The sequence below is a fragment of the Oncorhynchus tshawytscha genome, linkage group LG26, assembly GCF_018296145.1.
Source record: "Oncorhynchus tshawytscha isolate Ot180627B linkage group LG26, Otsh_v2.0, whole genome shotgun sequence".
Classification (NCBI taxonomy): domain Eukaryota; kingdom Metazoa; phylum Chordata; class Actinopteri; order Salmoniformes; family Salmonidae; genus Oncorhynchus; species Oncorhynchus tshawytscha.
The window spans coordinates 5,104,322-5,248,500 of NC_056454.1; the positions used below are offsets into that span (position 1 = coordinate 5,104,322).

Sequence of the window (144,179 nt, forward strand, 5' to 3'; positions counted from 1 at the left end):
ACTTAATGATGCTGTTTTTGTGTTGTTGTTTTTTCCTTTTGAAACAAATATCCAGATCTCCAGGTTGCCAGGTTAACCAAAAGGGCCCTGCAGCGTTGGAGGAAGAAAAGAAAGGAAGGAGGGGAGGGGAGAATCCTGCTCTAGGTTTGTGACATCACATCTAGATCAAACAGGGCTGTGCATCTGGTTCTTGTTTAAGACTCCTTTTTTTCTCCCCTACCCCTCCTCAATCTTTTCATTTTTTCCCTCTTTGGAGAAAGTGGGAGGAGGAAAAGAGGGGTGGCAGTGCTCCAGGAGGTTGGGAGTTTGTTCCATCTCAACCTTAGAGTCAGTGCCACAGTTCCTCTGCAGAGTGATCGGGAGGGTGTCAGTCTGTTTCTGAAGTGCTGAGTTTCAGTGTGTGCCGATAACCAAGGCTCCTCTGCGGTCTATCAGCCCATCTCCACCACGCTCATCCGCCTTCCTTCGGGGGAGCTGGACAAGCCAGCTGCACAGAGAGGAAATACCTGGAGGATAATGACCTAAAGGCCTTTGTCATTTTGCAGATTTTTGTTTTTACCAAAGGCTGTGGAATACAGCTATTTCAGCTCAGGGTAAGTGATAATTTTGAACTTGTGTTTGCCTGAAACTGGCCATGGTAGGACGCCTCATTATAACATGTGAGCATGCAAGCACACCTTGCATAATAATAGGTTTTGTCTGACATGTTGAGTTTATCTCTCATAAATATCAGACACCATGTGTTTGAAGGCAGAGTGATAGCTACACTTAGAGTGGTTGAAGAGTGGAAGGTTTAGACGTAAGCTGCAGTTACAGTGGGGCAAATGAGGAGTGCTTAAAGGGCAATTCCGTCACTTTTCAACCTCATATTCATAATCTCCTGCACCAAACCAGTGTCGCATATGTGGAAACAGATTTTCTATGATCTATAGTCAAAAAGATAAGGTCATACATTTTTTTGAGACATCACAGGGTAGAATTAAAAGTAAAAACTGTGAATTTTCAATCTTTACAGCCCAAGGTTTTTTAATTTATTTTTTCCCTTTAATGATAGGGCAAAATGTAGATTTCTGTCTAAATATAATTGGAATGTTACTATATTTAGAAAGCATTCCAAACAAATTATTGTTCATGAGCTGGCCATAAACAATAACTGCAATAACTGGTAATGTTGAATAGTTTTAGAAAAGTCTGGAATTCACCTTTCTGGTATTAAAAAATATATATTTAAATTAGAGGTGTAGTCACTTTTGAGTACACAAGCTCAAGTTTATAGTACAAATATTATGAAAATTGAAAAATCATTCGATTTTTTTTTCTATTCATCAAAAGTGGAGCAATTGGTCTCGAAATGACTGAAATGCTTTCTAAATATAGTAACATTCCAATTATAAACAATTTACTATAATAATTCACCTTTCTTATAGCTGTAAAAATAAATATGATCATACTTTGTGACAGTACAATATTGACACCATTTCATATAACTGACAGATATTTTTCTTCCAAACGCCCACTGAGTGGAGCAGAGACACATTTCAAATGTGTGCAGACTCGTTAGAACTTCAGCTTTAAGCTGAAGCTTTGTCCATCTGTGACCATGGGAAAGTTAACTTGTTTAAATTCTATGAAATGATTGAGTATTTTTTCATGTTGAGAGCTCTAGAACCAGATGTGAATATCCCAGGATTTGCTAGACTGACACCTTTCATATGCTGTCTCCCAAGCTGGGCTCCATCACTCACAGGAAGAGCAAAACAATTATTTGTCTGGATAGGCCAGAAAATATGGCACTCCCAATGCAAATGTGTGGTCTAAAACCTGACACTTCAAGTCTGCTCCGCAGAGAGAGTAGTAGTGGAGAGCAGCCAGATGGATCTTTCTGGCACTATAAGGCTCAGGACCCTACAACGTTCACAGATTGCTTTGTTCACCAAAATGTCAGTCGGAACCGGTCCAGAACCGCTAAAATGCATAATCTCTGCAACTCGACATTGAGTGCTTGTTTCAAACTTGTTTTCTTTGTTGCTCACTTTGGGAAAAACCCTGAAATACCTGCATCAAGATGAAATCCAAGTGCAGATCATTTACCAGACCAGAGTTGTGAACATATAAGGGACTGCATTCCACAAAGTTGGGCAGTCACGCTCTCCTCCACGGACGTGTGGTGTATTTGAGAAGTGTTTGACCTAATTCCAATGTAGTGTTCATTTAAGGCTTTATTGGAGCCCTATGTAAACAGGCATATCACAATAGCAGCACTGAATGAAATGTGTTCTCCAAGAAGCTCATGTCAAAGTGTCCCAGAGTCACTTGTTCATTGTTTGCTTGTTTTAATATGCATATTATTTTAGCATTTGTAACATTTGTAACACTTAGCGTAACATAAGTGTCCTCCAATAGCTGTTAGTATAAATAAATACACTGTATTCCAGACTGATAGAACTGGCTTGACATGGAAACGTCTGGAATACATTTCACAATCTATTACTGGAATAGATTGTGTCACTACACTGGCGATTCAACACCACCGATCTGTGGCGGTTGAGTGTAGAGATGTTTTCAGCTCCAGCTCCAAACCACACCCTCTGTAGCGAATGGGATAGTGGAAAGTGTGAAGAAAGAGCATTTTCCACACTACCAGCCAGATGGACTGAGAAACCTGGGGGAGTTTGGTCCTTCCATATGAAATCTAGAGTCAGGGAAAACCAGGTGTACATCATTAATCTTTACCCTCACATCCATGGCTGTCCAAGTGTAGACACTGGAATTCAGCTCTGCCTTCACAGTGTTTTATGACTTGCTGAGGGATATGGTCAGAAAATACATTTTATTCCTTCCCCCAAGTTAATGCAGAATTGAGTTACACTGAAAATAGTCATAAGTAGTTGTGTTATGCGCTACTGCACCAGGACTGTTTGATATGACCATTTCTATGATTTTAAAAAGCAAGATATTGTTCAAAATGTATTTCAGCAGAGGCACGAAGAAAAAACGTATTGCTGTATTTCAAAAGTGAAGTCAGTGAAGTTAGTCATGAGTATGTTTTTGTAAGTGCTTAATCTTTTCCATTTCACTCCCGAAAATGTACTCCCTACACAGTTGTACTCCCACAGCCAGGTTTTTGGAGAAGCTCTTATCATTAAACACTGGCAGAGCAGCAATAGGAAAATATTTTTGAAGGAGTTGCTTTGTAAATCAGGCTAGCTGTACTTTATTGCTCCTCTGTGCTCTCCAACAAGGTCTTAGTTTTTTCCCATGCTGCAGCACAGACATTTGGGGGGGATTTGGAGCCATTTTTAAGGCACATATGAAAGAGTTTGTCCTCAAGGGTAATTTCTTTCAGAGTGAGCATTTTCTCCAAGTTTCATGACTTCATGATTCACTACAACTGATGCCATTACTCATCCGAATGGTTAATGTCTAGATCCATGTGTGGCTAATTAGTTGTTCTATCAATGCTTTGGAACTCTTTGAAACTATACTTAGTTTCTAGATCATGTGCCGTGCTTTTGTGTCTTGTGGAAGGGAGTGTCATTGTAATGTAAACTTTGCAGTTATCACAAAGTCTTGAGAAACCATTTGCCAATGCCTATATTCACAAAGGATCTCTGGGTAGGTGTGTTAATCTATTATGATCTCTATAAAACATAACTTGTTCTAGATTAGCTTTCCTACTCACATGTTTGGGAATACGAGCCCATATTTTGACAATGTGCAAAGAACATGGAGTTTCGTGGTGATTATCACCTACTGGGACTGTTTCTTTCTATCATACTTTGTACGATTGCTCGTACAAACTTAGTTTGTTCAATAGCAGTGGCTGGTGTAAGGGGTCAAAGTCAGCAAGCCTGAAGCATTAGGATACACATCTGCTAGGTGTCAGACAGGCTAACAGGGACCATCTGTGTGAAACTCGCCTGCCTGCATGCCTGGCGCCTGTCCTCTTTTAACCTTAATTGATACTTCATCTGCAGCACATACTGTATGTCATATCCTGCCAGATGGTTGGAGAGGCCTTTTGGCCAGTGTGCCCCTTTGATTGGCTCATTCACAGGGGACAGACTTCAGGTGTTCTTAGTTGGCACAGTTTGAGGTTAATGTTGAGAAATAGAATGCAGAGAAGACATTTAATTTTGAAAGTAGCAATGTCCATTCTAGACCCTCAATTTCTACCTGAAACTTTTCTTGTGTTTATTTTCTATTGTGCCAGCAGAGTACATCTCAGAACTCATTGTAGCCAAGAGGCCTAATTAAGCATGGGTCTCTGGCCTAGAGTTATAGGTTCTATACAGTAAGATCACATTTGGATAGTTGCTGGTGTAGTGTTAATGTGTGAACCCCACGTTACATTGACCTTGCATCATGATTTGTGGGAGACAAGCAGCATCTGGGAGCAAGGCCCTGTATTGCACAGATCATGGCCATTTAGTGTAATAGAGCCCAGTGGGCCGCTTAGCTCCAAAAATCTGAAACAATCATATTTTTTTGTGAAAAGCACAAACTTGTAAATGTAGATGTATGTACCCTGAAAATATTTAGATATGGAGCCAACCCAGATTTGGCCCCAGGGGGGGTGTGGCTGCAATTTTTCAAAATTGTAACTAGAGCTGTGTTCAAATACCCATACTAACTGCACTATTTATGCTGTATATTGAGTATGTGGTATGCTTGTTGGTCATAGTATGGATATAGTTAGTATGCCAAAAGATCCCGGATGTCATACTACATTCACCAAAGTAACCAAGCAGTGGACCCTATTGCTGTGCTTTTAGGGCCGATAATGCATATCCTCAGAAAATGACTACACAACATTTTCAGATTGAAGAATATGGTGGAAAATATGCAGCCGAAGTCCAATGAGAGAGGATACAAATTCATTGCTTTAACTAATTATGACAAATGTAAAATAAATGTTGAGCAATATAATAAAGTAATGACTTCAAATAAGTTACGTTACATGTTGTGTTGGCTGACAATTGTTAGCTCCGCTGGCTACATAGCATATCATTACAGCAATTGCTGGTATGTTCCGGTAATATAGCTAGATACCTAACATTAGTTGGCTATTAATATATAAAACTTGACAGTATTGTAACTACTGTATATGCTATCTAACTAACTACCCAACGTTTATTGACTTGATTATTCACGTCATTCTTAGCATAGCCAAGTTGTATATTCATTGTGTGTTCTCAATGGACATTGTTAATGAAGTTGTAAGATGTCTAGTTAATAATTTATTAGCTATGCTAAGAAGCTAGCAAGATTTTGCCTAGCAACATCATCTACTTCCGGTAGACAGGCGAAGCGCTAGTACACTCAACTGAAAGGATACTGTTTGTTTACATTATACTAAAATGATAGTATGTGGTGTATACTCATTTAGTATTTAGTATACAGTATATTAGTATGGGTATTCAGGCACAGCTACTATATTTTGGTATTCAGATGTATTGTTTAAGATAAAGGCTCCAAATTTGACCATTAGGTAGATTTATGGACCCTGAAAAGATTTAGACATGGAGCCCCCAGAGATTTGGCCCATGGGGGCCTTGGCTGTCATCTTATGAAATGGCCACAGACGGTGTTATAATTTGCAGTTCAGAAGGAACATTTTGAGATTAATACACCATAAACGGCCACGGTTGGTAATACAATTTTGAAGGCTTTTTTTGAGATAAACACACCAAATTTGTCACATAGGTAGATTTATATAGCCTGAAAAAAATGACATATGGAGCCCCCAGAGATTTGGCCCATGGGGGTCTTGGCAGTCATCTTATGAAATGGCCACAGACGGTGTTATCATTTGCAGTTCAGAAGACATATTTTCAGATTAACACACCATATTTGGCACAGAGGCAGATATGTGGAGCCACCACAGATTGGCCCGTGAGGGCCTTATCAGCTATTTTACTAAAATGCTGCAACATGAGCCACTATTTTGCAAACCTTTAATCTACAAAAAGTCATTCCTATAATTGTTTGATTTTAAAAGTAATATATTTCTGCCATATACAGTACTTGCCATGAATCACAGAGTATATTCAAATTAGTACAGAGTGAAATGTAACATTTCTGGGATGAGTGTAGCGGAGGGGAGTTTAAATGTTTCTATTGATGAGGTAGCCCTCCTGCGACTTAAACCACCCTCGGCCAAAGACGGAATATTTTTGGCGTCTAATTGTTAAGACGTTTGGTTATGGAGCAGGAGACTGGGGGGTTCACATCCTACCAGTTACATGAGCATGTAAACAAATGGCTACAAAAGCTACTTTGCAATGCCCATATAAGGAGCAAATTCGGACTAACTACAGCTGTAACTGGGAGAATATAGCAGCCATTAGGGTGGAATGGTTCACAATTGCTGTGGAAAATCCTCTCAAGCTGTGTTTCAGTTAGAACTGTGCCTAGCAGACAGAATGTTTTACTTTCAACCTGTTTCATGAACAAAGGTATGAGAATTTATAATCCTGTAATTGGAACCAATTAAAGGCCATGTCACAGTTTAGTATAGAACCAACTCAGTGGCATTGTGGTGTGTCTGCCCTGAGATTGTAAGTTTGGGAGTTCGATCCACAGCGGAATCATACCAAAGACTGTAAAAATGGGAAATGGTCCTTTTGAATTCCGCAATAGTGTTACCGTTTTGAAAATGTCTGCCCTTTTTTAGTCAACTAAATGGCCTTTAATTTTAGAAATGGCATGTATAGAGCCGACACTATTCCTTATTCAACATGTCAGAAAGGCATGTTTGTTCTACATAACATATTTCTATCTACATATTTCTATCCTGCTGAACGAGCCCCAGGTTGTTAGCTATAGCTAGCTAATGAGGTAACATGACTGAAAAAGGTGTAGCCTAATGGGCTGGTCCGCAAGTAGCCTAGTTTTAGTACGGCCCGTGATATGCTTTATGAATGTAAAATGCGAACAGCCAATGTAAAATGCGACCAAAAATCTATTGCTGGTATTATGGGTAATAACTTTTTTTTATGGTAATAGATTGAAGACATTTTCTCAGAGGAAAGATGGAGACTAGGCTAGTACGTTGGCTACAGAACCTGGCTACAAAATACAATGGGGAAAGTGCGAGGGTTGAGCGAGATTACAAATTCAAAAAGGGGAGAAAAACATAGCTAGACGGTTGTTTTACTATTAAACTTAAAGCTACATTACTGTATGTAACTTTTTGGGTGACCAGGCCAGATTCCCATAGAAATGTGAGTTATTGATCTTTCATTCATTTTGAAAGCAAGTCTATGAAGCAGTAGATCTGTGTGTGCGATTTTTATTCTTCCCGATCAGAAGTTTAGTTTTTGCGTCTTTTACTTTCGATTTTGTACACCAGCTTCAAACGGTTGAATAGACAATATTTTTGCTTGTGGTAAATATATTCCACAGCGGATTAGATGGTACAATGACTGCTTGTTTTGTCACATAAACTGAAATTAGGCAAACTATTATAATTTTATCAACAAGGAAATGTTGGAGTGATTTCTGCATGGTGCATCTTTAATGTTTTTTTATTTTGTAAAGCAGCTTGTGTTTCTTAATAAGCAGGCAAATCTTACTAGAAGACTGGTGGTGACTGGATAGCTATGGGGAAGCAAGAGAGTTGCGTGCACGATGTGTATAATCAGAGGCAGAGCTGAAACAGAGCCTGTCTGCCCACACTCATCACTTGCTCCCCTACAGTTCACCAGCTGATGTAGGCTAGGCTGTGTGTCGGATCCTTCCCTCTGCTGAACAGAACTGCACAGCGCATCTGTGCTGCTAATATTAATTGTGCTTATCACTGTAAAGCTCTCAATCTCTCCAAAAATTATTGTCCAGTTCATTTAATGGTAAGATTTTAGTCACAGAGATAATTTAGTCTCAACTCTTTTTTTAATCAAATTAAATAAAACAATTTTTGTTCAGTTATAGTTTTTTCTATTTAGTCAGTTATAGTCTAGTCAATTGCCACTGAAAATAGGTGTGTTTGACTCATCCTGAAAAACATGAAAGGTCACTTTGCTCTCCACAATACGGTGCACTTATCTCAAATTGAAAGCTAATTTGAGCAATCTGATTATGTCAGTTAAGTGGTTGTGAAGATAAAGTATGAGCCAAAAGTTGTAGAGGCCCTAAACATCAGTTTTGAACTAAAAATGGGTTTCATGGCAGAATGAATCAGAGACATGTTTGGAAACTGGTTTGTGAATGAAGGCAATAATTCTGCTTTTTTTCTATCCCACACTGTTTATCTCTATATTTAGCTTGTTGTGTTTCTGGCTCATGATGACCTGTGCAATATGGAAATGAGTGTGCTCCATGTTTTTCTTTGTGCAGCTAGGCAGAGTGAAAGCCATAATGATGATATGTTGGTCAGCTTAGCTGCCTCGGCCGAGACACTTCTCGGCAGAGACACTTCTCGGCACAGAAGTGGCTTTCGAGTGACCCTGAAAAGACTTCAGCACATGAATGGAGAGCACAGCCATCTAGCAGCTTATAAGCCTTTTTCTCTTATTTTTATTTGAAGTGGATAGGTAGTAGATAGGTAGTAGATGAGTAGGATAGACAGTTGGAAGTGTTTGACCTTGTCTAGACAACTTTGTCTGCTTTGACTGGAGGCCTCAGAACACACTGTAGTTGTAGTATGTATTGTAGTTGAATACTGTACTGACTGATCACTAGTACCGGACAATAACAAATTAGACTTCTGTGAGATCGCATGTATAGCAAAAAGCATCAATCACAAAGCACTCATCTTTTCTGTTACCCATCAGTACAGTGAATTCCTAGATCCTGTTTAGATCAAAATGAAAAACAGCCTCTATCTCAAGGCCATCAGACTGTTAAATACTCACCACTAACCGGCCTCTGCACAGTACCCTGCCCTAAACTTTACTCACTGTTACTCACTGGCTACTACCTGGTACTCAACCTTGCACCTTAGAGGCTGCTGACTATGTACAGTGCATTCGGAAAGTATTGAGACCCCTTAACCCTTAATTCCATTCTTTGTTACTTTACAGCCTTATAATAAAATGTATTAAGTAGGTGCTCCAATAAAGGACTGCATAAAGGCTCTGAATACTTATGTAAATGTGAAATTTCCAATTTTTTTATTGTAAAAGATTAGCAAAAATGTCTAAACCCGTTTTCACTTTTTCATTACTGGGTATTGTGTGTAGGCTGATGAAGGATTAAAAATATATATATTAGAATAAAATTGTGGAAAGAGTCAAGGGGTTTGAATACTTTCTGAGTGCACTGTATGCTATTATATACTACTATTATGTGCTATTCTATATTACGTATTTCTGAGGTATATTACACCTCCTGCTATAATGTGGATAAAGAGTTACTTACCTAACAGAATATAGAGGGTGTTCTTTAATGGAAGCCTCTCAAATATAATCCAGTTAGAATCAGGAATTCCCCAGGGTAGCTGTTTAAACCCCTTGCTTTTTTCCATTTTTACGAACGACATGCCACTGACTTTGAATAAAGCCAGAGTGTCTATGTATGTGGATGACTCAACACTATACACCATAGCTACTACAGTGACTGAAATGACTGCAACCCTCAACAAAGAGCTGCAGTTAGTTTCAGAGTGGGTGGCAAGGAATAAGTTAGCACTAAATATTTCTAAAACTAAAAGCATTGTATTTGGAAAAAAACACTCACTAAAACTTAAACCTCAACTACATCTTGTAATAAATAATGTGGAAATTGAGCAAGTTGAGATGACTAAACTGTTTAGAGTAACCCTACATTGTAAACTGTCATGGTCAAAACATATTGATGCAGTAGTAGCTAAGATGGGGAGAAGTCTGTAGATAATAAAGTGATGACTTCATCACTACTTTTATTTATGAGAGGTATTGACATATTGAATGCACTGAGCTGTCTGTCTGAACTACTGGCACACAGCTCAGACACCCATGCGTACTCCACAAGACATGCCGCAAGAGGTCTCTTCACAGTCCCCAAGTCCAGAACGACTATGGGATGCACACAGTACTACATAGAGCCATGACTAAAAATAACTCTATTCCAAATCAAGTAACTGACGCAAGCAGTAAAATAAGAAGGGCTATATAAATACATTTGATTTGATTTGATTCTGTCTCCTAGAGATGAATTGCAATTCAATTCCAGAACAACAGCAAAGGACCTTGTGAAGATGCTGGAGGAAACGGGTACAAAAGTATCTATATTCAGAGTAAAACAAGTCCTATATCGACATAACCTGAAAGGCCGCTCAGCAAGGAAGAAGCCACTGCTCCAAAACCGTCATAAAAAAGCCAGTCTATGGTTTGCAACTGCACAATGGGGACAAAGATCGTACTTTTTCTAGAAATGTCCTCTGGTCTGATGAAACAAAATATAACTGTTAGGCCATGATGACCATCGTTATGTTTGGAGGAAAAGGGGGAGGCTTGCAAGCCGAAGAACACCATCCCAACCATGAAGCACGGGGATGGCAGCATCATGTTGTGGGGGTTCTTTGCTGCACTTCACAAAATAGACGAGGAAGTAAAATTACGTGGATATATTGATTCAACATCTCAAGACATCAGTCAGGAAGTTAAAGCTTGGTCGCAAATGGGTCTTCCAAATGGTCAATGACCCCAAGCATACTTCCAAAGTTTTGGCAAAATGGCTTAAGGACAACAAAGTCAAGGTATAGGAGTGGTCATCACAAAGCCCTGACCTCTATCCTATAGAACATTTGTGGGCAGAACTGAAGAAGTGTGTGTGAGCAAGTAGGCCTACAAACATGATTCAGTTACACCAGCTCTGTCAGGAGGAATGGGCCAAAATTCACCCAACTTGTGGGAAGCTTGTGGAATGCTACCTGAAACGTTTGACCCAAGTTAAACAATTTAAAGGCAATGCTACCAAATACTAATTGAGTGTATGTAAACTTCTGACCCACTGGGAATGTGATGAAAGGAATTGTGAAAAACTGATTTAAATGTATTTGGCTAAGGTGTGTGTAATTTTCCGACTTCAACTGTATATTAATTGAAATGCTAATCCTTTGCACATGAACGCTCACTCATTCGGGAATATTTGCAATCAATATATATTTATGCCCAGTGTGTCGTTGTGATCTCTGTTGGAATCGTCAGTCTGCAGAGAGTCCGTTCATCATTGCGTCTCTCTCTCTGCTTCCCTGAAGTCTTGGGTGGTTAGAATGAATACTTCAGAGTACCATTCAGAAATGTTCTCATAGAATAGATGTTTCAGTGGTTGTTGGTCTTCACATCCCAGGTTGACATAATTTCTAGCTGCAGACTAGTAGTTATTATCTATGATTTGTTCTTATTCGGTAGGGATCGATAGTCTCAGAGTTTAACCATTTCCAGCCATGTAGCCAATACTCCACGTATGGTAAGTTAGGAATTCGACAACCATTACAACCTTAGCTAATACTGAGGTGTTCCCTCAGTGTCCATCGAGGTACATGTGGTCTGAAGAGGATTTCCTCAGGAGGGGTTTTTATTCGTAACAGTAGAAAAGGGATGTTCCATGACGCCAGATCATGTCTGTGCTCATGGCGGCGGGCCAGTGATTTAGTCAAACTTTAAAGGGAATACAATTATTTCATATTAAAGGTTTAACATCATATTATATCATTTCACAAATAGTTTAATCTTTACTCATTCATTTTAAACAAGAATTAGATGCAAACACCATAATTGAGAAACAAATTCAGAGGATTAGTCATGTGTGTTTCCTGTCCTCTCTGAGGTCACCAAATGAAACACACTCATCATACCTGTCTCTTAAGTGTCCATGGACCATTCCCACCTTCTCACAAGTGGACATGTTGTATCAAATCCCTATTTTGTGGATTTAGGAGTTCACCATGTGAAATCCTTTGTTCTCTCTATGTGTCTCTTTCTGCATGGCCAGGGGGAGAGAGTCTCCTCCAGAAATAAATGTATGACCTGAGATAACAGAACCTGGGTGTAGGAGAGAGAGGGGGGGGGAAGCCACGAGCTATACCCAAAAAAGGCCACGTCATGACACAACTTTGAAATATCTAAAATATTAAATATTTTTTATTTGTTTTACACTTTTTTGTTTACTTGATGATTCTATGTGTTATTTCATAGTTTTGATTATTCTTTAAAAACCCTTGAATGAGTAGGTGTGTCCAATTTCTTTTACTGGTACTGTATATATACTGTGTATATATATATACACTGCTCAAAAAAATAAAGGGAACACTAAAATAACACATCCTAGATCTGAATGAATGAAATTTACATAGTCATCTTCATATCATCTTTACATAGTTGAATGTGCTGACAACAAAATCACACAAAAATGATCAATGGAAATCAAATTTATCAACCCATGGAGGTCTGGATTTGGAAGCACACTCAAAATTAAAGTGGAACACCACACTACAGGCTGATCCAACTTTGATGTAATGTTCTTAAAACAAGTCTAAATGAGGCTCAGTAGTGTGTGTGGCCTTCACGTGCTTGTATGACCTCCCTACAACGCCTGGGCATGCTCCTGATGAGGTGGCGGATGGTCTCCTGAGGGATCTCCTCCCGGACCTGGACTAAAGCATCCGCCAATTCCTGGACAGTCTGTGGTGCAACGTGGCGTTAGTGGATGGAGCGAGACATGATGTCCCAGATGTGCTCAATTGGATTCAGGTCTGGGGAACGGGTGGGCCAGTCCATAGCATCAATGCCTTCCTCTTGCAGGAACTGCTGACACACTCCAGCCACATGAGGTCTAGCATTGTCTTGCATTAGGAGGAACCCAGGGCCAACCGCACCAGCATATGGTCTCACAAGGGGTCTGAGGATCTCATCCCGGTACCTAATGGCAGTCAGGCTACCTCTGGCGAGCACATGGAGGGCTGTGCGGCCCCCCAAAGAAATGCCACCCCACACCATGACTGACCCACCGCCAAACCGGTCAAGCTGGAGGATGTTGCAGGCAGCAGAATGTTCTCCACGGCGTCTCCAGACACTGTCACGTCTGTCACGTGCTCAGTGTAAACCTGCTTTCATCTGTGAAGAGTACAGGGCACCAGTGGCGAATTTGCCAATCTTGGTGTTCTCTGGCAAATGCCAAACGTCCTGCACGGTGTTGGGCTGTAAGCACAACCCCCACCTGTGGACGTCAGGCCCTCATACCACCCTCATGGAGTCTGTTTCTGACCGTTTGAGCAGACACATGTACATTTGTGGGCTGCTGGAGGTCATTTTGCAGGGCTCTGGCAGTGCTCCTCCTGCTCCTCCTTGTACAAAGGCGGAGGTAGCGGTCCTGCTGCTGGGTTGTTGCCCTCCTACGGCCTCATCCACGTCTCCTGATGTACTGGCCTGTCTCCCGGTAGCGCCTCCATGCTCTTGACACTACGCTGACAGACACAGCAAACCTTCTTGCCACAGCTCGCATTGATGTGCCGTCCTGGATGAGCTGCACTACCTGAGCCACTTGTGTGGGTTGTAGACTGCGTCTCATGCTACCACTAGAGTGAAAGCACCGCCAGCATTCAAAAGTGACCAAAGCATCAGCCAGGAAGCATAGGAACTGAGAAGTGGTCTGGTCACCACCTGCAGAACCACTCCTTTATTGGGGTGTCTTGCTAAATGCCTATAATTTCCACCTGTTGTCTATTCCATTTGCACAACAGCATGTGAAATTTATTGTCAATCAGTGTTGCTTCCTAAGTGGACAGTTTGATTTCACAGAAGTGTGATTGACTTGGAGTTACATTGTGTTGTTTTAAGTGTTCCCTTTATTTTTTTGAGCAGTGTCTATATATATATATATATATATATATATATATATATATATATATATATATACACACACACACATACTCCGGACTCTGACATTGGTCATCCTAATATTTCTTAATTTCATTTGTTTACTTTTTAGATTCATATGTATTGTGCATTGTTAGATATTACTGCACTGTCGGAGCTAGGAACACAAGTTTTTCACTACACTCACAATAACATCTGCTAAATATGTGTATGCAACCACAAAATGGGATTTAATTTGAGGACCTGACCAGTTCACCAGCATTGACATTATCAACACTGAGTGTTAGACAACACTGTCAACTATGCAGTGGGGTCTGGATTAACAGTAGGCAAAGTTGAGTGTAAACAAGTCGTCCAGATTCTGCCCTCAACGCTCAGTGTTGCATTTTTTTATGAGAGGGTAGTGTTTATGCTTTCCTTATTGCCGGGTATTGTGGATGGCTTAGATTCAAAACTCTGCTGACCTAGGCTTTAGGTCTCTGTGAAAGCGAGTCTTTTAGCCTATTTTACAATTACAATTCATTTAAATGGAATTGTGGATCAGATTTTGTGGGTTGGATGGAAACTGGGTCCAGAAATTAAGACGGCAACTTTTTTCCATGAACAGTGAGAGCCAGAATGGAAACTGTGTTTTTCAGGACTTTGGCCCAGATTTACTTTGTGTTTCTTTAAAGTGCATTTCAGCCTTTAGCTCACCCTGATTTTAACCTTTTGAAAGAGATAGGTGCTAAACTAGAGGATACAATTCCTGTGTAACAAAAGTAGCTCCACTGTAAGTCTGTCTTCGCATTACCTACTTTGAGTTTCAGGTACTTTATTTGCTCTCTTCAGAATTTCCTCCTCTATAGCTTCATGTTTGCAGGTATAAATTCTTCCATGCTTCAGCAATGAAATGCTTAATTAAATCAAGACAGGAAACCTGAGTATTGGCATCAGCTGATATTGCACCATTTATATTAATCCCTCTGATTTAGTATGGCGTTCTATTTAGTCATTCAGGTTCTGCACACACATTATCTGATGGATGCGCTTTTGTTCCTGGTAGCATGCTGTTTAATACAGAAAATAAGCAGCTAAACAAAACAGGAGAAGAGTACTGAATGTGAACAAAACCAATACTGCCTGAAAACAGAGGCTACTGATTTCTCAATAAAGGGAGAGTAATCAAGGTAATGATGAAGTCCAGGTGTGCGTAACAATGGGTAGCAGGTGTGCGTAATGATGGTTGCCAGGTGTGCGTTATCTGGGTTGCCAGGACCGGATGTTAGTAGACCAGCTGCCTCGAAAGCTGGAGAAAGGGAATTGGAGTAGGCATGACACTAGTTTCTGGTGTCCCCACACATTGACTCTGTACCGGTACCCCCCCCTGTATATAGTCTTGCTGTTATTTTACTTCTACTCTTTAATTACTTGTTACTTTATTTCTTATTCTTATCTGTATTTTTTAAAACTGCATTGTTGATTAGGGGCTCGTAAGTAAGCAGTCCACATTCCACCTGTTGTATTCGGGCGCATGTGACTACATTTGATTAGATCACTGTCACCTGCTTTTACATGCAGATGTGCACAGGTTTTCCAGGTTGAAATTGATCAACAGGGTTTATGTACTGAGGTGTGAAATCCAGGCATTTCTAACCCAAAAGAAATAAGATCTAGCTCTGCACCTGCATGCAAGATGATGAATGATTTCCGAAACTGGTATACTTCTCTGATATACTTGACAATTTCGACAATTTCAACCAACTCAACCTATCTATGCAGGGACATGCAAGTGACATTTTTTTTAAACTATCAAATTGGCAATTTCAAGCATAAATTGTGGCGTCTGGAGAGACCTAGTAGATAGAGGCATGTTCCCCCTATTCTCAACTCTGGCTGACGAGGGTGATGTGGACATGGATCACATGCTTAAATTGACTGGGTCACATCTGAGACAAACTTTTCCTCAAATTCGAGGATTACTTTCTATCACAATCTGCCCCACACCTGAGGAAAGCAGTGGATGTGAATAGTTCAAGTTGGAAGTTTACATACACCTTAGCCAAATACATTTAAACTCAGTTTCACAATTCCTGACACAATTCCTAATCCTAGTAACAATTCCCTGTCTTAAATCAGTTAGGATCACCACTTTATTTTAAGAATGTGACATATCAGAATAATAGTAGAGAGAAGGATTTATTTCAGGTTTAATTTTTTTCATCACATTCCCAATGGGTCAGAAGTTTACATATACTCAATTAGTATTTGGTAGCATTGCCTTTAAATTGTTTAACTTGGGTCAAACATTTTGGGTAGCCTTCCACAAGCTTCCCACAATAAGTTGGGTGGATTTTGGCCCATTCCTCCTGACAGAGCTGGTGTAACTGAGTCAGGTTTGTAGGCCTCCTTGCTCGCATACACTTTTTCAGTTCCTCCCACAATACCTTGACTGTGTTGTCCTTAAGCCATTTTCCCACAACTTTGGAAGTATGCTTGGGGTCATTGTCCATTTGGAAGACCCATTTGCAACCAAGCTTTAACTTCCTGACTGATGTCTTGAGATGTGGCTTCAATATATCCAAGTAATTTTCCTTTGTCATGATGCAATCTATTTTGTGAAGTGCACCTGCAGCAAAGCACCCTCACAACATGATGCTGCCATCCCCGTGCTTCACAGTTGGGATGGTGTTCTTCGGCTTGCAAGCCTCCCCCTTTTTCCTCCAAACATAACGATGGTCATTATGGACAAACAGTTCTATTTTTGTTTCATCAGACCAGAGGAAATTTCTCCAAAAAGTACAATCTTTGTACTCATGTGCAGTTGCAAATCGTAGTCTCCTTCCTGAGCGGTATGACGGATGCGTGGTCCCATGGTGTCTATACTTGCGTACTATTGTTTGTACTGATGAACGTGGTACCTTCAGGTGTTTGGAAATTGCTCCCAATGATGAACCAGACTTCTGGAGGTCTACCTTTTTCTCTGAGGTCTTGGCTGATTTCTTTAGATTTTCCTGTGATGTCAAGCAAAGAGGCACTGATTTTGAAGGTAGGTCTTGAAATACATCCACAGGTAAACCTACATATGACTCAATTTATGTCAATTAGCCTATCAGAAGCTTCCAAAGCCATGACATCATTTTCTGGAATTTTCCAAGCTTTATAAAGGCACAGTCAACTTAGTGTATGTAAACTTCTGACCCACTGGAATTGTGATACAGTGAATTAAGTGAAATAATCTGTCTGTAAACAATTGTTGGAAAAATTACTTGTCTCATGCACAAAGTAGATGTCCTATCTGATTTGCCGAACTTTGTTTGTTAACAAGAAATTTGTGGAGTTGTTGACAAACGAGTTTTAATGACTCCAACCTAAGTGTATGTAAACTTCCGACTTCAACTGTAATTCATTCACTAGCACAGAAGAGACTTTCATCTTGTTCTTGCAACCTGGTCTCAGTGCATTTTTCATTATTTTGTATGTTAATCTGAGACAACCATTTAGTATGATATGTTATGTTTCATAGGATATGTATTAATTTAATTTGTGGATTACCCACTCCGTGTGATATGTTACAAATTACAATTCATATTATGTGTTACGGATTTGCAAAACATAAAATACATTCCATAATTACAAAATGTATGATATGTTACAAATTCTAGCTAGGTAGTGAATGTCAGCTAGTTGGCTAATATTAGCTAGACTAGGGGTTAGGGTTTAGTGTAGGATTTAGGTTAAAGGGTTAAGATAAGGCTTATCTAAAAGTGTTAGGGTTAGAGGAAAGGTTTGCTAAAATGGTTATGGTTATGGGGAGGGTTAGCTAACATTCTTAGTTGTTGCAAAATAGCTAAAAAGTAGTTAAGGTTGCTAATTAGCTAATATGCTAAAGAGTCGGTGATGAGATCAAATTTGCAACCTTTGGGTTGCTAGACGTTTGTTTTAATCCAACCCCTCCACCTTGACCAACCACCCTACTTTTGTTTTTGCCTTAAGTAACCATATGTCTTATGTAACCATACCAAATGTAACATAATGTATCATACTAATTTGAGTGCTGCGGATTTATATTTAATATGTTACGTTTAGTCTATGAGACCAGGCTGGTTCTTGAGAATGAACTATGACCATGGTCTGTGACCATGTTTTAATGAGACAAGCTTTCTTCTGGCTGTTCAGCATCAGAGATTACCCACAACACCGCGAGATGGCAGCGAAGTTGTTAATATCTTTTCAATCTACCTACTTACTCTATGTGACTGGCTGGCTGCTGAAAACACCTTGAGAGTGTCCGTCTCCTCCTTCTTTCCGAGATTCGACCTGATGGTGTCCAAGAGACAGGCACACCCATCTCATTGATTGTGTGAGTCAATCATGTACTATTCCATTTTTTTAATAATATATATATTGAAAGAATGAAAGATTATTTGTTCATAAAGATTCAGTTGTTGTAGTTTTTTTTACACTGACAGACCGACCATGAGTTCAATAGACAGACCGACAGATAGATAGACAGTCTAATACATAAAGTAGAAAGTAGGAGTAAAAGTTTTTTTTTTTAAGAAAACGTGATTGTCAGTTATTTTTTACCAAAGCGGTCCATAGAGGATGAAGGTCATGCCTTGCTGGTCCCTGGCACAAAAAAAGTTTGAGAAAGCCTGGAGTAGAGTAAAGTAGGGTTCAATACAGTACATTATTCTATTGTATTGCGATACATTTTTCATCACCGTAATGTACAGTACTGTGATGTACTCTATGGTCCCGAGAACTGTGATATGCCTTTCTCTGCGCTCACCACAAAAAGGAAAAGCAACTGCCCAGCACTGGGAGTGAACTTGTGATACTCAGAGCAAGAGAGCACTGCTGAGACCACTCTGCTACAGTAGTCCTCAATGCTTTAGTAACCTGCAAGAATACTGACAATACCTGATGGTAGTTTGGACTTAACCACTTGGAATTAATACCTAAGCGTAACCCTTTGTGTCGTTTCTTTTTTAACCCTCTAACCACGCAGAATTAATGACGTCAAAAATTAACCATCCATAATACGTCAAATGTAATCTATGATTGGTTCAGATTGGTGATGATTGGTCAGGACCAAATATCAACGTCTGTGGACATTGAAATCAAAGCTGTTTCTGACCACACCAAAAAAGAAAAGGGGGAAAAATGGCAGCTGGTCAGGATGGCGTCTGTCCATGATTACTGGGATCAGTAATGACTTGCTCAGACTTGCTCAGACTTCACATCTGATTGGGGTGAGAGTGTTTGACCTTCTAAAATATATGATTATTTTCTGAAATGTCTTAATTTTCACACTTAAAGAAAAGTATGAATTCCCCAACTCCTGAATGTTGCCCCATTATTGTGTAACTGCCCTATATACCAATACATTTAAATTGTTCTTAATATCCTTGCGCACACTTTTCCTTCTGTAATCTGTGGATCATTCAGCTGCCGTCCGATGTGAGTTGGCTGCAGTTGCTGCCAGAGCGCTGTCTGAGGGCATTTAGGACTGTAAAAAGAACTCTAAGGGCATATGACTGCGTTCACCTTCAATCATTATGTTAATGTTGGATACCTTTCCAGTCATGGGCCATCTATGCCAGCCCGAAGCGATAGCATTTTTGGGGCCCTTTTGTTTGGTGACAACCTTTATTTGTCTAGGCGAGAATTTCTGTAATTACAAAAAGCTCAGTTGCCAGGTGGGATTGTAAATATTGGTTTTTGTTTGGATTTTACAGTGAAAGGGGGCTGAGGTTGGGTGTCATGCAGAAAATAGCAAAGTCAGCATGGTGCTGTATATAGCTCTTTCTGTCCCTAAATGTCCGCAGCATGAACGTGACATTATCAATAGAAATTCCAGAGTTTAGAATACCTATTGAGTTTGCTAAGGTTCCCCACCATACAGTATCTATGCAGGCCTTCTATTAAAAAGGAACTCTGCTTTTAAAAATATATATATATTTTAACTTTATTTAACTAGGCAAGTCAGTTAAGAACAAATTCTTATTTTCAATGACAGCCTAGGAACAGTGGGTTAACTGCCTGTTCAGACAACAGATTTGTACCTTGTCAGCTCAGGGGATTTGAACTTGCAACCTCCGGTTACTAGTCCAACGCTCTAACCACTAGGCTACCCTGCTGCCAGTAATGGACAGTAATGGGTCGACAACACCAGCTCTGTGTGAATGGTGCTAAAATGAGACCCTTGGTGTGAATGGAAGTGCTCTGAGAAGTTAGCCACTGCTTGGGGGATGTGTGCGTGTGTGAATCTCGGGTTGGTCAGCAGCCTACAAGGCATATGATTACTGAGTTTGTAAACACATTCTCAGAGATCTAATAAGTTCCTGAGCTCAGCCAATTTGACATATGTCCTTCAGCCATGGCATTTCCATGATGGGCTACTAGAATGCAGACCTGAGTTCAAATACTGTTTGAAATCATTTCAGATACTCTGTCTGTGCTTGATTGAACTTGTTTGGCTTAAGGGACCAATATAATAGTTACAAAATGGTAAACACCGCCCATCTGGCACTGTAGACAGGCTAGAGCAAATGCTCAAAGTATTTGAAAGATGTCAAATAGTATTTCAACCCAGGTCTGCCAGAATGGTGGCTGGATGACTTATCACTGGCAAACACAAGGAGAAGCCAAGTGTGTATGAATCTTCTAAGCCCTGCGATACAAAGACAACAGCAGTCACGCCTTCTCTTCATAATGACCTAGCCTAGAGACGCATACACTTAGAAAAAAAGGTGCTATCTAGAACCTTAAAGCATTCTTCTGATGTCCCCATAGTAGAACCCTTTGAATACCCTTTTTGGTTCCAGGTAGAACCCTGTTGAGTTCCATGTAGAACCCTCTGTGAAAAGGGTTCTAATGGAATAGCTGTTCTATCATTCAGCCTACAGTAGCAGCCAATGTGTGGTGTTCAATGTTGGCCTACATTCCATGAGACTTTTGAAAGTCCTGTTAGCCTGTTTATCCACCCAGGAGGTGAATGAATATGTTGTTTGATAAAAGAAAGTACTTTTTAAAATAAAAGGCATCATTATTACCATGTCATTATTACAGAAAGCCAGACAAATGATGCTACTCTCTGTATATTGGCTACTTAGCTTATTCACTGCCAGTCTCAAAATACCACACTGCCCCTTTAAGACAAAAAAACTCTTTACCTGTGCTGTTGCAGGAAATAATCACTCCCCCATTGCTAACTACAAATGATCTATAACGGGGCTAATAACTCACTAACTACAGTGGCTTGCGAAAGTATTCACCCCCCTTGGAATTTTCCTATTTTGTTGCCTTACAACCTGGAATTAAAATAGATTTTTGGTGGCTTTGTATAATTTGAGTTACTTAACATACCTACCACTTTGAAGATTTGGTGAAACAAACAAGAAATAAGACAACAAAACCTGCATAACTATTCACCTCCCCCCCAAAGTCAATATGTTGTAGAGCCACCTTTTGCAGCAATTACAGCTGCTAGTATCTTGAGTTATGTCTCTATCCGCTTGGCACATCTAGCCACTGGGATTGTTGCCCAATCTTCAAGGCAAAACTGCTCCAACTCTTTCAAGTTGGATGGGTTCCTCTTGTGTACAGCAATATTTAAGTCATACCACATATTCTCAATTGGATTGAGGCCTGGGATTTGACCCCTTAACCACTCAAGTGTTGCTTTAGCAGTATGCTTATTGTCCTGCTGGAAGGTGAACCTTTGTCCCAGTCTAAAATCTCTGGAAGACTGAATGAGGTTTCCCTCAAGAATTTCCCTGTATTTAGCGCCATCCATCATTTCTTAAATTCTGATTCAGTTTCCCAATCCCTGCCGATGGAAAAACATCCCCACAGCATGATGCTGCCACCACCATGCCAAAATGCTTAATTTTAGTGTCATCTTACCAGAGTACCTTCTTCCATATGTTTGGGGAGTCTCCCACATGCCTTTTAGCAAATACCAAATGTGTTTGCTTATTTCTTTCTTTAAGCAATTACTTTTTTTCTGGCCACTCTTCCGGTAAAGCCTAGCTCTGAGAAGTGTACTGCTTAAAGTTGTCCTATGGACAGATAGTCCAATCTCCGCTGTGAAGCTTTGCAGCTCCTTCAGGTTCATCTTTGGTATCTTTGTTGCCTCTCTGATTAATGCCCTCCTTGCCTGGTCCATGAGTTTTGGTGGGCGGCCCTCTCTTGGCAGGTTTGTTGTGGTGCCATATTCTTTCATTTTTTTAATAACGGATTTAATGGTGCTCCGTGGGATGTTCAAAGTTTTAGATCTTTTTTTATAACCCAACCCTGATCTTTACTCTCCACAACTTTGTCCCTGACCTGTTTGGAGAGCTCCTTGGTCTTCATGGTGCTGCTTGCTTGATGGTGCTGCTGTCTTGATGGTGCCCCTTGCTTAGTGGTGTTGCAGACTCTGGGGCCTTTAAGAACAGGTTTTTAAATGTGACACTTGGATTGCACACAGGTGGACATTGACAAATTATTTGACTTCTGAAGGTAATTGATCTTATTTAGGGGCTTCATATCAAAGTGGGTGAATACATATGCATGCACCACTTTTCCGTTTTTAATTTTGTAGAATTTCTTGAAACAATAAAAAAAATTCAATTCACTTCACCAATTTGGACTATTTTGTATATGTCCATTACATGAAATCCAAATAAAAATATATTTAAATTACAGGTTGTAATGTAACAAAATAGGAACGCCAAGGGGGATGAATACTTTTACAAGGCACTGTAGCAAAGGATATGAACAAATGTGCACACGTCGCTACATGTAGCTCTCGCTTTGATCTCAAAATATGTGTATCTACTCACGACCGCTCATGCTGTAAACACAATCAAGTTCAACGTGAACGGCACAGATCCATATATGGCAATTTTCTATTTGCATATAGGCCTACTGCAGATCTGATTGGTTATGGCGCAACAGTCTGTAGAGTATGGGCCTGAGTGTTCCTGTCAATGCTACTACGATGCGTTCCTCCTACAACAAAATCTCTTGCATAGGTCGTTTTGCATACTAAGTCTTGATAATTTTTTTTGTTTCAGTATGTTGCATCTAAATTGACATATTGCATTGACTTGATCACAATTCCCACAGTAAAAGGAAACGTTGATCGGTGTTAACTAATGGGGAAAACTCTAGAAAGTTAAGTGATGTTCAGGTCAATCTCGTGCTTCTCTGCGTGGACTGATATTCCTTCTGCATGGCATTCCCATTGAGCTATAGGGAACATTGCACACACTTTTTCCTATGAATATTTGATTGAACGTTTCGGTCAGTGTGACTTTTTCATTTCCCTCGACGTTACGTATCCTCTTAAGGATTGGACCCTTTTTTTCAATTTCTGCCTAAAATGACATATCCAAATCTAACTGACTGTAGCTCAGGATCTGAAGCAAGAATATGCATATTATTGATACCATTTGAAAGGAAACACTTTGAAGTTTGTGGAAATGTGAAATTAATGTTAGAGAATATAACACATTAGATCTGGTAGAAGATAATACAAACAAAAAACGTGTTTTTTTCTTCATCGTGAAAGAGAAAGGCCATACATTCAGATAGGAGTCTTGGTGTGATTTAGATTTTGGCCGCCAGATGGCAGCAGCATATGTACAATGTTTCAGACTGATCCAGTGAATAATTACATCTCTACACAATATGTTATATCAAGTCTGCCAAGAGTTTTCCCAAATGTGCCAAATTGGTCAATTGATACATTTTCAAGTACATAACTATAGAGAACATGCAAAAATGCTATGGTAATAAAATGTTAAGTTTACACACTCACAGGAATGTCATACATGATGGATAATTAGCTTCCCTACAGAAAAGACACTGACCTTCACATGTCTTGATGGCCGGGCAGGGTGGGTGTGTGGCCAGAGACAGCAGGGGTTCAAACTGTAGAACCCAGTTCCTACATTTGAATATAAAATTGGTTTTATGTAGCTATGGTATATTTTATCTCTGGGAACCTTAGGATGACAAATCAGAGCAAGATTACTGAATGTAAGTACATTATTTACTTTCAGAGGTGAATGTATCAAACCAGTTTCCATGATTAAAGTGTTTTGTTGTTGTGCACTCTCCTCAAACAATAGCGTGATATTTTTCACTGTAATAGCTACTGTAAATTGGACACTGCAGTTAGATTAACAAGAATGTAAGATGTCTGCCTATATAAGAAATGTCTGTCTCAGAAAGTTGGCTGTTGTTTACAATGTCATTCTAGTCACATTAGCGCAGGTTAGCAACAACCATCCAGGTTTAGGGACACCCATTCCGTTAACATCACAATAAGGGGGAAAGCTGACTAAATATAAAACACAAACCCCTAAGTGAAACTGGAATTTCCAGTCCAACAACTCTCCTATGAACACAAAAGTAGATCAATACTAATGTGGACTGGCTTTTTGTACAGGTGGTTTCAATCATGTCATTCTAGGCTCTGCAAGTCAAAGTTCAAGCTCCAGTTCGAGCTCAATATCGCCCATGCTGCTACTTATTTGGACAGAGAGAAATTAAACACCAATGACAGCACTCTGAGAGAGACATAAGCTGTGGCTGTTGATTTGAACCCTGAACTGGAGGTATTTGCTGGCAAGTGCCTGTTGTTGATGTGGTTAAGGGAGAAAGCCATTGAAAACGCCAATGTTAGAGTCTTGGCAAGCCCTAACTGACATTGTGGTAGCAGTGGATCACATATTTCTGCATATAGCTCCATGTGATGGTAGCATGAGGTATTTTTTTCTCCAATGGTGTGTTAAAGAGTAAAAATAACTCTAAACATGCTGTTGACATTAGGAATTTAACTTCAAACCATGTGATGACAGTGGGAAAGGGTGGAGAACGAAAACAAGAAGGAAAACAGATATTTGGAGCAACTCCAGAATTCTGGAAGATTGGATTTGCTGGCGAAATGGATTTCATCTGAAATACTACTTTACACTTACTTTGCTTCAATTGCCCTGAGTTCTTCTTCCAAAAGTTAATATGGCAAGGACAGTGCAGACAAGCCTTAATTCTTTGCTCAAACTGATTTGGGATGGTATGCGCGTGTCAGAGTTTGTGTGTGAGTTAGTGGTCTATGCAAGACCTAAAGGTCACAACTTAATTTAGAGTATTCAAGGAGCTTTATAATGTCCCTGTCAGAATTAAAATAAAATCATTTGCCTTTATAAGTCCTTTCATTTTGAAATATATGCCCATTTCACAATGATGATGGATGATTATGTTGCATTGTATTTCATGAATTAATACTGATGTTATAAAATTTTGATGATGGAAATGTTAAAGGGAAACGGACACATTTAGCACTACTTCGCAAAATTGCAACATTCAAGTCTTTCATTGCTTTCCCTACTGTGATGTCATAGAAATTATTTTCAGAATTATACCTGCCACAGATACTGTTACCTATTGTGATGCTGAAAAGAGCATAAACATTTTCTGTTCTATTTCATTTGCAGGTGTTCTTTTTGGTGCTAGGTAGAAGATGAGAAAACACCGGCTGTTACCGCTGTGCGCTCTTCTGGGTGTCCTGTTCGCAGGACTTCTGCCCAAACTTGATGCCCAGGGTCAGGAAGGTAAGCTTGACTCACTGTTTTTGTCTTCAATTCAACTTGCAGGCCCATGTGGTGCACTCTCTTAAGCCCTTTTCAAAAATTATGTTTTGTTAGCCATGCTCAGTATTGTTTTTTATTTCACACTTCAGATATCCATTAATCTTAGTAGCACCTGGAAGGCCTACTTATTTTTGTATTTTTGGGGGGTACTTTTTACCGGATCATCCTTGTTGGTTTCAGCACAAATAATTAAATTATCAAAACATTTCAGACATTTAACGAAAAGTAGGAATGACAATGCTAATATTGCTGTTAAGCTGGAGTTGTATTGATATTTATGGGTTGAGTTTCCGCCTTCCTTGAAACAATAAACGTTTGGGAACAAGTCAAAAGTGTCTAGTTCCCTGCAGGAACTCAGAGGGATTTTCATGGCATGAATGAAAAAAAGGGTCTACTCAGGAATCACTGTTGCCTTAGAACGCAAGTCCAGTGTCATGTTGGAGCCCTGGCCTCACAGTTCTGCCTAGTTTATGGTAGCATTTTGGCAGGTGAGGTGAACTAAGGTGTAATATTTTAGCACAAGTTAATTGGCCTAGTTTCCAGCGGTACTATTGTTCGGTACATTAATAGGTTACAGCCATACCACTGGACTTGCCTCTGTCTCGGCACGGTGAGAGTCCTCAAAACCAGGTTTCTTCTTTTGAAGATTGCGCACAAGGCCTGGCTGCCGATATATACTTTCTTGTGGATTCGTCCTGGAGCATGGGACAAGAGAACTTTGAGCACGTCCGACAGTTTCTGTACAGCGTGGTTAAAGCACTGCACGAGGGTGGCGGTGGCAGATTTCAGTTCGCCCTCGTCCAGTACAGCGGCTCGCCCAAAACTGAGTTCCAATTGAACACATACCCATCTCCGCTGGGGGCCCTGGCCCATATCCGGGCCATGGCGTACCGGGGGGGTGGCACCCGGACGGGTCTGGGCTTGGACTTTCTCATCCGGGCCCACCTGAACGCAGCGGCTGGTAGCCGCGCTGGCGTGGGTGTGGCCCAGGCGGTGGTGATCCTGACAGACGGGCGCTCCCAGGATGACGTGGCTGAGCCGGCGCAGGTGCTGCGGCTAGCAGGGGTGAGCATGTTTGCGGTGGGGGTGCAGGACGCCGTGGACTGGGAGCTCAGGGAGATGGCTAGTGTGCCACAGGACATACACATATTCAGCGTAGACTCTTTCCAGGCCCTGAAGGGTATTATCCAGGACTTAGTGGTGGGCTTGTGCGGCGCAGTCACTCAGGCCGGGGGCGCCCCGATGGCTGTCGAAGCCAAAGAAGTGCCTCGAGACGTGACAGGTAATAACAGGGGGCCTGTGTCACTACCATACTAATGCCCACATCATCATAAGAGAAGAAAGTAGCTACACATGTGTGGCCATGTCTGGATCGAGTCCTCTATTAACACAATTAAGGGGTATTTAACACGATAACCCTCATTTATCATCCACTGTCCGGCACCCATTAACATCACTGTTTCTCATCATATTTTATTTGCCCGTAACACTTTAAGATCACCACCCAGGTTTGCATGTGATTGACACTGAATGCTTCTCAGAAGAGGGCTTCTGATGGCTGCTATGTCTCTTCCAAGCCAGATTGACCAAATTTATAAAGCTTGCGCATGAACTGAGAACATGCCATCTCAGTCAATGGGAATATCCATTGCTTATTTGATATGGTAAAGACATATCGCTCTTCGTTTGCCAGTTTAGTTTGTTACAACAACATTGACTATGTAACAGTTACAAGCAGGATATTCAAACAATTCAACGTCCGTGACAGACTGCTACAGAAGGATTATCATCTATTTACATGACACAGTAACAGGATATTCAATTATATAATCTCTTTTTTCTCTATAATCAAATAAAGACAGATATGCAAAACACCTTCAGTCCATTATATTTGCCCTACAAAAATCACAAATGCTTTTGTCCGATTTTAAACAAATCTCCAAGTATCAGCGCCTTATAGCTTAGATCTTTGAAAAAGCGAATCAATAGTGGTGACAAGCTGTTCCAATACGGCCTCCTGAAACACGGCGCAGCTTTTAACAATGGCTAACCACCCACCCACTGCTTGTGTGTCTTGTTAATGTTTGTTTGTGTTTAGGCTATGTTTTATCAGTAACTGTCAAATATGTGCTTACTATTCTACAACTGAAACAGTGATGAACCTGCCCTGGACTCATCCTTGACTTGCAGCAGAGCCTAGATCGAGAGATTTAAAAGATAACAGCTTAGCACAATTTATGAAACAAATGTTATAGAATAGTTATTTATTCTCTTGATTAGTGGTAAGGGTTCTTAAGCATCAAGGATGGGCCACAGGGTCATGACTGGTACTTATTATCTCTGAGGTCTGTAACATGAGTCTGCATGGGGTGGCTGAACTCAATGGAGTTGGCAGGAGGTTATGTTTAGGTGCATTATCATAGAACCCAAACTGATATAAGACAGATAAAAGGAGAAACTGACATTTTTACAATACACATTATACATTGTGTTATACATATGTTAAAAAAAACACTATGAGTATATTATGAGTACAGTGCTAAATTGCTAATATTCTGTTGGTGTAGTTCATTTTCACACCGCTCTTCAGTTTTTTTTTAGATAATCATCAATAAGACATTTAGCAGAAAAATACATTTGTGGGGTATTTTAGCAAGCTACATGGTCATGCTCAGAATAATTTGCATCCATCATCCTTTGAGATCCAGATCTAATCACTCCTTGGTTCAGCCTACATGCAGTATAATGTGCTTTTGTGATGTTTTTTTAATGATTGATTGTGTTCATCATGAATGTCACATGCAATGATGCGCCAGCACTTTCTCTTTCTCTCTCTTTCTCTGTTTTAACGCTTTCACGTTGCATTTTGTTTCTGTTTTGTTTCTCTCTCTCTCTCTCTCTCTCTCTCTCTCCCTTTTAAGCACAAGAGTCAGCTGACCTTGTACTCTTAATTGACGGATCTGAGAACGTTGGAGCGGCCAACTTCCCCCGCGTGCGCGATTTGGCTATGAAAGTCATTGAGGGCCTCGATGTGGGCAGGGACACAATTCGGGTGGCTGTGGCTCTGTACAGTGCGGACCTAGAGATTCAGTTCTTTCTAAATAGCTATGACACCAAAGCCGCTGTCCTGGACGCTGTGAAGGCCCTTCAGTTCACAGGCGGCGATGAGGCTAACCTTGGAGCCGCCTTGGAGAATGTCGCTGGGAGCCTGTTGATTCCGGCATCAGGGGGCAGGGCAGAGGAGGGGGTGCCCCAAGCTCTGGTGGTGATCAGTGCCGGGCCGTCCAATGACGATTTCAGTGCGGGTGACAGGGCTCTTAAGGCAGCAAGCATTATCACGTTTGGCGTGGTGGTCGGCGGCGAGGCTACAGCCGAGCTGGAGACTATCGCCACAGACAAGAGCTTTGTTCTGTCGGCCCCCGATTTCAGGGCAGTGGCAAGCTTGGGTGACCAGTTGCTACCATATGTTAATGCAGTGGCCCAGCGCACCATTGTCATTCAGAATGAATTCACAGAAGGTAGGTAACTTCAATGCAAGGTAGGATTGGGTGGGGGATTCATGAAAAAAATGATTAAGTGTGTCTTCTAGCTGATTCCATGCTTGAGGTAAGAATAATACATCTCTGACACCTAATTTGAAGGGGGTATATGTGATACTTTTATAACACCTTAATTACACATTCATCATTGTTCAAGAGACATTTTCAAAATGACCGACGCAGTGCCCAACCCCCTGGCACCACACACACAACAGGCTGAGAGCAGCACAGGGTCAGCCTCAGAGCATTAGGCTGCCTGTTGATATTGCTTTGCTCAAGGCCACAAATGGCAACACAACAAATAGTAATTTAAAGGTGTAATATGTAGAGATAGCCCTGCCATTTCCTGGTTGCTAAAATTAGCTTGATTTCAGTTTGTGCCAAAACAAGCAATATAGTATAGTGTATATAGTGTAGGGAATCATTGTCATATCTTAACTGCTATGAAATATATTTTCAGCTGTTTGAAGCTGGTGTATAAAACCGACAGTAAAAAGACAAAAATAGTTTAAAATATTGCACATGGAACGGATCTACTGCTTATCAGACTTGCTTTCAATAAGAATGACAGATTAACTCACATTTCTATCTGAAGTCTGTCAGGTCCTACCTAAAGTTGAATAATGGATCTTTAAATGTTTCAAATATTTTTGTTGTGCTTGATTGAGCTATCCTGGCAAAATGGAACCAAGAGAATAGTCCCAAATGTGGCACACATATAACATCTACAAACATCTGGCTCACTTCCACAAGATCTCCTATTAGCCATTGTATTTGAACCATCAACATTCTACTTACTGGTTTTAGGCTACCTGACACACTTTGGTTCTCATTATTGATTTATCTATTTTGATGGAAAAATATTTTTGTACTGTAATGGAAATGGACTTTTCTTTTAAAAACACATCTTGCATAGATGTGTTATGAATGTTTTGGTCGTTATGAATACAGGTGTATACCCTCTTCAAGTAAGGCGTTAATAAATCATTGTACTTAATCTAATTGTAAGACAGTACGTGCTTGAAATTTGGGGGTTGAGTGTTGATCTCAATCTAATAGTTCAATATAATACTGTATTAGTATTGAAATGGTTAACATTTCACAAATATGTTGTGAGGACTATGCATTGTGAGGACAGTTATAACAATAGAAAGACAAGATAGCATCTTGACCTGATTTCTAACATTAACCAGCTTGCTAACATACCTAACAAGTGCACAAGCATTACAAAACTAACAAAATGAACTGAATACTGAAAATAGTTTATTAAATTTGCTGACATGAAATTTGCTGACATACAAAAAAGAAACCTGATATAGTAGGGTTGGTATAGTTTTGTTATCCTGCTGACTTACTTATATGTAGATGTCTGTGTATACGGTTTTCTAGATTTACTATTGATCTTTTCATCTCTTCCTGTGAAGCAGGAACGTAATTTTATTGCATCAGGTTTTCATTTCATTGGTGGGCCCTATTGTAAAGTAGAAGCTATTCATTTTTTAATTTTTTAAAGTAAATTACAGTTACCCCCTTCTCCTAAACAAGTATTATAAAATGCAATTAATCTTCAACACCTCCAAATTGGCACCATTCTCTAATTCTCAGAATGTCACACAGTTGTATTTGTATAATTTGCAGCAATTCAGCTGCCATTTCATACTTCTTCAGATGTTACAACTTTACTAATATGAATAACTGTCCTAAAAAGAAGTAATTTGTTAGTGCCTTTATTAAACATGGAATGCGTTGTGAATGCATTCAGTCATGTTAAATATGGCATTAATTATTAATTAAGTACATTTGTAAGAGGCTAAGCACAGATGCTATTCATCCGATCATCAAGAGAGTATCACAGCTTTAGTAGCTTTATTTAGCTAATAATAGCTAGCTTTTACATAGATTATTCTAACACGTTACTGTATTTTCTCTTTCAGCCTTGGAAGTGGGAAAAAGGGATATCATTTTTCTCGTTGACAGCACTATGGGTGCCACATTGATCAACTCTCTTCGTGAGTTTATCAAAAGGTTTGTTGACACCATGCCGATCGGACCGGATCAAGTGCAAGTGGGTGTGACCCAGTTCAGCAACACTGCCAGGGATGAGATTGAGCTGAACGCATATGGATCCAAGGAAGACCTGAGTGCAGCCCTGGGCAGACTCAAGCCAAGACCAGGACAAGTGGTGAACATCGGGGCGGCCCTGGACTTTGTGAGGACCAATACGCTGAGGGCTGACAAGGGGAGTCGTATTAAGCAGGGCGTGCCCCAGCTGGTTCTGTTGTTGACCAGTAAGAAGTCCAGCGACAGCGTGGGGCAGGCTGCTGAGGCACTGCAGCGCATGGGGGTTCTGACCCTGGCTGCCGGCTCTAAGACGGCCGATGAGCAGGAGCTGAAGCAGATTGCCTTTGATGAGAGCTTGGTGTTCATGCTGAAGGACTTCCGCGCATTGATCCGCAACCCCAAGTTGATTGTCTCTCCCCTCTCCACTCTATCGGGGGTTGTGATGATTGAGGGACCGACAGAGCCAGGTAATGCTCCTATCCTATCGTCACTATGCTTGATACTAGCTACTTAAATGTAATTTACCCCTAACATGTAAGGTGATATTTTCTTATCCCAAGACTCCATAAGGCATTTAAAAATCATTGACATCTAATATTTGTGACTTGAATATTAGAATAGATGTAATGATGTTTTTTCCCTCCCCTGTTTTCCTCAGTGGTTGAAATTACAACAGTGCAGACCCAGCGAGTAGTCAGAGACATCGTCTTTATGGTGGATGGCTCCAGCTACATTGGGGGTGCCAACCTTCCGTACGTGCGGGATTTCATTGCCAGTGTGGTAAACCAGCTGGACGTGCGGCCCGACAGGGTGCGCATCGGTCTCATGCAATTCGCAGAGAACCCAAAGATTGAATTCTATCTGAACACGCACAACACAAAGCAAGATGTGCTGGCTAGCCTGGGTGAGCTCAGGCTAATGGGAGGGTCTGCTTTGAACACGGGAGCGGCAATGGATTACGCACTTACCAACATGTTCCAGGCCTCGACTGGGTCACGTAAGAGGCAAGGTGTCCAACAGGTGCTTCTCCTGATCACTGGAGGCCCATCCCAGGATGAGGTTAAAAGGATAGCAGACAAAGTGGCCGTGGCGGGTGTACTGACCTTCACAGTCAGTGCTGGCCAGGCAGATGAGGACTACTTGAAGACGGTCGCTTTTGTTCCAAACTTGGCTTACCATGAAAGCAGATTTGCTGACCTGCCAAGTGTTGTTGAACAGATCATGACTCCTTTGACTACTGTGGTTGGAGATACAGACATCACAGAAACAGAAATAACCGAGGAACCTGGTGAGCTTTATGTTGTATTTTAGCTTTGTTGCTACATGTTGGGTTAAACAGTGGATATTAAATATTAAAACATTTTAAATAGAACAAACTGCATAATAATGCTATTGACTGAGAGAACTGAAGGTGGTGTTCCCTTTCCTCTTTTCTTGCAGCAGTCGTTGGAGGCGAGAGGGATGTTGCGTTCCTGATTGACGGCTCTGATAATGTCCGAGCAGATTTCCCCTACATCCGGGACTTTATCATCAAAGTCATTGAGCCTCTTGATATTGGACAAGATAGAGTGCGGATTTCAGTTGTCCAGCATAGTGAGAGGCCAGCTCCCAATTTCTACCTGAATACATATAAGGATAAGGCTGAAGTTTTAAGGGCTGTTAATGATCTAAGACTGTCTGGTGGACGGAGTCTGAACACCGGAATGGCTTTGAAATTCATGAAGGACACCATCCTGTCCCCAGTTCATGGTAGTCGGGCGGCTCAAAATGTACCCCAGTTTTTGATTGTTTTGACCGGAGGCAAGTCTAAGGATAGCGTGAAGGAGTCTGCTGGTGCTTTAAAGACCGATGGAGTGGTACCATTTGGCGTTGGTGTCAAGGATGCAGACCCTAAGCAAATCGAGGCTATTTCTCACAACCCATCCTTTGCTTTCAACGTGAAGGAATTCAGCCAGCTCAGTACGGTCCAACAAAAGCTCAATAGCTATGTGAGCCTTTCCAAGGAAAAGCTGAAGGTCGTCTTGGAGGAAGGTAAGCAAAAGCTTTTCTCATGTTCTATGTTGTGTGACACGCCTGTCATTGTCTTTGCTCTTGATGATGCTCTTTGTGCTGTGCTGTTTGTTTCTTCTAAATGTGCCTCATTGTTGTGTCTCAGCCTCAGTTCATGCTGATGCTGTGAAAAGAGATATTGTATTCCTGCTGGATGGTTCTGATGGCACAAGGAGTGGATTCCCAGCATTGCGAGACTTTGTTCAAAGTGTAGTGGATAAACTCTCTGTGGAGGAAAACAGAGAAAGAGTTTCTCTGGTTCAGTACTCTGACAAACCAGAGGCCCATTTCTATCTGAACTCGCACAAAACAAAGGATGCCGTTATTCACGCCATAAGTAATATGAGGCACAAGGGTGGAAGGAGCCTAAACACTGGGGCAGCTCTCCAGTTTGTGAGACATAACATCTTTACTGCCTCCTCTGGCAGTAGACGACTGGAAGGTGTACCCCAGGTCCTGATCCTTTTGACTAGCAAGAAATCCAGAGATGATGTTACGGGCCCTGCTGTAGCTCTTAAAGATCTGGAAATTGTGTCAATAGGGGTCGGAGTTGGGGACGCCAATTTCCGTGAGTTGGAAATCATTTCCTTCCAACCTGGTTTCACATTCCAGGTTTCTGAGTTGTCTGAGTTGCCCTCAATCCATCCACAGTTTGTTGCTCTTCTTAAAAGACTGTCAAAAGACACAGAAGAAGAAGGAGCTGTGGCTCCTGTGACTCATGGAATTCCTGATTTAGTAGGTAAGAACTCCAACTTGGATATGAGTATGCTAAATACAAGAAACATACCGTATTCTTTTTCTTTGGAACAATGCTGAAATTGAAGCATGATAAATACATGGATGCCTAAGACTTTGGTCAACATAGTCTCAGTAGAGTATTTCCTACAATGTCGATACATTGTGCATTTTGGTAGAAACGTTCTAGTATTTAGTTGTATGGTTGAGAAAACCTTTGATTCAGAGCATTTATTGGCTTTTTATTCTCTTAACACAAAATAATTTCCCCCTATTTCACTCTATTCACTCTATTCCTATCTTACCTCAACCATGTATGGATAAACTATGCCAAACTTCTCATATTTTTGTTGAAAAGATGGTTCCATGTTGTTCTGCTTGTGATGATACTATCTCAGAACGGCACTCCCAAAACCTGCCTACAGTGTTCCAGCTTCTCATTCACCCTTGCAGATATGCATGCAAATATGTATTAATACAGACAACTAACCACAACCATAATCTTGGATTAATTTATTCTGTCATTGATATTTTTCACTGTCTTGTGCACATATTCAGCTTCAAACATTCTTAACAATGTTTGGTTGTTTTTACATCTTACATTCATTTTCTATAATATAATTGTTAGTCAATGTATCCCATTTTTATCTATCTTCATCACCTAGTGGATACAGTGAGCAGCAAAAGGGACATAGTGTTTCTCCTTGATGGTTCAGACGACTCTAGAAATGGATTGCCTGCCATTAGAGAGTTTATACGAAGAATGGCAAATGAACTTGACATCGATGGGGACAATGTTCGAGTTGCTGTTGTGCAATACAGTGACGACGCTGCGGAGTACTTTCACCTGAAAGCTCACAAAACAAAAAGGGCTGTCATCTACGCTGTTAGAAGCCTAAGGCATAAAGGAGGAAGACCCCGCAACACCGGGGCAGCTCTTCAGTATGTTAGGGACAATGTTTTCACTGCTTCGTCCGGGAGTCGACATCTGGAAGGGGTTCCTCAGATTTTGTTTTTGTTAATTGGTGGAGAGTCCAGTGATGACGTCACAGCTGCTGCATCTGATCTCAAACGCCTTGGGGTTCTTTCGTTTGCCATTGGGATGAAAAATGTCAGGCAAGAGGAGCTGCAGAGCATTGCCTACTCTTCCAGATTTATTTTCAACCTACCAGTCTTTGGTGAACTTTTGTCCATACAGCCAGAGATCCTTGCCTTTGTCCAGTCAAAAATGGGAATTGAGCCCCCCACTATTGTCGGTAAGAACCACCATGACTCTGCGTCAACAATTAAGTTGACTTACCCAGATGTCATACATTTTTCTTCTATCAAATATTGGTCTTGACTGGTTTGATTACTTATGTAACTGCGCCATTCTTTGAAGAAAGTATATGGATCAGTTTTACATTCCCTCAAATTGCCTGCTTTGAATAGAGGCCAGCATCTTTGAATGGTTACGCTATATAATCCTACTTTTATGAACAAAACACCAGAGATGGTGCTGGGATGGTTACTGTTCTACTTGCATCAAATACATTTCTATTGGCATAACAATGCCAAATCCTCTCTTTCTTGTTCCACATTCCAGAAATGTAATTCTATTCTTGATTGTTTAAAATCAGGAAACTATGCTTTTCTGGTCCTTTCAGCTTAAGCTCTTTTTTGAGCCAATGATACAGTACATCATTGTCTAGTTATTTTAAGCTAATTTAGATTCTCATCTCAGCATACAATCTTCCCCTTTCTTCATGGAAGGAGTATTTGATTTCACATCTCAATTTTTTTTCTTAAAACTCAAGCTCTTTATCTACAAACTTTCTTAAATGTTTTGACATTTGAGACCATTTGAACTCACTTTACTTTCACTTACTATTTCTTTGCATGTTGCATAGAGCTATGTAATGACGTGATAGTCATCGTAGTTAAAATATATTATGGAGAATATTTCAGACCATTTTGCAATGTTTTGGTCTACTTTACAACATTCTATTGATATGCTGCCCTTGTGAATGCATTAATGCATATATTTAGTGGTTTTATTATTAAATAGGTCCTTCAATGTTTTCTTAGTTGAATTAGATGCTGCACAGAGAGACATAGTGTTCCTATTGGATGGGTCTGATGATAGTAGGAGTGGATTTCCAGCCATGTGTGGATTTGTTCAAAGATTGGTGGAGAACCTCAATGTTGGAGAGAACAAAGATCGAGTTTCTGTGGTTCAGTACAGCAGAACTCCAGAGGCCCATTTCTTACTGAACACATATCCAGAAAAACAAAGTGTTCTAGGTTCTATTCGAAGCCTACAGCACAAAGGAGGTAGACCCCTCAACACTGGGGCAGCCCTCCAGTACGTAAAGGACAATGTCTTTACTGCCTCCTCGGGAAGCAGAAGCCAAGAAGGCATCCCTCAGATACTGATACTGCTAAGTGGTGGCAAATCTCAAGATGATGTTGGAAGTGCTGCTGCTGCTTTGAAACAGGACAGAATTGTACCATTCAGTATTGGTACGAGGAATTCAGACATTTTAGAGCTCCAAATGATAGCACATATTCCCTCCTATGCCCTTTCTGTCCCTCGGTTTGATGACCTTGAAAGCATTCAACAGCAGCTTTTGTCATTTGTTAAAAGGGTCCCTCGTCAGCCAAGAGTGTATCAACCAACTGTAGTAGGTAAGGAGTAATATTTCTACCTCCTCTTCATTATGCACTTTAATCTGTTACATTTCAGGTTACTACATTCTTGCTGAAAATTCAGCACATTCATGATACTGCTTTATGCATGCCTTTTGAAATATGTTGGTATCATTTGCTAGTCACATATACATGATCTTTCTTGATCATTTTACCTGAGAATTTATTTAATTCATGTGCATTTCTAGATAACACTGAATCCAAACAACTTGATGTTGTATTTTTACTGGATGGCTCTGATGAAACTCTAAATGGATTTGAGGCAATGCGTGACTTTGTTCAAAGAGTAGTGGAGAAACTCACGGTGCAGGAGACTAGAGATCGAGTCTCTGTGGTGCAGTATAGCAAAGAACCAGAGGCCCACTTCTATCTGAACACTTACACAACAAAGCAAGACATTGTTGATGCTGTAAGACAACTGAGGCACAAAGGAGGGATCACCCTCAACACTGGGGCAGCTCTCCAGTATGTCAGGGATAACATCTTTACTGCCTCCTCCGGAAGTAGACGCCAAGAGGGCATCCCTCAGATTCTGGTTTTATTGAGTGGGGGAAGGTCCAATGATGATGTCAGAAATGCAGTGAAAAACTTGAAAGCAATTGATGTGATGGCAATAGTGGTGGGAATGAGGAATGCTGATACGCTTGAGCTTCAAACTATTTCAGATGAACCCAGCTATGCTTTCTATGCTCCAAATTACAATGATCTCCCAAACATTCAACAGCATGTGTTATCTGCTGTTCAGAGAGTTGCAATGACTACTCCTAACTTGCCAACAACACTAATAGGTAAGAATGCAATCATGGCAACAGTTATGCTGTAGTTGGTCATTTGAGTTAGCACTTTATTGATGTATTTCATTTCCCAAAACACAGAGGTGTTTGTTGAAATCTTTATATGTATATTTTAAAAGTTATTCTTTACCATTAACCCATTTTATGAATGGTTATAGATGCAACAACGGACAACAGGAGGGACATTGTATTTTTACTTGATGGTTCTGATGATTCCCGAAGAATATTCCCAGATATTCAAGACTTTATGCAGAGAGTAGTGGAGAAACTCAATGTAGATGGGAACAAAGATCATGTGTCTGTGGTTCAGTACAGTGACACAGCAGAGGTTAATTTCAACTTGGGTATGCATTCAACAAAAGATGACGTTCTTGATGCTGTTAGAGGTCTGAGGCACAAAGGAGGAAGCCCTCTAAATACTGGAGCAGCTCTCCAGTATGTGAGGGATAATGTCTTTACTGCCTCCAGTGGAAGTAGAAGCCTGCAAGGTGTTCCACAGATACTAATACTGCTGAGTGGTGGAAGATCTACAGATGATATCAGAACTCCTGTCACAAAGCTCAAAGAAATGGGAGTCATTTCAATCGGTATTGGCACAGGAGATGCAGACACACTTGAATTGCAAACAATATCTCATGAACCCAATTATGCTCTTTCCATTACTGATTTTGAAGACCCCACAATTCAGAAAGAATTGCTGTCATTGTTAACAGAAGCATCCCATCAACCAGAGCCAGCTGCTCCTACCATTCATTTTGGTAAGCTGTGGCGATTTGTATTTTGCTGTAGTGTCACGTGTTTTCTGCATTTTGGTAAATTATCTTATCTATGTTATTGCATGTCTTTTGAAGAAACCATATACTTGCGTCCAAGATATTTCATCTTTAGAGAATAAGATTATTGAAATTTCAGTTGGACAATGGTTTTATGCTAGCAACGACCTTGATATCACTGCAGTTGCTTTCTGTGCCCTCTCTGAAAAAAAGTGCCTTTCCTTTCCCTTTGCAACTTTTCTTTACCTTCATTTCAGAATCAGACAAAAAGGATGTTGTATTTCTCATTGATGGATCTGACAACTCTAAAACTGGTTTTGAGGGGATTCGTCGCTTTGCAGAGAAAGTAGTGGAGATTCTTAATGTGGAGGAAAATGGCGACCGGGTGGCCCTTGTTCAGTACAGTGGGAACGCCACACCCAATTTCTATCTGAATTCATACTCATCTAAAAATGATGTGCTTAATTCAATAAGATCCATGAGGCACACAGTTGGAAGACCTCTCAACACTGGCACAGCCCTGCAGTTTGTAAGAGACACCGTATTTACAGCTTCAGCTGGAGGCAGACGTGCTGAGGGTGTGCCTCAATATCTATTTGTCTTCAGTGGTGGGAGATCTAGTGATGATATAATGGGACCAGCACAGTCATTGAGAGGGGATGGAGTAAGAACATTTAGCATTGGAACAAGGAATGCTGATACGTTGGAGTTACAAATGATATCTTTTAAACCAGGAGACTCTTTTTCTGTTTCCAATTTTAACAACCTTGACAGCATACACTCTTCAGTGACAGCTGTAATAAATGGTGTTCAGGAAACATCTGAAATGTCAACTGTCATTGGTAAGATTATTAAGATAAAAGTTTATATCACTTAAGGCCTTTTAAAATCACAAATTCACAGACATTCACTGAGAATCTATTCCAATCTTACTATTAGAGGGCAGCGTTGTCATACAATTGAATACAAAATTGTGATTTCAGTACAGATGTGCAGTATATATGGACCCGTTGGTTGTGCAATTATTATTTTTGCTCATTTCAGACAATTCCACTTTGTTGACATCAGATATCCAGAGGGTGGATGGGGTTGATGTTGTATTTCTACTTGATGGATCTGATGAGATGCAAAAAGGTGTCCAATCAATCTGTGATTTCCTTGGCCAATTTGTTGAACATCTTGACATCGGCCCAGACAAAGCACAAGTTGCTATGATCCAGTACAGTAACAAACCTACCACTCATTTCCTATTGAACACGTACTCATCGAAGATTGATATCATGGCAGAAGTACGCAATATCAATCTTGAAGGAGGAAGGTCCCGCAACACTGGGGAAGCTCTTGATTATGTTAAAAACAATGTCTTTAATACCTCCTCAGGAAGTAGACGCCAAGAGGGCATCCCTCAGATACTGATACTGATAAGTGGGGGAAAATCACAAGATGATGTTCTGGTTCCATCTGAGAGTCTGAAGGCAGATGGAATTGTGCTTTTGACTGTTGCGGTCAAATATGCAGATGGAGCGGAGATGCAGAGCATTGCATACAGTCCTAATCATGCATATTTGCTAAGAGAGTTTTCTGACCTTTCTCTTGTTAGACAACAGTTGCTCTCAGCAGTTGTCTCTCATAAAGACACAGTAAGACCGGGCTTAGGTGAGTGAAAAAGAGTACAATAATAAACAATTTAATTGAAAATATGTATAAAAAATAAGTTATATTTTTCAATCATTTTCAAAATATGTAGCTTATACTGTAGCTTGAAATGTGTATAATGTACCATGCACAATTAGCTGATTTAGTTCAATTTTCATCCTAGTTCAAGGCTCCAGTGTGAAAAGAGACATTGTTTTCCTCCTTGATGGATCTGATGATGTAAGGAGTAGATTTACAGATATACGAGAGTTTGTTGCGAAACTGGTGGAAAAGTTTGCTGTAGACAAGGGAAAAGATCAAGTTGCTGTTCTGCAGTACAGCAACAGTGCAGCAGTGAACTTTAACCTGAATGCGTACAAGACAAGAGATGATGTGCTTTCAGCAGTCAGAAATCTGAGGCCAAAGGGTGGGAGGCCACTATATACTGGCACGGCCCTCCAGTTTGTGAAGGATAATGTCTTTACTAATAATGCTGCAAGTCGACGTCATGAGGGTGCTGAACAGATCCTAGTGCTTCTGACTGGTGGCAGATCTAGAGATTATCCTCGAGGTCCTTCCAGGGCCCTCAAGACTTTGGGGGTTGTAACATTTGCTATTGGATCAAGGATGACCGATTTGGAAGAAATGCAATCAATATCATCTCTTCCAAATTATTCTTATTCAGTCCATGATTTTGCAAACCTTCAAAAGATCCAGCAGAGTTTTGAGACAAATCTTGCTCAAGTAAGACCACAGGAGGTAACTAGAGTTGGTAAGAAAATATTAAACTTTTATACTGGAAATGTTGATTTCCGACAAGAATTATTAATAACCAGATAGTTTATTGACATAACAGGTCATATGTTTTTACATATATTAATTTTTTTATTGTGTATTGGACAGTGGAAAGTGACGGAAGTAGGAGAGATATCGTGTTTCTTCTGGATGGATCAGATAACACCAGAACAGGATTCCCAGCTATTCAGGAGTTCCTCCACAAAATCATTGAAAATCTCAATGTGGAACAAAAGAATGACAGAGTGGCTGTGGTTCAGTTTAGTGACGGTGCAGTGGCAAACTTTTATTTGAATTCATTTCTGAGAAAGAATGACATGTTGAATTCTGTGAGGGGACTCTCACACAAAGGGGGAAGACCCCTTAATACTGGAGCAGCTCTTAAGTTTGTGAAAGAAAATGTATTCACAAGATCCTCTGGGAGTAGACAATTGGACGGTGTGAAACAAATGCTGATTCTCCTCAGTAGTGGACGGTCAAGAGACAATGTGGATGCACCAGCCTCTGCTCTCAAGGAGTTCGGGGTGTTAGTTTTTGTAATTGGAACAAGGAGCTCTGACAGCAGAGAATTACAGAAGATATCCTATGACCCCAGTTATGCTCTCTCCGTGTCTGAATTTACTGACCTCCCCAACATCCAACAGCAGCTTCTTTCTGCCATAAACACTGCCATTATACAGGACACAACCATGCCACCAACACTAATACCAACAATACTAGGTAAGAAAAATATGGTTTTGATCTGTTCCATTTCCTCTTTTACATTAGGATAGAGTAGTTGATAGCTTAGAACACTTGTGTAGATTCCCCTGAGGCCTTTCATGTGGTTTCATGTCATACCTCTGTACCAATGTTCCCTATGATATAACTCAGGGCAATGCACCAATTGTCACTTTCTTTGAATAGTTGTTTGTGATAAGTGAAAGGGATGACTTTCATGTGACAGAAGCAGCTTTGTCCTGTTTTCCCTTACCTATAACACATGTAATATGACTCTTTATTTGAACCTTCACATTCCCTAGTTGAGAGTCAGGCTCCCAGGAGGGATGTTGTGTTCTTGCTGGATGGATCTGATGGCACTAGGAGTGGATTCCCAGCCATGCGTGACTTTGTTCAAAGAGTGGTGGAGACACTCAGTGTGGATGAGAACAAAGATCGCGTTGCGGTGGTCCAGTACAGTAGAGATCCAGCCGCCCAATTCTATCTGAACACATACACAACAAAGGGAGAGATTCTCAACACTGTAAGAGTCTGAGACACAAAGGCGGGAGACCTCTCAACACTGGAGCAGCTCTCCAGTACGTGAGGGACAATGTCTTTACTGCCTCCTCCGGAAGCAGACGCTTGGAAGGCGTTCCACAGCTACTGATTCTGTTGAGTGGTGGAAGGTCCGTTGACAATGTTGACACGCCAGCCTCTGCTCTGAAGGAGCTTGGGGTTTTGGTCTTTGGAATTGGAACAAGGAGCTCTGATAGCAGAGAATTGCAGAGAATATCACATGATCCCAGTTACGCTCTGTCTGTCTCAGACTTTACTGACCTTCCGAGCATCCAGCAGCAACTTCTGTCCTCGGTGGAGGCAGTGGTTATTGATGTTACTCCAGAATCACCAACAGTTTTAGGTATGTGTTATCACTGTGAATTAAGAGTCAGGATGTGTTAGCAAAATGGCCACAGAGTTTTAGAAACGACTATATCATTTGGCCAAAAACACCACATTTGATCAGTTTGATTGACATAATCTATTTATTTTCTCAGTTGATCATGACACCGCCAGAAAGGATGTGGTATTCCTTCTGGATGGTTCTGATGGCACAAGGAATGGATTCCCAGCAATGCGTGATTTTGTTCAGAGAGTAGTAGAGAAACTCAATGTGGGAGGAGACAAAGACCGCGTTTCTGTAGTCCAGTACGGTAGAGATCAAGAAGTTCATTTCTATCTGAACACATACAGCACGAAGGGCGACATTCTTGACATCGTCAGAGGTCTGAGGCACAGAAGAGGTAGACCCCTCAACACTGGGGCAGCCCTCCAGTATGTAAGGGACAACGTCTTTACTGCCTCCTCAGGAAGCAGAAGTCAAGAGGGTGTCCCTCAGATGCTGATACTGCTGAGTAGCGGGAGGTCCAATGATAACGTTGATATACCTGTTTCTGCCCTCAAAGAGAGCGGAGTCTTGATCTTTGGCATTGGAAACAGAAATTCTAGCAAAGAGGTTCAAAGGATTGCCTCTGACCCCAGTTTTTCCCAGTCTGTTTCTGAATTCTCGGACCTCCCCAGCGTCCAGGATAAGTTTTTCTCCTCACTCTTTACTGTACACGTTGGCGCCACAACAATTTCCCCAACAGTCATAGGTAAGACCGGATGCATTATCTTGGAAAACTAAAGCAACAAACACATATTTCAGGTTTGATGAAGCAATGTTGACATACGTTTTCTGTTTTGTTTCTGATACTCTTAGTGGACCTAAGCATCGCCAGAAAGGATGTAGTATTCTTGCTGGATGGTTCTGATGGCACTAGGAATGGCTTCCCAGAAATGCGTGACTTTGTTCAAAGAGTAGTGGAGAAACTCACTGTAGGGGAGAACAGAGATCGAGTCTCTGTGGTACAGTATAGCAGAGAACCAGAGGTCCACTTCTATCTGAACACTTACACAAGAAAAGAAGAGGTTGTTGACACCGTAAGAGGGCTGAAGCACAAAGGAGGGAGACCCCTCAACACTGGAGCAGCTCTCCAGTATGTCAGGGACTACGTCTATGCTGCCTCCTCTGGAAGTAGGCGACTTGAAAGTGTTCCACAGATTCTAATACTGATAAATGGTGGAAGGTCCTTTGACAATGTAGATGAACCCGCTTCTGCTCTCAAGGAGCTTGGTGTCTTGGTGTTTGGAATTGGAACAAGGAGCTCTGATAGCAGAGAGTTACAGAAGATATCCTATGACCCCAGTTATGCTCTCTCCGTGTCTGAATTCACTGACCTCCCCAACATCCAACAGCAGCTTCTTTCTGCCATGAACACTGCCGTTATACAGGACACAACCATGCCACCAACACTAATACCAACAATACTAGGTAAGAAAAATATGGTTTTGATCTGTTCCATTTCCTCTTTTACATTCGGATAGAGTAGTTGATAGCTTAGAACACTTGTGTAGATTCCCCTGAGGCCTTTCATGTGGTTTCATGTCATACCTCTGTACCAATGTTCCCTATGATATAACTCAGGGCAATGCACCAATTGTCACTTTCTTTGAATAGTTGTTTGTGATAAGTGAAAGGGATGACTTTCATGTGACAGAAGCAGCTTTGTCCTGTTTTCCCTTACCTATAACACATGTAATATGACTCTTTATTTGAACCTTCACATTCCCTAGTTGAGAGTCAGGCTCCCAGGAGGGATGTTGTGTTCTTGCTGGATGGTTCTGATGGCACTAGGAGTGGATTCCCAGCCATGCGTGACTTTGTTCAAAGAGTGGTGGAGACACTCAGTGTGGATGAGAACAAAGATCGCGTTGCGGTGGTCCAGTACAGTAGAGATCCAGCCGCCCAATTCTATCTGAACACATACACAACAAGGGAGAGATTCTCAACACTGTAAGAGGTCTGAGACACAAAGGCGGGAGACCTCTCAACACTGGAGCAGCTCTCCAGTACGTGAGGGACAATGTCTTTACTGCCTCCTCCGGAAGCAGACGCTTGGAAGGCGTTCCACAGCTACTGATTCTGTTGAGTGGTGGAAGGTCCGTTGACAATGTTGACACGCCAGCCTCTGCTCTGAAGGAGCTTGGGGTTTTGGTCTTTGGAATTGGAACAAGGAGCTCTGATAGCAGAGAATTGCAGAGAATATCACATGATCCCAGTTACGCTCTGTCTGTCTCAGACTTTACTGACCTTCCGAGCATCCAGCAGCAACTTCTGTCCTCGGTGGAGGCAGTGGTTATTGATGTTACTCCAGAATCACCAACAGTTTTAGGTATGTGTTATCACTGTGAATTAAGAGTCAGGATGTGTTAGCAAAATGGCCACAGAGTTTTAGAAACGACTATATCATTTGGCCAAAAACACCACATTTGATCAGTTTGATTGACATAATCTATTTATTTTCTCAGTTGATCATGACACCGCCAGAAAGGATGTGGTATTCCTTCTGGATGGTTCTGATGGCACAAGGAATGGATTCCCAGCAATGCGTGATTTTGTTCAGAGAGTAGTAGAGAAACTCAATGTGGGAGGAGACAAAGACCGCGTTTCTGTAGTCCAGTACGGTAGAGATCAAGAAGTTCATTTCTATCTGAACACATACAGCACGAAGGGCGACATTCTTGACATCGTCAGAGGTCTGAGGCACAGAAGAGGTAGACCCCTCAACACTGGGGCAGCCCTCCAGTATGTAAGGGACAACGTCTTTACTGCCTCCTCAGGAAGCAGAAGTCAAGAGGGTGTCCCTCAGATGCTGATACTGCTGAGTAGCGGGAGGTCCAATGATAACGTTGATATACCTGTTTCTGCCCTCAAAGAGAGCGGAGTCTTGATCTTTGGCATTGGAAACAGAAATTCTAGCAAAGAGGTTCAAAGGATTGCCTCTGACCCCAGTTTTTCCCAGTCTGTTTCTGAATTCTCGGACCTCCCCAGCGTCCAGGATAAGTTTTTCTCCTCACTCTTTACTGTACACGTTGGCGCCACAACAATTTCCCCAACAGTCATAGGTAAGACCGGATGCATTATCTTGGAAAACTAAAGCAACAAACACATATTTCAGGTTTGATGAAGCAATGTTGACATACGTTTTCTGTTTTGTTTCTGATACTCTTAGTGGACCTAAGCATCGCCAGAAAGGATGTAGTATTCTTGCTGGATGGTTCTGATGGCACTAGGAATGGCTTCCCAGAAATGCGTGACTTTGTTCAAAGAGTAGTGGAGAAACTCACTGTAGGGGAGAACAGAGATCGAGTCTCTGTGGTACAGTATAGCAGAGAACCAGAGGTCCACTTCTATCTGAACACTTACACAAGAAAAGAAGAGGTTGTTGACACCGTAAGAGGGCTGAAGCACAAAGGAGGGAGACCCCTCAACACTGGAGCAGCTCTCCAGTATGTCAGGGACTACGTCTATGCTGCCTCCTCTGGAAGTAGGCGACTTGAAAGTGTTCCACAGATTCTAATACTGATAAATGGTGGAAGGTCCTTTGACAATGTAGATGAACCCGCTTCTGCTCTCAAGGAGCTTGGTGTCTTGGTGTTTGGAATTGGAACAAGGAGCTCTGATAGCAGAGAGTTACAGAAGATATCCTATGACCCCAGTTATGCTCTCTCCGTGTCTGAATTCACTGACCTCCCCAACATCCAACAGCAGCTTCTTTCTGCCATGAACACTGCCGTTATACAGGACACAACCATGCCACCAACACTAATACCAACAATACTAGGTAAGAAAAATATGGTTTTGATCTGTTCCATTTCCTCTTTTACATTCGGATAGAGTAGTTGATAGCTTAGAACACTTGTGTAGATTCCCCTGAGGCCTTTCATGTGGTTTCATGTCATACCTCTGTACCAATGTTCCCTATGATATAACTCAGGGCAATGCACCAATTGTCACTTTCTTTGAATAGTTGTTTGTGATAAGTGAAAGGGATGACTTTCATGTGACAGAAGCAGCTTTGTCCTGTTTTCCCTTACCTATAACACATGTAATATGACTCTTTATTTGAACCTTCACATTCCCTAGTTGAGAGTCAGGCTCCCAGGAGGGATGTTGTGTTCTTGCTGGATGGTTCTGATGGCACTAGGAGTGGATTCCCAGCCATGCGTGACTTTGTTCAAAGAGTGGTGGAGACACTCAGTGTGGATGAGAACAAAGATCGCGTTGCGGTGGTCCAGTACAGTAGAGATCCAGCCGCCCAATTCTATCTGAACACATACACAACAAAGGGAGAGATTCTCAACACTGTAAGAGGTCTGAGACACAAAGGCGGGAGACCTCTCAACACTGGAGCAGCTCTCCAGTACGTGAGGGACAATGTCTTTACTGCCTCCTCCGGAAGCAGACGCTTGGAAGGCGTTCCACAGCTACTGATTCTGTTGAGTGGTGGAAGGTCCGTTGACAATGTTGACACGCCAGCCTCTGCTCTGAAGGAGCTTGGGGTTTTGGTCTTTGGAATTGGAACAAGGAGCTCTGATAGCAGAGAATTGCAGAGAATATCACATGATCCCAGTTACGCTCTGTCTGTCTCAGACTTTACTGACCTTCCGAGCATCCAGCAGCAACTTCTGTCCTCGGTGGAGGCAGTGGTTATTGATGTTACTCCAGAATCACCAACAGTTTTAGGTATGTGTTATCACTGTGAATTAAGAGTCAGGATGTGTTAGCAAAATGGCCACAGAGTTTTAGAAACGACTATATCATTTGGCCAAAAACACCACATTTGATCAGTTTGATTGACATAATCTATTTATTTTCTCAGTTGATCATGACACCGCCAGAAAGGATGTGGTATTCCTTCTGGATGGTTCTGATGGCACAAGGAATGGATTCCCAGCAATGCGTGATTTTGTTCAGAGAGTAGTAGAGAAACTCAATGTGGGAGGAGACAAAGACCGCGTTTCTGTAGTCCAGTACGGTAGAGATCAAGAAGTTCATTTCTATCTGAACACATACAGCACGAAGGGCGACATTCTTGACATCGTCAGAGGTCTGAGGCACAGAAGAGGTAGACCCCTCAACACTGGGGCAGCCCTCCAGTATGTAAGGGACAACGTCTTTACTGCCTCCTCAGGAAGCAGAAGTCAAGAGGGTGTCCCTCAGATGCTGATACTGCTGAGTAGCGGGAGGTCCAATGATAACGTTGATATACCTGTTTCTGCCCTCAAAGAGAGCGGAGTCTTGATCTTTGGCATTGGAAACAGAAATTCTAGCAAAGAGGTTCAAAGGATTGCCTCTGACCCCAGTTTTTCCCAGTCTGTTTCTGAATTCTCGGACCTCCCCAGCGTCCAGGATAAGTTTTTCTCCTCACTCTTTACTGTACACGTTGGCGCCACAACAATTTCCCCAACAGTCATAGGTAAGACCGGATGCATTATCTTGGAAAACTAAAGCAACAAACACATATTTCAGGTTTGATGAAGCAATGTTGACATACGTTTTCTGTTTTGTTTCTGATACTCTTAGTGGACCTAAGCATCGCCAGAAAGGATGTAGTATTCTTGCTGGATGGTTCTGATGGCACTAGGAATGGCTTCCCAGAAATGCGTGACTTTGTTCAAAGAGTAGTGGAGAAACTCACTGTAGGGGAGAACAGAGATCGAGTCTCTGTGGTACAGTATAGCAGAGAACCAGAGGTCCACTTCTATCTGAACACTTACACAAGAAAAGAAGAGGTTGTTGACACCGTAAGAGGGCTGAAGCACAAAGGAGGGAGACCCCTCAACACTGGAGCAGCTCTCCAGTATGTCAGGGACTACGTCTATGCTGCCTCCTCTGGAAGTAGGCGACTTGAAAGTGTTCCACAGATTCTAATACTGATAAATGGTGGAAGGTCCTTTGACAATGTAGATGAACCCGCTTCTGCTCTCAAGGAGCTTGGTGTCTTGGTGTTTGGAATTGGAACAAGGAGCTCTGATAGCAGAGAGTTACAGAAGATATCCTATGACCCCAGTTATGCTCTCTCCGTGTCTGAATTCACTGACCTCCCCAACATCCAACAGCAGCTTCTTTCTGCCATGAACACTGCCGTTATACAGGACACAACCATGCCACCAACACTAATACCAACAATACTAGGTAAGAAAAATATGGTTTTGATCTGTTCCATTTCCTCTTTTACATTCGGATAGAGTAGTTGATAGCTTAGAACACTTGTGTAGATTCCCCTGAGGCCTTTCATGTGGTTTCATGTCATACCTCTGTACCAATGTTCCCTATGATATAACTCAGGGCAATGCACCAATTGTCACTTTCTTTGAATAGTTGTTTGTGATAAGTGAAAGGGATGACTTTCATGTGACAGAAGCAGCTTTGTCCTGTTTTCCCTTACCTATAACACATGTAATATGACTCTTTATTTGAACCTTCACATTCCCTAGTTGAGAGTCAGGCTCCCAGGAGGGATGTTGTGTTCTTGCTGGATGGTTCTGATGGCACTAGGAGTGGATTCCCAGCCATGCGTGACTTTGTTCAAAGAGTGGTGGAGACACTCAGTGTGGATGAGAACAAAGATCGCGTTGCGGTGGTCCAGTACAGTAGAGATCCAGCCGCCCAATTCTATCTGAACACATACACAACAAAGGGAGAGATTCTCAACACTGTAAGAGGTCTGAGACACAAAGGCGGGAGACCTCTCAACACTGGAGCAGCTCTCCAGTACGTGAGGGACAATGTCTTTACTGCCTCCTCCGGAAGCAGACGCTTGGAAGGCGTTCCACAGCTACTGATTCTGTTGAGTGGTGGAAGGTCCGTTGACAATGTTGACACGCCAGCCTCTGCTCTGAAGGAGCTTGGGGTTTTGGTCTTTGGAATTGGAACAAGGAGCTCTGATAGCAGAGAATTGCAGAGAATATCACATGATCCCAGTTACGCTCTGTCTGTCTCAGACTTTACTGACCTTCCGAGCATCCAGCAGCAACTTCTGTCCTCGGTGGAGGCAGTGGTTATTGATGTTACTCCAGAATCACCAACAGTTTTAGGTATGTGTTATCACTGTGAATTAAGAGTCAGGATGTGTTAGCAAAATGGCCACAGAGTTTTAGAAACGACTATATCATTTGGCCAAAAACACCACATTTGATCAGTTTGATTGACATAATCTATTTATTTTCTCAGTTGATCATGACACCGCCAGAAAGGATGTGGTATTCCTTCTGGATGGTTCTGATGGCACAAGGAATGGATTCCCAGCAATGCGTGATTTTGTTCAGAGAGTAGTAGAGAAACTCAATGTGGGAGGAGACAAAGACCGCGTTTCTGTAGTCCAGTACGGTAGAGATCAAGAAGTTCATTTCTATCTGAACACATACAGCACGAAGGGCGACATTCTTGACATCGTCAGAGGTCTGAGGCACAGAAGAGGTAGACCCCTCAACACTGGGGCAGCCCTCCAGTATGTAAGGGACAACGTCTTTACTGCCTCCTCAGGAAGCAGAAGTCAAGAGGGTGTCCCTCAGATGCTGATACTGCTGAGTAGCGGGAGGTCCAATGATAACGTTGATATACCTGTTTCTGCCCTCAAAGAGAGCGGAGTCTTGATCTTTGGCATTGGAAACAGAAATTCTAGCAAAGAGGTTCAAAGGATTGCCTCTGACCCCAGTTTTTCCCAGTCTGTTTCTGAATTCTCGGACCTCCCCAGCGTCCAGGATAAGTTTTTCTCCTCACTCTTTACTGTACACGTTGGCGCCACAACAATTTCCCCAACAGTCATAGGTAAGACCGGATGCATTATCTTGGAAAACTAAAGCAACAAACACATATTTCAGGTTTGATGAAGCAATGTTGACATACGTTTTCTGTTTTGTTTCTGATACTCTTAGTGGACCTAAGCATCGCCAGAAAGGATGTAGTATTCTTGCTGGATGGTTCTGATGGCACTAGGAATGGCTTCCCAGAAATGCGTGACTTTGTTCAAAGAGTAGTGGAGAAACTCACTGTAGGGGAGAACAGAGATCGAGTCTCTGTGGTACAGTATAGCAGAGAACCAGAGGTCCACTTCTATCTGAACACTTACACAAGAAAAGAAGAGGTTGTTGACACCGTAAGAGGGCTGAAGCACAAAGGAGGGAGACCCCTCAACACTGGAGCAGCTCTCCAGTATGTCAGGGACTACGTCTATGCTGCCTCCTCTGGAAGTAGGCGACTTGAAAGTGTTCCACAGATTCTAATACTGATAAATGGTGGAAGGTCCTTTGACAATGTAGATGAACCCGCTTCTGCTCTCAAGGAGCTTGGTGTCTTGGTGTTTGGAATTGGAACAAGGAGCTCTGATAGCAGAGAGTTACAGAAGATATCCTATGACCCCAGTTATGCTCTCTCCGTGTCTGAATTCACTGACCTCCCCAACATCCAACAGCAGCTTCTTTCTGCCATGAACACTGCCGTTATACAGGACACAACCATGCCACCAACACTAATACCAACAATACTAGGTAAGAAAAATATGGTTTTGATCTGTTCCATTTCCTCTTTTACATTCGGATAGAGTAGTTGATAGCTTAGAACACTTGTGTAGATTCCCCTGAGGCCTTTCATGTGGTTTCATGTCATACCTCTGTACCAATGTTCCCTATGATATAACTCAGGGCAATGCACCAATTGTCACTTTCTTTGAATAGTTGTTTGTGATAAGTGAAAGGGATGACTTTCATGTGACAGAAGCAGCTTTGTCCTGTTTTCCCTTACCTTTAACACATGTAATATGACTCTTTATTTGAACCTTCACATTCCCTAGTTGAGAGTCAGGCTCCCAGGAGGGATGTTGTGTTCTTGCTGGATGGATCTGATGGCACTAGGAGTGGATTCCCAGCCATGCGTGACTTTGTTCAAAGAGTGGTGGAGACACTCAATGTGGGAGGAGACAAAGACCGCGTTTCTGTAGTCCAGTACGGTAGAGATCCAGAAGTTCATTTCTATCTGAACACATACAGCACAAAGGAGAGACATTCTTGACATCGTCAGAGGTCTGAGGCACAGAAGAGGCGGGTAGACCCCTCAACACTGGGGCAGCCCTCCAGTATGTAAGGGACAACGTCTTTACTGCCTCCTCAGGAAGCAGAAGCCAAGAGGGTGTCCCTCAGATGCTGATACTGCTGAGTGGTGGGAGGTCCAATGATAACGTTGATATACCTGTTTCTGCCCTCAAAGGAGCGGAGTCTTGATCTTTGGCATTGGAAACAGAAATTCTAGTAAAGAGGTTCAAAGGATTGCCTCTGACCCCAGTTTTTCCCAGTCTGTTTCTGACTTCTCGGATCTCCCCAGCATCCAGGATAACTTTTTCTCCTCACTCTTTACTGTACACTCCAGAACAACAATTTCCCCAACAGTCATAGGTAAGACCAGATGCATTATCTTGGAAAACTAAAGCAACAAACACATATTTCAGGTTTGATGAAGCAATGTTGATCACGTTTTCTGTTTTGTTTCTATTTATTTTCTTAGTGGACCAAGCATCGCCAGAAAGGATGTAGTATTCTTGCTGGATGGTTCTGATGGCACTAGGAATGGCTTCCCAGAAATGCGTGACTTTGTTCAAAGAGTAGTGGAGAAACTCACTGTAGGGGAGAACAGAGATCGAGTCTCTGTGGTACAGTATAGCAGAGAACCAGAGGTCCACTTCTATCTGAACACTTACACAAGAAAAGAAGAGGTTGTTGACACCGTAAGAGGGCTGAAGCACAAAGGAGGGAGACCCCTCAACACTGGAGCAGCTCTCCAGTATGTCAGGGACTACGTCTTTGCTGCCTCCTCTGGAAGTAGGCGACTTGAAAGTGTTCCACAGATTCTAATACTGATAAATGGTGGAAGGTCCTTTGACAATGTAGATGAACCCGCTTCTGCTCTCAAGGAGCTTGGTGTCTTGGTGTTTGGAATTGGAACAAGGAGCTCTGATAGCAAAGAGTTACAGAAGATATCCTATGACCCCAGTTTTTCTCCGTGTCTGAATTCACTGACCTCCCCAACATCCAACAGCAGCTTCTTTCTGCCATGAACACTGCCATTATACAGGACACAACCATGCCACCAACACTAATACCAACAATACTAGGTAAGAAAAATTATGGTTTTGATCTGTTCCACTTTTACATTCGGATAGAGTAGTTGATAGCTTAGAACACTTGTGTAGATTCCCCTGAGGCCTTTCATGTGGTTTCATGTCATACCTCTGTACCAATGTTCCCTATGATATAACTCAGGGCAATGCACCAATTGTCACTTTCTTTGAATAGTTGTTTGATAAGTGAAAGGGATGACTTTCATGTGACAGAAGCAGCTTTGTCCTGTTTTCCCTTACCTTTAACACATGTAATATGACTCTTTATTTGAACCTTCACATTCCCTAGTTGAGAGTCAGGCTCCCAGGAGGGATGTTGTGTTCTTGCTGGATGGATCTGATGGCACTAGGAGTGGATTCCCAGCCATGCGTGACTTTGTTCAAAGAGTGGTGGAGACACTCAGTGTGGATGAGAACAAAGATCGCGTTGCGGTGGTCCAGTACAGTAGAGATCCAGCCGCCCATTCTATCTGAACACATACACAACAAAGGAGAGATTCTCAACACTGTAAGAGGTCTGAGACACAAAGGAGGGAGACCTCTCAACACTGGAGCAGCTCTCCAGTACGTGAGGGACAATGTCTTTACTGCCTCCTCCGGAAGCAGACGCTTGGAAGGCGTTCCACAGCTACTGATTCTGTTGAGTGGTGGAAGGTCCGTTGACAATGTTGACACGCCAGCCTCTGCTCTGAAGGAGCTTGGGGTTTTGGTCTTTGGAATTGGAACAAGGAGCTCTGATAGCAGAGAATTGCAGAGAATATCACATGATCCCAGTTACGCTCTGTCTGTCTCAGACTTTACTGACCTTCCGAGCATCCAGCAGCAACTTCTGTCCTCGGTGGAGGCAGTGGTTATTGATGTTACTCCAGAATCACCAACCGTTTTAGGTATGTTTTGTTATCACTGTGAATTAAGAGTCAGGATGTGTTAGCAAAATGGCCACAGAGTTTTAGTCAAACGACTATATCATTTGGCCAAAAACATCACATTTGATCAGTTTGATTGACATAATCTATTTATTTTCTCAGTTGATCATGACACTGCCAGAAAGGATGTGGTATTCCTTCTGGATGGTTCTGATGGCACAAGGAATGGATTCCCAGCAATGCGTGACTTTGTTCAAAGAGTGGTGGAGACACTCAGTGTGGATGAGAACAAAGATCGCGTTGCGGTGGTCCAGTACAGTAGAGATCCAGCCGCCCAATTCTATCTGAACACATACACAACAAAGGGAGAGATTCTCAACACTGTAAGAGGTCTGAGACACAAAGGCGGGAGACCTCTCAACACTGGAGCAGCTCTCCAGTACGTGAGGGACAATGTCTTTACTGCCTCCTCCGGAAGCAGACGCTTGGAAGGCGTTCCACAGCTACTGATTCTGTTGAGTGGTGGAAGGTCCGTTGACAATGTTGACACGCCAGCCTCTGCTCTGAAGGAGCTTGGGGTTTTGGTCTTTGGAATTGGAACAAGGAGCTCTGATAGCAGAGAATTGCAGAGAATATCACATGATCCCAGTTACGCTCTGTCTGTCTCAGACTTTACTGACCTTCCGAGCATCCAGCAGCAACTTCTGTCCTCGGTGGAGGCAGTGGTTATTGATGTTACTCCAGAATCACCAACCGTTTTAGGTATGTGTTATCACTGTGAATTAAGAGTCAGGATGTGTTAGCAAAATGGCCACAGAGTTTTAGAAACGACTATATCATTTGGCCAAAAACACCACATTTGATCAGTTTGATTGACATAATCTATTTATTTTCTCAGTTGATCATGACACCGCCAGAAAGGATGTGGTATTCCTTCTGGATGGTTCTGATGGCACAAGGAATGGATTCCCAGCAATGCGTGATTTTGTTCAGAGAGTAGTAGAGAAACTCAATGTGGGAGGAGACAAAGACCGCGTTTCTGTAGTCCAGTACGGTAGAGATCAAGAAGTTCATTTCTATCTGAACACATACAGCACGAAGGGCGACATTCTTGACATCGTCAGAGGTCTGAGGCACAGAAGAGGTAGACCCCTCAACACTGGGGCAGCCCTCCAGTATGTAAGGGACAACGTCTTTACTGCCTCCTCAGGAAGCAGAAGCCAAGAGGGTGTCCCTCAGATGCTGATACTGCTGAGTGGCGGGAGGTCCAATGATAACGTTGATATACCTGTTTCTGCCCTCAAAGAGAGCGGAGTCTTGATCTTTGGCATTGGAAACAGAAATTCTAGTAAAGAGGTTCAAAGGATTGCCTCTGACCCCAGTTTTTCCCAGTCTGTTTCTGAATTCTCGGATCTCCCCAGCGTCCAGGATAAGTTTTTCTCCTCACTCTTTACTGTACACGTTGGCGCCACAACAATTTCCCCAACAGTCATAGGTAAGACCAGATGCATTATCTTGGAAAACTAAAGCAACAAACACATATTTCAGGTTTGATGAAGCAATGTTGACATACGTTTTCTGTTTTGTTTCTGATACTCTTAGTGGACCTAAGCATCGCCAGAAAGGATGTAGTATTCTTGCTGGATGGTTCTGATGGCACTAGGAATGGCTTCCCAGAAATGCGTGACTTTGTTCAAAGAGTAGTGGAGAAACTCACTGTAGGGGAGAACAGAGATCGAGTCTCTGTGGTACAGTATAGCAGAGAACCAGAGGTCCACTTCTATCTGAACACTTACACAAGAAAAGAAGAGGTTGTTGACACCGTAAGAGGGCTGAAGCACAAAGGAGGGAGACCCCTCAACACTGGAGCAGCTCTCCAGTATGTCAGGGACTACGTCTATGCTGCCTCCTCTGGAAGTAGGCGACTTGAAAGTGTTCCACAGATTCTAATACTGATAAATGGTGGAAGGTCCTTTGACAATGTAGATGAACCCGCTTCTGCTCTCAAGGAGCTTGGTGTCTTGGTGTTTGGAATTGGAACAAGGAGCTCTGATAGCAGAGAGTTACAGAAGATATCCTATGACCCCAGTTATGCTCTCTCCGTGTCTGAATTCACTGACCTCCCCAACATCCAACAGCAGCTTCTTTCTGCCATGAACACTGCCATTATACAGGACACAACCATGCCACCAACACTAATACCAACAATACTAGGTAAGAAAAATATGGTTTTGATCTGTTCCATTTCCTCTTTTACATTCGGATAGAGTAGTTGATAGCTTAGAACACTTGTGTAGATTCCCTGAGGCCTTTCATGTGGTTTCATGTCATACCTCTGTACCAATGTTCCCTATGATATAACTCAGGGCAATGCACCAATTGTCACTTTCTTTGAATAGTTGTTTGTGATAAGTGAAAGGGATGACTTTCATGTGACAGAAGCAGCTTTGTCCTGTTTTCCCTTACCTTTAACACATGTAATATGACTCTTTATTTGAACCTTCACATTCCCTAGTTGAGAGTCAGGCTCCCAGGAGGGATGTTGTGTTCTTGCTGGATGGATCTGATGGCACTAGGAGTGGATTCCCAGCCATGCGTGACTTTGTTCAAAGAGTGGTGGAGACACTCAGTGTGGATGAGAACAAAGATCGCGTTGCGGTGGTCCAGTACAGTAGAGATCCAGCCGCCCAATTCTATCTGAACACATACACAACAAAGGGAGAGATTCTCAACACTGTAAGAGGTCTGAGACACAAAGGCGGGAGACCTCTCAACACTGGAGCAGCTCTCCAGTACGTGAGGGACAATGTCTTTACTGCCTCCTCCGGAAGCAGACGCTTGGAAGGCGTTCCACAGCTACTGATTCTGTTGAGTGGTGGAAGGTCCGTTGACAATGTTGACACGCCAGCCTCTGCTCTGAAGGAGCTTGGGGTTTTGGTCTTTGGAATTGGAACAAGGAGCTCTGATAGCAGAGAATTGCAGAGAATATCACATGATCCCAGTTACGCTCTGTCTGTCTCAGACTTTACTGACCTTCCGAGCATCCAGCAGCAACTTCTGTCCTCGGTGGAGGCAGTGGTTATTGATGTTACTCCAGAATCACCAACCGTTTTAGGTATGTGTTATCACTGTGAATTAAGAGTCAGGATGTGTTAGCAAAATGGCCACAGAGTTTTAGAAACGACTATATCATTTGGCCAAAAACACCACATTTGATCAGTTTGATTGACATAATCTATTTATTTTCTCAGTTGATCATGACACCGCCAGAAAGGATGTGGTATTCCTTCTGGATGGTTCTGATGGCACAAGGAATGGATTCCCAGCAATGCGTGACTTTGTTCAAAGAGTGGTGGAGACACTCAGTGTGGATGAGAACAAAGATCGCGTTGCGGTGGTCCAGTACAGTAGAGATCCAGCCGCCCAATTCTATCTGAACACATACACAACAAAGGGAGAGATTCTCAACACTGTAAGAGGTCTGAGACACAAAGGCGGGAGACCTCTCAACACTGGAGCAGCTCTCCAGTACGTGAGGGACAATGTCTTTACTGCCTCCTCCGGAAGCAGACGCTTGGAAGGCGTTCCACAGCTACTGATTCTGTTGAGTGGTGGAAGGTCCGTTGACAATGTTGACACGCCAGCCTCTGCTCTGAAGGAGCTTGGGGTTTTGGTCTTTGGAATTGGAACAAGGAGCTCTGATAGCAGAGAATTGCAGAGAATATCACATGATCCCAGTTACGCTCTGTCTGTCTCAGACTTTACTGACCTTCCGAGCATCCAGCAGCAACTTCTGTCCTCGGTGGAGGCAGTGGTTATTGATGTTACTCCAGAATCACCAACCGTTTTAGGTATGTGTTATCACTGTGAATTAAGAGTCAGGATGTGTTAGCAAAATGGCCACAGAGTTTTAGAAACGACTATATCATTTGGCCAAAAACACCACATTTGATCAGTTTGATTGACATAATCTATTTATTTTCTCAGTTGATCATGACACCGCCAGAAAGGATGTGGTATTCCTTCTGGATGGTTCTGATGGCACAAGGAATGGATTCCCAGCAATGCGTGATTTTGTTCAGAGAGTAGTAGAGAAACTCAATGTGGGAGGAGACAAAGACCGCGTTTCTGTAGTCCAGTACGGTAGAGATCAAGAAGTTCATTTCTATCTGAACACATACAGCACGAAGGGCGACATTCTTGACATCGTCAGAGGTCTGAGGCACAGAAGAGGTAGACCCCTCAACACTGGGGCAGCCCTCCAGTATGTAAGGGACAACGTCTTTACTGCCTCCTCAGGAAGCAGAAGCCAAGAGGGTGTCCCTCAGATGCTGATACTGCTGAGTGGCGGGAGGTCCAATGATAACGTTGATATACCTGTTTCTGCCCTCAAAGAGAGCGGAGTCTTGATCTTTGGCATTGGAAACAGAAATTCTAGTAAAGAGGTTCAAAGGATTGCCTCTGACCCCAGTTTTTCCCAGTCTGTTTCTGAATTCTCGGATCTCCCCAGCGTCCAGGATAAGTTTTTCTCCTCACTCTTTACTGTACACGTTGGCGCCACAACAATTTCCCCAACAGTCATAGGTAAGACCAGATGCATTATCTTGGAAAACTAAAGCAACAAACACATATTTCAGGTTTGATGAAGCAATGTTGACATACGTTTTCTGTTTTGTTTCTGATACTCTTAGTGGACCTAAGCATCGCCAGAAAGGATGTAGTATTCTTGCTGGATGGTTCTGATGGCACTAGGAATGGCTTCCCAGAAATGCGTGACTTTGTTCAAAGAGTAGTGGAGAAACTCACTGTAGGGGAGAACAGAGATCGAGTCTCTGTGGTACAGTATAGCAGAGAACCAGAGGTCCACTTCTATCTGAACACTTACACAAGAAAAGAAGAGGTTGTTGACACCGTAAGAGGGCTGAAGCACAAAGGAGGGAGACCCCTCAACACTGGAGCAGCTCTCCAGTATGTCAGGGACTACGTCTATGCTGCCTCCTCTGGAAGTAGGCGACTTGAAAGTGTTCCACAGATTCTAATACTGATAAATGGTGGAAGGTCCTTTGACAATGTAGATGAACCCGCTTCTGCTCTCAAGGAGCTTGGTGTCTTGGTGTTTGGAATTGGAACAAGGAGCTCTGATAGCAGAGAGTTACAGAAGATATCCTATGACCCCAGTTATGCTCTCTCCGTGTCTGAATTCACTGACCTCCCCAACATCCAACAGCAGCTTCTTTCTGCCATGAACACTGCCATTATACAGGACACAACCATGCCACCAACACTAATACCAACAATACTAGGTAAGAAAAATATGGTTTTGATCTGTTCCATTTCCTCTTTTACATTCGGATAGAGTAGTTGATAGCTTAGAACACTTGTGTAGATTCCCCTGAGGCCTTTCATGTGGTTTCATGTCATACCTCTGTACCAATGTTCCCTATGATATAACTCAGGGCAATGCACCAATTGTCACTTTCTTTGAATAGTTGTTTGTGATAAGTGAAAGGGATGACTTTCATGTGACAGAAGCAGCTTTGTCCTGTTTTCCCTTACCTTTAACACATGTAATATGACTCTTTATTTGAACCTTCACATTCCCTAGTTGAGAGTCAGGCTCCCAGGAGGGATGTTGTGTTCTTGCTGGATGGATCTGATGGCACTAGGAGTGGATTCCCAGCCATGCGTGACTTTGTTCAAAGAGTGGTGGAGACACTCAGTGTGGATGAGAACAAAGATCGCGTTGCGGTGGTCCAGTACAGTAGAGATCCAGCCGCCCAATTCTATCTGAACACATACACAACAAAGGGAGAGATTCTCAACACTGTAAGAGGTCTGAGACACAAAGGCGGGAGACCTCTCAACACTGGAGCAGCTCTCCAGTACGTGAGGGACAATGTCTTTACTGCCTCCTCCGGAAGCAGACGCTTGGAAGGCGTTCCACAGCTACTGATTCTGTTGAGTGGTGGAAGGTCCGTTGACAATGTTGACACGCCAGCCTCTGCTCTGAAGGAGCTTGGGGTTTTGGTCTTTGGAATTGGAACAAGGAGCTCTGATAGCAGAGAATTGCAGAGAATATCACATGATCCCAGTTACGCTCTGTCTGTCTCAGACTTTACTGACCTTCCGAGCATCCAGCAGCAACTTCTGTCCTCGGTGGAGGCAGTGGTTATTGATGTTACTCCAGAATCACCAACCGTTTTAGGTATGTGTTATCACTGTGAATTAAGAGTCAGGATGTGTTAGCAAAATGGCCACAGAGTTTTAGAAACGACTATATCATTTGGCCAAAAACACCACATTTGATCAGTTTGATTGACATAATCTATTTATTTTCTCAGTTGATCATGACACCGCCAGAAAGGATGTGGTATTCCTTCTGGATGGTTCTGATGGCACAAGGAATGGATTCCCAGCAATGCGTGACTTTGTTCAAAGAGTGGTGGAGACACTCAGTGTGGATGAGAACAAAGATCGCGTTGCGGTGGTCCAGTACAGTAGAGATCCAGCCGCCCAATTCTATCTGAACACATACACAACAAAGGGAGAGATTCTCAACACTGTAAGAGGTCTGAGACACAAAGGCGGGAGACCTCTCAACACTGGAGCAGCTCTCCAGTACGTGAGGGACAATGTCTTTACTGCCTTCTCCGGAAGCAGACGCTTGGAAGGCGTTCCACAGCTACTGATTCTGTTGAGTGGTGGAAGGTCCGTTGACAATGTTGACACGCCAGCCTCTGCTCTGAAGGAGCTTGGGGTTTTGGTCTTTGGAATTGGAACGAGGAGCTCTGATAGCAGAGAATTGCAGAGGATATCACATGATCCCAGTTACGCTCTGTCTGTCTCAGACTTTACTGACCTTCCGAGCATCCAGCAGCAACTTCTGTCCTCGGTGGAGGCAGTGGTTATTGATGTTACTCCAGAATCACCAACCGTTTTAGGTATGTGTTATCACTGTGAATTAAGAGTCAGGATGTGTTAGCAAAATGGCCGCAGAGTCTTAGAAACGACTATATAATTTGGCCAAAAACACCACATTTGATCAGTTTGATTGACATAATCTATTTATTTTCTCAGTTGATCATGACACCGCCAGAAAGGATGTGGTATTCCTTCTGGATGGTTCTGATGGCACAAGGAATGGATTCCCAGCAATGCGTGATTTTGTTCAAAGAGTAGTAGAGAAACTCAATGTGGGAGGAGACAAAGACCGCGTTTCTGTGGTCCAGTACGGTAGAGATCAAGAAGTTCATTTCTATCTGAACACATACACCACGAAGGGCGACATTCTTGACATCGTCAGAGGTCTGAGGCACAGAGGAGGTAGACCCCTCAACACTGGGGCAGCCCTCCAGTATGTAAGGGACAACGTCTTTACTGCCTCCTCAGGAAGCAGAAGCCAAGAGGGTGTCCCTCAGATGCTGATACTGCTGAGTGGTGGGAGGTCCAATGATAATGTTGAAACACCAGCCTCTGCTCTGAAAAAAATAGGAGTTATGATATTCAGTGTTGGATCTCGAGCCTCAGACATTAATGAGTTACAACGCATTTCCTTTGATCCAAGTTATGCTCTTTCAGTGTCTGAGTTCAGTGAACTTCCAAACATCCAAGAGCAGCTACTCACAAGAGTTGAAACTTTCAATATTAGTCTTATGGGTAAGATTCATTAAATGAATGAACATGAAGCCAAATTCATAGTTGCAATATTAATAGTTCTGGAAAATTTACCAAATGTCTTTTTCTGAAATATTAATCCAGGGAATCTGTTTAAAATGGTCAAAATTCACTGCATATATTAAACTATTAATACCTTACACAGCTATTTTTTGTTTTTTAAAATCTTTAGTTTAAGATCATAATTGCTATTCATACATATTTTATTATCTCGTATATCAAGGTTTGTTTCATTAGGCACAATTGTAATCCTTAGAAATAACTTCTTTATTCATGTTTTACTAGGAGAAACTATGATGGGACATAGAGATGTTGTATTTCTTCTGGATGGTTCTGATGGCACAAGGAATGGATTCCCAGCAATGCGTGATTTTGTACTCAAAGTAGTGGAGAATCTCAATGTGGGAGGAAACAAAGACCGCATTTCCGTGGTTCAGTATAGTAGAAATCAAGAGGTACATTTCTATCTGAACACATACACCAAAAAGGAGGACATTCTTGACAGCATAAGAGATCTGAGGCACAAAGGTGGTAGACCCCTCAACACAGGGGCAGCACTCCAGTTCGTTAAAGACCACATCTTTAAAGACACCTCTGGAAGCAGACGTTATGAAGGTGTCCCTCAGATATTGATTTTGCTGTGTGGTGGACAGTCAAATGACGCTGTTAGCCAAGCTGCCTTTGATATGAAAGGTCAAGGAATTCAGAGTGTTGGCATTGCCATCAGACAGGCCGACACTAGAGAAATGCAGTCCATTACATCTGATCCACAGCTCATCCTTGTGGCACGAGACTTTTCAGATCTGTCAGCAATGCATCTGGAGCTTTTATCATCAATTGCTCAGGCTTCCAGTCCTGGTTTGATAGGTACAACTTTTTTTTGTTCTCTGTCTATTTAACCAGTTGATTGCTCTGTGATGTTAAAATCTGTTAGATCTACTGGTATAGTCATCTACTCTTTCCTAGCAAGATGTTTGCTACATTCTACAAAATAATGTGTTGAAATAATTTAACAGTTTTAGAAGTATTGAAGCTGCTCATTCATTAAAGTGTCATCAATGAAAATGGGTGACCATGGATTGTTTAATAGCATCCTCACCTCATTTGTCAAATCCTACAACATCTTGATTAACCCTTCTTTCATACTGCTCTCTCATTCATTTTTGCTTCTACATTTTTCTTTCAAAGATGTTTCTTGAATATTCAGAGTGAATCCTTTCACTTTGCAATCATGCTTATGCTTGGTATTATTACCACCTTTTTTTCTAGAAAACTTTTTCATTCTTTATTTAATTGTTCTCTTCAAATTCTTTCAGCATAGTCTTACTAAGGGTCTCTTTTTTGCAGCAATTGAATTTACTTCAACTCTCTGGAATGCATTCGCTTCAATCAGCTGCAGTTGCTTACCAGAGATATAGTATATTAATGTATTATCTTATAAAATCATTATTCCTTCGTAAGTTATATTTACATTCATTGAATATCTGTTCCCCACTTGAAGTAAAGTACCAAAAAGAGGCATTGTATTCCTTCTGGGTGGTTCTGATGGCACCAGGAGTGTATTCCTAGAGATGTGTGATTTTGTACAAAAAGTTGTGGACAAACTCAATGTGGAGGAAACCAAAGATCAAGTTTCGGTGGTCCAGTACAGCAGAGATCTAGAGGTCCACTTCTATCTGAACACTTATACAACAGTACCTCAAGGACAATGTTTTCACTGCTTCAGCTGGAAGTAGACGCTTGCTTGGTGTTCCACAGGTTTTAGTCATTTTAAGTGGAGCAAGATCCAGAGACCCAATTAGCAATGCTGCTCATGCTCTGAAACAACAGGGTATCATGGTCATCACCATCGGTTCAACAGCTACAGAAATCAAAGAGCTGCAAACTCTTTCTTTCAATCCTTCTTTGGCATTTACATTTTCAGAATACTTTGATCTTTATAGACTGGAGAATCAGCTTTTATCCTCAATGAGAATCACAACTTTGAAATGTTCTGGCATTTTGGGTAAGGGATGTCAGAAACACTTTTCAGATAATAACTTATTGAAACTCGTGAATCCCATGTGAATAATGTAATTGCCCCGCCGTTGATTGGCATTGTTCTCCAACGTAAGAACAATGTGTAATTTTCTTCTCCTTAGGAAAAGCAGGCTCAAATTGTTTATTTTCTTTTGATGATATCACTTTTCCCTAAGACAAAACAAGATTGTAGAATCTTGGTGGTGTATTTAGAGACTTAATTTGCCACTGTCCTCAACACAGAGGACAATGTGCTCTGTTCGCCTGCAATATATAGCATGTGATGGTAATTCATCTGTGCTCCTTGCCTTATTTGCTTGACTTTTTGCTGCATTTTAAAACAAAATGCTGCGTATTTTAAGATTCGTGCATCACATCTTTTAAAGTGTCAATCCTCGATTGACTCTCACCACTCTATGCTGGAAAAAAACATTTCTTCATTTGTTTCACGGGTTCTTTTTTTGCTATGCCAAATGGTTATAGCATGTCAACCCCCTGTCCCCCTTTAGTACTGATATAACGAGTTGCATCTTGTTAAATCCACATGTACTATTCTCCCTAGTGGAATCGCGGATTGGACGACGTGATGTTGTGTTCCTCATCGACGGCTCAGACAGCAGTCGGAGTGGGTTTCCTGCTATGCGAGACTTTGTACGAAGAGTTGTGGAAAACCTTGACGTTGCCGGAGAAAGAGACAGAGTAGCAGTGATCCAGTTCAGCAGTGACGCTGTAGTGTACTTCTACTTGAGTTCCTTTTCATCCAAGGACACTGTCATCAGCAAGATACGATCATTAAGACATAAGGGAGGAAAATCTCGCAACACTGAGACAGCTCTACAGTATGTTAAGGACAATGTCTTTAGCACCATCTCTGGAAGCCGACATCTTGAAGGTGTTCCACAAGTACTGATACTGCTCACAGGAGGACCCTCCAGCGATAGTGCTAGGCAGCCGGCTTCAACACTTAAAGATCTTGGCATTTTGAGCTTTAGTATTGGCACAGACTCAGCTGGTCTTCCCACCACTGCTCATAATTTTGTTTTTCCAATCACTGACTTTGGAGAGCTTCCAGACATCTTATTAGATGTACTGTTCACTTTAAAGCATACCACTCGTATTGGTAAGTAACCTTATTTTTCTAAGTGTCACTTGTCTATTCTCTTCATATTGGAAAGACAATTTGGTGACATCCAAAGAACTATGGAATAATCTAAAGTTAGTCAATGAGTTAATTTGAAAATAAAACATGAGTGGTTATGCAAAACACAGCCTATATTTATTGTAATTTCTAGCTCAACCTGAAGAAACCACCAAGAAGGATGTTGTCTTCTTGTTTGATGGATCTGATGACATTATAAATGAGTTCCCAGTTATACAAGACTTTATACTGAGAGCTGTTGAGAAGCTCAATGTGAATGAGAACAAAGACCGAATTTCTGTGGTCCAGTACAGCAAGGATGCCATGGTCAATTTCTATTTCAACACTTATGCATCCAAAAACAAGGTTATACATGCAATCAGAGGCATCACACTTAAAGGAGGGAGACCCCTTAACACTGGAGCAGCTCTTCAGTATGTCAGGGACAATGTCTTTACCTCTTCCTCTGGCAGCAGGCACATGGAGGGTGTTCCACAAATACTAATTTTGATTAGTGGTGGGAAGTCTAGTGATAGTGTTGAACTCTCAGCGATCGCGCTAAAGCGTATTGGTGTGGTCCCTGTCAGTATTGGCCTTAGAAATGCTGACTACAGGGAGATGCAGTCAATCTCAAATTCCCCTAACGAAACATTTTCTGTCCGTGACATGCGGAACCTCCAAAACATCCAGACAGAGCTCTTTTCTGCTTTGTCAAGACTTGTCAAAGCCAGGTATCCTGATCCTACCATATTCATTAGCTCGGGAGGTAAGACACTTAGAAGCAAAGTCCTTCAGCTGAAGTGTTCAATCATTGTTTGCAAAAGGATATTGAACATTGTTTTAAAAAATACTTTTGAAATGTATTAGCCCACCTACTACAAACAGAGCAGTGGTTTATTAAAAATGTTTGTTCTCCCTTCCTTTTAGCTGAGTCTCAGGGTCCCAAGAAGGATATCGTCTTCCTTGTTGATGGCTCAGATGGCGTCGGAAGGGAGTTCCCCATCATCCAGGAGTTCATCAGCTCAATCGTGAAGAACCTCAACGTGGGCGAGAACAAGATCAGGATTGGTGTGGTGCAGTATGGCGACTCCCCCAATGCAGATATCTACCTAAACTCCCACACAACCAAGGAGGGTGTTATGAATGCTGTCAAGGGACTGAGGCAGCGAGGCGGCAGGGAACGTAACCTGGGTCAGGGAGTGGAGTTTGTCAGCAGTGAAGTGCTGAATGTTCGACGTGGCGGCAGGAAGGAGGAGGGTGTTCCACAGTTCCTGATTGTCGTTTCTGGTGGAAGGTCCACAGATGATATCCGTCGACCTGCGACCTCACTGAAGAAGTCAGGCGTTTTGCCTTTCAGCATCGGGACCAGAGATGTAAACTCTCAGGAGCTTCAGGTTGTTTCCTATGTTCCCAACTTTGCATACACTGTTGATGACCTCCCTGGCCTGTACACAGTCCAGGACAAACTGATCTCCACGCTCACAGAGATGTCCGATGACGACATTGCCAGGCTACGTCCTGTTTTCCCAGCTCCGGATGGTAATGCCCTCTCTTGCTGTCATTGTGTTTTATAGGATTAATGTCTGTTTGAATTTCATTCACAATATTTTTGCACATTTTATGGAATATTTGGACAACACTTCACAGTAGTGGCCAGTGGTTGGCTAATTACCAGGTCGCGTATGTGTCAAATTGTCATAAAAGCATCATGATTGATTGTTGCACTCATGAACTCAAAGCAATCTGCCTTATCCCAAGGGTTCTCAGCTATAAGCACCTCTTACCGGTGGGGCCATGTGACAATCCTGACTCTCATTTAGAAACATAATCATCACTTGCGATAGTTTTTAAAACATATGTACCTTTCATATCAGTGAGAAATAATCTTTAAAATAAAAAGATACACTTACTTTAGCAGCTTTGCACAGATCCATACGGCTGTCTCTCCCCATCCGAAAAACTACACTTCCACTACACTTCCTCCCCAGTTACACTTACACACAGGTGTTTGAGCATGCTAGATAACTAATTAGCACAGGTTGTTGTCTCTGTCTTCCATCTGTCTTCCGTAAACAAACGCTGTAACATGGCAGTGTGGGAACACCAAACCTATAAAAGTGTAATTTAGTATTTTGTTTTTTAAAGATTATTTCCTCAATGATATGAAAGATACGTTCCTTACGTTTCCAAAACCGTACTGCAAGCGATGCGGTCAGAAGATGTCTTCATGAATAATCGCTAAAGGGAGTTAGCTTCTATGAATAGGTTAGATGGATTGTACATAATCAAACATGTTTTATGCCAAGTTTTCAAACTTTCTTGAGAAGAGGCCTATTTAACACCTCATGAGTAAGCATATCACTGTAAAGTCCACAGGTGTTGTATTTGGGTTGTGTTCGGTGCATGTGACCAATACAATTTGATTTGACTGAATTGATGAGTCCCCAATTATATATATATATTGTATATTAGATTTTTTAGCAATTAAACAAACACTTTACATCTGAGTGTATAAGGTATTATTGGAAATGCCTGGGTCTTGTGCTTCGAATGAATACAATTTAGCTGCCCTCCAGGGGACAGTAGTGGTACTACACCCCAAAATGATGTCACCATCCATGCTACATTTTAACTGGTTTAAATGGACCTACACTGACTTTAGCATTACTTATGTCTTTTGCTGTATTGGTTTTCCATGTCGGACAGAGGAGGCCAATGCCACAGTGAAATTCATGCATGGAGTAGTACAGAAATTGCACCATTTGGTGATTCTTTTTTTTTTACCACCACTCATAACTTCATAATACATACTATTGACTTCTATCCCGGTATAGCAAATATAGGTGAATAATTGCTTCAAGGTGGTCAGCTGAGGAGGTTTTACATTTTTGCATGGGAAACCCTAATCCACTAATTACTGCCCGTGGCGCCACTTTGTTCTGAACAGGATAACTATCTGTTTAGAACGGGCTCATGAGGTATCGGCAGGGGCACAAAAATAATGATCTCTTAGCTAACACACAAGTTCAACCAAACAAAGTGCTGGTACAATACTATTTCTTGAAGGCAATGCAGTCTCCAGAGACCAAAAACAACAATTCTGCTAAATGTGCTCATGTGGTAGAGTGTTTACAGCTTTGATTGATGTTAGCTACCAGTGGGTTAAAATGGAAAACAACAGGTTATTTTACTGGGGAGTTTGTCAAAACAGCACTACAGAGCTAGCTGTTTTTCATTCGGATTCACTGTTAACGGGTTTCAGTCATCGGCATCACCACCTGTGATACTGTAGTCTAGTTGAATATCAATTAAAACTGTTTCTCAGATGTTACCACTAATAATGTATTATTAACATTAATGATAGATTAAAACTAGATTATATCTTTTAACTCATACAAACAGATCAGTAGTCAAAAGGATCGATGCAAGGTGAAAACATAGTTATTATGAAGTACAATTAGAACATAAAATATCACCATAACGAATTTGGTTTATATCTATGCCCTAATGCAGCTCAATTTGTGTTGCTAACAAACACATTTGATGTGCTTGTCTTCTCCCACAGTCATAGTACCCACTGGCGGAGAAAAGAGGGATGTGGTTTTCCTCATTGACGGCACAACAGCTGTGCGCAGCGAGTTCCCCGCCATCCGTGACATGATCGGGAGGGTCGTGGAAAAGCTGGACGTGGGTCTGGATCGGGTGAGGGTGTCAGTGGTGCAGTACAGCGACGATGCCAAAACGGAGTTCCTCTTGAACGAGCACTCCACCAAAGATGAGGTCCGCCAAGCCACGAGGAAGATTCAGAGCAGGGGTGGAAACCGTCTAAACACTGGCCGTGCCCTCGATTGGGTTTCCAAGAACATCTATCAAAGATCAGCCGGTAGCCGCATCGAGGAGGGTGTGCCTCAGTTCCTCATTCTAGTCACGGGGGGAAAGTCCAACGACGACGTCTCTGGACCAGCCAACCAGCTGAAGACCAACCTGGTTGCCCCTCTTGCCATCGGGGCAAAGAATGCCGACCCCAACGAACTGAGGCAGATCTCCCTGAAGCCAGAATTTGCCTACTCCATTAACAACTTTGGGCAGCTTCCAACAGTGGAGCAGCAGCTTATTGCTTCAGTCAACACCATGACCACCACTGACATCTCCAGTAGTTTTGTTCCTCCTGTTTTGGATATTGGTAAGAGATTCTACATTATTTAACCCAATGCAGTTTCTAAATAGTGCTGACCCATCAAATATATTTTTGAATGTAGCTAAGTTTCCATCCAATTGGTGACAGATTAGAATTGTCTAAAATCTGCATAAAATAATATGAAAATGTCCACACCCGAGTGTGTCGCAGCAGTCTAAGGCACTGCATCTCCGTGCTAGAGGCGTCACTACAGACCCTGGTTCGATCCTAGGCTGTATTGTTTTGTAACAAAACAAAATGCATTATATAGTGAATGTGCCCACTTTGGACTTGGCACGTGTGCTCTAGCCAACAGCTCCCACATACAGTGTGGGTATAATTTTCAAATGGCAGCCAAGCCTCGATCATCATGTCACCAGAATAAGACTCTCAATATTTATTGGAAAGGAGCATCAAGCTCATCACTGTGTACTTTCACCACCATGTGAAGTTCATCATAATTTATTTAATCTGTAGCTTAATAAACTACATGCTTTCCCGAATCATAGTGGAAGGACTACACAACATATAATCGCGTGACTCCAAGTTTACTTTTGGTATGATGGTTATATCAATACTTGCGCGTAAAGGTCAACTTCCACCTCCTTTTCTCAAATAATTAATTTTACAGACACAGAAAGATCCCACCCTGACTAGCGTATTTTGTTTTGTCAACATTTGGAAAGTCTACCGACAAAATAGCTGTTTCCATCAGGCCTGTTGTGACATGTTTTAGCCAACATGTACTTTTCTCTGAATAAAAAGGTTGGATGGAAACCTGTTTTTATGTTTTGTATGGTATCGCCTCAACTGTTACAATCACCTTTGTTTACATTTTTAAATACCTCTCTGCCAACATAAAAAGTAAAACCCCACTTGCTTGACCTTTTTTTCTGTTCTACTTCTCAGCTAACCTCAACATGGGGAGGAAGGACATCATCTTCCTCATAGACGGCTCGGACACCACAGGGTCCAGTGGCATCGCCCACATCCGTGACTTCATCCTCAACATCGTTCAGCAGCTGGATGTGCAACCTGACCAGGTTCGGGTCGCTGTCGTCCAATACTCTGACAAGGTCAAGACGGATTTCTCTCTCAATTCCCACAACAACAAGCCAGCTGTGCTCTCTGCCATCAAAAGACTACGCCAGCAGGGTGGCAGATCGTCGGATCTAGCCAAAGCCATCGAGTATGTGATCAGGAACGAGCTGAAATCCTCAGCGGGTGTCCGGCTTGCGGAGGCCTCCCAGCATCTAGTGGTCCTCACCGGCGGAAGGTCCCCCACTGACGTGTCTGTGTATGGCCCTCTGCTCAAAGGCTCTCGGGTCAACTGCATTGGCATTGGGGCTGGCGGAGCAGACTCCAGGCAGCTCAACCAGATTGCCACCAGCTCTGCCGATGTTCTTCAGGTACCTACTTTCCCCGGCTTGCCTACCATTAAGGAGAGGTTCATTGCCAGGCTCAATGGGACAATCCCCGAGGAGGCCCCTACAGAAACTGATGAACCAAGTAAGTGAAACCACAAAGAATGCATTCTCGCCTTATTCTGTAAAATAAATGTACTGATAAATATTGAATAATAGCCAAATAACTGCTGTGAATAGGATTCAACATGGCACCTCTCTTTCACTCTATCCCTCTCCGTCACTCTCTCTCTCTGTTTTCTCTCAGCTTCAGGACTCCCGAAAGCCAAGGCTGCTGACATCGTGTTCTTGGTGGATGGCTCCATCAACCTTGGCAAGGACAACTTCAAGGAAGTGATGGAGTTTATCCTGAACCTTGTAGACCTCTTCTTCACCGAGCGTGACAACCTGCAGATTGGCCTGGCCCACTATGCCACTGACGTCACCGACGTCTTCTACCTCAACACCTACAAGACCAAGGATGACATCATCAGCGCCCTTAGTCGCACAGAGTACAAGGGTGGCCGCAGGATCAACACGGGCGCTGCCATTCGCCACGTGCAGGAGAACCACTTCATCAAAGATAAAGGCAGCAGGAAGGATGAGGGCATCCCCCAGATCCTGATGATCGTCACTGGCGGAAAGTCATCCGACGATGGCAAGACTGCCGCTCTGGGGTTGAAGGCCACCGGTGTCCGTATCTACGCCGTTGGCGTGGGCGACATTGAGGACGAGTTGAACAACCTGGCAAGCGAGGCCTCCACGGTGGCCAGGGCGAGCACGTTCATGGAGCTCTCTGAGCTCAACGAGCAGATCTTGGAAACATTAGACGACGAGGTGAAGGGAATCAAGCTGTGCACTGGCGTGAGCCAGGAACCCTCAAAAGGTGAGGATCACAGATATTTGACCCTATCTTTCCCCTAGTGTTGGTGTCAGGAGGACATATCTTGGCAGATCTATGTCAATTCCTCATGCTTGTTTTACTTACATCCTTTACTTTCATATAGAACATTGATTAAAAAAATGCCTATGCTTTAGAATGACTCAGGTAATAGCAGACCGCATATGGATTGTAAACATCTGGTAAACATCTACATTACAAGACATAGTACAGAGAAGCTCCAAACACCAACCACCAATCAACCTCCCCGTATCTTCTCTCTCTCTCTCTCTCTTTCAGCCTGCAGTCTGGAGGTGTTGGTGGGCTTCGACGTGTCCTCGCAGAACATCTTCCAGGCCCAGAGGATCCTGGAGTCCAAGATGGGTGCCATCCTCCAGAGAATCACCAAGATGACGGGCATCAGTTGCTCATCGGGACAGATCCCCTCGATCCAGGTGGGCATCCTGGCCATGGATAGCGCCTCGGAACCTGTCCACCTGGAGTTCACGGACAACGCCGACATGCTGTTTGAGGCATTCCGGGCCCTGCGCAATCGCGGCCCCTATGTCCTCAATGCCAAGACCATTTCCGCATACGGTTCGAGGTTCAAAAGCCGAGCCGCAGACGCAGTCAAGGTGTGTCTGCCTGTCTCTTTTTTTAATAAATATAATTAATATCTTCACACACAGGGAACAGTGTGAGTAGTGTAGATTGAAGTCTGTCATTTATCTTTTTTGGTTAAGTTCGACTTGAGAGTGAAGCAAACTTATTGAAATAAATGCCATTCACTATTAGTAAAATTAAATTGTATGATTGCCCCCCCCCCAACCACGCACAGGTTGTGATCCATCTGACTGACGGTCTGGATGGCCAGTATAACGAAATGAAGAGAGGAGTTGAGGAACTTAAGATTTCAGGTGAGGATACGTCTTATGGCTGGATTATTGGATTGCTATGGCTGTTGAAACTACTGAGAAAGACCCTGGACAAAGATAATTAAATATGTGTTTTGTGCCATGTTAGGTGTGAACAGCTTCATCCTGGTGGGTCTGGAGCGGGTACCCAGGTTTGAGGAGGCTGTGCTGCTGGAGTTTGGCCGAGGCTTCAGGTACACCAGACCCCTCCGAGTCAATGTCATGGACCTGGACTACGAGCTTCTGGAGGAACTGGTGAGTGCTGTCACTGTCACTCACTACAGAAACGGTTCTCGTACTTGTACCTGTACCATACAGTCCAACTCAGCCATGTAACCCAACTGTGCCACACACATGCTTTTAGGAATGAACCTGGAGAAAGTCTAAGGACTAATCTACTGTACAGTATGACCACGTTGAACATTAGGAAGATACTTGAAGTCGTAGTCAAGTCACAGATATGCAGTTTTGGATTGAGTGGATAATCAACCAATTTTGGCTGTACACAGAAAATGTTTTGTCCCATCTTAAATTCCAACTTTATATTCATTCCAATTTACAGGACAACATTGCTGAGAGGGAGTGCTGTGCAGTGCCATGTAAATGCACCGGCACAAGGGGAGACCGAGGAGCAGTCGGACTTGGAGGATCCAAGGTTACTAATGTGCTTTGTTATTATTACTTGAACTTAACTACGGTATACTAATACACAATCTTAGGAAAAAGGGTTCCAAAAGGGTTCTTCAGCTGACCCCATAGGATAACTATTTTTGGTTCCAGGTTGAACTCTTTTGAGTTCCATGTAGAACCCTCTGTGGAAAGGGTTCTACATTCAACCCAAAAGGGTTCTACCTGGAACCAAAAATAGTTCTTCAAAGGGTTCTCCAATTGGGACAGCAGAAGAACCCTTATTGGTTTTAAATGTACCTTTTTTTCTAAGAGTGTACTTAAGTGTGTAAACATGTCTTGGGAAATATAAATGCCTTGTGAAAGACTATTGTGATGAGTTAGTTATACAGTGCAAATGTATGCATAATACGCTTCTTATCTTGCAGGGCAGCCCAGGTGGAGCAGGCGGAGCAGGACATCCCGGAGATGAGGGAGGACCCGTAAGTCAGATTTCTGTTCATATCTGAAACAACTTTAACCTCACAAATATCTGTTCAGCTTTCTTCCTGTCTTCTTTAGTAAGACTGTACCCTCAGGCCACACTATGTACCTGCTCTGAAGTTTAAAAATAATAATAGTTGGATTTACAGTATATAGAGCCTTTCCGGGGCTCAAAGTGCTGTAACACATTGCTACACATTTCACCACCAATGTGTAGCACCTTAGGGTGATGAACGGCAACCATCATCAACCTCAATGCTATTCAATATAGTGTAAATGTTGTGTAACAGGACATCTCTCTCTCTCCTCTCATCCTGTGACAGGGAGACAGAGGTCCTCCTGGTGTCAATGGAACGCAAGGTTTCCAGGGCTGTCCTGGACAGAGGGGCATCAAGGTAAGTACCCACTTAGCACTACTGTATCAATCAAAAGGTTAGCTGATGTGAAATCATAACAGAATGTAATATCTTTTTGCATAAAATATGTAAGAATGTATCTCCTTTTTCTCAATTGATCAGGGTGGTCGTGGATACTCTGGAGAAAAGGTGAGTTTAAAAAAAATATAAAAATCAATACTTTACTCCACCTGATAATAGATAATATATTGATCACATAATAGCTTGTTAAAATGTTAGTGATGCGCATTACCCTCAATAACCCTTGTCTTCTGTCAGGGGGAATATGGAGAGATCGGCCTGGATGGCATAAACGGAGAAGAGGTAAGAAAAACATAATTTATTTTGCAATAAGATTTGTTTTTCTATGGCATTTGCTGAAAATGTATCCTAAAGTTAGAAGGTCATACAGAACTTTACGTGAACAGTTACAGCTTTTGACATATTGGCCTCATGTCAGAAGTGCTTTTGAAATCCTCCCTTTTTTAATCCACGACTTTACAAAGCAAAATGTACAGTAAATCTAGCTTTGAATGCTTACGCTTACAAGACAGACCCACAGTAGTAAAGGCAAATATAATGACTTATGATTGACTTTTAGACCACTCTTGAATGTGTGGCTGACTGATATATTGCTTTCCACCAGGGCAAGAGTGGAGTCGCTGGACCCCCAGGAGACAGAGGGCACCCTGGGAGAAGGGTGAGTCCTCATGTGGTCATTGCAACCTCATAAACATCCATTTCTGGCTACTTTTCCATGCATTCATTCATTTGAATTATTCTGATGTGCTTACCACTCACAAATGTTTGTTTCTGTGTTCAGGGACCCAAAGGAACTAAAGGACATGCAGGAGACATCGGGGATACAGGAATCAGAGGAGATCCTGTAAGTATTTGTTAACATCTGAAATACAGTACAGCCTTATTCCCAGATTACATTTTACATTTCAGTAATTTAAGCGATTTACAGGAGCAATTAGGTTTAAGTGCCTTGCTCAACAGATCAGTGCTTGTTTTCATTACAGAATGATTTAGTTCAGGGCCAGGGATGGGAAAACTGATACTGGTTCAGTCTTCAGTTGGTGTTACCTTATAATGATAGCAGGAATCCCAATCATTGGGATTCATATGGTAGATATAACAGAGAAACCAACCAAATTTGTCAACAAAGTATTTTGTACTACATCATTAACAGCCAAACTGATTCTGAATCTGATTCCATTTGCTTTCTGTTTGCTAGGGAACCACAGGTCAAGATAACAATGTGGCTGGACCTAAAGGAGACCCAGGCGATGTCGGCCCAGTGGTAATGTCTTCCTCTCACCAAGCTAGTGTGTTAACTGCCTGTGGGGATTACAGTGTTTGTATAGGAAATTAACCATAAAGTAACCTTCTATTCTTAATGTTTTGTGTGCTGATTTGCAATTGCACAGTGAGTAGGAGTGAGCATCTTCACACCTCCTTTCCTGTTTAAGCCATCACTCTGTTTCTTTCACTGGTGTCACTTCCTGTTATTGTCATTGATGTACTTTGTCTTGAATCCCAGGGAGAGCCAGGGGAGGATGGTAAGAAGGGAGGCCCCGGTGAACCAGGCAGGACGGTATGACTACTCTCTCTCTTCTTCTCTATTACTAAAAACGGTGTTATCTGATATTTGGCTTAATATTTCTTTCTACCGAATAGTTCACTTATCTATGCACCACCACATTATGAGGGAACTCAGTAATAACTGTGTCTGTATAATGTATTTATTCCCTGTTTGGATTGTATTAGGGTTCTGATGGTAGAAGAGGCCCACCTGGACAAGCTGTAAGTGAACCCTGAACCTTACCTCTGAACATACCCAGTCTTGATGCCTTGCATTAGCAGGCCTAATGTTGCATAACCAGGCTACATTACTGTGCCTGATATCAGGGTAACCAGCCATTCCACACCCAATGACCCATTGCCATGTGCACATTGACAGCACTTCCCATGCAGTCATCAGACTTAAATCATGGCCACTGTTAGGGTTCGTTCCTTTCGTCCTTGTCAATCATTATTGGCTCATTGGTGAAATTAGCATTATGACAAGATCTTTAATTAAATCATTCAAAAACCTTTATTAATGCAATTGCAGACAGAAGTTGACAATCAGGAACATAGCACGCATGCTTAAGAGTAAGTTCTGCATCAAACAAAAGGTCTCCAGTTGTTTTATTAAACCCTCAGTCTAGCCTGGTGGTCACTACCTTTTTACTCCTGAGAACAAAACCCTGCCTACCAAGCTATATAAACAATGGCTTTTAGTGCTATCTAAAAACTTAGCAGTAAACGTCCACTCCCCAAAGTTGATTTATTGTGGAATGTTTGACTAGTCTTATCTCTTTCACTCCCCTGCAGAGCTCCTTCTTCACAGTCACACATTTCTCAGAGGGACCTCTTTATAATGAGGCAGAGAGAGAGAATTAGAAAACAACTGTGGAAAAATATTAAAACCTCAATGTATATGTATTGTTAATCTGTAGTCTAGGACCCTATAAATGTAAGGAGAGAGGGGTTTTATAACCCTTAATACAACATAAGTATAATCAATTATTCTAATACATCAAACATTTTGGTACAACCCTTATCATGACCCCTAGGTGAACCCGACACCACAATAATACACATACATGTACTATAGTGTGGGGCCACCATAATTAGCAGACATAGCATCCCCCTCTCCATTACTTTCTATGATCAAACTTAGCATATCTAGCTAGCGACTGTCCTTTAAATACGCTACTCAATTATCTACAGTAAACTCAATTAATCTAATCTCAATAAACTGATCATGTTTACTGAGGTCTAATCACATATCGTATTTAACCGAGACATGGGTTTCTCCTGTGTCATAGGGAAACCCTGGCAAACCCGGAGGCGATGGTGTGCAGGGAGAGCCTGGTATTGGAGGATCCAGAGTAAGTGCCTCCATACACTGTGTTTCTAGACTTGTTGACAGAACATTGTGTAGTTTGCGTTGTGCATGTTTATCGTCCCTTGCCAAAAAATCCATTACTGTCATTACACTTTTATTGGTATCAGTCATTACATGGGCTTTCATAGTAGCCATGTTTATACTGAAGCTAAGGGGCTGAACTAAGTCCAACAGGCAGTTGAACTTCAGATTCAAATCACACTCACTCTGTAACTAAACACAATTTTTTATCCACCAAATCTATTGGTCACTTTGATTCTACAGGAGACCTGTCTCTGATGTAGACGTGTGTTTGTGATGCTTTGTCCTATTCAGGGCCAAGCTGGACCAATCGGTGCACCTGGAACCAGAGGTGAGGACGGGAACCCTGGACCAAGGGTAAGTGAACTACCAGCGCCATTTTAAATGTGGCACACTTCTGATATTGAAGGTTCTGCAGCATGTTAAGACCTCAGTCTCTTCTTTGTATCAAGACATACAGATAGATGTAGGATCTTAATTTGAGTCAGTTTGCTACAGCAGAAAAATAATCCTTTAGCAACAGGAAATGTGAATTATTATGTGGATTATCATTAATGGACATTTTTTGTGGGGGTTGAAACATTTGTCGTTAGGGCAAATTAAGTCTGACATTTTAAAGTGGAAATTATGAATGTAAAAATTCTCAACAACAGAAGATTGAACCATATGTAGGCTTCTCAAAGGAACAGTGCCAATATTAACCCCTAAAACTTTGGTTATAGTAGATCTATCTAATCATTCATCTTTAACCTAATTGTTTGTGCCACAGACTGATGAATTACCATAGGGTTTCGTGTCCTCTTTGATATTAGACGTTTATTTGTTTGTTGACATTTAAGTTTGGACTTTGAGATGTACTGCACAGCGCCATATAACTTGATGAAAAGGCATCTAATTGGGAATCACAGTAAACACAAGCAATGTGCGGTTGGAAAGAAGTAACACATGTTCTGTAGGAAACGCAGACAAAATGAATGCATGTGCCTCCCAGCTGACATACAGGAAAAAAATGCTGACACTGTTAAGAGCACATTTCACATGTAGGGTCTGTAGGAGTGAATCTGCTTTGTAATCATGACATACGACAACACGCGTTGCTTCAGCATCTCTGTAACCTGACAGTGCCATGGTGTCAATGGTGAGAAGATTTTCTCTGATTTGTTTGTTTTATTCCAGGGTCCAGGAGGAGCCCAGGGAACCCCCGGAGACAAGGGCAGGAGAGGAGCTCTGGGTCGCAAGGTACAGAACTGATCATCATTGGCAACGCTCTAGTCTAGCCTATGCTTCACAGTCATCCCAGCCTTGTTTAGGTTACAGTATATTCACAATGGCCTAAGCCTCCCACTCTCCCGTTACTGGACACACATACACGGCCTATTAGAGTCTACACAGAATGATCCCTAACAAAACTTCCAGGCCCTGTGTCACATTTACTTCAAGTAACGGGGGTGAATGCAATTAAATCTGGAGGAAATCTCTGCGCGACTCAGAAGGAATGTTTTTTTCGAAGTGTGCTCTCTCTCTCTCTTTCTCTCTCTTTCCCTCTCTCTGCTTCTCATTCCTTGTATATCTGCATTATAGGGTGAGCCAGGAGAGCCCGGACCAAAAGGCATCGTGGGACCTCTGGGACCTCGTGGTGAGCCTGTAAGTCATTACATCACATTCTGTTAGCTAAACGCAATTGACACCTAGGGAAGATTAACAAACAGAATGACTATTAATCAGATCGTAGACTATACACATGCAATACATCATAATTTACAGTATGTTATTGGAGTTCGAATCATCTTTTCCCATTCTTATCCTATTTAGTGGATACATTTCTGAGATTAATTGTTTCTATTGTAGCCCTATGACATTTTGTTAATATGAGCCCAGGCTTGTGACAGTGTGAAGTGTACACTTGCACACTCCCCACTACAGATTTGAGCATAGTGTAAGTAAGAATAAACATTGGTTGTAGGGAGTGTCCATCAATGTTCAAGGGATAGTTCACCCAAATTACAAATGTATATATTGGTTTATTTACACTGTAAGCAGTCTATGGACTAGGTAAGACAGAAATCCATGCTTTGGTTTTGTTAACCTGGTCACGGCCCAGTGTTAAATCCATGAGAGGGAATGTGCAAGTAGTCAACTTTAGACATGCTCCAGTCTCTTGGGCTTTCTGATGGCAATATGGACATCATTATCACGGCCAGTTCAAAGAGCAGCAAGATTTATGTCTGTCTCTGAACTCCTCTCACTTCTTAGAACCTGGAGCATGTGTCTTTAATCTCTTAACTGGTATCATTTTGCTGAAGTGCTCGTACGTTCTGTCTCATTTCATTAGCCTCATACATGATCTGTCCCAATGCAGTGACTTAGTACACGGTACTAGTGCATAGTGTCCTGGTACTGGAATGATCCGTTTAGATCCGTGCATACAGTTCTACTTCTCAACTAATATCTCAGTCTGTACATTAGACCTGGGTTCAAATAGTATTTCACAGCTTTCAAATAGATTGAGTGTTTGCTTGTGTCTGCCTGGAGTGCCAGATGGGTGGGGTTTGAACTTTTGGAACCATACCATTGGACCGTTCCTTTGTGCCAGGCAAGCTCAATCAAGCACAGCTAAAGTATTTGAAAGGTTTTTAATACTATTTGAACCCCGGTCAGCTGTACATAGTGACATTGTTCATTGTTTAGCACACATGGTACTGTTAACTAAGATTGGGTCATTCGCTTTGCGGTAAACTCAGTATTCTCTTCTTACAGGGCGAAGATGGTCGAGATGGATTTGGTATCGCAGGGCCCAAAGGAAGAAAGGTAAATAATCAATATGTCTGTTTGTCCCTCATATTCATCTGTACTAGTCCAATCTGCACCTACATAATTAATGCAATCACTAATATCCAACAAATTCAACCAATACATCAATGTTCGATGTTATAACGAGCTTGCATGATGTTAAATTGCCATTATCAACCCATGCTCAAATGAACTGACAAATGTCTTCCTTACAGGGTGATGAGGGCTTCCCAGGATTCCCAGGACCAAAGGTAATGTCAAGTACATCATCACCGTCACAGCTTACTAAGTTCAATTCAAGGATTGCTGAAATGAAGCGCACTGTTTCATTCAAATGATCTCAGGTGGAAATATAACATTTTCAAAATCACCAATTTTCAACATCACCAATTTCATATTGGTCAAATTCAGATGGGTGTCTCTCTTATTGTTCCATGTGACAGTTCCCACACTGCTGTTTCTGTCACCATGCAGGGGGCGGCAGGTGATGGAGGAAACAATGGCGGACCAGGACCCATAGGAAACCGTGGCCAGAGGGTGAGTGCTTTAGCTGGGGTGGGAGACTGGGATGAGGGGTGCTGTGTGCAATGGGTGTTTCTTAACTGATAACATAACTAAAACAACCACTGTGGTATGTGTTTGTTTTACCTAACTGAGTTGAATGCACTGACTGTAAGTAACTCTGGCTAAGAGTGTCTGCTAAATTGCCAAATAGAAATGTAAAAATATCAAGGTAGAGTGTACCATACAGTATGGGTAAATTGATGCATACATTTGGAATGAAATCATACAACTTTTTAAATCTGACTTTTAATGCTGTTGTATTGCTTTTTCTAGGGTGTTTCAGGTGAAATCGGTACTCCGGGTCAAAAGGGAGAGGTTGGATACCCCGGGCCTTATGTAAGTACTGACTTTTACAGTGGGTCCCTTTCTCAGACCCATATTTAATCATGGTCCTGGACTAAAAAGCACGTCCAATTGAGATTCTCCACTTATACTGCGTTTTAGTCCCGGCTTAATCTGGATCCAGGAAACCAGCCGCATGTGTTCACAACACTTTATAAACCTTATATTCTCTCCTTGGTCCTGCATAATAATCCATAACTGTATAGATATTCATAGTCATGACTTTATAGTCTAAGACATTGCTAGCAGTTTAATTCAGCTCTAGGAAGAGGCTATCAATATTTACCCAGAAAATTAAATATCTTGACCTCCCACATAATGCCACATTATAAAATCTCCATACGTAATTTTGTAACATTCACAGTCTTTGGAGGTTTGCCAAGTAGTATATGTATTGTATATAACGTCATTACAAACTGTTCACTGTTTATATAATGGACACAAATAATGGTGTTGTTATCTGGAGCGGTGCCAGGCCTGAGAAAGTAGCCTAGTGCTTTGTCTCCTTCCAGCTGTGTCCATCTGTTCAACTCTGCTGTTTGTCTTCCCACAGGGCCAGAAAGGACCGAGAGGACCTGGCGTTGTGGTAGGAATCCATTTATCAGACAGAAGACATTTTGTTTAGGAAAATTGACCAAAGTTTACATGTGTGGAATATATACTGTACAATGTCTTAACATCGGTTTGAAATTGTCTGTTTTATCCTTAGCAATGTGACCTTGTGAAGAAAATCAGAGACAACTGTCGTAAGTACAAAATGCTTACACTGATCACCATGTAATATACCATATTTAATGTATTAATTGGCACTAGAAGGGGCGGTAGGGGCACCCACAACCGTATGTCGTGTAAAACCACCTCAGATACACACTGCATAACCGACCTCCCTCCCTAGCCCCAAAACGTCAACATTTATTGACATATGAGTACGAATGCCCCTAAACTTGTTTTTCTTTTTTCTTTTATTCTCAGCTTGCTGCTATGGTCAACAGGAGTGCCCTCTCTACCCCACTGAGCTAGCCTTCGCCCTGGATGCCTCAGACGGCGTGGGTCGGCCTGCCTTCAACAACATGCGTGACGCCGTGCTCCGCCTGGTCGGCAACATCACCATCTCCGAGAGCAATTGCCCACGCGGTGCCCGCGTGGCCCTCACCCTCTACAACAACGAGGTGACCACCGAGATCCGCTTTGCCGATGCGCTGAAGCGCCGCTCCCTGGTGCAGCGCGTGGAAGGCTTGCAGGCATTACAGACGCGCAAACAGCGCAGCCTGGAGACGGCCATGAACTTCCTGGCGCAGAACACCTTCAAGAGGGTGCGCAGCGGCTTCCTCATGAGGAAGGTGGCCATATTCTTTGTCAACGGGCCAGTGAAGGATCAGCGGGCAGTCAGCGCCGCGGCCCTCCGTCTCTATGACTCCGGCATCGCCTCGGTGTTTCTGGTCAACAAAGAGGATGGCCAGCTTACCAGAGCCCTGAAGGTAATGTAAAGGATGCCGAAATAAACCCCTCTTCCATAGGGTAAAGTTTTGCTCTGATACCATAACACAAAGTAGGGAATAATTTTGGCTTTGCTCCATTATCTACACTACCATAATATTTAGAAGAAAGTGTTGGCATGCAATGTGGAAGTATAGATATTGGAATGTAGCTATTGCTCTGGTACCTGAAAGCAGTGTACAACACTTAAAAATGAATTTACAGAGCTGTCGTATTGGCAGCTGACCTGGCCATGTTTTTGAATTGTCATTGCTTCCTCCCTGTGTGTCAGATGAACAACACTGGGTCAGCACTGGGTCAGGTGATCGTACTGCCTAATCCCGGAAGTGCACAGTACAACTCGGCTATCCAAAAGGTCATGAGCTGCCACATCTGCCTGGGTAAGAGCTTTTCTCATATCTTCAGAGATTGACTTCACACAAATGCTGCATTGAATTGTTATTTATATTTATATTCAACACCAAAGACATTGTGCGTTCTTGTGTTCTACATTTTTTATTTATTTATGATGGTGTAACTGATTTTTCCACTCTTTCTTTCTGATCATAGTTATTCTATTGTAAGCTTATTGGATGCACATTGCCTCTTGGTGCCATTCACAGTTACATACAAAACGAAAATAGCTTTCCAAACAAATCCAGTAAAACATAATGAAAACCATAACAAGTCAAAACGCTTGAGACAATTTCTGTGTTCATTTATTCTCCAGACTCCTGTGCTCCAGACCAAATGTGTGACTACGTCCCCCCTCAGCAGTCGAGAGACAGGAGGTCCTCCACCACCGACGTGGACATTGACATGGCCTTCGTCATGGACAGCTCCGAGACCACCTACCCCACTGTCTTCACCGAGATTAAACGCTATGTTGCTCACATTGTAGAGCAACTTGAAGTCTCGTCAGACCCTATGGCATCCATCCACCACGCCCGTGTGGCTGTGATCCAGCAGGCACCCTACGAGTTCCTGCGCAACAGCAGCGGCTCTCCGATCCGCGTGGACGTGGGTCTGACCGACCATCGCTCGGCCCAAGACATCCGCAACTTCCTCCTGGACAAAACGCCCCAACTGGAGGGTGGGCGGGCGCTGGCGGCAGCCATCGAGCACACGGTGGAGCAGGTGTTTGAAAGGGCGCCCCACCAGCGTGACCTCAAGGTGCTGACATTGTTTGTGACAGGCCCAGTGGAGGAGGATGAGGAGCGGCTGGTTGCCGTGGCCACCGATGCCAAGTGCAAGGGCTATTTCTTGGTCATCCTGGGCGTCGGCGAGAAACTTAGTGCTGGGGATGCCCGCGTGATGATGCGCATGGCCAGTGAGCCCTCTGACGTCTTCTTCAAGAGGCTGACCAGCACCTCACACTTCTACGACAAGCACATTCAGAACTTTGGCCGACTGCTGCCCAAGTATCTCAGCAGTAAGTGCTTTACTTCACACTGTTGCCGTATTTTGAGTACCTGCTAATGTCCACCTTTTATTCACTGATAACAGGTTTTTCATAGAAAAAGCTAATTCAATAATTAGTTTGAATGCACATACTTGTTAACACATTGACAGTCGTTCAGGTTGACATTGTGGAGACCACTTACAAACACGTTGCAGGGGCCTTTTAGTCAGGTTGACACTATAGGTGAAGATTGTCCTTTTCCTCTTGTGTCTGCAGTTGAGAACGCTTTCTACATGTCCCCTGAAGTCTCCAAAAACTGTCATTGGTACCAGAGTGACCAGCCATTCCCCAAGTTCCCCTTCCCCAAATCACACCACAGCCAAGAGTGAGTATTCAGATCATGTTACATGATACATTTGTATCATATTATGACATTGCTCATCATGATTGTCATGTAAATCACTATAGTTTATGTATTGGTAGAATTCAGAGGCTGGAGACCCACGGCATAGGCGCGGACCACACGGAGACAACAAAGCAATGTTTCAAAAATGGTCTAATTTAATAAAGACATTTGTAGTAAAGTATAATGGGGAAAGGGAATGAGAAGGCTCATTACAGTGTTGGGAAGGGATCACAGAGGTGATTTAATGAGGGTATGAGGCATGAGTTGGTGTTCAGAGGCATGACTTCAGTGCAGGACAGGCTCATCATGGATGGGCGGTGTTGGAGAAGAGCTCAACTCTTCCACTGAGGGCAGGACAGGATTTGACTGAGAAGACAAACAACAATAACACTACACAGTTAGACAAAAGAGCTAAGAATGAGTATGTCCAAGCAAGGAGTAAAATCATTGATGTGTATGATGTCAGCAATCATGAATTTGCCCAAGGTGTGGAAATACAGACAGACAGACAGACAGGTTCACCAAGAGACAGGCATGATCCGCCGAAGTGTCTCGCATTGATGTGTAATAATGTGAATGTGTTTGTCTATGTGATTGACTCTACGTACAGTAATGAGAGAAAAATAACAGGGCTACTCACAGGGCTTGGAAAGGAAACATTCAATGTGCTAGTGGATGAGAGGGAATATGAGAATGACTTCTGTTCATCACAAAGAGTTGACACTGGTAGTGGAGTGGTCATGCCCTCTTAATCAGGGAACAGGAGGAACTTAGAAGTAAATACAAATAGAAGATTAATTCCATTGCAGTAGTGCCATCATAGGTTTGGGCAACACGATTCTCCATGAAGTTAAACGCAGACATTTAAGAATTAACAAAGTCAAACACAGACTGCACATTTCACCCACTTGACACTTGAAAGTAGCCCAACAAACTGGATGAAGCCCTGATCATCCACATACTTGATGATAACTAACTGTGAGTGACAGGTGATGTCTGTGGTCTCATCCATTTGCCACTTTCAATAGTTGATGCATGGGAAGCTTTCAAATCATTCTGAATTGATTTTGAAAATCCAGAGAAGACTGTAGAAATGTCCGTATGTTCACCAAGTAAAGCATTGTAATGTGCAATTATCTTTGCAAGCTCCTTATCGTTGCCCTTGTTAGCAGAACTTTCCCTCTTATTGTGCCCCCTTGCTTCATCCTGTAATGAGCCATTGTTTACAATGGCCAACTCTTACATGCCCCAAAATGCTGTATCCCTGTTTCTTCTGACCTTCTTGTTGTGTTGCGCAGTTTGAAGATCCAAACCTTCATCCATTACATGATCGATGCAGGTTTATTCCAGAAGCTTGAAATGGATCTGGGCACGAAAGGGGTTCTTCAATAAGAAACCCACTTCATTGTCATTAGCGTTAGCTAGGCATTCTGGCAGAGAAAACTGCACTCTGGTAGCTAGCTAGCTAACTACCTGCTTGCTACTAAAGTAAAAAAAAATGTAGTTTTAAAACTAAGAAAACAATATATAATCTACCTCCATCTCCTAATTTGAATTGAATAATATCCCCCCAAAAATCAACTCTCAATCTCAATCTGTCAAACAATGTCACCAACTCACCAAGCTTCTAAACCACACATACATAGTACTAAGTTCACTCTCTGATGGACAACATGTCAGTTCATACTGCAAAGGCTTTGATTGGTTGGAGGATGTCGTCTGGAAGTCGTCCTAATTACCATAGGTCTGTGGAAGGGGGTGAGCAGCATGAGCAATATATGTTTTGTATTGAAGTCAATGTAGCCAGAAGAGGATGGAAAATAGCTGTCCTCCGGGTACAACATGGTGCTAACCTAGAGGGTGCTGTTGAGACTACTCAAATCAAAGCAAATCAAATGTATTTATATAGCCCTTCGTACATCAGCTGATATCTCAAAGTGCTGTACAGAAACCCAGCCTAAAACCCCAAACAGCAAGCAATGCAGGTGTAGCAGCACGGTGGCTAGGAAAAACTCCCTAGAAAGGCCAAAACCTAGGAAGAAACCTAGAGAGGACTACTGTAGACATTCATTTCAAAACAGTGTCTTTTAATCAGGCATTTGGCAACATATATTTCGTATAGTTTTATCTTAAAAGGATAACTTTAAGGTTTCATTATATTACATTTTCCAGAAATTCACTGAGTAGGATGGTCCTCCCCTTGCTCCTCTGAGGAGCCTCCACTGGTAGAATGTTATATATTCTGTGTCAATTATCCACTCTGTGTCAATTATCCACTCTATGTGTAGGAAACATCAAAAACACCACGAAAATCACCAGGCAGTCCATCCAAAGCACAAAGGTAAGACATGAAATATAAAATGAAATAGCAGGGTTTACATCCAGTTCAATAAATCAATCCCCATTTCCTGTGGTGGTTCAAAGACTAATCAAAGACTAATCAATTGTCAATGTGTCTTTTGTTTATTGACTGTGATTTTATTGTCTGCTTGTGTGTTATTTTTGCGTGTGTGTTAATACCACCCGGTTTGACCACTAGACCAAGAGGAGTTGCACGTAGCCAACACCACTTCCAGTGGCCTGACCCTGCGCTGGGCCAGCCCGGACCCCAAGCTCATAGCCTACTTCGAGGTGGTGGTGACGCGCCTGCGCGACCACACACTGGTGCTGAGGAGGAATGTGACAGGCACGGAGCTCACTGTAGGCGGCCTGGAGAGCGCCCAGACCTACCACGCCGTGGTGACCACACGCACCGCCCAGGGCCATGTTGCGGCCACACACAAAGGCATTATTACCACCAGTAAGTCCATGAACACACCACAGTGATTGTCTGGTGTGCTTAGATTACCTGTTTTACTCTGCAATGGTGATGTCAACCTGAAATCCATAGTCAATGATCACAGTTTCGTCAGAGCGATCGATTGTTATGTGTATACTGTACAGTAGGCCTTTATTATTCTGAAAAATAAGATTTCAAAATGATTGTTATTATGATAATTAAATAACTATTGGTTTATTGTTGTGGAACATCCAAGCAATGATTAAAGGGACTTTTCCTGTTTCGTCAATATCTTTTTGGCGTTCATATATTTCATTGGAATTTGTACCTTTTTGTAATGTAAGACAAAACAAAACAAGTCACCTGTTGGCAGACAAAGCCACACAACATCCATAAATATTGTTTTAACTGAATCCACTGACCATTATTATGTAATGTCTGATTGGACAGAAGCAGCAGCAGAGCATAAGATCGCTGCTCCCATGGAGGTGACTGGTATCATAGCCACTACACCACTGGACAAACCAGAGATTGGTGAGTGACACTTGTCGTGTGTGTATTTGTGTGTGTGTGAGCGAACGAGAAAGATGGTTGGCGTAATTTAAACCAGGATTTCTTTAAACAGTTAGCTGATTTATTAGGCATTGAGGATAATTGATTTGTCCCATGGGAACTTGCAATTCAAACTCTAAAAGAGCCAGCCTCTACTTTTGAGAAGCTTTCCCCTTTGTTTCTATCTAATGGTCTCTAATGAGAATTCATTGTGTTTGGATTTTAATTGGCAGTATTGTTGTTACTACAATTAATCCAACAGTATGGAGCAGCATCACTCTTCAAAGCACATTAAGCTTTATCACACATGATGCTCCATTATTTTCAAGTTAAAAGCCCACTCATATATAATTAGTTTAAAATATGAAATATGTCTGTAAATATCACAGAGTGGGCCTTAAAGAAAATAACAAATGGGCTTTTAATATACACGGAATGTACAAAACATTAGGAACACATTCCTAATATTGAGTTGCACCCCCTTTTGCCTTCCGAACAGCCTCCATTCATCGGGGCATGGACTCTACAAGGTGTCGAAAGCGTTCCACAGGGATGCTGGCCCATGTTGATTCCAATGTTTTCCACAGTTATGCCAAGTTGGTTGGATGTCCTTTGGGTAGTGGACCATTCTCGATACACATGGAAAACTGTTGAGCATGAAAAACCTAGGAGCGTTGTAGTCATTGACAGGTGACATCGATAAGGGATCATAGATTTCACCTGGTCAGTCTATATCATGGAAAGAGCAGGTGTTCCTAATATTTTGTATACTCAGTGTGGAGCCAAGAAGTCCAGAGGAGAATATTACTTAATAAACAACAGAACTGTTCACTGACAGACAATATCTTCAGTATTATTTTAGTGCCTTTAGCTTCTACAGTGAGAGACCGAAAACGGTCTTAAAATAAGTAGGTTGCAGGACCTTCAGAGCTGTAAACTTGCAATATCTGCAGTCTATTTTTCAGTACAAAACCTACAAAGTCTAACATGTCTTGTGGAAAATAACTTCATTGATGAAGATTTATTGCTCACATGTTGAGCCTTGGAGTGAGGCCACTGCAAGCGCTCCCTTATGGTAGAAATATAAGGTAGTAATAGCTAAGAGGTGAGGTCATCTACAATAGTTGTCATAGTGACTGCTGATGTTTTATTTATAGACATACTGTATATATTCATGATCTATGTACATGTCATATGATATACATTGTATATATTATATAAATACACTACCATTCAAAAGTTTGGGGTCACTTAGAAATGTCCTTGTTTTTGAAAGAAAATAAATTCTCCATTAAAATAACATCAAACTGATCAGAAATACAGTGTAGACATTGTTAATGTTGTAAATGACTATTGTTGCTGGAAACTGATGATTATTTATGTAATATCTACATTGGGGTACAGAGGCCTATTATCAGCAACCATCACTCCTGTGTTCCAATGGCACGTTATGTTAGCTAATCCAAGTTTATAATTTTAAAAGGCTAATTGATCATTAGAAAACCCTTTTGCAATTATGTTAGCACAGCTGAAAACTATTGTGCTGATTGTCAATAGGAACATGCTATACTAGCACTATGTAATGTGCAAAGCAGAAAGGACTTTATCGTAGCGTGGTTTTGACAGGTTCGCTTGAGTCCAAGACTGTGGATCAATTCATGTACTTTCTCAGCATTACCTGAGAGGTACTTGTGGAGTTGGCTCAACAGGATTAGGTACATATGGTGGTTTCGCTGCATATCACGGAGATCACACAGCCACAGACCTAATAAATGACTAAAATGTACTAACATTAACATGTATTAACTCTGATAGCAACATCGTTAATGGAAGAGCAGTTTATTGAATATGGCTATTATTCTTTCATCTCAACAATTCACCAATAGAAACCTATGCTACTGTACAACTTCTACCTTTTCCACTCGACTCACAATGAACAATTTACTGTTCAAAACTACTCACAATATTAATTGCAGATATTCAACCACTGTAATGTGCAATAGTCCTACTAATTGATTTTCACGAGTTTCATTTACCAGCAATGAGATACATTTAATTTCCTAACAAATGTTCTGCTTTCACTTTTCAAACACTTCTAGCCATTAACAATTTAATTACATATGAATTAACTTACTGTTTAGTGATGGCTGACAACTGGCTCACAGTAACTCAAATATGCTTTTAGATGGGTGATGTTCATCATAACCATACTAATACCTCTCTCCTCTCTCTTACCCCTCTTGTGACTGGTCTTGTTTTTGCATGTTCTAGCTAACGAGCTCACAGACCCATGCTCTCTTGACTTTGACCCTGGATTGGCGTGCAAAAACCATCAGGCTAAGTGGTTCTTTGACAGAAAGAATGGGATCTGTACCCAGTTCTGGTATGGTGGTTGTGAAGGCAATGGCAATAGGTTCGAGACTGAAGCCCAGTGCTTGAAACGCTGCATGAGGTCAGGTGAGTGGTCCTTGTTGCCAGGTTTTCTGAAAGCTTATAGAGGCTCTTTGCACCTGACTGGTCTACTTTGACAAAACTAACTAAGTAGCCAATTGTTGACTGTCTTTTGCTTAATAACAGCTGTTTTAAGCAGTCCTGATAGCTCATGCCATGCTTTTGAAAGCAAATGCATATTATGTTACCTGGTTAGCTAGCTGATAAGCTAACCATGGTACTTTTGTATATTGTTACTTGAGTGTTATTTCATGTGACATACACCAAAGTCACCTTTCATGACTGTACACAACATCTATTATATCATGCTATCACACTGTAAAAACAGCTCTATGACATATAGTTCAATTAAAGTGTTATGGGTTGTTGTAGATCAGTTGGTAAAAGGTTGACTTCAGAAACTCTTTTTTTTCTTATTCTACATCACCAGAACCTGAGCAACAAGTGGAACAGCTTCAGACTGAGATCCTTTCAGCTCCCGGTAAGTAAAGCCATTAATATACACTGAAAAAAATATATGTAAATGCAACAATTCCATAGATTTGACTTAGTTAGAGTTCATATATGGAAATCAGTCAATTTAAAAAAAAAATCCTAATCCTAGAAATCCTAATCTATGGATTTCACATGACTGGGAATACAGATATGCTTCTGTTGGTCACAGATACCTTAAAAAAACAGGTAGGGGCGTGGATCAGAAAACCATGCAGCACACAACACATCTTCTTCGCATAGAGTTGATCAAGCTGTTGAGTGTGGTCTGTGGAATGTTGTCCGACTCCTATTAAATGGCTGTGCGAACTGGATATTGGCGGGAACTGGAACACACTGTCATAAACGTCGATCCAGAGCATCCCACACATGCTCAATGGGTTACATGTCTGGTGAGTATGCAGGCCATGGAAGAACTGGGAGATTTTCAGCTTCCAGGAATTGTGTACAGATCCTTGCGACATGGGGCTGTGCATTATCATGCTGAAACATAAGGTGATGGCAGTGGATGAATGGTACGACAATGGTTCTCAGGATCTCGTCACAGTATGCTCTGTGCATTCAAATTGCAATTGAAAAAATGCAATTGTGTTCATTGCCCATACCATAACTCCATCACCACCGTGGGGCACAAATCACTCGCCCACATCACTCGCCCACATCTGCCATCTGCTCGGTACAGTTGAAACCGGGATTCATCTGTGAAGAACACACTTCTCCAGCATGCCAGTGGCCATCGAAGATGAGCATATGCCCACTGAAGATGGTTACAATGCTGAACTGCAATCAGGTCAAGACCCTAGTGAGGACTATAAGCATGCATATGATGGTTTCTGACAGTTTGTGCAGAAATTCTTTGGCTATGCAAAGCCACAGTTTCATCAGCTGTCCAGGTGGCTGGTCTCAAACATTCTACAGGTGAAAAAGCTGGATGTGGAGGTCCTGGACTGGCGTGGTTACACATGGTCTGTGGTTGTGAGGCCAGTTGGACGTACTGCCAAATTCTCTAAAATTATGTTGGAGGTGGCTTATAGTAGAGAAATTAAAAATACATTACCCGGCAACAGCTCTGGTGGACATTTTTGAGTTGCCAATTTTCACGTTCAACAGTTTCCCATCTGCTATCAAGAATGGTCCTCCACCCAAAGGACACCCAGCTAATGGCAGGCCAGTAGTCAAAGAGGGTAATTGATGAAAGAGGAAAAAAAGAGGCTGACAAAGCAACAGACCGGCTACAGTTGGTCAACTGACAGTCCAGTACAACATTGGTGCCCAAAGAAATAATATCATAATAATAATTTATGGTACCCATAAAATAATATCTTTACACAAAAGCGGTATGGCAGCCCACGACCTTACATAGTTCCACTTTTTTCAGCAAAAAACAAGGAATTGCAGTTGCAGTGGATCGAAAACACTGGACATGGAGGTTTGTAAAAACATTGCCTGGTCTGATGAATCCCAGTTCCTGCTGTTTCATGCTGATGGGAGGACTAGGCTATGGAGAAAACCACATGAGTACATGCATCCATCATTCCGCATGTCAACATTGCAGGCTGGTGGTGTGAGGGTGTTGGGTATGTTTCCATGGCACACATTGGGCCCCTTGATAAAAGTGGAGCAACGTTTGAATGCCATAGGATATCTGAACATCATTGCCAGGTGCATCCTTTCACGGAAGCAGTGTATCCATCTACAAATAGATTTTTGTTCAGCAGGATAATGCCCCATTCCACAACGCTAGGATTGTCCAGGAATGGTTCCACGAAAATGACAGTGACTTCAGATTACTGCAGTGGCCTTCCCAGTCACCAGATCTCAATCCAATTGAGCATCTGTGGAATGAGATGGAACGAGCTACTCGGAGTAGAGATCCACAACCAGCCAACTTGACACAACTGTGGGATGCATTGGAGTCAACATGGGCCAGCATCCCTTTGGAATGCTTTTGACACCTTGTAGAGTCCATGCCCCGATGAATTGAGGCTGTTCTGAGGCCAAAAGTGGGTACAACTCAATATTCCTAATGTGTTGTACATATATGCCATTTAGTAGATACTTTTATCAAATGCAACTTAGTCGTTAGTGCATAAAATTTACACATGGGTAGTCCCAGGAATCGAACCCACTACCCTGGCATTACAAGCACCATGCTCTACCAACTGAGCTACAAAGTACCACCATTCTCAGACTATGGTGGAAAAAACATGCCTCACATTTAGTTGTGGTCTCTCATCTTAATACATTACAGCCTGATCCATTCCAACTACCTCTGTAGAACATATGACCGGCTTTGATCGCTGTTGAGTGCGTCATCCAAATGCTTTGCGGTTCAGCTGACATAAACATGAAAGCATTTCCTCCTAACCAACATGTTTCAGGCAGACAACTCTGACTCTCAACTGAAACATGATTTAAATTCAGTCCTCTTGCCCAGATCCATTGAAAACAGTGATATATAATCTCTACTGTAGCAGGTTATATGCATTGCGTAACACAATTTCCTCGTCTGTGTTCACTTTGGAAACAAAGATTCCCTTTGTGTCTGGCTATAAACCCTCCATTGCCTCTGAATGAAGTATGGAATGAGTGAAAAGCCAAGCATGGAGAAAGGGAAAGTTATATTTTAGTCTTCCCTGAGACTGGGCCAAGTCATAAGCGTGGAGCAAATTAATGAAGAGAGCTATTCTTTGCATGGTTCATTGTGTTTTGGACTAGTGAACTTTGCAAAAATGAGCCTGATTAAGTGGTTCACTGTCAGACTTAGTTTTCCTAGGTCTTGGCCTAAATGGGCAGCAGAGTTCTTATTATGATCTGTAGTACTGTAAACTATATTCGAGATCTTGAGTTTGAAGAAGGGAGTGCTTTCTCTCAAGTTGTATATCATATTCACCTCTATTATGTTACAATTAATATCCATTTGGATCAACTATTGGATCATACAGGCATCCCCAAAAACACGTGGACAAATGTTCAACATAAACAGATGTCATGTCAATGGATAACAGATGTCCCTGTTTTGTGTTATCCTGAAATGAATTCCAACATGTCTCCACTAACAAAAACTGACAACATGTTTATTGACGTTGGATGTCATTCGATGTTCATTCCCACTGCATGAAGCATGTTCTGTACACACTACACCTGCAAAAACATGTCCTTAGCTACACCATTGTATTATATCCTAACAGTGTACCTTTTCAGAGCAGAGTGTTCTGCGGTGTCCTTGCTTTCCTATGTGCACAATGCATAGGCTTTGGCTAAACGGCTTAACCCTGGTTTCCGAACCATGTCGGACACATATTCATTGGCCTGCCTATTCTCACCTCCCTCACAGCGGCCTTGACAGGAGTGGAAATCTGTCAGCTCCCCAAAGAGGAAGGCGCATGCGCAAAGTTTGTTCTCAAGTGGCACTACGATGCACTCGGCAAGAGCTGCACACGCTTCTGGTACGGAGGCTGTGGCGGCAACCAGAATCGCTTCGAAACTCAAGAGGAGTGTGAGAAGACCTGTGGAAAAGCAGGTGGGTCTAGCTAGTCATCATATCTGTGTGTGTCTTTGTCTGTCTCTGCTATTGCCTGTCCATCTATTTTTCCATTCATTCATCTAGTCTGTCTATTTGTACAATAATTATATTTAGTTGCTGGTGTCTGTCGAACTGTCGATATGTCCATCTATTTAGTCATCGGTCTGTATACACTGAGTATACAAAACATTAAGAACTTGTTAAATCCACTTCAATCAGTATAGATGAAGGGAAGGAGACAGGTTAAAGAAGGATTTTTAAGCCTTGAAACAAGTGAGAAATGGATTGTGTGTGTGTGCCATTCAGAGGGTGAATGGGCAGGACAAAAGATTTAAGTGCCGTTGAACCGGGTGTGGTAGTAGGTGCCAGGTGCAACTGTTTGTGTCAAGAACTGCAACGCTGCTGGGTTTTTCACACTCAACAGTTTCACGTGTGTATCAAGACTGGTCCACCACACAAAATGCAACACCATTTTAGGAAAGTGTTCATAATGTTTCGTATACTCTGTGTATTTATCTAGTAATCTAACTGTCGGCTATCAACTCACCTCCTTGTAGTTAGATATACACTATATATAAAAAAGTATGTGGACACCACTTCAAATTAGTAGATTTGGCTATTTCAGCCATACCCGTTGCTGACAGGTGTATAAAATCGAGCACATAGCCATGTAATCTCCATAGACAAACATTGGCAGTAGAATAGCCTTACTGAAAACCTGTTCCATGTTCCATCTGTCAATCCACCTAAAACTAATTTCTCAGGGACAGACATGCTATTGCAAATATTCTGTATGTGTAAATAAATGCTCAGTGGAGTTTTCCTTCAATCTTGTCCTGAGGGCAGCTCTGCCTCGAGGGCAAAAGGCATGGGATTGGTTGGATGAAAGCCTCGCAAACCCCGAGCGGCACTCACAGCGACGAGTGAGAATGAAAGGAAAGAGAAGAAAAGGCTCACTAGGTGGTAGGTTGGTGGTAGAATGGGGGCGTAACAAAGGTTTCTATATGCAAAGTTGCTCTTTCGAATCTTACCACAACCCTTAACCTTTACCAATAACATTTATTTTATAAACTTAACCCAACACCTAACCCTAACCTTAGCCAATTGGGATTACGTGTCTAAACTTAACCAGTCACATTTCATGACTAACGTTAACCAATCACATTTGATTCTGCCCTCGAGGTAGACCTGCCCTCAGAACAAGATCAAATAAGGGAAACTCCAAAATGCAGGGAGAATTGGTGTTGTGTTAAAACCATGTTTGTCTTCTTTCCTGCTTTTCACCGACAGCACCTGTCAACCAAGGAGTCATTGCCGCAATACGAACATAGGAGGACATTGATTCATTGTCAACATATTCCTCTTCTGAGATTCGGAAGAAAACCAATTCAAATGGCCAAAGAAAAGCTATACCAAAGGAAAGGTGGCTGCACTGGATTCCATGAACAGGATTTGATCAAAAACAATCTTGAAGTAGTCTTTTTCACAAAATGAAAGCAACACAATTTGCTGCATGATTTTTCCTACTGGTGCTACATAGTGTTTTTTAGTTCTCTGATGGAGTTGCAGAGTACATCCAGTGTTTGTAATGTAAAAAATTCTGCAACAGTTACACCATATGTTTATTAACATAAAATAATAAACTCATGAGAATAAGGTTTTATAATTAAAATGTATGCGTATGACCATCTTGGGACAGAGATGATCAATAAATCGTTATTTACACACACACACACACACACACACACACACACACACACACACACACACACACACACACACACACACACACACACAGGTCCACAATGACTTTGAAAGGGTCATCATAGGTTTATTTTACTTCACTATATAAGTAAGTAAGCATTTCACTGTTGATCTACACATGTTGTTTACAAAGCATGTGATGAATAACATTTGATTTGATATATCCCCCAATTTACTTTCCCTCACCATGCCAAATACTCTCCTAGTTGCAGAGTTCACGCTGATGCTAACACAAGTCCTACCTGGCAGTGTGTATATAATGAGTTAAACCAATTTCTCAGCGTCAAAAGGAATTCATCATGTAACGTCAATGCACTTCTGGAACCACTGCCTCAAACACATGTTCCAGTTTTTGAATATGGAATGTACTTGTCAAGCTGTTTTTTGTTTTGTTTTACTAAACTTTGTGTTTCATCTGGGAACGGGGGAAATAAAAATGAATTAGACTTTCTAATAAACTCAAGCATTGAATTTCTTCTTTTTGATCTCTTGAATCACCAACTATGCAACACGCTGTGTATCTAACATCAAAACATAGAATCAAAGAGGAAAAGACTGGAGAAAATGCAGAGGGAAGGAATTAAACCAATGAAACTCTATTTTTCAACATGGGAATCAAATGGACAGGACTGTGTAAAAGAGGAAATTCAGGGTCTGGAATGTAAGGCTGAAGGGAATCTGGTACATGACTCAGTTTGAGAGCAAAGCCCTTGTAAAGTACTGACTGTTCCTTGGGGCCTGTGAAATGTCAGAGTGACCAAGAAAGAGACAAAGGCCAAAAGCGAAAAAGGAAGATCTTAAGCACAACAAATTCTAGCATATTGCATGAATTGGATTTGTAACATATCACACAAAGTGCAAAATTTGTATGATATCATACAAATTGTTACATTCATATCACACCAAATGAATGGTGTAGTGCTAGTTTTGGCTCATAGTTTTGGCTCATAGTTTTGGCTCATTTGGCCCACTTTCAAAACGACTCTCTGAAATTATACAAAAGTTTGAGAGTGCATCTTTAACAGAGTGAGAGATCCTGTACTGACAGTATGTGTGTGTGCACCTGATACTGACACAACATAGGGTAATTTTGTATAATTTGTGAGAGGAGTAGGAAAAGGTCCAGCAAAGCACTTACAGAAGTCACTTGAGTTTAGGGATTGATCATCTAACCAGTAAAGAAGTTGAGATGGGACTACTAGCACCATTTAAGTATTATATTCCACTGTTGAAAATAGAATTGCCGTGGTATGATTGGCTTCTACTGTACTCATTAAGTTGATGCATTCATCTTCTAAGTGATCAAATTCACGTTCATTGTGACGAGAAAGTATCTATCTGTGGTCTATTATTGATCTTCATTACAACATCAACTTGTCTTGACCTGTCTCGCTAAGTAGGACTGGTACACCATACTTTTTATGTCTCTGTGTCCAGTATGAAGGAAGTTAGAGGTAGTTTCGCAAGCTAATGCTAACTAGCATTAGCGCAATGAGCAGATACCCATAGACTTCCAGTCACTGCGCAAATGCTTGTTAGTAATCCAGAGACATAAAAGTGGTATCCACGACTTCATCTGACTCCTGGAAAGTAGATAAAAACTGCCAAAATCCCGAAGTATCCCTTTGTGTGTATGAAAGTGACACTGACCCTTTCATGTCATAGGCAGGGATAATGGTGGCCTTGTCCAAATAGTTTACAGTGAGCCTCTCACCTTTGAAACACTGTAAGTCTGCACATTTTGTATTGCACTTTCATGCTGGCTACAAAGAATACTCTGAACATTCACAAGTCACGTCCAAGGAGCTCAAACTGTTCCGGGGACTGTGGAGGAAGAGGTGACTTATGGATTTGGACTTAGTACTGTTAAGGGGTCACTGGCCCCCTTCTCCAACTCAGCACGGTATCTCCAGATGTCCTGCCTCTGCAGTAGTTTTGATGGCCAAGACAGGACTGTACCCTTCACAACTACGTTCCTAAAGTCATATGCAAATGAGACATTTGGATCAGGGAGGAAGGGAAAAGCATTTAACTACCCCAATCTTTTTAATGTTGATCGCCATGCTAACTCGAATCAACAAGCAACAGCGTCCCAACTTTTTGACTGAACGTTCCTTGAACCCCTTTGGGATTATTTGCTGTATCAAAAGATAACCGCTTTTTTGATTGGGCCATGCAAGACTCTCAAGACAAGCCCATGTTTGATTACAATTTTTGACTAGGATGACCACATTTAGACTACCCGAATGTGGGACAACAGGATGATTTTGTGGGACAGTGAATAAATTTTTTGGGAAGCATTCCCATAACTTTAGAGAACATTCCCTTAAGAGGGAATTTCATTACAGTAGGTCATTTAATAACGCTATCTTTGGAATGTTTCCAAGATGTGCAAGGAATGTTTCCAAGAGATCGTCCCCTTAATGTCAAATACATCTTATCCAGAACACGGTTACCATGTTCTCAGAATTTAAGATATTAATGATCTAGAACGATATCAATGTTCACGGGAACGTTGCAAGAACAGTCATGTGTCCAGTTTTCTGTAGGTTGGGAGAATATTCCATCGACACCCCACCAAACATACACAGAACATAGTTGCCATGTTCTCAGAACATATTGTCGATATTAATGTTCTAGACACATTTCAGTTGTCAGGACATCGCCTAATGGTCCCAAAGACACTGCCCACGGGGTGGCAGCATCATGTTGTGGGGCTGATTTGCTGCAGGAGGGACTGGTGGACTTCACAAAATAGATGGCATCATGAGGGGGAAAAGTATGTGAATATATTGAAGCAACATCTCAAGACATCAGTCTCAAGACATCAAGTTAAAGCTTGGTCGCAAATGGGTATTCCAAATGGACAATGGTCCCTAGTATACTTCCAAAGTTGTGGCAAAATGGCTTAAGGACAACAAAGTCAAGGTTTTGGAGTGGCCATCACAAAGCCCTGACCTCAATCCCATAGAAAAGTTGTGGGCAGAACTGAAAAAGTGTGTGTGAACAAGGAGGCCCACAATCCTGACTCAGTTACACCAGCTCAGGAGGAATGGGACAAAATTCAACCAAACTTATTGTGGGAAGCTTGTGGAAGGCTACCCAAAACATTTGACCCAAGTTAAACAATTTAAAGGTAATTTAAAGGTAATCCTACCAAATACTAATTGAAATTAAAGCTGAAATAAATCATTCTCTCTACTATTATTCTGACATTTCCCATTCTTAAAATCAAGTGGGGATCCTAACTGACCTAAGACAGGGAATATTTACTCGGATTAAATGTCAGGAATTGTGAAAAACGGAGTTTAAATGTATTTGGCTGTACGTGTGTAATTCTAATGGCATGGAATCAGACTTGCACAAATACACGAACACTCACAAAAACCGTTATGCACTCTGACACATATACACATACTGGATACAAGCTCCATTCTGTTTTTCGTGCTTGCTCGGCATGCTCTTTGTTTGTAAAACGATCACAACATATCCATCCCCATCACAATTACAACCCATTAACCTGCAATCCACTGTTTGCATTGATTAACACTTTAAGCTGTGATAAATAACCAGCACACATTCCAAGTGTCACCTCGTATCACATATCTAAGAGGGGCTCACACAGTTTAACATTAACATGGCTCCCAGTGCGGTTATGTGAACTTGATAAGCGGCGTGTGGATTTTAACACCTTCTCCTCTGCTGCCACAGCTGAGTTAGGTAGCTTCTCCAAGAGGTGTGGTTCATCCTGGGAGAGAAGAACTCTGGCAGTGCAAACTTCTAAGTTGTCAGCCATCCATGTACAACAGAAACGAGGGCCAGGCCATACTGGCACCAACTGTGTCAGACTTTCCTTTGGGCACGAAGAGTGACTAAGTGGCGTACTGCAGGGCATTCAGCATGGGCCAAAGAAAACGTCCCTTTCCTTGCCACTATGATACCACCATCTGCCAAATTAATTAACTCCATTTACCACACAAATCATGGTATTGGTTTCCATTTAACAATAAACGTGACAGGGGTCACAAAGAACCCTGTCTAAAACCATACATTTAGTTAAATAAATTAATGTCTAAAACCATGTTATACTACTGTTAACCTTATTTTGAAAGGTAGGTGTGTATTCATGCTGTCACAGAGCTCCACATTTTGGTAATTTGGTAAAGGCTGTGATTAACGTTGGTAGGGGACAAATGACACTAGGCTACTAAGTAGTTACCAACCTATTGGTTAATCAACAGAGGCAGTAGCTAGGCAAGTCCTGTAATGATACAAACCTGGCATGAACAGACTCAAGTCAAGTAAAGAGAGCGCTGATCAGTGGAACAACATTTCTGGGTTTGTGAACCACTTGTATTTGCCTCATTACTATGTTGTGTTTGAAGGCTTGTGGCTCAACGTGTGATGTCACATGACTGAGACTAGGAAAGGACAGGGCTTTCTCACAAATTGAACCAAAGAAATGACATTAGTCATTCAGTTGAAGAAAGGGAATTATTTTATGTATAAGTATGGTTCCAATTTTTTCCTGACCATGTGACCTGACCAGGAAAAATTATGGCACCTAAATATAAGTATGCTCAGTGCTCAAGTTTTCTGTCTGCACGTGTCGTTTTCCCTTTGTTCACCGTGACAGATGTGTTCTTTATTGAAACCATTTAGACTGAGTATAAGAGAGATCTCATCAAACTGACTCTGTTGGCTCTGCAGTATGCTGGCTATGCCAACACAGTGGTCTGTTCCCCTCTGCTCAGCCTGATGAGTCATAGAGTGTCATGAGACTGTGTAGACATTGTTAGAGTAAGGGTCAATGATATTTCAGTTATAGGCCAAGAACTTACAGTACTGAAGCAGATCTCTAAGGTTGCGTGACTTGTGCAAACCTAAGGTTCGATCAAACAGTGTCTTTCCTCAACTTTTTGATTGAGGCTGGAGCATCCACATAACACTCCTCTAGGGCTCAGAAGTGGAAAGAAGCAATGTCTTTGCACAGAAGGAAATTGCGTCAAAAGGCCATTAAGCAATACCGTGCAGCATCAAGGTAAAAGTCCTCGTGCACTTGTGGTATGTCAGTGTCAGTCTGTGCTCCAGATGATGAATGTGTCGAGGTTAAACTGAGACTGTGGGAAGAGATCTTCTGCCTTGGTAGTAATGTCTGTGGTTGAGTGGGAGTGGGAAAGAGAGAAATAAAGAAAGGAGGAGATAGCTCTCCACCACTATGCTCAGCAGCACCACACATGCCAAAGCTACAACGGTTGGTGGTGATTCATTCCTCTGGCTCGCCGTCTTTCCAAAGGAGCCATAAAAGCCTGGACCCTTAATGGGTTTCACATTGAGCAGCCTAGCTGTAAATACACTTAATTTATCTGCAGGGCTGAGTCACAGTGGAAACTCTCTCTAGATTCCAAACTGTTTCTTTCTCTCATCGATCCCCTTGAGGGCAGGCATCCTGTGGCACAACCAAAAACAGTCGGTCAGCCGCCATTATCCTCCTGGACTTCCCCGATGCTGAGTGTGCAAGTCGGCAAATCTCCCAGGACTGGCCACTGCCATAACTCTGCCAAGAAAAACAGTAAGATGTGGGGAGGGCTTGGAGATCTGAGACAAACGAGGCAGTGAGGGCCACTGTACTGTTAAAAGTCAAGTGAAAGAAGATTCTGACTAGAAACTTCATACAGAGAAAAGGAATGCTATATTCCTTTGTGAACGTACAACTTTGTAATAGTAATAATATATGCATAAACACAATGCAACCATACACCTGGAATGATATGTAACCGTGACACTTTTTGCAATTGTGTCAAAATAAGGTAACATTTTTGTCATTTTGCTCACCCCTGATTTTGGGGCAGTACACTGTTTCAAAAATGTAATCTCAGGCTGAATAAAATGAAGAACAGATGTTTTGTCTGTTCTTCATTTTATTCATCCTGAGAGTTTCACCATAGCAGGTTAAGTATTCCCTTAGGTTTTTGAAACAGTGTACTGCCCCAAAATCGGGGGTGAGCAAAATTACAGGTATTCATTCACCTGTTGAGTAGAGCTCAGCGAGAGAGAGAAAGAGAGGGAATTGTATCAACCATAGCAAGTTTTATCATTGAAGAACCTTGAGCTTCAACTAAGGTATCGTATCTTGTCATCTAGGGAAGAATCCTGCTGAATCTCTAGAGCCAGGGAAAGAGTTTAAAAACACATTCTGATAGGAGGAAATCATTACTCATTACATTCTGCAGTGTCTCCTGAGAGAAGCTCAAATGTTTCCACTCAAATGTTATTCTTATCATCAGACCACCTGAAATATTACCTAAAACGTGGAATTATTTTAGAGCCTTTGTTTATTTTGAAAAGATTCAAACTGTACAGCCTATGAATATTAGTAGACAGAAGATTTAATGACAATGGATGTTGGCTGGTGTTGAAGAATTTGTTAATAAAGGGGGTGTAGGGTCCTTTCAACGCATATACAATGCTTATTTTCAGCTGAATCCATTCCACGTACATGTTCTGACCCTAATAATCAGAAATGCGGATCCAGGCGCATCCAAAAGCTATAAACCCACATCATAGGTCTGTGTTTTTACCCCAAACCCTAGGTTCTGTAAGGGAACGAGACCTACTTAGCATTCCTTCCAGACTGAGTCACCCAAGGGTTTACAAGCATCCTCAGACCTGATTTGAATCAAATTGAAGACATAACCAGACACAGATAATCTGATAAATACGTATCTCCTCTCATCAGAGGGACAATATTGGAAGAATTGTTGTTAGTATAACAATACTAAAAAACAGCCATGTTAGCCATATACACTATATATACACAAAAGTATGTGGACACCCCTTCAAATTAGTGGGTTCGGCTATTTCAGCCACACCCATTCCGGACGGTGTACAAAATCGAGCACACAGACATGTAATCTCTATAGACAAACATTGACAGTAGAATGGCCTTACTGAAGAGCTCAGTGACTTTCAATTTCCATTATAGGATGCCACGTTTCCAACAAGTCAGTTTGTCAGATTTCTGCCCTGCTAGAGCTGCCCCAGTCATATGTAAGTGCTGTTATTGTGAAGTGGAAACTTCTAGGAGCAACAATTGCTCAGCTTCTAGGAGCAACACTGACTCAGCCTCAAAGTGGTAGGCCACACAAGCTCACAGAACGGGACCGCCGAGTGCTGAAGCGTGTAGCGCGTAAAAATCATCTATCCTCGGTTGCAACACACACTACCAAGTTCCAAACTGCCTCTGGAAGCAATGTCAGCACAAGAACAGTTTATTGGGAGCTTCATAAAATGAGTTTCCATGGCCGAGCAGCCATGTGCAATGCAAAGCATCGTCTGGAGTGGTGTAAAGCTTGCCGCCATTGGACTCTGGAGCAGTGGAAACGCTTTCTCTGGAGTGATGAATCACACTTCACCATCTGGCAGTACAACAGACTAATCTGGGTTTGGCGGATGCCAGGAGAACGCTACCTGCCCCAATGCATAGTGGCAACTGTAAAGTTTGGTGGAGGAGGAATAATAGTCTGCGGCTGTTTTTCATGGTTTGGGCTAGGCCCCTTAGTTCCAGTGAAGGAAAATATTAACGCTACTGTCACGCCTTGACCTTAGAGATCCTTATTATTCTCTATGTTTGGTTAGGTCAGGGTGTGAAAATCTATGTTTTCTATTTCTTTGTGTTTTTGGCTGAGTATGGTTCCCAATCAGAGGCAGCTGTCTATCGTTGTCTCTGATTGGGGATCATATATAGGTTGTCATTTTCCTTTTGGGTTTTGTGGGATCTTGTTTTCTGTATAGTTTATTTTTGCCTTACACAACTGTGCGCTTTCGTTTTTGTCGTTGTTATTTTGCTTTTGGTGTCATCAATAAAAATAATGACGCCTACCACGCTGCACCTTGGTCCGGTCATTCCACAAACGAGAGCCTTAACAGCTACAGCATGCAATGCCATTTTAGATGATACTGTGCTTCCAACTTTGTGGAAAGGGCAGGCCCTTTCATGTTTCAGCATGACAATGCTCCCGTGCACGAAGTGAGGTCCATACAGAAATGGTTTGTCGAGAATGGTGTGGAAGAACTTGACTTGCCTGCACACAGCCCCTGACCTCAACCCCATCAAACATCTTTGGGATGAAATGGAATGCCGACTGTAAAACAGGCATAATCGCCAGACATCTCTTCCCTTTTCATCTGTGCTATGAGCATACGGCTGGGGTTTTTCTAGTCAGGTCATGTGAATTGGAAACACTCCTGGCCTAAGGTGGATCAAACCATTCCTGAATCGGATATTGAAAGAGCCAGAGAAAACAACTTCAATGGAAAACATACTCGGTAGTATAGTGAACTATTATTGCAGGGCTGAGCATGATGCAAAGAATGGTTACACTGTCTTTAAAGGCTCAGTGCAATCAAAAACATTATTTTCCGTATTTTTTATATATATTTACACAATAGGAAGTTGAAATAATAAATTCTGATAATGCCCTTTTAGTGTAAGAGCTGTTTGAAAAGACCGCCTAAAATTTCAACCTGTTTTGGTGAGATGTAGTTTTGACCTACCTGGTGACATCACCAGTTAACAGAACAATAAGAAAGAGAGTTCCAAACATAGGATTAGGATCTCTATGGTTCCAAACCTCTCGCCACTAACAGCTAGTTTCATGTTTTCCCCTCCCCGCAGACCACTCCCAGACAGTCCTAGAAAAATTATTGCATGAGAAATTGCTCTTTGTTTAGAAGCAATTCATGTTTTTATTGACCATTTAAAAAACAATCACAGTAAGGAACTTCCTTAATTGTTATCCAGAAATGATTTGATATTGAGATAAAAATGACTGCATTGGACCTTTAAATACTAATTTCACTCTATACATACACAATGTTAAGTAGTGGACTTTGAAAAATAAGAAAAATGATAGGTTTTGAATGTAGAAAAGTATTTAAATTGTATGTCATAAAACCTATTATTTGTTCATCTGATTACAGTGTATGGCAGGGTTACATTTAACACTATACATAGTACACTTTGTAACAAGGCAGGGTTACATTTAGCACTATACACACTAGACTTTATTACAAGGCAGGGTTACATTTAACACTGTTGATAGGCAGTAGACTTGTAACAAAATGTTTTATATGTGTAAGTTATAAAACCTCTAACCTTGTGTTGTTAGGGTAAGTACAGCCGGCTGACCCTGAGCAGGACATTTCCTACAGCACTGTGAGTCACACTAGAGGACCAGCACAACAGGCCCTAAACCAAGCCTCAGTGACTTGAACAGCACCCATTTCCTGATGATGCAGCGACATACAGCACCGTGGTCACCAAGAACAAAACACAAATAAATGCAGTAGAACCAGATGATGTGATCTACAGCACAGTAGCCCCACACCAGAGATAGCAGGGGGTAGCAGGAGAGCAATGACTAAATAAAGTCCTTGGTCCCAAAGATCTCAGTGTACTCAGAACAAAAGTGTAAAGAAATGTTATTTTATTCTTCAACCTTTGTTATTATTGATTTTTTTCTTCTCATTTGCTTGTTAATATTTATCTTGTACTTATGGTAAACTGTCCCAATTATGCCCACATTGACACAACTGTACATGTGTTTTTCTTCAATAAAGAATAAAAATAAATAAACAGAATAAAATAAAGAAATTAAATTGTGTTGTTCTGGTCTCCATCTGGCCCACCAGAAGTTGGTTCCCTGGCGCTCAATGTAGGAACTGATTGCCTGTAAAATACTCAATCGTTAAATCAACTACATGTTATTCAATGTTCATTGAAAATAATACCCCCCTTTTCATGAAGTAGATTTTATTGAGTGTCACTCATTATATTACACTCTATTCTAACAAAACCTTCATTACCAGTTAATATCAGTAGGTGTCACTATGCACTAGCTAGTCGAAAAAGACTCCATGATGGCTGCTTGTCTCTGTATTTGTGAAAGTTATTGTATGGATAGAATTAATAAATTATCTCTTTCTGCATTAGCCATCCATCTTACAGTTACACAAATGTGTTAATATTGTCTGTGTAGATGACTCTGTGGCGGAATTTTCATCCCAAACATTTACGCATAATCACCAGCAGTGGAAATAAAATAATGTGTCAACATTACTGGACTAACAAACTGGCTAACTAACCTTTTCAGGAACTTCCAAATCCCTTGTCCTTGGGTAGCAGCAACACGCCAAAGACATTTATTCAGTGATTCTTATTTATTAATGTTAGCTGCTGGCTGCATGATTGCATCAAGCTAACTAGCTAGCCAATGTTAGTAGTTTTGTTAGCTAGCTATAGATTGGCTCATTCTAGCTAGTTTTAGAGGATGACTAAGCTGCTTTTATTAACTGCTTTTATTTACACATACCTTGTTTCCCATTAACATTTGTGTCGCTCTCTCAACAGGCATGCAGTAGAGGAGCGTGAGCGAAGAAAGAAACCAGGTGCAGAGTCAAACAACGAGATGTTGGTGCAACCAAACATTGTTGATGAGGTTTTGTAGGCTGTAGCTAGGAGATAACTGTGACTGACAAGTGAATCCATCTGTTTCATCCAGTGTGGGAGTTACCGCGTGAAATCTCAGGATCAGGGTTGCATTCATTAGACAAAACAGAGGAAAACGGGCTGAAATTGGGGGAGGTACTATAATAACTTGTCCAATAAGAAATGCCTGCTTTCTTTCACAATGCAATACGTGAACTAATGAATATGTCTGGTAAACTTGTTCTGTGCTGCTGCTTTGAAAGTGGTGCAGCGGCGGCAGACCAGATTGAAAAGTACTAGGGCAAATGTTGTCTCGTCACTCATTTTCCAGCGGCTCTGTCTTTAAATGTTAACTTGTATAAGTGCAAGGTCATGTTGCCTCAAGGCTCTTTGTAGATCATCAAGACAATGTTATTTATTCATGTGGGTGGAAATGCCCTTGATCAGAGAGGAACCATAGTCTTTGTAGTCTTATAAGTTTCCGATTCTTACATGACCAGCAAGCACAGTTAGATTTGATTTGTGATTATTTCTTTATTCACTCAGAATTCCTCATCTATATAATTTTTTTCTGATGCAGGGACATAGATATTGCATCGGTTGTGAATAGGAACCTACCATCCAGCTCGACTGTATTTGATGACACATTGAAAGAGTTATGGAAAATAAAGATATTCAACAAAAGTCTGCAAAAGATGACAAGAATATGTCCGGTTGGCCATAATTGAAAAACCTTTAAAGTTCATATGACTGGACACATGGCGGTGTAGGCCTACTACCAAAAACGAATGTATGTTTACTAAAATAATCATGGAATGAAAATTTTATCAAAACAAAGCATTCAAAGCTGAAGGTGTGCCATTGCTTCTTTCATGTGTTGGACAGAATCAGATAAGGTCAGCAGGATGCAGTTAAGTAAATATGTTACAGATACAGCACATCATAAATTACACACTCAAAGCACCTTATAAATGACTCACCACCTCTCCTTTAGACTTCCACCGGGTGCCGACTAACACAGACGCTTCAGCCTTGATATACATGAGATTGGGTTAGGTCAGAGTTTCCCAATTCAGTTCCTGGGGAACCCCCAACAGGGGCCATAGCACTACACACCTGATTTAAATAATACAATTTGATGATGAGTTGTTCATTTGAATCAGGTGTAACGTAATAATGCTAAGGCAAAAACCAAAATGTGCACCCCTTGAGGTCCCCAGGACTAGGACTGAGAAACGTCACGTTAGGTGATCAATGGAGATAGAGCATGGGGGGTGATGGATATCGAAAACCTTCACAAGCCCTGAAAATATTTTCCACTCCTCTTCCTCCCTACTACAAAGCTATTCCCCACCAAAATAGGGAGCTGGTTTGCATGTGCTGGATGAGTTTTCAGTAGTTCGTTTCACAGGGCCTCAAATCCTGTCAAAATCATCCAGCTCGACAGTACCGTTTAATCTGATATATATTAGTGTTCTCTCAGCTAATCTCCATGAGACTCTTTACCGCCAACACTGTAGACCTTGAGTGGGTTGAGTCACTGATGTGATCTTCCTGTCTGGGTTGGCACCCCCCCTTGGGTTGTGCTGTGGCGGAGATCTTTGATCTTTGTGGGCTATACCCGGCCTTGTCTCAGGATGGAAAGTTGGTGGTTGAAGAGGCGTGAAGTTAGTGGTGTGGGGGCTGTGCTTTGGCAAAGTGGGTGGGGTTATATCCTTCCTGTTTGGCCCTGTACGGGGGTGTCCTCGGATGGGGCTACAGTGTCTCCTGACCCCTCCTGTCTCAGCCTCCAGTATTTATGCTGCAGTAGTTTATGTGTTGGGGGGCTAGGGTCAGTTTGTTATATCTGGAGTACTTCTCCTGTCCTATTCGGTGTCCTGAGTGAATTTAAGAGTGCTCTCTCTAATTCTCTCTTTCTCTCTTTCTTTCTCTCTCTCAGAGGACTTGTGCCCTAGGACCATGCCTCAGGACTACCTGACATGATGACTCCTTGCTGTCCCCAGTCCACCTGGCCGTGCTGCTGCTCCAGTTTCAACTGTTCTGCCTCATTATTATTGGACCATGCTGGTCATTTATGAACATTTGAACATCTTGGCCATGTCTGTTATAATCTCCACCCGGCACAGCCAGAAGAGGACTGGCCACCCCACATAGCCTGGTTCCTCTCTAGGTTTCTTCCTAGGTTTTGGCCTTTCTAGGGAGTTTTTCCTAGCAACCATGCTTCTACACCTGCATTGCTTGCTGTTTGGGGTTTTAGGCTGGGTTTCTGTACAGCACTTTGAGATACCAGCTGATGTACGAAGGGCTATATAAATACATTTGATTTAGACCACTAGAGATGGGCAGTGTACTGTATTTTACTATATACTGCTATTGATGCACAGACCGGTTTGGGATTTTACTTGACCTTCTATAACGGTATTTCAATATTTGGTTTGTTAAATGTGATAAGCAACTCCGGCACATGTAATGTCAGTGTTTATAGTTTACTCTGTTTGCTACTTGAGTCATCTTTTCCCGCTCCTGCTGCTGCTAGCTACTTCCCAAACCAAGCCCTGCCCCCAGTCACTCAAGGAGAGCAGTGTTAGTCACCATGGAGCACTTTCTTGCCATTTACTCTTTGTTAAAGTGGCCAATGATTTCAAGTCTGTGTATGTTTCTTTATTTATTTATAGTTTCATATAGAAACCGATTAAAAACTAAGGTGCTAGATCAAGGTTGTTGTATTTATTATTGTTACGTTCCCCAGATTATGTGTTGTAGTTTGTGTATTTGCATGTGTTTATTTCAGGAAATGGCTTCCTGAAATCCCTCAAGCAGCTGATTGGTCGACTCCAGGGCTAATTGGAGAGCTGACCCCGCCCCCTCGTCAAGACACAGCTGTCTCCAATTACCCATTCCTTCAGAAGCTATATAAAAGCCAGTGTTCTGTCCAGAAGATCTTTTTTGTAGAGGATTTTGCTGGAGGTAGATTTGCTAGAGAGATTTGCTGGGAGGTCATTGTAGAGATTTTGCTAGAGAGATTTTGCTAGAGGTTGATTTTGCTGGGAGTTCATTGCTGAGAGTTGGTATGTTTTGTGAGTTTGTTGCTCAGATAGAACTTATTTGATGTCCTTTGTCTTAGTTTGTTTGTGAAATTGTTTAATATTCTGTTTCATTTGTTCCCAGGGGGGAAGGGGAAGGCACCTAGGGAGTGCTTAGGCAAGAGGCCCGCGGGCATACATATACCCGTAGCATATTCGCTGTCTAGGCACACTAGGTAAGACCTGGGCGGACCACCCCTTGTATTTTGGTTAGGGCACCAGGTGGTGCTAAATTAGGTAAGTAGTGGGTAGGCAGGTAAGATAGGAGAGGGGGGGGCTTTGAGATTTACTTTCTTTGCTTTGGTTCCGTCCAGCCCCTTTTCCCCATATTACCGTGTAAAGGAATAAAGTCCTTGTAAACGGTACCACATTCTGCTTGTTGTCATTTTTACTCGCACCTACAGTCCATACCTTTTTCGCTTCACAGAGTTGTTGTAGCAGGGTGTTGCGTTCCCTCTTCATAGAGGCGTGCGTAACAATTATGGATGCCCATTAGCTGCTGCAAAGGCAACAGCTAATCTTCCTGGGGTCCAGCTAAATTAAGGCAGTTACACATTTTTAAAAACATTACAATACATTCACAACAGATTTCACAACCTATTAAGTGGGTGCCCTCAGGCCCCTACTCTACTACCACATATCTACAACACAAAATCTGTGTGTACGGTGTGTATGTTATCGTGTGTTTATTTGCATGTGTTTGTGCCTATGTTTGTGTTGCTTCACAAAGTGTCCCCACTGTTCCATAGGATGTATTTGTATCTGTTTTTTAAAATACATTTTACTGCTTGCATGAGTTACTTGATGTGGAATAGAGTTCCATGTAGTCATAGCTCTATGTAGTACTGTGCAACCTCCAACGTCTGTTCTGGACTTGGGCACTGCGAACAGACCTTTGGTGGCATGTCTTGTGGGGTATGCATGGGTGTCTGAGCTGTGTGCCAGTAGTTCAAACAGACAGGTCGGTGCATTCAACATGTCAACACCTCTCACAAATACAAGTAGTGATGAAGTCAATCTCTCCTCCACTTTGAGCCAGGAGAGATTGACATGCATATTATTAATGTTAGCTCTCAGTGTCAGGTCTTAACCAACCATGCTATTTTTTTTGTCTTTTCGCGTTAACTTTTTTCTACATAATGTTGCTGCTACCGTCACTTATAACCGAAAAGAGCTTCTGGACATCAGAACTGGGATTACTCACCTCAAATTGGACTAGGAGTTCTTCAATGAGTCGGACACGAGGGATATAGTACGGATGCCTGACCAGGCCCAGATCCCTGTGATTTGCTGGAAAGGAAATGTAGGTTTTGCAGAAAGACATCAGGATGCCTTGTGAGGATCAGGCGACGAGTGGCTAATCTGCCCGTGCCTTCTGTTCTGCTAGCTAACGTTCAATCTTTGGAAAAAAACAACTGAAAGCAAGTATATCCTACCAACGGGACATTAACTGTAATATCTGTTTCACAAGGTCGTGGCTGAAAGACGCTCCTAGTGGCCGGGGACTTTAATAATGTAGGGAAACTTAAATCAGACCACCATGGCGGACTGAAGATGGTGGACTGAATGTAGTTATGTAGAGCACCTCAAGATTAAAATGTAACAGTCAATATCAGTCAATTAGACTAAATATTAGCACTACACAATCTGGTGGGTGATAACCTTCAATGTGAATAACAACACAAAACAAATCTTAAGACTAAAGAAATGTATCGACAAATATTACGAAAACAAGCAACACCCAAACATGACGGATAGTAAGACAGGGGAATTCGATTTTACCTGGATTTTGTTGGAGAGGCTTCTATTAAAGAACACCCTCTGTATTATGTTAGACAGGTAACTCTTTATCCACAATATAGCAAGGGTGTAAAGCCATAACACAAACGTTTTTCCAGCAACAGACTATGATCGTTAATGTCAAAACCGTACTGAAGTCTAACAAAACAGCCCCCACAACCTTTTTATCATAAATTTCTCTCAGCAATCATCAGTAATTTGTGTAAGTGCTGTGCTTGTTGAATGTTTTTCACTATAAATGTGCTGAAAGTCTGTTGTCAATTGTTTTTGCTGTAAAATGGCATTGTATCTGGTCAAACACAATTGTTTCCAAAAGTTTCCTAAGGGTTGGTAACAGGCTGATTGGTTGGCTATTTGAGCCAATAAAAGGGGCTTTTACTATCCTTCGGTAGGGGAATATATTTTGGCCTGTGTCCCCTCAGGCCTGAGGGGACACACTTTCTAGTAGGCTCAAATTGAAGACATGGCAAATAGGAGTGGCAATATCGTCCGCTACTATCCTCAGTAATTTTCCATCCACGTTGTCAGACCCCGGTGGCTTGTAATTGTTTCACCTCTTCCACACTTAACGGAATACAAAATAATAAAGCTTGTATTTCATAATTTGATCAAATATACTTGGATGGTTATTGTCAGCGTTTGTTGCTGGCATGTCATGCCTAAGTATGCTAATCTTGCCAATGAAAATAATAATTAAAGTAGTTGGCAATATCAGCTTATGAATGAGCCATCTGATTCAATGAACGATTGAGTTTGCCTTTTTGCACAAAATTCTATTTAAGGTGCTCCATGGCTTTTTACTATCATTCTTTATGTCATTTATCTTTGTTTCATACTGTAGTTTCTTCTTCTTTTTATTCAGTTTAGTCACATGTTTTCTAAATTTGCAGTACGTTTGCCAATTGGTTGTACAGCCAGACCTATTTGCCATTTATTTTGCCTCATCCGTCTCAACAATGCAATTTTTTAATTCCTCATCAATCCATGGGGATTTAACTGTTTTTACAATAATTTTCTTAATGGGTGCATGCTTATTAGTAACTGGAATAATTTCATAAATGTGTCAAGTGCAGTGTCAGGTTCCTCTTCATTACACATCACGGATCAACAAATATCCTTTATATCAACAACATAGGAAATGCTACAAAATGTATTGTATGACCTCTTATACACTATATTAGGCCCAGCCTTTGGAACTATGGTTTTCCTAGATATGGCTACTATATTGTCATCACTACATCCAATAGATTTGGATGCGGCTTTCAAACACATTTCTGCAGCATTAGTAAATATGTAATCAATACATGTTGACGATTTCATTCCTGTGCTGTTTGTAACTACCCTGGTAGGTTGATTGATAAACCGAAGCAGGTTGCAGGCACTAGTTACAGTTTGAAGCTCTCTCTTGAGTAGGCAGCCTGATTAAAGCCAGTCAATTGATATCACATTGATATCATATTGATATCACATACATTATCAAGCATTTCACACATGTTATTCAGATACTGACTGTTAGGACGTGGTGGTCTATAGCAGCTTCCCACCAGAATGAGCTTTAGGTGAGGCAGATGAACCTGTAGATATGTTACTTCAACAGTATTTAACATGAGATCCTCTCTAATCTTTACAGGAATATGGTTCTGCATATAAACTGCCTCACCTCCACCTTTGGCATGTCTGTCTATTCTGTAGATCTTATAACCATGTATTGCTACCACTGTATCATCCAAGGTTTTATCTTGGATTTAGTGAGTTTCAGAGATTGTCTGAATATGAATGTCATCTTTAACTAGCAAATTATTTATTCCATGAACGTTGTTTCTTGTTTCTTAAACTACATATGTTAACAAGGGCTATTTCTAACACTTCTCTGCAATGCTTGGTTGTTTTTCTTGCTTTACTGGTAAGATTAGCAGAGGTAAACATGCTCAGGTTATCTATATTACTGCAGGGTGAGCTGCACACAGTGGACTTCCTGCTAGGGCACACCACCTCAGTGCTAACAGTATAACTCTGGTTCATAGGCATGTGATCACTGCAGGTTGCAGGCACTACTAGTAGGATCAGGAGAGGCAATTAGGGCAGTAGGTTACTTACATTGTGTCTTCTAACAGCCCTGGGATAATGTACATTTGCTGAAGCATAATGACAACTCAGCGACACTATGGTATATACGTTATATAGTTATTGTCTCAACACAGCCTTATAATGCTGTGAAAAGATCCAGGAACCCAAATGTCTGGAGGGATCCCATCATCCTTATAATAGGAGCTTTTCTTCCTGAAGGTATCAAAATTGTCAATAATTGTTACACCAACAGAGCTGCAATCATCTCGTAGCCAGTTATGGAATGCTAGAAGTCTGCTGAATTGTTCAATTCCACGATTTAGGGAGGGCAGATGGCCAGATATTATGGGACATTTGTTGTTGTCAAGTAGTGACCCAATCAGTTCTTTAAAATCTATATTCAGCTGTTCTGAGCTGCCTTCACGATGTAATTCAACCCCACTTGAACCATGATAGTGTAAGTCCCCGGTGACAGACACAGAGCCGTCGGGAAGCAACCTGGTGATATCCTGATTTTTTTTGCCCCAGGAAAACACAAAGTATTTTCCTCATGTACAGATATATGCCTCACCATCAAACTCCCTATCACAATAGCCGGAATGATCCAGTCTCTGCAGCAGAATACCACCCTTAGGTACAATCTGGTGGAATTCCAGAACGGTCACGAGCTACAGCATGTCGAACATGTATCCCATCTTCATTACCTACTTGGGCCCTACAGCCCACGTTGGCTTGCCTATCTTACAACTCAGAGAGCTTGCAACAACTGTAAAGCGCCATCGAAATGACTACCGCTATAAACTACCTGTTCGCCACGTTCCTGTACCCAACACATACAAAGTGTCAAAGCACAAGAGTAACGAAGGGTTAAAGGACGATGAAAATGGATACCAATGTTCTCTAGAAGTTCCTCTACGTGATGAACTAAAGAGAAAAAAATTGAGAAAAGGGTAAAAGATTAGTCACAAGGACTGGACAGGGAATTGCTATACAGGTCCACAGTAATTAACACCCTTAGCAAGGACGTTAAAAATCGAATTCCTCCCTCTCTCATTCGAGACCCTATACAGGGCCAGCTCGATCAAGAAACAAGCCCACAGGCTTTTGTCTATAGACACTGATACAAAGGTTGAGAAGAAAAAGGTCAAAAGCTTCGCTAAAGCCAAGCCCACTCAAAATCCTGAACGTCGATCTGTTTCACCTTGAACAGAACTGGTACATCACGTCATTACGAACAACCACTCCACTTTGTGGGGAATATGTTCACTAAACGCAAATCTAAGCAGCCATACCTGGAAACAGTCCTGAAAGACTGCTTAACTTGTCATGCGCTAATTGGGCACGACAATATCGCTCATCTCTCAAACATTGTTCAATGATCTCAAAATGGCTTTGAAGTGGAATGATGTGAAACTACACTTCGAGGTTTCACTCAGACTACGTCGCCTCTCACATTGAGAATCATGCTGAAACTACACTTCCAGGACGTATCGCTCTCGTTTACCCTGTGTATGTTACCAGCCTCGAATCTAAACCCCTGCTACTCGGAGCAGACTTGATGGATCGGTTACTCCCACTGATGGATAGGAAAACCAACCATGTATGGTCACAGTGCCTTTTCCACTGACCACACTGTCTTCCCCTAATCCTAGCTGCAATGCAGTCATTCACGAGGGGTATCAAAAGCACCCCATGGGAAAAAGACGTTTCGTAACCTCTTGGTGCAGATTCCGATCCAAGGAGATATTGCGATATCTCGACACATTTCATCAGCTAACCTGATTGACCATTTTTTTCATGATTTTGAGACAGCTGTCTCTGTGAATGAGCAACCTCCTCCTTGAAGTTGTTCAATACTGTAATTGTGATGAACTTTTCGTGCCCTTCGGACACTTCCGCAAGCACTGCAGCCGTCACAGCAAGAAAAACATTGATGCGCAGAGTATACTCTACTTCTGCTTTGGGGGGGGGACTGTCACTCCTTACAATGAGACTAATGGTGTCAGTCTCGCAACTGACCCAATAATTCCCACTGGTGAAACACCTTGAAATATCACAGACAGATATCCCAGTCTCAGTTCGCAGGTACTGAAGAGATTGCCACACGCAGACACGGTGGTGACTGACAGGCCTCGACAGCCACTGAGCGTTTTGAAGCACAAACACCAGGAGATTTTGTTGAAATGTTACAGCCATTCTCATAACGTGGCCGCTCACAACTCGTACATAGGGTTCGACCTTTTCGTTTGTGCCTCGGATACCAACACCAACCGCTGATAGGGGGGCTCCCGAGACACAAAGGGGGGAATAGTAGCCCAGACTCATGATGAGCCTCATCGAAGCCGGTGGGGTGTTGAGACTACGTGCAACACTGTTCGAGGCCGCCAGAGCAGAAAACAAATCTAGTTGTAAACTCCCCTATGAGAACAGTCAGGAGCAGATAGGCCCCTAGACAGGGATAATCTTAGAACACTTCTAAGATATTACTGGGGTCTACCACACTGGTCGTAGAAGAAGTCCAGGGGACTTACACCTCCAAAACAAATGGCAAAAATAGTAATGCCTTGCCAAGTGTAGGTTCAACTACAATACAACTAGTAAAGTGCTCTAATCATCTGTTCAATTAGGATAATATTTCAGAATAAATCGGTAGGATAACTGGTCCCCTTTAGTACCAGTAAAAATGTCAGCACAGTCAGTCCAACAGCAATCAGTAAGAGGATTAGAGACCTCACAAGTCAAATTGCTATTGATAACTGCGACAAAGGAGTTAGTAGTCACTCAGATTGCAACACGTGTAATGGTCAATGGTCAATACACATGCCACTAATAAATAGAACCCCCCCCATTCAGGAGAACAGTTATTAGAAGTCATGAACCATGATCACAATGCTTATGACTGGTTCAGTGCTTAGAGAGTACTTCCTTTGTGAGGTTAACATAGCTATGAAATAGACTCCTTCATACCTACCACAGCTACAATGGTGTAAGACACATTGACGTGTAATAAAACTACTACAGGTCCCCAACATATGGCTTGAGGTCGACATAAACTCTTACCGACCTCCAGGCATTGACCTGGAAATGATCTGATGACGTCAGACTCATTCTGAACAGGTTGCAGCCTATCAGGATACTTGGTTTTCTTTCCCTTTACATGTGCACTTATGTAAGCATAAACACACATGTACAACACAACTTTTAATGATGATTCATGCTTGGATCACTTAAGGGTCCGAGCAAAATACCAGCCTTAGTAAAGTTGAAAATGTACTTTGAGGCCTTTGACTCTACAGCTACAGTACTCACCAGTATCTCCACAGAGGTCAATAGGTCATCCCTGTAGACTGCACAAAAGCTGGTGCCTTGCAGCTGTAGACTTATCATGAAGTTATCAACTTAGGATATTGGCCTAGGCAACACACTGCAAATTAGGAACACCCTAGATAAGACATTAAACAATGCCATGATAGGGTCATTTTGCCAAGACCTTGATCGTATGTAGAATACAGTCCAATTAGATGATTAACTTCTCTAGGGTAGGGGGCAGCATTCGAAATTTTGGATGAAAAGCATGCCCAAATTAAACTGCCTGCTACTCGGGCCCAGAAGATATGATATGCATATAACTGGTAGATTGGGATAGAAAACACTCCAAAACTGTTACAATAGTGTCTGTGTAACACAACTGATTTGGAAGGCGAAAACCTGAGAAAAATCCATTCAGGAAGTAGGTTATTTTTTGGTTTTGTAGTTTTCTATTCAATGCCATTACAGTATCCATTGACTTAGGACTCAAATAGCAGTTCCTATGCCTTCCACTAGATGTCAACAGTCTTTAGAAATTGTTTTAGGCTTGTACTGAAAAATTAGTAAGAGCAGTCTGAATGAGTGGACCCTGCCGTGTCACAGAGCTTTGTCATGCGCGCGACCAGAGAGAGTGCCTTTCTTGTTTACCTTTCATATTGACAACGTTATTGTCCAGTTGAAATATTATAGATCATTTAGGCTAAAAACAACCTGAAGATTGAATATAAACATCGTTTGACATGTTTCTATGAACTTTACGGATACAATTTGGATTTTTATGTCTGCCTGTTTTGACTGCGTTTGAGCCTGTGGATCACTGAAGAAAACGCGTGAACAAAACAGAGGTTTTTGCATCTAAAGAGCCTTTATCGTACAAAATGAACATTTATTGAGTAAATGAATGTCTTCTGAGTGCAACCACATGAAGATCATCAAAGGTAAGATTAATTTTATCTCTATTTCTGACTTGTGTAACTCTTCTACTTGGCTGGTTACTGTTTGTAATGATTTGTCTGCCTGGCTATGTTCTTAAATAATCGTAGAGTATGCTTTCGCCGTAAAGCATTTTTTAAATATGAGACCGTGGTTGGATTCACAAGAAGTGAATCTTTAAACCTATGAAAAATATGTTTTGTTTTCTGAATTTTTATAATGAGTATTTCTGTATTTGAATTTGGCTCTCTGCAATCTCACTGGATGTTGGCCAGGTGGGACGTTAATGTGGGACGCTATCTTTTGTTTATGCTTTTATTCCATTTCATTTCCTTTGCCACTTAGCAATAGAGCCATAAACAATGTCCCCATACAACCATCACTTAGCGCCACAACACCTCTTATTTGAGAAGAAATCGAATTATGTATTTCGTGAGTGTGTGTGCGTTGTTAACATCTGGACATCTGCTGCCCATCCTTGTGGCGGCCTGCTCTATTTGCAGAAATCCTACCTGGGTCGATCACCAGAGGGGGTCTGCAACGGCGATTACCAAACGGACATCCATTGCCCATCCCTGGCCATTCCTGTGGTTCTTTGCAGCTTCCAGGAAACCTACCAAGGTAAACCACTAGAGTGGGACCGCAACAGGGATCACTAACCGGACATCTACTGCCCATCCTTGTGGCGGACTGCTCCGCTTTCAGAGAGCCTACCAAGGTCAACCCCCAGAGGGGGACTGCAACAATGGTCCACAACCAGGACATCACATGATCATTATTATTATGTTGGTTTGCAATTTGCAGGATAATTACAAGATTGAACCCACCAGAGGGGGACAGTCATAACTCCTCTGTGACGATCTGAAGGATCAGGTTACAGTGGCTCCGCTCTACAGCATGCTCTCTCTCTCGTAGAGGGGGAGATCGGGAAGTCGGCTGTTTTATGGCGGTTGTAAAATATGCTGCCTCTATGCTCTGTAGTGTTTGAGTTTGGAATGTAAACTGTGGAACACAGAGAGACATTTGGACAAAAGTTTGAAAAATTAAACAATATTTCAATTTTTTTGAGTGTGGGAATGGTCTGTGGGTATTTAAATAACAACCCTGTCGAATTGGTTTGATTGTGTGACACCAGGGAAAACAGTGGAACAATATATACTGCGTCTTTGGTTGTGTCCGCTTCTCAATTATGGAGTTTACATCAAAATGTTGTGTAAAATATATGGTTGAATACGAAACTATTTGTGAGAAGATGTAATGTGATGTTGGCCTTCTAAACAAGATACTTGTTAAGATGTAAAGTTTTAACTAGTCAGTGGCCACGCCCACGTGAGCATAGACTTGGTCGGCGTCATGGAACACCCCCTTCTTCAACAGAGTATAAAACCCAATTCCTACAAAATGTACATCAAGTCAGAGAACACAGAGACGTGAGTCCCCACTTTGGAATGGCTACAATTCCATAGGCCATTAGACCAGACAGCATGCAGTGGTGGCTACACGGCTGATAAATGGTTTAAAACTACAAGACCAGTAAAGCATGGAGCGGTAGCTACATGTGAAATGGTTAAGAACTACAACTATAGGCCGAGGAGACCATACAGCGTGTAACATTGGCTACACTAAAACATTGCCATAAAACGAGCAAATCTTAGACAAGGCCTTTTCAGTCTGCAGCTCGAAATGTATGTAGCCTAGGACGAAGAAAACCGACAACCACCGAAACATCTATTCTATGTGACAACATGGGCATCCATTATGAACGCAACTTTTCTGTCGACTCTCTCCAGCAGATGGACCGGTGACCACAGAGAGAGACAACAAGACATACACTCGTAAATATGTACATTTCAATTTATTTTCAAATGAGAGGTTGTTCATATTCAAAGTATTAACAATTTCTATGAGTGTAGTTATCAGCTATGAGTCTCCCACTCTTGAGCAGTCCCCACCCAGTTTCCTTTGTCCACCAAGCCGTCATATCGGTCTTGTCCGCTAGGGACATTTCTTTCATTAGTTATTTAGTAAATAAATAGTTTAATTGCGTAATTAAATTACACATAGAGAATTGATTTGTTAATATACAGTCTTCACATTTAATGATAGTCAACGACATGACAGTGACCGTGATGATATTCCTTGTCATGTCAAACAAATGTATTCAAGGTGCTTCCCACTGTATCATTTTAATAATCATTCTATTTCCATGATTCCAACATGTCATGTTCTGACCATCGTTCGTGTGTGTTTTCCTTGTTTTAGTGTTGGTCAGGACGTGAGCTGGGTGGGCATTCTATGTTGTGTGTCTGGTTTGTCTATTTCTATGTTTGGCCTGATATGGTTCTCAATCAGAGGCAGGTGTTAGTTATTGTCTCTGATTGGGAACCATATTTAGGTAGCCTGTTTTGTGTTGGGTTTTGTGGGTGATTGTTCCTGTCTTTGTGGCACCAGATAGGACTGTTTTGCTTTTTTCACGGTTCTTGTTTTGTAGATTGTTGTACTTTCATCTTTATTAAAGATGCACAAAACTAGCCACGATGCATTTTGGTCCTCTGATCCTTTTCGCCTCTCCTCTTCTTCCGAAGAGGAGGAAATCCCTTACAGAATCACCCACCATCCAAGGACCAAGCGGCGTGGTAAACAGAGGCAGCAGCAACAGCAGCAGCAGGAGAAGCGACAGGTGCAGCAGCAACAGCAGCAGCAGGAGAAGCGACAGGTGCAGCAGGAGCAACAGCAGCAGCAGCAAAGGCAGCAGCAGGAGAAGCAACAGAGGCAGCAGCAGCAGTGGGAGAGGCTGCACTATTTGGAGAAATGGACTTGAGAGGAGATCCTTGACGGGAAAGGACCCTGGGCAGAGCCAGGGGAATATTGCCGCACCAAAGCCGAGCTGGAGGCAGCGAAAGCAGAGAGGCGGCATTATGAAGAGCTAGCACGGCAGAGCGGCTGGAAGCCCGAGAGGCACCCTCAAAAAATGTCTTGGGGGGGGGCACAGGGAGAGTGTGGCAGAGTCAAGAGCCAGACCTGAGCCAACTCCCCCTGTTTACCGTAAGGAGCCATGGATGTTATCAGAGCTATCGGCGAAGCTGAGGGCTGAGTCTGAGAGGGTCGAGGGGTTATTGGACAGAATGGAGGAGAGTGAACGGATGGGAGATGAGGAGACACTCGAGGAGGTGTTAATAGAATTGGGGGAGTGTGAAGAGAGAGAGCAGTTGATTTGGCGTAGTATGCAAGGCATTCGCCCTGAGGTGTGTGTCCCCAGCCCGGTACCACCAGTGCCGGCACCCCGCACCAGGCTGTCTCTCCGTCCCATCAACACAGGTGCTCCAGCCTGTCCGGCGCTACCAGAGTTTCCGCCCCTCAGTCCAGAGGCGCCAGAGCTTCTCTGTCCAGCGCTGCCAGAGTCTCCCGCCTGTCCGGCGCTGCCAGAGCTCCCGCCCCTCAGTCCAGAGGCGCCAGCGCTCCTCAGTCCAGAGGCACCAGCGCTCCTCAGTCCAGCACTGCCAGAGCCTTCCTCTCCAGCGCCGCCTGAGCTACTCGTCTGCCCAGCGCCGCCTGAGCTACCCGTCTGCCCAGCGCCGCCTGAGCTACCCGTCTGCCCAGCGCCGCCTGAGCTACCCGTCTGCCCAGCGCCGCCTGAGCTACCCGTCTGCCCAGCGCCGCCTGAGCTACCCGTCTGCCCAGCGCCGCCTGAGCTACCCGTCTGCCCAGCGCCGTCAGTGCCGCCAGTCTGCCCAGCGCCGCCAGTCTGCCCAGCGCCGCCAGCTCCGCCAGTCTGCCCAGCGCCGCCAGTGCCGCCAGTCTGTCCAGCGCCGCCAGTGTGCCCAGCGCCGCCAGTGCCGCCAGTCAGCCAGGAGCCGCCAGTCAGCCAGGAGCCGCCAGTCTGCCAGGATCCGCCAGAGCCACCAGTCTGCCAGGATCAGTTAGATCCGCCAGTCTGTCAGGATCCGCCATTCAGCCAGGATCCGCCATTCAGCCAGGATCCGCCAGTCAGCCAGGATCTGCCAGAACTGCCAGTCAGCCAGGGTCTGCCAGAGCCGTCAGTCAGCCAGGATCCGCCAGGATCCGCCAGTCGACCAGGATCCGCCAGGATCCGCCAGTCTGCCAGGATCCGCCAGTCTGCCAGGATCCGCCAGTCTGCCAGGACCCGCCAGTCAGCCAGGATCTGCCAGAGCTGCCAGGATCTGCCAGAACAACCAGTCAGCCAGGATCTGCCAGGATCCGTCAGTTGGCCAGGATCCGTCAGTCGGCCAGGATCCGCCAGTGGGCCAGGATCCGCCTGTCGGCCAGAATCCGCCAGTCGGCCAGGATCCGCCAGAACTGCCAGGATCCGCCATTCAGCCAGGATCCGCCATTCAGCCAGGATCCGCCAGTCAGCCAGGATCTGCCGGAACCACCAGCCAGCCAGGATTGGCTAGATTCATCAACCTTCCTGAGCTTCCTCTCAGTCCCGAGCTGCCCCTCAGTCCAGTGGGGACCGTTGTTAGGGTTCCTAGGCCAAGGTTAGCAGCGAGGGTCGCCACTCAAGGGACGCTAAGGAGGTGGACTAAGACCATTATGGAGTGGGGTCCAGCGCCAGAGCCGCCACCGCGGACAGATGCCCACCCACACCCTCCCCTATAGGTTTAGGTTGTGCGTTCGGAGTCCGCACCTTGGGGGGGGTACTGTCACATTCTGACCATCGTTCGTGTGTGTTTTCCTTGTTTTAGTGTTGGTCAGGACGTGAGCTGGGTGGGCATTCTATGTTGTGTGTCTGGCTTGTCTATTTCTATGTTTGGCCTGATATGGTTCTCAATCAGAGGCAGGTGTTAGTCATTGTCTCTGATTGGGAACCATATTTAGGTAGCCTGTTTTGTGTTGGGTTTTGTGGGTGATTGTTCCTGTCTTTGCGTTTGTGGCACCAGATAGGACTGTTTTGGTTTTTTCACGTTTCTTGTTTGGTAGATTGTTGTACTTTCATCTTTATTAGAGATGCACAAAACTAACCACGCTGTAAGGGATTTCTTCCATTGACGGAGAGGCGGACCAAAGCGCAGCGTGGTTATTTTGATTCATGTTTTAATAAATCACTTCACATGAACAAACTAACAAAAACAAGAAACGTGAAAACCCAAAACAGCCCTATCTGGTGCAAGACACAGAGACAGGAACAATCACCCACAAACACAGTGACACCCAGGCTACCTAAGTATGATTCTCAATCAGAGACAACTAATGACACCTGCCTCTGATTGAGAACCATACTAGGCCGAAAACATAGAAATACCCAATTCATAGAAAAACAAACATAGACTGCCCACCCAACTCACGCCCTGACCTTACTAAATAATGACAAAACAAAGGATATAAAGGTCAGAACGTGACACACGCTGCATTTTGGTCCTCTAATCCTTTTCGCCTCTCCTCTTCTTCCGAAGAGGAGGAAATCCCTTACACAACAGTTCACCAATTATCTAGGTCTAGATTTTTTTGCCCGTATCATGCAGCCCTGGCACAGTGTGGCAATCATAACAAAAGTGCAGGAAATGGCGAAATTTATGAAAAATGCTGAAAATAATTTTGGGTTGAAGTTGGATTTAACTCCTAATATATGTGTTGCCACCCTAAGGTAATACAATACTCATGAAGCATATTTAGAACTTTTATTATTCAAAAACATAAAATATTGTCAAAGAATTGAAAAATATTGTGATACAGTATGATATTTTGACCATATCATGCAGCATTATACTACACTGCTTCAGAAAACAGAGGTAACTGTAGCACATATACCTGTGGATGAATGAGTGACTTGTTATATCATGGTGGTCAGAGTACTCCAACAAAATCAACCAGCATATCGTATCGCTACAATATCGATAATCACAATATCAGCATATCGTCTTATAACATTATGACAGTTTTCCAAACATAAGAAGGCATACTGTAGGCCTAAATGTGTATGTACATGTATTTGTACTGTACGGTAGTATGTATGTTCATGCACTGTACAGGGCTTGTTGAGTTTATTGGGTGATGTTGTGCCCTACACTTCTCTGTATTCCAGACATGATTACAGAACATTAACTTGGTTCTAGCACTTAACACTTACTGTCTAATACTGTGATAGAATGCAGTTAGAAGGTTCACTCTATAAACTTTATGGGCCAGTTTCCCAGACAAAGATTAAGTGTACCCCACAACAGCCACGAAAACTAATTTTCCGATCATTACCACTTCCTATGGTATCACCAGTGTTACTGCACCACTAACACCATTAACAACCTTAACTACAACACGTAGCAATAGTGATGGTAACATATATTCTATAGTCGTAGTATACTACTGTTACAATCATCTTTTTTAGGTTGAACCTTGCAGTCTCTACCTGGAATGAACCTGTCATTCCTCAACTGAAACCTGTTTTCTTCCTGTATTTTTCCGGTATTTTGCTGGAATTCTCTACCGGCAGCATAGCATTACCTCAGCCACCTCCAGCTGTTAGGAACTGACAGACTTGCCCAGTGTCCAGGACTAAGTGACAGAGCAGGCGATGAGCTGTGACCCTCAGATGAATAGCCTCTGTACTGGTCAGTTCTGTCTCAGTTCCAGCTTATTACTACACTGACTGTAGAGACATAGAAGTAGAGAAGCACAAAAGGGCAGATCATATTATACTGGATTGTGATTAGTAGGCACATAATGGAAGATAACTCTCTGCAATGGAGTGAAACGGGAAAGTACTATGTGCTTTTCCAATAAGAAACAATTGTTTTCCGTTGCAAAACATTTTGCTAGGGTGTGCCCTAAATTAACACATCCCTGGAGTTATACTGGAGCAGGATCATTTGAAAAACAGCCAACACTTCTATGTTGATTTTCTTTTCCTTTTTTCCACTATTTGGTGAGGTAAGTCAGGGAGCGGTCACTTTTTTCACCACAGAAATTTCCTGAAGGACCCAGGTCTGGCTAAAGCAATGAACTGGGCTCTTGATGCAGGCCGGCAATGTTTCCACTGTATCCATGGTAACCTTGTACAGTATGAGTAGGCGAGTTAGTATGTTATGTGAGTGGGAGGACAGGTTTCAGGACCATTGACAATAATATGTCATGCATTTGCTTGATTGTTTACTTTTTTTGTTGGTTGTCCTCTCCACTCGACATTTACAGGATGTGGCTTAGTAGGATAACATTCGATTATAATTTCAAGGAACAACTTAAATCACGTGCCATTGTCAGGTCATTTCTCTGACTCTATTCCTTATATTGTACAGATTGTAGTTGTATGAATTGGCGTTGACAGACACTAGCCGTAACATTTACAACTAAATGGAATGGTCTTCCTTCTAATCTTTTGGTGGCCCTAACTGAGATTTGGATGGGGGGTCACCTCGAGGCAAAGCATTTTAGAGGCCCCTCTATTGACTGCAAGATTATTCTTTTTTAAATACATTTGAACCTTTTCACTGGTGAGTTCACAAAGACACAGATGAGAGGGTTCTAAAGAACCCTATTCTATTGCATAAAACAACCATTCAATGTTATAAACAGTATTTTAACATACTCTTGTAATTTGTCTACCATAGTGCCTCCATGCATTGCGCAAGTCCCCATATTATTTTAAATACAAATATGACATTTTGGAGATTGTAAAATGTGCTTTATGAATTAAGTAATGAGTCGTTAGTCCATGTCCTTATTAGCGTGACCTTCAAATGTAAAATTTTACACTTGTTCTGTGTAACAATGTTTTAACTCACCCCACATGTAGACCATTATTGTATAGCAAAACAGCATGGTGTGTTTGTGTGTGCTGTCACCTAAGATAGCCGAAGTGTGTCAGTGAATGTGAATATCTAGCTCTGACACTGTCTGATAGAAGGATCTGTGTGAATAACACTTGAGACAGACAGTGTCACACACACGCATTCATTGTTTTTCTCAGATGGCAATCAGATATTATGAAATCATATTAATAAATTCTTATGTTCAAACCTATTTGATGAAATCTTATCTTGTGAAATAATACACATTTAGACAATAGGGCTTTGTTTCAATGTGCTATTTCAAAAAAATAGTATATTGTACATTCTCTGACTGTCACACCCTGACCTTAGAGAGCTGTTTATTTCTCTATTTGGTTACGTCAGGGTGTGATTTGGTGTGTGCAATCTATGTTGTCAATTTCTTTGTTTTTGGCCGAGTATGGTTCCCAATCAAAGGCAGTTGTCTATCGTTGTCTCTGTTTGGGAATCATACTTAGGTAGCCCTTTTTTCCACTTTCTGTTATGGGATCTTGGTTTTGTTAGTTGCTGGTTTAGCGCTACAATACTTTACCTGTCGTTTATCTTTCTTGTTTTTTTTGGTGTGCATTTAATAAATTCAAAATGTACGCCTACCACACTGCACCTTGGTCTCTCGACGATAGCCGTAACACTGACATGATGTATGTTCTGAAATGCAGGCAATATAAATCTTTATTTGAAACACAACATTGTATCTTGATTGTGTGTGTAGGAAAGGGGGGTGGGGGTGGTGGAGAAGGCAAAAATATGCTAACTGAATTGAAAATAGGATGACACTGAAAATAACCCAAGGATTACATTAATTAACCAGCTGCTGGGTCAATCCCTCAACCAATGTGCTGGGTTTATGTCACAACTGAACACACTGGGTTGTTTTAACCCAGCATTATAGTCTAATTTACAAAGCAGTTGGGTCAAGCGCTCAGCCCTAGGCACTGGGTTAAAAGCACAACCCAGCCCTAATGGGTTTATTTAACCCAATGCTGAATTTGTCTAATATTGACCCAGTGCTGGGTTGTCAAAATTACCCAAATTGGGTTATTTTTAAGCCAGCATTTTTAGTGTAACAACAATTCATTTTGGAAAAATAATATGAATTGCCATATAAGGCATAACTCAATTTCTGCCTTTTAAGATGCCAAAATTGTCACGCCTGCTCTCCTTCCCGCACCAGGCTCCCCAGCATTATGCACTCCTTCCACCATCAGTATGCACACCTGCCTTTCCCCGTCACGTGCATCAGCATATTATTGGACTCACCTGGACTCAATCACCTGTTTATTACATCCCCTATATTTGTCAGTTCCTTGCCCCGGTTGGCTCCTAAGGCGCCTATCCCACGTCGGGCCTCAGCCGGATCGTCAGGAAGAATTTTGCAGGTATTTCTGATGAATAAACAATGCCATGCTGGTGGGTGGTAACATTCAAATAAAATCCAGCCTTGAAAAGAAAGGTAGACTGAAAAGTATTACCACATCATGTCATAGGGGAAAACACACAGCATTGACACAGATTTCCCACTTTAACCCCAAATATATCATACATTGACTAAAACGATGACTAAAGGACTTAAATGTTAAAATGGCAGCGGAAGAAATGGCAGCAGCGCCCAACCAATGTGCTATTATGTGAGGGTTTTTCATGTTCTTTGTACATCATGTTTCTGCAACCGTATCATATGGCTAAAAAGAGCTTCTGCATATCAGGACAGCGATCACTCACCTTGGATTAGACAAATATTTTTTTCTTCAACAAGTAAGATGCACAGGACATTCTCCAAACATCCGACAGGGCCAACATCCCTGTTATTTGCAAAAGGAAGCAACGCAGATACAGAGGACAAAAAGCGGGATGCCTGGTCAGGACCCTGAAAAGGCGAGTGGGAAAGCTGCCGTTACCGTCAATACTACTCGGCAACGTGCAATCATTGGACAATAAACTAGACGAGGTACGATCACGAATATCCTACCAAAGGGACATCAAAAACTGTAATATCCTATGTTTCATGGAATTGTGGCTGAATGACGACATGGATATTCAGCTAGCGGGATATACACTGCACCAGCTAGATAGAACAGCACACTCCGGTAAGACGAGGAGGGGCGGTCTGTGCATATGTGTAAACTGTAAGGAGAGGCGGGTAAAGGAAGTGTTGGCTTTGGGGGTGACCAGTGAGATATACCTGCTGGAGCGCGTGCTACGAGTGGGTGCTGCTATGGTGATCAGTGAGCTGAGATAAGGCGGGGCTTTACCTAGCAGAGACTTGTAGATGACCTGGAGCCAGTGGGTTTGGCGACGAGTATGAAGCGAGGGCCAGCCAACAAGAGCATACAGGTTGCAGTGGTGGGTAGTATATGGGGCTTTGGTGACAAAACGGATGGCACTGTGTTGGACTGCATCCAATTTGCTGAGTAGAGTGTTGGAGGCTATTTTGTAAATGACATCGCCGAAGTCGAGGATTGGTAGGATGGTCAGTTTTATGGGGGTATGTTTGTTGTACATTCATGTACATACTACCTCAATTGGGCTGACCAACCAGTGCTCCCGCACATTGGCTAACCGGGATATCTGCATTGTGTCCCTCCCACCACCCACCAACCCCTATTTTACGCTACTGCTACTCTCTGTTCATCATATATGCATAGTCACTTTAACAATATCTACATGTACATACTACCTCAATTAGCCTGACTAACTGGTGTCTGTCTGTAGCCTCGCTACTTTTATAGCCTCGCTAATGTATATAGCCTGTATTTTTACTGTTGTTTTATTTCTTTACCTACCTATTGTTCACCTAATACCTTTTTTGCACTTTTGGTTAGAGCCTATAAGTAAGCATTTCACTGTAAGGTCTACCTGTTGTATTCGGCACACGTGACAAATACACTTTGATTTGATTTGAAATCATTGTGCAACATCATGGGCAAGCTATGGGCATCTTCTTTCAGCTGTAAAAAATATATTTCCTTATGGGCGTTTAAATCTTCAAAAATGTCTCCACCCAATGGCAAAAATGGGCAGAATTGCAGGTGATTATCTGTGAAACTGCAACTTTGTTCTCTCTTCCCCATGGCAAAATGAAAAGAATAGCATTACATTCATTATAAAATTGTTACATTTTCTTTCTGCCCCATGGCAAAATGTGTAGAATTGAAGGAAATTAACTTGAACCCTTTGACATGTAGGAACAAACGGGTGTGATCATTCTAAAATGGTCATGCAGCATATGCTTAAAAGTGATTACAACACTTATTTAGAATGTTCAGTTACGATTGATGCTACATTCAGCGTTTGAGGTGGATGTCCTCAATTGAGGAGTTTATTTTTGGATGCAATGTTCAGACATTCACAGAAGTGTTAACAGTATAACATAATTCTCACCCAAACTGGAAAATGTAGGCTACATTAGTCATAGCGTTAACTGAGGAAAGATTGACCTGACGTAAGCTGTCATGTTTAGCTCTCCGTTGACAGAAACTATTATTTACAGTTCATCACATCACGGGAGACCTCACCGGTGATCGAAAAATCTAAATTAATCCGACGATGGGTAGTTTGTGTGCGCAGCCGAGTTTGTTTCTTCACGTCACCAGAAGATAAGAGGTTACAAGATATGTGTCGTCTACCATCCTTCACATCCATCATTCACTTCCGGAAGTTGACTCGAAAGACGAGTGAACCATCCCTTCACTTCGTTTTGCAAAAACATCTTTGGTGTGACAGACATTTATGTGACAACCAGAATGCATTGTATGTCAACAAACAAGGTGCCACAAATAGCTGCCAATTAGCTCATGGTATTTAGTACAACCTTCAAAAAAGTATTTTACCAACATCAAATGTGTCCATTACAATCTATGCAAGAATCGGAATGCATGGTTTGTCACCAGAACTTGAAAACATGAATAATACAGTAAATACATTTTGCCCCATACATACATAGAGTTGAAGTTGGGAGTTTACATATACTTAGGTTGGAGTCATTAAAACTCGTTTTTCAACCACTCCACTAATTTCTTGTTTAACAAACTAATTTCTTGTTAAAATAGTTTTGGCAAGTCAGTTAGGATATCTACTTTGTGATTGACACAAGTCATTTTTCCAACAATTGTTTACAGACAGATAATTTCACTTATAATTCACTGTATCACAATTCCAGTTTGTCAGAAGTTTACATACATTAAGTTGACTGTGCCTTTTAAACAGCTTGGAAAATTCTAGAAAATTATGTCATGGCTTTAGCAGCTTCTGATAGGCTAATTTACATCATTTGAGTCAATTGGAGGTGTACCTGTGGATGTATTTCAAGGCCTACCTTCAAACTCAGCACATCTTTGCTTGACATCATGGGAAAATCAAAGGAAAATCCTCAGAAAAATAATTGTAGACCTCCAACAGTCCAACATTTCCAATCACCTAAAGGTACCATGTTCACCTATACAAACAATAGTGCGCAAGTATAAACACCATTGGACCACGCAGCTGTCATACCGATCTGGAAGGAGACACATTCTGTCTTCTAGAGATGAACGTACCTTGGTGCGAAAAGTGCAAATCAATCCCAGAACAACAGCAAAGGACCTTGTGAAGATGCTGGAGGAAACAGGTACAAAAGTATCCGTATCCGGGAGCGTAATCATAGTCTCAAACGCATTAGCATAACGCAACGGACATAAATACCCCTATAAACTCTTCCTATTCATGAAAATCGCAAATTAAATTAAATAAATATATTCAAACACAAGCTTAGCCTTTTGTTAACAACACTGTCATCTCAGATTTTCAAAATATGCGTTACATCCAACGCTAGACAAGCATTTGTGTAAGTTTATCATGGCATAATGCTATGCTAGGCTCTGCTGGCAGCAGGCAACATTTTCACGAAAATAAGAAAAGCAACCAAATTAAATAATTTACCTTTGAAGAACTTCAGATGCTTTCACTCAGGAGACTCCCAGTTAGATAGCAAATGTTCCTTTTTTCCAAAAATATTATTTTTGTAGGCGAAATAGCTCCCGTTTGTTCATCATGCTTGGCTGAGAAATCGACCCTAAAATGCTACAACTATAACGCCAAACTTTTTTCAAAATTTGCTCCATAGTATCAACAGAAACACGGCAAACGTTGTTTAGGATCCATCCTCAAGGTGTTTTTAACAAATGTATTCGATAATATATCCATCGAGGCAGTTGGTTTCTCATAAGAAGCGATTGGAAAAATGGCTACCTCAGTATTTTACGCAAAGTTTTCTGCGGGAGGCACCATGTGACCACATGCCATATATGGTCCCTTACAGCCATTCTTCAAGTGAAATGCCTAAAAAGACGTCACAATGCTGTAGACACCTTGGGAAAAATGTGGAAACCGTAAGCTCATTCGTAGCTCATTCACAGCCATATAAGGAGTCATTGGCATGAGGCGGTTTCAAAAAATGCGGCAGTTCCTGGTTGGATTTTTATCTGGGTTTCGCCTGTAACATCAGTTCTGTGGCACTCACAAACAATATCTTTGCAGGTTTGGAAACGTCAGAGTGTCTTCTTTCCAAAGCTGTCAATTATATGCATAGTCGAGCATCTTTTCGTGACAAAATATCTTGTTTAAAACGGGAACGTTTTTCATCCAAAAATTTAAATAGCGCCCCCTAAATCCAACTGGTTAAACTCCTAACTGAGGAACTCAATGTAACCTTGCGCAATACCCTAGATGCAGTCGCACCCCTAAAAACAAAAAACATTTGTCATAAGAAACTAGCTCCCTGGTATACAGAAAATAACCGATGGCGCTACACCAAACTGGAAGTCTTGCGACTAGCTTGGAAAGACAGTACCATGCAGTATCGAAGAGCCCTCACTGCTGCTCGATCATCCTATTTTTCCAACTTAATTGAGGAAAATAAGTACAATCCAAATATTGTTTTTGATACTGTCACAATGCCACCTAAAAAGCAGCGTTCCCCAAGAGCAGATGGCATTCATTTCAACAGCGATAAATTCATGAACTTCTTTGGAGAAAAAGATGATGATAATTAGAAAGCAAATGACGGACTCCCCTTTAAATCTGCATATTCCTCCAAAGTTCAGTTGTCCTGAGTCTGCACAACTCTGCCAGGGCCTAGGATCAAGGGAGACACTCAAGTGTTTTAGTACTATATCTCTTGACACATTGATGAAAAATAATCATGGCCTCTAAACCTTCAAGCTGCATACTGGACCCTATTCCAACTAAACTCCTGAAAGAGCTGCTTCCTGTGCTTGGCCCTCCTATGTTGAACATAATAATCAACTCTCTAACCACCGGATGTGTACCAAACTCAGTAAAAGTGGCAGTAATAAAGCATCTCTTGAAAAAGCCAAACCTTGACCCAAACCTTGACCCAACCAAAAATGATGCATTAAAATGTATCCATGCTTTTGTCACTTATAGGTTAGACTACTGCAATGCTCTACATTCCGGCTACCCGGATGAAGCACTAAATAAACTTCAGTGAGTGCTAAACATGGCTGATAGAATATTGACTAGAACCAAAAAATGTATTCATATTACAGTGCTAGCCTCTCTACACTGGCTTCCTGTTAAGGCAAGGGCTGATTTCAAGGTTTTACTGCTAACCTACAAAGCATTACATGGGCTTGCTCCTACCTCAAATCAAATCAAATCAAATTTTATTTGTCACATACACATGGTTAGCAGATGTTAATGCGAGTGTAGCGAAATGCTTGTGCTTCTAGTTCCGACAATGCAGTAATAACGAACAAGTAATCTAACTAACAATTCCAAAAAACTACTGTCTTATACACAGTGTAAGGGGATAAAGAATATGTACATAAGGATATATGAATGAGTGATGGTACAGAGCAGCATAGGCAAGATACAGTAGATGATATTGAGTACAGTATATACATATGAGATGAGTATGTAAACCAAGTGGCATAGTTAAAGTGGCTAGTGATACATGTATTACATAAGGATGCAGTCGATGATATAGAGTACAGTATCTACGTATGCATATGAGATGAATAATGTAGGGTAAGTAACATTATATAAGGTAGCATTGTTTAAAGTGGCTAGTGATATATTTACATCATTTCCCATCAATTCCCATTATTAAAGTGGCTGGAGTAGAGTCAGTGTCATTGACAGTGTGTTGGCAGTAGCCACTCAATGTTAGTGGTGGCTGTTTAACAGTCTGATGGCCTTGAGATAGAAGCTGTTTTTCAGTCTCTCGGTCCCAGCTTTGATGCACCTGTACTGACCTCGCCTTCTGGATGACAGCGGGGTGAACAGGCAGTGGCTCGGGTGGTTGATGTCCTTGATGATCTTTATGGCCTTCCTGTAGCATCGGGTGGTGTAGGTGTCCTGGAGGGCAGGTAGTTTGCCCCCGGTGATGCGTTGTGCAGACCTCACTACCCTCTGGAGAGCCTTACGGTTGAGGGCAGTGCAGTTGCCATACCAGGCGGTGATACAGCCTGCCAGGATGCTCTCGATTGTGCATCTGTAGAAGTTTGTGAGTGCTTTTGGTGACAAGCCGAATTTCTTCAGCCTCCTGAGGTTGAAGAGGCGCTGCTGCGCCTTCCTCACGATGCTGTCTGTGTGAGTGGACCAATTCAGTTTGTCTGTGATGTGTATGCCGAGGAACTTAAAACTTGCTACCCTCTCCACTACTGTTCCATCGATGTGGATGGGGGTGTTCCATCTGCTGTTTCCTGAAGTCCACAATCATCTCCTTAGTTTTGTTGACGTTGAGTGTGAGGTTATTTTCCTGACACCACACTCCGAGGGCCCTCACCTCCTCCCTGTAGGCCGTCTCGTCGTTGTTGGTAATCAAGCCTACCACTGTTGTGTCGTCCGCAAACTTGATGATTGAGTTGGAGGCGTGCGTGGCCACGCAGTCGTGGGTGAACAGGGAGTACAGGAGAGGGCTCAGAACGCACCCTTGTGGGGCCCCAGTGTTGAGGATCAGCGGGGAGGAGATGTTGTTGCCTACCCTCACCACCTGGGGGCGGCCCGTCAGGAAGTCCAGTACCCAGTTGCACAGGGCGGGGTCGAGAGACCCAGGGTCACACCAGTGTGCCAGCTGGTCTGCGCATGCTCTGAGGGCGTGGCTGGGGATGCCGTCTGGGCCTGCAGCCTTGCGAGGGTTAACACGTTTAAATGTCTTACTCACTTCGGCTGCAGTGAAGGAGAGACCGCATGTTTTTGTTGCAGGCCGTGTCAGTGGCACTGTATTGTCCTCAAAGCGGGCAAAAAAGTTATTTAGTCTGCCTGGGAGCAAGACATCCTGGTCCGTGACTGGGCTGGGTTTCTTCCTGTAGTCCGTGATTGACTGTAGACCTTGCCACATGCCTCTTGTGTCTGAGCCGTTGAATTGAGATTCTACTTTGTCTCTGTACTGGCGCTTAGCTTGTTTGATAGCCTTGCGGAGGGAATAGCTGCACTGTTTGTATTCAGTCATGTTACCAGACACCTTGCCCTGATTAAAAGCAGTGGTTCGCGCCTTCAGTTTCACACAAATGCTGCCATCTTGCTGCCACCTATCTTTACATTTTGGTCCTTGCCGTACATACCTACACGTACGCTACGGTCACAAGACGCAGGCCTCCTTACTGACCCTAGAATTTCAGCAGAACAGCTGGAGGCAGGTCTTTCTCCTATAGAGCTAAATTTTTATGGAATGGTCTGCCTATCCATGTAAGAGATGCAGACTTGATCTCAACCTTCAAGTCTTTATTGAAGACTCATCTCTTCAGTAGGTCCTATGATTGAGTGTAGTCTGGCCCAGGAGTGTGAATGTGAACGGAAAGGCACTGGAGCAACAAACCGCCCTTGCTGTCTCTGCCTGGCCGGTTCCCCTCTCTCCACTGGGATTCTCTGCCTCTAACCCTATTACAGGGGCTGAGTCACTGGCTTACTGGTGCTCTTCCATGCCGTCCCTAGGAGGGGTAATGTCACTTGAGTGGGTTGAGTCACTGACGTGGTCTTCCTGTCTGGGTTGGCGCCCCCCCTAGGGTTGTGCCGTGGCGGAGATCTTTGTGGGCTATACTCGGCCTTGTCTCAGGATGGTAAGTTGGTGTTTGAAGATATCCCTCTAGTGGTGTGGGGGTTGTGCTTTGACAAAGTGTGTGGGGTTATATCCTGCCTGTCCGGGGGTATCTTCGGACGGAGCCACAGTGTCTCCCGAGACCTCCTGTCTCAGCCGCCAGTATTTATGCTGTAGTAGTTTATGTGTCAAGAGGCTAGGGTCAGTCTGTTATATCTGGAATATTTATCCTGTCTTATCTGGTGTCTTGTGTGAATTTAAGTATGCTCTCTCTAATTTCCCTTCTTTTTCTCTCTTTCTCCATTTCTTTATTTATTTATTTCTCTCTCTTAGAGGATCTGAGCCCTCGAACCATGCATCAGGACTACCTGGCCTGATGACTCCTTGCTGCTGTTTTCAACTCTCTAGAGACAGCAGGAGCGGTAGAAATACTCTGAATGATAGGCTATGAAAAGCCAACTGACATTTACTCCTGAGGTGCTGACCTGTTGCACCCTCGACAACCACTGTGATTATTTGTATTTGACACTGCTGGTTATCTATGAACATTTTAACATCTTGGCCATGTTCTGTTATAATCTCCACCTTGCACAGCCAGAAGAGAACTGGCCACAACTCATAGCCTGGTTCCTCTCTAGGTTTCTTCCTAGGTCCTACCCTTTCCATGGAGTTTTTCCTAGCCACCATGCTTCTACACCTGCATTGCTTGCTGTTTGGGGTTTTAGGCTGGGTTTCTGTTCAGCACTTTGTGACATCAGCTGATGTAAGAAGGGCTTTATAAATATATTTGTTTGAAATTTGATTGATTTATACACAGGCCTACCACTTTGAAGACACAAAATATTTTATATTGTGAAACAAGCAAGAAATAAGACAAAAAAAACTGAAAACTTGAGCGTGAATAACTATTCACCCATTTTTGCCCATTCTTCAAGGCAAAACTGCCCCAGCTCGTCAGCTCTGTGGGGTGGCAGGAAGCCTAGTGGTTAGGGCGTTGGACTAATAACCAAAATAATGCAAGATCAAATCCCCGAGCTGACTAGGTAAATAGCTGTCTACCTGCCCCTGAACAATGCAATTAACCCAAAGTTCCTAGACCATCATTGAAAATAATAATTTGTTCTTAATCTGACATGCCTAGTTAAATAAAAGTTGGAAGGGTTCTGCTGGTGTACAGCAATCTTTAACCTCTTGAAACTAGGGGGCACTATTTTCATTTTTGGAAAAATAACGGTCCCCTAAGTAAACGGGCTATTTTGTCAGGACAAGATGCTAGAATATGCATATAATTGACAGCTTAAGATAGAAAACACTCTAAAGTTTCCAAAACTGTACAAATATTGTCTGTGAGTATAACAGAACTGATATTGCAGGCGAAAGCCTGAGAAAAATCCAATCAGGAAGGGACTCTTATTTAGAAACCTCTGCGTTCCTATGTGTCCCTATTGAGCAGTGAATGGGATATCAACCAGATTCCTTTTTGGCTTCCCTAATGTGTCACAAGACATAGTTTCAGGCTTTAATTTTGAAATATGAGCGTGAAGGACAACATTGCGTCAGTGGTCAGCTGGTGGCTCTCAGAGTGATTTGTGCTTAATAGACAAAGGCCATTGTGCCTCTCGCTCCTACTGGGAAGCCAACTGTCCCGGTTGATATAATATTGAATAAATATTTGAAAAACACCTTGAGGATTGATTATAACCAACCTGACCAGAGTACCTGCTCCCCATATGTTTGGAGAGTCTCCCACATGCCTTTTGGCGAACCTTTCTTGGGCAGGGGTTCCCTCGACAACATTCCGCTGAAAAGGCGAAATTCTAAAATATTTTTTTAGAAATATGTAACTTTCACAGATTAACAAGTCCAATACAGCAAATGAAAAATAAACATCTTGTTAATCTACCCATCATATCCGATTTCAAAAATGCTTTACAGCGAAAGCACAACATATGATCATGTTAGTGCAGAGTCAAGTCACAAAACCACACACAGCCATTTTCCAGCCAAAGACAGGAGTCACAAAAAATATTAGAACTTTGAACATCCCACGGAGCACCATTAAATTCATTATTAAAAAATTTAAAGAATATGGCACCACAACTAACCTGCCAAGAGAGGGCCGCCCCCCAAAACTCATGGACCAGGCAAGGAGGGCATTAATCAGAGAGACAACAATGAGACCAAAGATAACCCCGAAGGAGCTGCAAAGCTCCACAGCGGAGATTGACGTTTCTGCCCATAGGACAACTTTAAGCAATACACTCCACAGAGCTGGGCTTTACAAAAGAGTGGCCAGAAAAAGTCATTGCTTAATTAAGGTGCTCCATAAAGTGCTCCATAAGCAAGTCCAGATTAGTAGAGATACAATGATTTAGACAACACACATGTTCTGGTCTTGCTCCAAACTTATAATCTTCTGGACTTCAATCTTTGAAACCTTGTCACAGGTCTAACCTATTCAACTTCAACCATCACCCAATGTTGCTATTTTTGGAGCTGTAGAAGACTCCCTCTTATATTGTGTAAACGCTCTCATATTATTGCATTCACAACTCTTCTGGCTCATCACTGGATTCTGGACATCCGCAGCCCCTCCCTCCCTAGCTGTGTGTCTCAAATACATATATCTTAAATTAGAAAAGATCAAATTCACTTGAGAGGATCAACAGTCAGGTTCTGCTCCTTTTGGCAACCTTTTCTTTCACGTGCATCTACTACTTTTTCTTCTTCTTTCTTTTTATTATTATAAACTTATGCAGTCTGTTTAATAAATATTTTTGCCTGCAGATGTGTATTTCTACTTATAGACCATATATTCACTCATTTATCACATGAAGATAATTTTTAAACCATGATCCAACATGTATGCACCTTAAATACATTTTTAAAAAGTATTGCATTATTCCTTGGAATGGAAAGGTGGGTGGGATTGGGGTGCGTGGGGTGGGGGGTTGGAGCTGTTCTTTGTGAGAGAAAAAAACGAACAATTCTGCAATTGCATATTTGAAATCTATAATAAAAATCTATGTACTGTATACAGAAAAATCTGTGATTTGATATTGAGATAAAAACGGCTGCATTGGGACTTTAAATATTTGAAAATTCCTTTCAATTAAACCGAGAGGATCTTTGTCAGGCCCTGGTTACATGCAATTGCTCTCCTCTGAACTTAAATTAACTCAAGCACACTCCAACTCGAGAGTAGCCCTTGCGGCAAGCATTTCTAAAGCCCCCGTTAAAAAGCTCCTCACTTTAAGCAAATGAGTCAGGTTTACAAAAAAAAAAAAACGTTACTCATATGGCCTCGAAAAACATGGCCAATGTGGCCAAGTGACGATTTATGTATTCTGTAATTGGCTTCAAATTGTTTCATCATGAAGGTGATTGTTGCCTTCCCACTGTTACTAAAGTCTCTCCGAAATGCATAATGAGGTAGTTTAATGCAAAGTTAGCATCCTACAATCTCATGTTCCATTCTAAATGCATTACACCTAGATGTAACCAATTCTGAGGATGTTACTTCCGATCCACCTATTAGGATAAATCCATTTAAGTTTGTTGGGCTAGTATAGTGAGATTTCAGTCTCAACAACAGTTACAACATTACATTGGGTGGATTATGAGAGCAGAGAATAGGTGAGGAGAGTGAGACAGTATCATGGCATACAGATCAATGGAAGCATTTAACTACCACCAAGACACCCCGACAATTACAGAGACAGAACATTTGACGATGACAACAACATCAACAACACCACAATGCGTATCCAGACAAACTGTCTGACCATGCAAACATAGACCTCAAATACCTCAAAGAGATGCTGGAATGAATGGATTGGAAACATCCGAATGTGAGACATACGTTCTAAGTGTGAGAACTCTGTCCGAAAGAATACACTTTTGAAAGCTTTTGAGAGTTGAGCACATATTTAAATTAGTGTTTTTCATTATTATGGTCTAAATTAATAAATTATGAGTTGAGGGGTAATGAATATGTTTGGGAATCATTGTCGCAGGCACTCCTGGAGTGAGTAAAAGTCCGGGTTGGTTTGATCATGTGAGAAGATCACTTACACAGAAATTGGAAAGAAATGAAACACTGCACTCTAAAAGGTGACAAACAAACATTCGCTGGCTTCAGAAGTAGGGGAGGACTATTTTCTTATATGGACATCACGTTTATGTGAGTGCAGAATAACAGCCAAAGGACTATAAAACATTCTGGTCAGTGTCTTGGTCTTCCATCTACTCAAACATCTAGAAAATGTCATAACTCAAAAATCGCAGACAGGGCAAGAACAAGAGTAGGAGTATGTCAGTCCTGGCTTGTTTCAAGCAACAAGGAACTGTTTTGATTAACCCGGCAAGAACAAAGCTAGAAGGTCAAATTTCCTGTGGAAGAAAAACTGACTAGTTCAGGTCACGTGACAGCCTTTGCACAGTATTACTTCACTTCTTGTGGTCGGCAATATTTGTGTTGGGGTAATTGAGGAGCGTCCAGCAGAGGGTCTATTATTTTTCTACATGAAGCAGCCACCCTGAAACAAACAACTGAATACCCCATATATTTCATGCCACGCCTTCTTGTAGCAGTCTCTTGTAATACTGGTTTATACCCACCAAATATTCCAACAAAGAATGATGCTTTCAATATCCTTATTTTTACAAATTGTAGGGGAAACTATTTCACTCACATTCATTGAAATGCGTAAATACTGGGCAGTTACTTTGTGAACTAAACAATAATAATATAAATAAAAAAACAAGCACGGGACATGGTTTCAATTCAACAATAAGCAAGGTAAGACACTGATGAATAAAACAAAAAACAAGCAAAGTTGCAAACGAGTTTAACTTTTTAAGTTCAACAACAGTGTATGCAGTATGATGGACTGACTGGTTTATTTATTTATTTTACTTTATTTAACCAGATAGGCAGGTTGAGAACAAGTTCTCATTTACAATTGCGACCTGGCCAAGATAAAGCAAAGCAGTTTGACACCTAAAACAACACAGTTACACATGGAGTTAAACAAACATACAGTCAATAATACAGTAGAAAAATAAGTCTATATATAATGTGAGCAAATGAGGTGAGATAATGGAGGTAAAGGCAAAAAATGCCATGGTGGCGAAGTAAATACAATATAGCAAGTAAAACATTGGAATGGTAGATTTGCAGTGGAAGAATGTGCAAAGTAGAGATAGAAATAATGGGGTGTAAAGGAGCAAAATAAATAGTTGTTTGGGCTAAATTATAGATGGGCTATGTACAGGTGCAGTAATCTGTGAGCTGCTCTGACAGCTGGTGCTTAAAGCTAGTGAGGTAGATAAGTGTTTCCAGTTTCAGAGATTTTTGTAGTTCGTTCCGGTCATTGGCAGCAGAGAACTGGAAGGAGATGCGGCTAAAGGAAGAATTGGTTTTGGGGGTGATCAGTGAAATATACCTGCTGGAGCGTGTGCTATGGGTGATTGTTGCTATGGTGACCAGTGAGCTGAGATAAGGTGGGGCTTTACCTAGAGAAGACTTAGAGATGAGCTGGATCCAGTGGGTTAGGCGACAAACATGTAGTGAGGGCCAGCCAACGAGAGCATACAGGTTGCAGTGGTGGGTAGTATATGGGGCTTTGGTGACAAAACAGATGGCACTGTGATAGATTACATCCAGTTTGCTGAGTAGAGTGTTGGAGGCTGTTTTGTAAATGACAAAGTCAAGGATCGGTAGGATAGACAGTTTTACGAGGGTGTGTTTGGCAGCATGAGTGAATGAGGCTTTGTTGCGAAATAGGAAGCCGATTCTAGATTTAATTTTGTATTGGAGATGCTTAATGTGAGTCTGGAAAGAGAGTTTACAGTCTAACCAGACACCTAGGTATTTGTAGTTGTCCACATATTCTAAGTCAGAACTGTCCAGAGTAGTGATGCTAGTCGGGCGGGAGGGTGCGGCCAGCAATTGGTTGAAGAGCATGCACTTAGTTTTACTAGCATGGAGGTTTGTTAGCACATTCTCCAAAGAAGGGCCAGATGTATACATAATGGTGTCATCTGCATAGAGGTGGATCAGAGAATCACCAGCAGCAAGAGCGACATCAATGATATATACACAGAGAAAAGAGTCGGCTCGAAAATTGAACCCTGTGGCACCCCCATAGAGACTGCCAGAGGTCCGGACTACAGGCCCTCCGATTTGACACTGAATTCTACCTGAAAAGTAGTTGGTGAACCAGGAGTGGCAGTCATTTGAGAAACCAAGGCTGTTGAGTTTGCTGATAAGTATGTGGTGATTGACAGAGTCGAAAGCCTTGGCCATATCGACGAATATGGCTGCACAGTATTGTCTTTTATCGATGGTGGTAATGATATCGTTTAGGACCTTGAGCATGACTGAGGTGCACCCATGACCAGCTCGGAAACCAGATTGCATAGTGGAGAAGGTACGGTGGGATTCAAAATGGTCGGTGGTTGGCTCACTCCGACTGGCCGTTGGACTGCGGGTGGAATCCGGAGGAAAGGCTGGCTGACGACCCAATGAGCGTGCAGAACGCCTTCCAGAACCGGGATGAGAACTGCGGACCCTGGTCAGAGACCATGTCCACCGGGAGTCCTTGGATCCAGAAGATGTACTGCACCATAAGCTGGGCCTTCTCTTTGGCCAGTGGTAGTTTGGGGAAAGGATTGAAGTGGGTGGCTTTGGTGTTGCCCTCAGATGGGGGGAGACCCTTGATGACATCCAGGGATATATGGGACCAGGGATGGTGAGGGACAGGCAGTGTTTGGAGAAGACCAACCGGAGCTTTCCGTGGAGTCTTGTTCTGTGCACAGACTGTGCAGGCGGCGACAAATGCGGCACCATAGTGGGCCACCAAAAGCGTTGTTGCACGAAGGCCAGGGCCAACGGGAGCTCGGGTGACAGGCAAGCCTGGAGGAATGGGCCCACTCCAGGACTGTGGAGCGAACAGCGTTTGGCACAAACACCCGATAATCTCACTTGCCTGGAGTTGAGGCGCTTGGTGGTGCGGAGATACTCTAGGTTTTTGTGGTCGGTCCACACAATGAATGAATGTTCCGCCCCTTCTAGCTAGTGCCTCCATTCCTCCAATGCACACATCGTAGTTCCTCTCCATGGCATTGCAGGACAGGGATGCAGCTTAACTACACTAGGGTAGGGGGCAGCATTGGGAATTTTGGATGAAAAGCGTGCCCAAATTAAAATGCCTGCTACTCAGTCCCAGAAGATAGGATATGCATATAATTAATAGATTTGGATGGAAAACACTCTGAAGTTTCCAAAACTGTTACAATAATGTCTGTGAGTATAACAGAACTGATATGGCAGGCCAAAATCCGAGGAAAATCCAACCAGGAAGTACTATTATTTTGAAAGGCTGTTTTTCCATTGAAAGCCTATCCACCATACAAAGACTTAGGACCCAGTTCACGAGCTCTATGGCTTCCTCAACATGTGACCAGTCTTGCATTGTTTCAGGCTTTTACTCTGAAAATGAGGGAGATACAGCACTTTCAATCAGTGGCCAGTGAAAATTTCCATTCATCCGGCTTGCGCCCTGATCGTGAACGAGCCTTTCTTGTTTCTTCTCCTTTCCTATTGGCGAAGCTTTAGTCCGGTTGAAATATTATTGATTATTTATGACAAAAACAACCAGAGGATTGATTTAAACATCGTTTGGCATGTTTGTACTAACTTTTATTGTACTTAAAAAAAATGTGTCTGGAATTAGTGCACACACCTTCTGCATTCGGATTACTGGACAAAACGCGCAAACAAAAAGGAGGTTTTTGCTCATAAAGAGGGACATTTTCGAACAAAACAAACATTTATTGTCTAACATGGAGACCTGAGAGTGCCACCAGATGAATATCATCAAAGGTAAGTGATTCATTTTTATGCTATTTCTGACTTTTGTGACACCTCTCCTTGTTTGGAAAATGGCTGTATGGGTTTCTGTGGCTAGGAGCTAACCTAACATAATCGCATAGTGTGCTTTCGCCGTAAAGCATTTTTGAAATCTGACTCAGCTGTTGCATTAAGGAGAAGTTTATCAATATTTCCATGCTTAACACTTGTATCGTTTATCAATGTTTATGATGAGTATTTCTGTTATTTGATGTGGCTCTCTGCACTTTCACCGGATGTTTGTTTGAGACAATGCATTTCTGACCATAACGCGCCAATGTAAACTGACATTTTTGAATATAAATATGAACTTTATCGAACAAAAACATACATGTATTGTGTAACATGAAGCCATATGAGTGCCATCTGATGAAGATCATCAAAGGTTAGTGACTAACTTTATCTCTATTTCTGCTATTTGTGACTCCCATCTTTGGCTGGAAAAATGGCTGTGTTTTTCTGTGACTAGGTACTGACGTAACATAATCATTTGGTGTGCTTTCGCAGTAAAGCCTTTTTGAAATCCGATACTGTGACTGGATTTACAAGAAGTTTGTCTTTAAAATGGTATGAGACACTTGTATGTTTGAGGAATTTTAATTATGGGATTTCTGTTGTTTTGAATTTGGCGCCCTGCAATTTCACTGGCTGTTGTCGAAGTGGGACGCTAGCGTGGTACACTACCAGAGAGGTTTAAGGTCCAGGGCAGAACGTTGGGACGGGACAGCCCCCAATCCGAAATCTGAAGCATCAGCCTCCACAACGAACTGACGGGAAGGCTCAGGATGAACCAGGATAGGAGCAGTTCTGAAGTTGTGTTTAAGGTCCCGGAACGCCGGTCAGTGGCAGAGGACCACGTGAGTGGAAACTTGGTAGAGGTGAGTGCAGACAGGGGGAGGCCAGGATGCTGTAACCCAGGATAAAGCGGTGATAAAATTTGGCGAACCCCAGGAAATCCACCATCGCTCTCACCTTCTCCGGATCCATCTGTACACTCCCAGTAGAGATGATGTAGCCCAGAAAGGGAATGGTGGAGCGATGTAACTCACACTTTTCCACCTTAACAAACAACTGGTTCTCCAGAAGGCACTGGAAAACCTGTCGGACGTGGAGCATGTGTTCTTGGGGGAAGCGGGAGAAGATGAGGATGTCATCAATGTAGACGAAGGCAAACCGGTTCAACATGTCGTAGAGAACATCATTCACCAGAGACTGGAACACGGTAGGGGCATTGGTGAAGCCAAAGGGCATGACCAGATATTCGTAGTGGCCACTGGCCATGTTGAAGGCGGTCTTCCACTCGTCCCCCTCTCGTATCCGAACCAGGTGGTAGGCGTTTCGTAGATCCAGCTTGGAGAAAACAGTGGCCCCCTGGAGCGACTCGAAGGCAGAGGAAATGAGTAGTAGCAGATAACGGTTCTTCACAGTAATGTCATTGTCCCTGGTTGTCAATGCACGGGCGCAGGGTCTTGTCCTTTTTCTCCACGAAGAAGAACCCAGATCCAGCGGGAGAGGAAGAGGGATAGATAAATCCTGAAGCTAAGGAGTCCCTAATGTAGCCTTGGTCCCGACAGAGAGTACAGACATCCCCAGGGTGGCGTGGCGCTAGGGAGAAGTTCAATCCCGCAGTCATAGGGGCGGTACGGCGGAAGTGAAGTGGCCCGGGACTTGCTGAAAACCTCCCGGGGGTCCTGGTATTCCGAGGAGAGGTCCAGAGCAACTTCCAAGCCCCCAGGAAGATGTCCCGGGGCATGTTGCGCCGACTTCAGACAATGGGCGTGGCAGAACAGACGCAAGCCAATGATAGCACCCGTAGACCAGTTGATGAGGGAATTGTGTCGCTGGAGCCACGAGAATCTCAATACCACGGAAATCTGGCGGGACTTGATGAGCAGGAATTGAATGGTCTCGCTGTGATTCCCTGACACACGTAGGTTGATGGGAGTGGTGTTATGGGTGACCCAACCTATAGAGCGCCCGTCCAGTGCTCTATAACATCCATGGGAATGGAGAGGGACTGAGTGGGGATGTTCAGTTCGGAAGCCAGTGTGGCGTCCAAAAAGCTCTCATCGGCCCCAGTCAATGAGGACCCAGAGAGATTTGGACTGGTTTCCCCACAGCAATGACATGAAAAGGGGTGCGAGTAAGGTAGCAGAAAACTTCTCCATTTGGCCCACCAGAGTACTCGCTCCTTCCGGTGAGCCTGGTCTTTTACCGGGCAAGAGGACACAAAATGACCCGCATTACAGACAGCTCCTTGTGTTGATCCTGTGTTGCCATTCCACTGCTCTGCCTAGTTGCATAGGCTTGGGAAACAGTGCCTCGGCCGTCATGGGTGACTCTTGAGGAAGGTCAGGAAACCTCGGTTGCTCTTGGCAACGGGGCCGTCGGGGATGACTCGGAGGCGAGGTGGAATAGCTTGACGAGCGAACTAAATCGAATTTCCTCTCCATCCGTCATTCCGCAATCGCCAATCGATGCGGATGGTCAAAGCAATGAGGGAGTCAAGATTTGTGGGTAACTCCAGCTTCTCTCCCAGAGAATGGGGCATCAAACCCTTCCTTACCTCTCCCACGAACCCCTCCAGACTCATGCACATGGCCGGCTGTTGTTCCCATATGGTGGTAGCCCAGGTGAGAGCCCTCCCAGACATCACCGTGATGAGGTAGGCTATCTTGTAGCAATCCGAGGGGAAGGAGGAGGGCTAAAGCTCGAAAATGAGGGCACACAGCTAAAAACGGCCGACAGGTGCTTGGCTCTCCATTAAAGTGTTCCGGTGGAGGTAAACGGGGCTCCCGGGAAGTTGGAATGGCCAGTGGGGTGAGTTAGTGAGGGGCGGTGGGGTTACCACCGTGGAAGGCTGCCCCCCATACAACCAGCGGAATTGCTCCAGCAGCATTTCCAATGCCCGGTCATGGCGCTCAGCCAAAGTTTGGACTCCCTCCATAAGACCACGAAGCAGGGGCAGGAAGAGTGGGCAGGCAGGTGGGCTCAGAGTTAGAATAGGCAAGGGTCAAAACCAGGAGGGCAAGAAAAAGAGAGACTGGGAAAAACAGGAGCTGAGACAAAACCACTGGTTGACTGGACAAACAACACAAACTGGCAACAAACAAACAGAGAACACAGGTATAAATAAACAGGGGATAATGGGGAAGATAGGCGACACCTGGAGGAGGGTGGAAACAATCACAAAGACAGGTGAAACAGATCAGCGTGTGACAGGTTCATTCGAGACAAAAAAAAAAAGGAACAACCATTATTTCAAATTCACCAATAGTATAGTGGGTTGGATTCAATTAACCATGACACTGGGTACTCAGATAAGGAGATCAATGCAAACCTTTCTGAATATGACAAGATGCTTCTCATCTTGAGAGTCAGACACCTTGCCATGTCTGTTGCAGCCTATTG

At 42.4% G+C, this 144,179-nt stretch overlaps 2 protein-coding genes across 5 annotated transcripts; both read left to right on the forward strand.

Annotated features, from left to right (window-relative positions):
• The first annotated feature begins 330 nt into the window (after positions 1 to 330).
• Positions 331 to 94,825, forward strand: LOC112225082 (collagen alpha-3(VI) chain). Of its 4 annotated transcripts, none has more exons than XM_024388697.2 (46): positions 331 to 593; positions 25,274 to 25,390; positions 26,076 to 26,711; positions 28,351 to 28,947; positions 30,903 to 31,496; positions 31,688 to 32,317; positions 32,473 to 33,060; positions 64,879 to 65,490; positions 67,517 to 68,134; positions 69,038 to 69,637; positions 69,800 to 70,417; positions 70,712 to 71,046; positions 71,250 to 71,328; positions 71,435 to 71,580; positions 71,888 to 71,980; positions 72,381 to 72,434; positions 72,759 to 72,830; positions 72,954 to 72,980; positions 73,110 to 73,154; positions 73,477 to 73,530; positions 73,654 to 73,716; positions 74,071 to 74,136; positions 74,377 to 74,430; positions 74,604 to 74,639; positions 75,710 to 75,772; positions 76,105 to 76,167; positions 76,987 to 77,049; positions 77,392 to 77,454; positions 78,568 to 78,618; positions 78,816 to 78,851; positions 79,075 to 79,137; positions 79,438 to 79,500; positions 80,060 to 80,092; positions 80,216 to 80,252; positions 80,479 to 80,984; positions 81,275 to 81,383; positions 81,713 to 82,414; positions 82,661 to 82,769; positions 85,079 to 85,131; positions 85,330 to 85,590; positions 86,020 to 86,103; positions 88,393 to 88,578; positions 89,003 to 89,053; positions 92,402 to 92,587; positions 93,437 to 93,553; positions 93,881 to 94,825. In XM_024388697.2, the coding sequence occupies exons 2-46, from the start codon at positions 25,300 to 25,302 to the stop codon at positions 93,919 to 93,921; spliced, it is 9,648 nt and encodes a 3,215-aa protein (XP_024244465.1). In that variant the 5' UTR covers positions 331 to 593; positions 25,274 to 25,299; the 3' UTR covers positions 93,922 to 94,825. The 4 variants fall into 4 exon arrangements, with proteins under 4 accessions (XP_024244465.1, XP_024244464.1, XP_024244469.1 ...); XM_024388696.2 differs by having other exon boundaries at positions 332 to 593; positions 32,470 to 33,060; XM_024388701.2 differs by lacking the exon at positions 26,076 to 26,711 and having other exon boundaries at positions 332 to 593; positions 32,470 to 33,060.
• LOC121841029 (collagen alpha-3(VI) chain-like) lies at positions 41,754 to 49,570 on the forward strand. Its single transcript, XM_042306942.1, has 10 exons — positions 41,754 to 42,119; positions 42,256 to 42,852; positions 42,960 to 43,571; positions 43,874 to 44,472; positions 44,609 to 45,205; positions 45,313 to 45,924; positions 46,227 to 46,826; positions 46,963 to 47,559; positions 47,667 to 48,278; positions 48,581 to 49,570. Exons 5-10 carry the CDS (start codon positions 44,686 to 44,688, stop codon positions 49,219 to 49,221), a joined length of 3,582 nt encoding a protein of 1,193 aa, XP_042162876.1. The 5' UTR covers positions 41,754 to 42,119; positions 42,256 to 42,852; positions 42,960 to 43,571; positions 43,874 to 44,472; positions 44,609 to 44,685; the 3' UTR covers positions 49,222 to 49,570.
• Positions 94,826 to 144,179: the final 49,354 nt, after the last annotated feature.

Coding starts and splice junctions, on each gene's coding strand:
- LOC121841029 (XM_042306942.1), top strand. CDS start 44,686: ATGCGTGATTTTGTTCAGAGAGTAGTAGAGAAACTCAATGTGGGAGGA. Junction 45,206..45,312: donor AATTTCCCCAACAGTCATAG/GTAAGACCGGAT, acceptor TGATACTCTTAG/TGGACCTAAGCATCGCCAGA. Junction 45,925..46,226: donor ACTAATACCAACAATACTAG/GTAAGAAAAATA, acceptor CACATTCCCTAG/TTGAGAGTCAGGCTCCCAGG.
- LOC112225082 (XM_024388696.2), top strand. CDS start 25,300: ATGAGAAAACACCGGCTGTTACCGCTGTGCGCTCTTCTGGGTGTCCTG. Junction 70,418..70,711: donor GAGCCAGGAACCCTCAAAAG/GTGAGGATCACA, acceptor TCTCTCTTTCAG/CCTGCAGTCTGGAGGTGTTG. Junction 85,132..85,329: donor AGTCCATCCAAAGCACAAAG/GTAAGACATGAA, acceptor TTTGACCACTAG/ACCAAGAGGAGTTGCACGTA.